The 144179-nt window shown below is 33.3% G+C and overlaps 2 protein-coding genes across 2 annotated transcripts; one reads left to right on the top strand and one right to left on the bottom strand.

The window, feature by feature from the left end:
* Positions 1-4316: 4316 nt before the first annotated feature.
* On the bottom strand, positions 4317-28089 carry LOC145283777 (glutamine amidotransferase-like class 1 domain-containing protein 3, mitochondrial). Its single transcript, XM_080132833.1, has 7 exons — positions 27913-28089; positions 15307-15359; positions 15078-15188; positions 11173-11292; positions 9746-9838; positions 5102-5255; positions 4317-4692 (listed from the first exon to the last, which is right to left on the bottom strand). Exons 1-7 carry the CDS (start codon positions 28021-28023, stop codon positions 4570-4572), a joined length of 765 nt encoding a protein of 254 aa, XP_079988959.1. The 5' UTR covers positions 28024-28089; the 3' UTR covers positions 4317-4569.
* Positions 28090-75187: 47098 nt separating this feature from the next.
* LOC145283776 (oxaloacetate tautomerase fahd2, mitochondrial-like) lies at positions 75188-123994 on the top strand. The gene is made up of 7 exons (XM_080132832.1): positions 75188-75823; positions 99412-99628; positions 104652-104711; positions 117742-117904; positions 120607-120715; positions 122899-122986; positions 123728-123994. Exons 1-7 carry the CDS (start codon positions 75306-75308, stop codon positions 123788-123790), a joined length of 1218 nt encoding a protein of 405 aa, XP_079988958.1. The 5' UTR covers positions 75188-75305; the 3' UTR covers positions 123791-123994.
* Positions 123995-144179: the final 20185 nt, after the last annotated feature.

Raw genomic sequence — 144179 nt, 5'->3', positions numbered from 1 at the left:
GGGGATGCCCTTTTCCATTCCCTGCATCCGTCTTTCCCACAGAAGAGACGTTGCGAGCCTGTCTCTGCTTTATGGTTATTTTCATGGCAAGTGCTGATTTGAGCTCCAATCTATGTCCCCCCCACCACCAAACTTCCATGAAAAACACTTGTTCATCTGAAAACACTATCAATAATTTCCCCCACTCTTAATCTGTGCTTAAACTTAAGTGTAGATTCTATGAACAACGCTTCTTTCGTGAAACTCTCTTCCGTTTCCCAGCTGACTACAATATGGTCGTCTTCAAGTTCAATGTAAACAAGTTCTTGATGCGCCATTCCCTTAAGTAATCTAATTTACCAAATTTACATTACTAACGAATACTACGATATTGTCTCATTGATTACTGTACACTCATTAACCCTTATCCTCAAGTGGCCTCCAGGCCTTGATAAGTGGTGACTCCTTAGTATAAAAAAAAAAAAAAAAAAATTTGATCCACTCTTGATCCTGGCCAGGTTAGGAATGGTGTTTACACTCTTTCGCGCCACAACGTTATTGTTGGAAGTGCATAATTTCGTTTCTTTTTACTCTTGGAAAGGGGGGGGGGAAGCACAAATAGTAAGATGTCTGGTTTTCCCTGCATTATAGCCATATCAGGAGTCACACGATGTTGATTTACTTTATGATTTCTAGATGTTTTATTTAATTATTTAATTATTTAAATCTGAATATTAATGCCAACAAATTTGAATTTACTGTTTATTATATTTTTTTAGAGACTTACACTTTTGGTCAAGATCAAAGTGTAGTATCTGTTCCGGCAGATACTGCAAGCAAAGATCATATGTGGGGGCAACCCCACATATAAGACCTTGGTCAATGTAGGGGCAACCCTTCATACCAATTGTCACTATCCAGCTCCCCTACTCCCCGGGGAGTTGGTCCCCATTTCCCCTTCACTCCTCACTTTAAAAATCAGCCTTGTGCCTAATTTGCTCAGTGGGGGAGCAAATAAATACCATTTGTTCTTCAGATGCTGCACTTCTATTTCTTGTTCTCTTTCGGTGGAGGAGAAATCCTTCACAACTGAGACAATTTTTATTTTTGTACCTTTTCTCCACGTTAAAAAACGACCCTGGTGTCTAACTCTGTCCCGTGGGGAGGCATAGTAAATAGGTACACTATAATTCAGGAAAGCTAAAATGTTCATGATTTGAATACAAAAAACTTCATCAAAAGTGATTAAAAATGTCTAAATGTAATTAATCTATAAATATGAAAGCGAAAATGTATGTATCTATGTATGTATGTGTGTTCGCTATTTCTGTATATCTACAAAAAGCTTCTTTCAGAGAAGTGGTCGCTTGCTTCACAACTTTTTAAAACTTTTTATATCACATATAAATCATAATATCTCACAGTTAACAACGAAGCTCGCCTGTCTATTTAATTTGCTCGATTTCAGGAAGATAAATATTCAATATTTGTCGCTCGCCACATGTGGGTTAGTCTTTTTCCTATAACATCTTGAGGGGGGGGGGGAGCGTTCAGCAGTAAATGAATACTATCCCGCAGTCAAACTTGACCTCATTAAAACGGGCACCTGCCAAATCCAAGTAATTAAATAAATTCAAACGCATTCCCGTTAGCATCTTGTGGTGGGGCAATGTTTAACGTTGCACGTTTTTTTTTTTTTCACACTTTAATTTACAACTTTGCCTCAAGGGTTTGGGTTCGATCCTCATACTTACTTTTTTGTTGTTTTTTTTACCCCCCCCCCCGGAGTTTCCACACAAACCTCCAAACACCCGGGCAATGCCAGGTACCCCTCACCAGTCTATAATAAATCTCACCTGTCTATTTAAATGTATATATGTTTGTATGTCTGTCTAAAACTTTCGACAGATGCAATGGATTTTCACCAGATACGTATCGTTTTGAATCTCGACCCTTCGGATGACAAATATTGAAAAATTAGCTAAAAACATTAATTCCTTCACCTTCAACTGGGCACTTTTCTACAGGGAGGAGTTACTTTTTTTCGCCTACATTTTCAAAAGTCATCCCCTCTTTTCGATTGACTAGCCTTAATTTAAACATACCTCACTTCCGGTTTGGTGATGGGTGCAACAGCAAGAATATCACTTTTTTTCACGTTCTTTTCCTCCTTCCTGGTACGGGTTTGAGACTGCCTGCTTACTATGACTTTTTTTTTCTTTTTTTCTCTTAACACACCTTCCAACACCCGGAGACCCAGGCTAGTTTTTAATACATATAAAAATCAATGTTCATATATATGTTCAATGCATGGATAATCATGAGTGCGCATACATACGTGTATGCTTGACATACAGCAATATTGAAGTATGAGCAGTTGTGTATATGTTATCAGGCTCCTTCAGTCTTCGACAGACTATGGATACCCACGAAGGGGTGCCTGTGCGGGAAATTTTTGTAGCAAGAAGGGCGCAATCTCCAACCATGCCTCTCCTGGGTCAACATTATTAAATACCAGTGGCAAGTAAAGTGTACGTACAGGACAACTGGAAACAAATACACGAAGAGTACATACAGTGCCTAGAATTCCCAAATGGTCACCCATCTGGTATTAACCAGGCTCAACATTGCTTAATTTCAGTGATCTGGTGAGAACTGGTGTGTAAATAGGATTATGCCATATATATATATGTGTGTGTGTGTGTGTGTTCACCCTACGTCAAAAATTAAAGAACAAAAATATTATGCTTAGCCAGTGTTTGCATTAATATTGATATTCATGTAAAATAATGTCTCAAGTGGTGAAGTTGAACAAAAGTGTATCAATCATAGAGAAAAAAAGTCTTATGAAAATAGTGAAGTACTTTGTAAATTCATGTCATTAGTAGGGCTATGACAACAGCATATGCTTTCATTGTTTTGACTCGAGTATATATCCGACACAGACAGTTAATCAACCGTGAACCACATCACTATATAAAAGCATATAAGATATCAATGGAGACACACTCAAGAGTCAAAACAATGAAAAGAATATGCTGTTGTCCTAGCCTTAGTCATTAGTATGGGCACAATATATACACACACAAATACACATTGATCTTTATTATTGAGTAGAGGATGTATATGAAGTCATAAGTTTACTGTTTGAATAATTATCAACATCAAATTGACCTACTTTGGTTGTAATCGTTTCTTTAGTTCAAGTAATGACTGTTAACTCCAAATATGTTTGATATTTTTCTTTTGCTTGATTTTAAGTTTGTATTTCATTTTGCTTCCATTATTATTTCATAATGTATAGCAGAGAGAAGGAAAAGAAAAAAAACAAAAAAAAAAAAACATCAATTATAAGACACCATACATACACTAGATAACAAAGATGGGCCAAATGTCTAGTCTGGATCTTACTTCTCCATATTAATTCTTGAAGTTATGTCATGGCAACTTTGATAACTCAAAAGCTATTTATCTGATAAAGCTGAAAGTTTGCATAGAGGTTACTGTTATCAAACTCATCAAGTCCATACATTGAATTTGGAAAAAAAATCAAATTTCTGTCAAAATTTCAAAGTCGACTGAAGTTTTCAATGTTTATATTATTCAATATATATATTTCTTTGACTAAAATTCGGGTTTAGCAGCAAGTTTATGATGTATAGAATGAAGGTATCACTAAAGGTATGACTTTCACCTTTTCCATGGCTTTTGATCTGGACATCCCTAAATTAAATCAATTTTCAGTTGGACCATGACGAATATTTTAATGTTTGGTGACAATTGGTCAAGTGATATGGATGCTACAAACTAAACCAAAAACTAGTTTCCTCTGTAATGAACAATTGCAGTTTTCTTCTCCATCCCCTTCTGCATTTTTTTGGTCGACTTGAGTAAATAATCCGTCACACCTCAACGTGGTACCTATGCACAGTTCTTCAAACTATTTTTCATCTGATTTTAATTTAATCTTCATTTAATTTACATACAAACGATGAGAATCAAGTTAATTTTGCGAGGACGTTAAGTATAAAATCAGCTGTGCATTGCCATTTTGAATTTTCTATTAAGTAAATAGACTTTACAAAACGTGTGGACATTTCCGAGCTAAGTCGTTTTCACAATCACAATTTTTCCTACAAATTCCTGTTTTAGAGGATGTAGAAGAGAGATAAGGAGAGAAAAAGATGAAGAAAGAAAAAAAAAAAAGATTTTGGAACTAAAAAGTAGAAAAAAAAAAGTCTTCACAATAAAATTGTACCTTTTCCGTTCTGAACAATTCCTGTTTTTCTCCCTTAATTTCTTAATATGGATAAAGAAATGAGCATTTTAAAACTAAAAATATTAATTTCTTTTATTTAATTACATAATTCATTTGATTAGTTTAAATGGGTTCAATTAAAAAAAAAATTGACAACTGGGAGCTAAATTACAATGTTTGCAGTCCTTTTATTTCTTTCTAAATAGAGCGTGTTGGACAGATGCTCAAGTGAAAGGTTGTGGAAGGTTCAGTTTGGTGTTTATACTTTAGACGGTCACTCGACCGTATGTGTGTAGTCATGGAAAGTAAGGATTCCGGATTTTAATCAGTCTTTAAATAAGCTTTAAGACATTGCTGACCATTTCTCCAATTCCATCAAAGATTTCATGAACTCCAGTTTCGCACATAAAAGCAGGGGCAGTCACAATTTTGTTGGCTGCATCAACATGGGCCTCGTAAAAAAAGAAATCAGTCAAGGTAAAATAACAGACATTTTGTTAAAAGCAACAAGTTTATATTCACTCTTTGAATACCTAGCTTTGTCAATTATTATCTTTATCCATATCCAGAAAAGGGTCCCATCGCTCTTGGGATTTGGACACAACTGGCCAACTAGTAGATGGCTTGCAACAAAAAAAAAAACAAAAAAAAAAAAAACAACTGGTTTCATTAAATGGAATCATATCGTCTTTTCTAGGGCGACAATTTTATCATTCCACCCTGTATAAAGGACGATGCTAACATTCCCGACTGGAAAAAATAACAGATATAAATTCAGCTGTAGAAGGCTGTAAGAAAAATAAAGAAATAAAATGTCAAATAGAAAACAAAAAAGGAACAAAATAAAATAAACAAAAAGGATATTGTCACAGATTTCTTCACATGTTTGGCTCCAAGTTTTTCAATGGCTCCAATTGTTCCAGCATAAGGCCATTTGTCTGCTTCTCCATCAGAGCCTACTGTAACTTCACAACCAGGAATCACTTTGGCTGCTAGGACAGGAGCAATGCAGCAAAGACTAAACAAAAAAGAAAATCATTTTAATCCGCATCAAGCAATATAAATAAATAAAAGCAACGTTTCTATTTTTATTATTATGATAAACATTTTGGTATATTTTATAGATCTAGACTGCATTCTGAAATGTAAAATAGAAGAAATTTTGTGTTACTTATAGGTAATGTTACATGAAAGGGCTGTCCCCTTCTCATGTAAGTAAGAAGACAAACTAGATAAGTGAAAATGATATTAGGAAAAGGCTAGAATCGAACCCTGTAGGAAAGTGTTAAAAGATAATGGAAATTGGAATCTTAGGAATTCAGTCCATTGTTAATTCTTTTAGAAATAGATAAATATTATTATGTCAGAAAAAGCGATTGTCCATTCTTTTAGAATAACTGGATATTAAATATGTCAGTTAAAAGTATGCACAATGCGAGTTAAAAAATATTGTTTAAAAATAGGTTAAATATTAAACAATTAGAATTGAGGATTCTTTGTTTGCCAAAAAAAAGACATATGTAAATCCACGTGAAAGTTAGTCATGTTGGGGACTACATTTCTGACGTCATAAACAAAGATTTCTCAATATATTGAATTAAGGTTTCGAAGTTAGGGTAGTCAGTTGATTAGGACCAGATAATCAGAGCAGATCACACACGGTGACAGAGCTAGTTGGAGAGTGGGAGCTCCTTAGAGGCGAGTAGACCATGTAGTCGAAAAGGCTTCAATTCCTGACATCACCAATCGGCCGGTTGAAGAATAAAGAAATCATTTATATTTTGTAACTGCTGTCTTTGTGTCGTCTTTACAACCGAAAAGGTAAATGTGTTTTGTAAATTCATCTAGAAATGAACTCTTGTATAATCCCCCTCAAGTAATGTGCCTCCTCCATGGTAAGTGAAGTACTTTCTCCCTTCTGTATGTGTTAAAAACTGTTGCATCATATCTCCCAGCTCGGTAAAATTAATATGAAGTCCCCAAAAATCATCCCAGTCTGTTATAAATGTCTTCCTCCGTATTTATCATCGTCATCTGTTCTGAGTCCCCCGTTATACATGTCTCCGATATGAACTCGTCATCTCTTTCAATATATACCCGCAACACAACAGTAATATATAATAAAAATGACTATTGTTTTCCATAAATTTTGGTTACTACTACTTTTTTTTTTATCATCGCATGTAAGTATGAGTATTTAAAAAGAAAAAAATGTACTTTTAAGTAATATAGTCACTGGGAAGTGGTATATAAAGAAGCACCCAATTTCTTGACATATGTTATCCCTTGTCTAAAGGAGGTAATATCCAGGAGGATGGTCTCATAACAAAACAGATACTACACTACTTCCTCCCACAATAGAAGAGATAATACTTATGATGATCGTCTCATGACAACAGAACAGATATGACATAATCCCTGCTTTCCAAATGAGCGCTGTAAGAGAATTTCACGAGATCGGAATCATTTTGAAGCTCGACCCTCCAGACGACAAATACAGAAAAAATTGGCCAAAAACATTCATTCCTTCACCCTCAATTGGGCACTTTTGTACAGGGAGAGTCAATTTTTTCGCTGACAGTTTTTGCAAGTCATTCACCCCCCCCCTCCACCCCGCATTCACACCGTTGCTTAAAAGGCATTATTTCAACCGCCCATGATGTCACAACCACAGTAGGCACATCGGTAAGACAGTTTAGGTTTTTTTTCACCTCTTTTTCCTCTGGTGCATTATGGGTTTGAGTCTGCTTACTACTCCTATTTTTTTTTTTTTTTTTTTGCTCAACCAACACCCTTACACACACCTCCACTTTCTGCCTACTAGAGCGCCGGGAACCTAGGCTAGTCTGTAATAAGGGCTAACGTTTGCAGGATGCAAACCCTCACCTCTCTCTGTAGGCTATCAAAGGAGCCTCTGCCAATCGTAATGAGCCCCACAGCTTTTATATTTGCTTAGCGTTATTGTTTTCATGATTTTGTTGGTGTATGTGGCAATACCAGACCCAGGCTTATTTTATCAGTGATCATGTGACCAGGATAGTATTTATCTATCCCACATATATAAGAATAACAGAGCATTATCATACACTTTGTATGCATTAGATGTTTATAATAAAGAATGTTGTTTACTATTTGTTTCCATCGTACACATACACAGATAGAATGTATACTAAAGTTATGCCATCTATTTGCCAAACATGTTTTATATATATGTACTGTATATGTACTATATATATATATATATATATATATATATATAGTAACAATGTTTGGCAAGTAAATCTCTAGCTGAATGGCATGATTCCAGATCAAACTGGTCTAAATATTGAATGTTTTAAGCAAATTTAAAATTTAACTCCTGTTGAACAGAATTAGAACAGCTGATAACTTCAGAGGATTACTTATTATGCCATATAAGAGACACGCTGTGGTGGAGAAGACAATGCAAGCAGTAGTGATGAAACATAAGCGGAACCAGGAGAGAAGACAGTTTGTCCCTAGGAAATGTGTAAGATGCACTACTTCTCGTGTCATTCATAATGTATCTGTATATAAAATTAAAATAAACTTTTTTTTTTTTTTTACATATTCAAAAATAAAAATGTTCCTTAAATAAAAATAAACATGTTGAATGAAGAAAGTTTGAGAGATAGTGTGAACAACTTCACATAAGAAATACATTTAAACTTCAATCTGCTCTTATAGTCTTGGAAGATTAACAGTCAAATGAGAGCTGTAGATTTTCAGACGGGAACAAGTCTTTGATCATTACTATCTACATCACATTCTCAGAGTTTGCTGGCAGCAGTTCACCTCAAACACAGCAGTCCGCATGCGGTATCAAATTTTCTCCCTTTAACAAGTTTTTCATGCAAGTGTCTTCGCTAATGTAATATTATAAACACCCCCTCCACAGCATGTTACGAAGGGACTTGTGTTAAAGGAAAACTGTTGGAAGTAAATCAATGATTGGAAATGGTACGTTGGTTGTTTTTGTTTTATGGCATATCAACCCTTTTCAGGTCATTTAATGCCGAATTCAGTTATTTTGAAGAACAATTTTTTAATAGATTATATTTGTTTTTTTAAGTCGATTTCTATTTAACCCATAGTTGGGACCCTAACAAGTACTACCACTCTGGGTCAGAGTGGATCTGGGAGCAATGGTAATTAAAGAGTGGCTTCACACTCCCCAAAGCCCGCAAACTGGGGCCTCACCATCGGATATAGTTTAAGGTTATATCCAGGATCTGAAAGCAGGTCAAAAATGGGGATGGTCAGCTGGGAATGATTGAGGAGGTAAATCATTTTCTGTTCATCGATCACTCTTAGACAAAAGACCAGACATAGAATTTCCGATTTTGAATCAAATTTAGAAGTCAGAATTAGTTTTAGGACAATTTTGAGTTTGCAATATTTGACGGCAGTTTGCAGATCAAGCAGAGTTTTAGCAGGCGAGGCAATGAACTGATCAACTAACAGACAAAGATGCCACAATAGATATCAATGGACAATATTGAGGTGGGGTGGAGGGGGGGGTCCATCATACTAGTTTGATCATGTCTTTTGTCATCAACAGGGTGGATTCATTAGAGAAATCATTCTTCGAGGCTGGAAGAAGTAGCATGATGGCCAACAACTCAAAATGCAACCCAGAATCGTAAAGTAAGATGCAAAACTAAATATTGGTTCATGTATCTATGGATCTAGTTGAATCTTGAGTGACTATCACTCAACTCCTCATTTCAAACTCCTTGATTCCATTCAAAGGAGCAGGTTTAAACTCTGGGTGAATGTCCACTTATAAATCAAATCAAGTCTATTGATCGTTCTTTTCTTTTTCTTTTTTGAAGATACGGTTAAGAGATAACAAGCCAGTACTGTAAAATGGGTTTGCATACATAAAAACTATGGTTTTGTAAAACTAATATGGATGTCAATGTGAAGGTTTCACATGACAGGGAACAAGATGAATGTATTCTTCATTATATTGACATTGTTATGGATTCCTTTATGGACAATAGAAAATAGATCTGGGATTCACATTTGGTAACCTCATATCTACACGCCCACTCCTTTCGATGTTTCTAACAAAAGGAGATGAATTTTAGTTTTCTGGATCGGTTGTTGTATTGAATGGATGGCATGTAGAGATTTTCAATCACATGTCACTCTATCTCATTAACCCCCTATCCTCAAATGACTTGTAGCCTTGATAAGTGGGGAATCATTATTAAAAATACACATAATTTTAGTATTAGGTTGGCTGTAAACTAAAATTTAATCAATATAAAACGGTTCCATTTTAACCAAATTGTTTGCACTTTTAATCCGATTAAAGTGATTGGTCAAAGACCTCAGCTTCTCAACATCAATCTGGACAACAAGGAAAAAGAATGTGGTCACATAAATTTTAAAAATTATTACTTGGCTATGAAGAGAGAAATAACCCACAGTAAAGAGAGAGAGAGAGATGTAGGGAATTTTCCATTAACTTAAATTTCTTACCCAACTGGTTTCTTGGCATCATGAAATTCTTTTAAAATCCGTTCCACATCTGGGATGACTTTCATATCGGCACTTTCAGTGGCAAAATTAGATCTATCAAAAAAAAAAAAAACAAAAAAAACAGTAAAATTATTAAAAACGAAATATGCATATAATTTAATATAATTTATACAGATAAAAAATGGGAAAAGTATGTCACTCCAAAGAATTTTAAAACAAATTCAAAGTTATTTTTCGGGTTAGCTAATAAAATTAAAAATAACCAATCAATATTCACTTGAAATATACTTGAAAATATCAAGTCCATGCATTTAAGTTCACTTTTAAGTATGTTTGGCAATGTTAAAAAAAATGGCAGTCAATATTTTAAAATAATTTTTGGATGGGTAGGATGAGCATTCACATTTCAGATATATTACAGTTGCACTTTTCCCAATTAGAGTTTAATTACCTTTCTTTATTTTAAAAAAATCCATTCTGTAGTTGCCATTTTGAAATTATTGAGAATAAATTTAAATTAAAAGTTGTTTCCCTCATTTATATTAGAAAAAAAATAAATTGCTTATTTTTATATTAATCAGTGAAGCCATTCCAGTTTGAAGTTCCAGCACTATTTCTAGTACAAACAAAATATTTCTCAGTAAGTAAATATATCCCTTCATGAAGGGATATATTTTGAAATAAATTTATTGATTTCTGAATTTTTGAGATGATTGATTTTTTGTATTATTTAGATTCGTTAGACTACTGTTCTCATCTTTAGTGTTATTATATATATATATATATATAAATATATATATATATATATATATATGAAAATAAGTAGGTAGTAGTAAATAGTATACAAAAATATCGATTTAAATGTAAATAATTCAAGATGAGAAGAATTCAAATAACATGTGGTTTATGCATGTTCATAATGATGAACTTTTTACTACATGCAAAAGTGTAAAACAATAAACTACTTCAAAGAAATAAAAAAAAAAAAAATATTGTTATGGTAAAAATTGAAAATAGCTTCATCAATAAATTTATGCACATAGAAAAGTTTTAATTTTATAGAGCTGAACCTGATTGAATTTGAAAGCAAATATATCTCACCACAATTGATAAAGTGTATCATTAAGTGAAACAAATAGAGATAGGCAATGAACAATGTTCAAGTCAAAAACAGCGTCAGAGTTGTTTAAGGGACATAACTTGAATCTGGTCCAAGAGAGATAACTCGCTAATGATTCAGAGTCAATAAGCATCTTAAGTATTATTACACACCGTGTTCCAGAGAGGATTAGGTTAAGAGTTAATTTTTAGGATTAATCACTAGAGGTAAATAAAACCTCTTTGTTTTTGTTTTTTATGAAGATGAGGATAATGGTTCAAAATAGGTAAATAAGACTTCTGCTGGGAAATAACAAAATGTTACTCACAAGTTTTTTGCAGCTCCAAATCCTCCTGGGAAAATAACAGCATCAAATCCATCTGCTTGAAGGCCAGAAAGATCTTCAACTTTTCCTCGAGCAATGCGAGCTGATTCAACTAATACATTCCTGAGAAAAAAAAGATTCAAATCATTTTTTGAACAAAATTCACACAATAGACAACAGTTATGTTATCCAGATGAACAAGGAACTCTAAATAATTGTAAATAATACAAAAAGTGATGGCTACAAGCACACTTCAGATGATTGGTGATACCATGAAATTGCAGTAAAACTAAATGCATTTATCTAACATACATAGTTATCAGATTTTTTAAAAATATCATTTAAATAGCATTTAAGCTAACATATTGAATTTAAAAAAAGGATAATGAAATGTAATTTCTATATATACTCAGGTATGTGTATAAGTTTATATCTTTGTATGTACATAATTAACCCCAAAACTAATTAACAGATCTTTACGAATTTTGGAACAGATGCTAGGCATATAGACGATTAATGTAAATTGGGGGCAAAAAGAAAGTGGAAAGCCTTTTATGAAAATTCAGATGCCTCCGTCTTTTTTTTGTGAAATTCTAACAAATATTAATATAAAAAATATTAATAAACATTCCCTAAATTTTAGTTACTTTAAAGCATTTTAAAGCAATTTTTTGAGGAATAATATGAACAATCCCCAATTGAATATAAGAATATTTCAAAGTTGCATTAAATTTTATACATAATCATTAGACAATTAGTAAGATTTTCTGAATTTAAAATCTATTAAGTTTAAGCTTTAAATTTTTAGACATTTTATAGAATCAAATCAAATCATGGATTTTGATAAAGATTGGAATAAGGGTTTAGCTCCATTACATCTTGATTTTAATCTTTGTGTAAGATGACGAAAGTGGTGCAAAACTGTTCTGTCCAGGGAATTTTACCCATTCCGGGCAGAGTGTTTTCTAGATATTTAAGAGTTGAAAAGAACATCTTTGAACATATTACAAATACTTCTGTTGACCAAGGTATGTCTCTGATTCTTTGCAGTTCTAGATCCACCCTCCAAGGCTTTGCCTTTTTTGAGAAGGGGTGAATTATTAGATCACTGAGGATATCCTTACCAAGAAATGCCAGCGAGGCTACCCAGGAAATTTTTGCAGGCCAGAATGTTTTTCCTTTTAAGGTGCTGGCTTTTCAAATCCTTTCTGACCCATGTGTCACATCTTCCTTTAGTGGAAGAGAGATAAATAACTTCTGAACAGCACCTGGTTGTGATTGCTGGTTATTTATTTATCTGTGTGTGCAAGTTATTCTGTGTCTATTTGTTGTTTCCGAAATTCTAATTTTCATCAAATAACATTTTTTTTTCCAAAAGGCACATCTTCAGGTTTACTTTTCAAAATTTTAACTTTAGTCATCTTAACAAAATAAATATAAAAATAGATCTAATATGGAAAGCACAATTAAAGAACATCTTTTTAATGTTGAACAGAAAAGAAATTTAATAGAGATTGTGCGACATAATGATCACAGATGTAAAGTATTATTTCATTATAAACATTTAAGGAAAAAAAAATGATAATTAGTTTTAATTTTTTTTTTTTTGTTTAACGACATATCAACCCTTTGTGGGTTATTTAATCCTGAATCCAGTTATTTTGGGAATAGTATTCGATGTTGTATCCAGTTATTTTATGAGATTTTTATTCTTCAAGCTCCTTGTATTTCCAATCGTTAGTTCGTAGCTTTTTATTTGGTTGTTTTATAGTGGATTTTGTCATTTTTGTTCTATGCCTTGCAGAATATGATTGGGTTTTGCAATGGGAGGGGGAAAAGGCTTACAGTACTAAGTCCTGTATTATAAATGTAGTTATATTGAGGTGACTTGAGAGTACGTCTTTTCCTTCATGTATCCATCTACTATTTTCCTGATTTCGAGGAAGGAGATGTTTTTGGTATGTTTTATTGACACTACTTCCTTTTCTTTCTTCCAGATTCTGCATGCTCTAGCATAAGCAGAATGGTTTTCTCCACAATTTGCACATTTGCAATCAAGATTGCAGTCATTGACAGTGTGGTCTGGATCTCTCTGGCCACATCTGCCGCACACTGCCCGTCCTCTACATGCATCCTCATGGTGCCCAAACTTCTGGCATTTAAAGCACTGAAGTGGGTTTGGTATAAAGGGTTCAACTTTTTCAACGTTGAACCCAATTTTGATTTCTTTTGGGATAGTGGGTCTATCGAACTGCATAATGTAAGTGTTCGAATGTATAGTCTGATTCTCTTTTTTTATTGTAATTCTTTTAACGTTTATTACTCCTTGGTTCTTTTGTTATCTCTTCAGTAATGCACATTGATAGGTCTTTCGATTTTACTTCCCCTTTGGATGTATGCAGATTCTTGTGTGGATAAGTTTTGATATTTATGTTGTGGAAAGTTTTCATTCCTAGGAGAAAAGTGGCATGTTTTTCTCTTTCCACTTCCACCAGTAGGGTTTTATTTTTTAAAGTTTTTACATTTTTGGGGGTAATATATGCCGATATAATTTTATGTATAATAAACGGTGATAAGTCAGTTATTTTGGTTTCTTCGGTGGATTCCAATACAATAAATTGTGAGGATGTTTGATGTAGTTCATTATCTGAACTATCAGAGTCGATGTGTTGGCACTTGGAGTTTTTATACTTGGCCATATATATATATATATATATTTTAAATTCATTGTTTATGTTCCCCACCCACCTCGGAGTCTAATATTGGAGCATGTTAAGGGGGAAACCCATTCGCCTTGTCATGCCAGGGTTACATAAACATGTTCCAAATGGGAGCCATGAGCACCCATAATCCTTTAGTTACACAATCCAATCATTTGTGGTAACTTCCGGCATATACAGCCATGTTATGACTTTAATCATTTGGCACATTTGACCCTAGCCACCGCCTTCTAACACATGGAAAAGAGGGGAAAAAATGTATATAGTTTATAGTGGTACAGGGTAGAACTGTATTTGTTACGGTTTAGAGGAAACTGTAAGAAAAGTAGAAGATGTGTTAGGGCTTGACATAACTAGCCGATTGATCAGATCGGGCCCCTCCAACCACCTGTCTAGCTTTGTACGAGGCCAAAGTGGAGTGTTGCAACTGATATCTTTAATTTCCCTAGATATTAGTTGCTCAGTCACCAGGATCATTTTCCGAGTCATTACGGGTCGCCACCCACGGCCAATAGGTGGCCCCTTTGAAAGCCTTTTACTCTCTGCAGGGAGACAGTCGGTATATTCTAATGCCCCACCGACGGGGTTGGGAAGGAAAAAAAAGGGGGGAAAGGGGGCTGTTTTTTGGTTTGAGGAGTAACTTCAGTTTCCATGTCTTCTAATTCCATAAATCTATTTGTAGTAGTAGTAGTGTCTTCTGTTTGTGGTAATTTCTTTATATTATTGTTTTTTGGTAGATGTATTTTTTGTTTGTTTTTCAAGTGTGTTTTTTTGCAGAAATTAGATTTAAGATGACTGAAGTTAGTTAACAGAAATAAAACCAAAATTAAAATATAAAGTTCAAAATAATATGACTTTTGAAAATTACAAATTTGTTGACGACACCCAAACATTTTCAATTATGAGTTTAGCCAATATCTTACTTAAACATGGCAGCACTGATAACATTTCTAAACCAATTGGAAAAAAGCTAACAATTTTCATGGCATTTTTTTCATGCATAAATCAATGAAAATAAAATAAAAAAAGAGGATAAAATCCAAAAGGAAATGAAAAAAAAAAAAGGAAAATGGAAAAACAGGAAAACAGAAAAACAGGAAAGAAAACAGAAAAACAGGAAAGAAAAAAATAAACAGGACAGAAAAAAATAAACAGGAAAGGCAAAACCTGAATGTTATTACAAATTACCTGTTTGGTTCCATTGGTTCCCCTTTCGTGTGGTTAATAGTGTGCATTTGCTCAATGTTGGGAGCAAACATGGATACTTGGGCCTGAGTACGGCTGAGATGAACAAGAACACTAGGAAAAAAAATTGCAAAATAATATTAAAACAACAAAAAAGTTTATTCTATAGAAAGTAATTTTTTTTTTTTTTTTAAGAAAATATCAAAATAAAGCAAAAGTTTGTTAAACTCACGCTGATGCCTCATGGATTTCAGTTCCATCATAGACACCACAGCCTGACAAAACCTATAAAAAAAAAAAAAAAAAGACAGAAAATAAGAAAGAAAATGTAGTATTATTTGGATTATCCAAACTACCGTTCTCATCTTGAATATTATTTTCACGTTTCGGTCAATGTAACATTCAACCTTTATCCACTACATCACACAAGGACCCGTGACATAGTGGAGAAAGTACTTGATCAAATTTAGTTGTAAATTCTTATGGAGATTGAAGCTTAAATCCTCAGTGCACGCAATACTCAAAATACAGTTGAGAATTATTTAAAACTTCTACCCAGCTATGGCTGACAGAACAAGAGCCTGCTACCACCATGGATTAAATGAACGGTTCTGTTTTAAATTCTATGCAGATTCCCCGAGTTCAATAAGATACACCTGAAGAAGGTCAGAGGTAACATTAATGGAAAATAACACTCAAGATGAGAATAGTAGTTCAAATAATCTAAATTATCAAACCTCATCTCAAAAATTCAGAGATATAAAATGCTTTATTTATTTGAGATTCACAAATAATTATTTTAACACAGTTAGAAAGGTAACATGCAAGTCAAATTCCTAGATCGACAGAAATGTAATATAGTTAAAGTTAGACTTAAGTTTATACCTGCCTCTCGTCTTCATGATAATTAGAAGCAAGAATAAATGCAACATTTGTCTACATTGATGTTTTCACCTATTGTATTTCATGAGCAGACAGATTTGAGCAGAAAGTAGTGTGCATGTGTGGTGGTATGTTAATTGTCTGTGTATCAGTGCACAAATTTGGAGATACTTGGTTTTCACCAACCAAATTACAACTTATTACACAAGCGATTGCAAAAATATAGATCTTTCAGCAAATAATTGCTACAAATTCCAGAACTCAATATTCAAGCAAACTTGCCTGACATGCTTACATTCCTGAATAATTAACTAAACTAGATTTTATCATAGTGAAAATATTGGTATTTTACTTGAAACCTGCTACTTTTATTTTTTTCTTCATTTCAAAACAGTTCAATCAGGTACACTTAGGTACGAGCAAAATGAATGCCGATGCTCAAAATGTATAAACATTTTGCCCCCTCCCTTTACTTAAAAATTCATCAAAAATTAGGAAATTAACCAATTTTAATTAAATTTTCAGTATTTATCAAATAATGATCGCGGAATATAATGAACTAATTATTTTTATTTATATCTTAGAGAAAATGTATTATTTTGTTTAAACAAAAAATACTGTTACTAAAGTTATGGTTTTCAGTAGTAAATAAAAAACGCAAGAATTTATTTTTGCTTTTTTTATGTAAATAAAGCATTGTAATTTATAAAAATAAAATAATTTTTACAGGAACATTACGAAAAAAGCCCCTGAAGTTCGTATTAATGAATTCGATATAACTCGAAAAAAAATTAATTTCTCGAACTACCAATATTATCATAGAATTCAGCATTGTTTATTTAATATTTTCACACAAAAAAATTATAATTGCAAAAGTTATTTCTACTTTTTTTTTACGCTTACATTTTTAACATAATCTTTACATGTAAGATTCTAATATTTCGACTGCACGCAAGAACGTATAATTATCAACATAAATAATGTTCATATAATCTTGGAAAATAAAGTAAAAAAAAAAAAAAAAATTGAAAAACAGGAACATAGAAAAATAATTTAATTAAAAAATGGCAAAAATTATATGAACGTTCCATGTTGGTAAGTACGGATGCGCAGAGTTGAAAAGAAAACCCAGTCTGTTTTGCCCACCCTCCTCCTCTTTTCAGCTACATGCCTGTTTGTGTTTATCAACTTTAAATTTAACGTAACCATTATGATAAATTTTGATGTAAGCCTGTATTTTTAGTGTGTAATTTTTTCAATGATTATAAATTGTTTTCTTAACCAATTGTAATGCTGTATTAATATTAATAAATGATGGTGCTAACTTTTTTTTTTTTTTTCAAAGAATAAATTGTCAGTAGTATAATTAATGAATTTAATTAACTTTTATGCATTTTTAAATGAAGGAAGGAGGGTCTTAGACTCAAAAAGTCGCTTGGTATGCCGGAATAAAGACATAAATTATGTCTAATTTGTCCTTCCATACATATTCCATTTTCGCTGCCAATGTTTATTTTGATACAATGAACGAGTCTCGTTGCTACCAGTGATATATTTTTGGATAATTATTACTTTTTTTTTTGCAAAAGTTAAGTACATTTATTGTATTAATTCATTATCTGAAGACTAACTTAATACTTAACTTGGAAATAATTCCAGAAAACTTATATTTTTCTTGCCAGAAAAATGTTAACGCAATTTTTCTCATAATGAATTTTTACGTGAAATCTAGGGTTTTTAAGATTTGAGATAAAATTATTCCATGTATTTTTTTTTTATTTCACTCTCTTTTTTTCTTTGAGAAATTAACTTTAAACTATAATCTTTCAAATACAATAAAAAAAGTACTCGAAAATTTAAAAAATTATTATGATTAACCGGCATTAAAAACCATAACCCCTTACCGAAACAGTCATTAATTGCCCGTACCTAGGTACACTCAAACATGTCCAACAAACAACAAAAGGATTATCTCTCATCTCATCTGGATATTCAACTCCAACAACTCGCTATGAAAGTACATATCTGTTAATATGGACAATAGCAAAAAGTGGACACAATTGGAATAAAAATGGGAAGGTGGAGGTACAGTATAGTTAGAAAAGCTTCCTCCCCACACATGTAAAGAATGGGTTTCTTAAAAAATGCTGTCCACAATATAAAATGTGTTTAAGCATATAGTGGTATTTGATGTTATAAGACCATCATATTTCTAATAATGATCGAATATTTTATAGTTGCAGACACTTTAACCACTTTACTCAGAATTCCAACAAAATTATTGGTACAAACTAATCCAGACAGTCAACTCAACAAAATGGCAATCTCCTACAAATGACTCAATTCACACTCACAACTTGCTATAGAGCCATGCCATACAAACCATCTAATGGCTGTAATGTTATTGAATGCTTCTTATAGAAAGATTTAGAAAGCAAAGTTCTAAAGCTGATACATGTCATTCAAAAATATAATGCATGATTAATTAGCATGTGGCATCAAGCAAAAGTGAAACTAAAAATAAAATGTGCCAAAATCAAACAAAGAAAAAATAACAGGGGATGTTATTTTTGTTCTAATACCACATAAGGCCATGCAAAACTTCAAGAGTACAATGAGGAGTTTGAAGGAGTAAACATAAAACGATAAAAATGGTTTTGTTTTGTTTGTTTTTTTTAATAATATTCAATGAGAACCTATTTCACCTTTTTTTTCAACTTAGTACAATGCATGTAATCTGAAAACATGTTTGAAATATATAAATATGATACAAAATGCATGATTTCACACAAAAATGAAGTTTTACACGATGCCGTCTTGTTTTTTTTTTTTGTATCAACTAAAATGAAAAGTTTTTTTTTCCCTATTACAACATAATACTAAATTGATTTGGACTCCAAAATATTAACATCATAATCTTTAAAAATATATTTGTAGATCACCTACCCACTAACTTTATTGTTACTACAAAAAATTGAATAAACTGAGAGAAAAACGAATACACACATATCTAAGGCAATGGTAGAAACCTTAGAAAACCACTTCCAATCTGTAGTAAAATGGGGCTGTAAATGCTACAACAACTAAGCTTCTTTCCTTTAAGAATTACAAGAAGCCGTCTCAACCACTAATGGTCATGACTGATAACACCACACCTGAGAGCTCATCATTTAAATTCCTCAGCTTAATATTGAAAATATTGCCAAGACTGCTGCAAAGAGGGTGGGCTCCTTCATGTTTACAATTTTCGAGCAAGTTTTAGTTTTGTTGTCTTAACTCGAAAATGACCTAATTTTCTTATAGGATTTTTTTGGGAAAAATTTGTTTGTTTCCCTTATTTTTATTTCAATAAATATGTATATAAAAAAAGGCATTTCTGCAGTATACAGACTTAACTAAAAGTATTCTCTATCTCTACAAATCCACCAGTATTCACCCATGCATGGAATATTGTTGTCACATTTGGGATGGTGCATCTATCACTAGTCTCTCCCTCTTTAGACAAGGTCCATAAAAGTCTCCATTCTTGCACTATCAACGAAGCTCCAACTCCTATCGCATTGCTGTAATGTTGCATCTCTCTGCCTGTTTTACAAATACTTTAATGTAATGTGCCTTGATGCACTCATTGCACTTGTGCCCCCTTGACTAACCCGTCAAGCAGCAAAACCACTCACTTACTGTAGAGATCCTTAGTCTTCTTTTCTAAAAGTTTCATCCTACAAACTACTAGACTTTGGAATTCTCTCCCTGTTTCCTGCTTCTGATTATACTAACCTGCAAAGGTTTGAATGTAATATTAAAAAACATCTTGCTCATCTCCTGATATAGTACCACAATAGACATGATCCCAAATAGTAGCCCCTCACATCCACGTGTCACTATGCCTTGTTTAGGGTAAAAAAATTATTTATATATCGATTTTTTTTATGAGAATTTTTTTATTTTTTGTATTTTTAGATTTTTCTTATCTTTTCTCTATCATAATTGAGCATTTTTTTTTTTTTTTTTACTAAAATCACTTAATATCTTTTGTTTCTTTTTAATCTTAATAAAATTAACAAATCAAAATGACAAGTTCTCTTAAAAAAAATTTTTTTTTTTAAACTAGTGGGGGGGGGGGGCTTTGCCCGGTTGTAAAATATGCTTAAATATGATATTTTAATTTGTTCGTATTATAAAGTTGGGATTTAAAAAGTACAAAAAAAAAAAAAAAAAAAGTATTTAGGTGCCATCTGCTAGAATTGAAACCAAAAACAAAACTGTAGCAATCAAAGCTGGTGATGTTATCCCTATACCAATGTGACCAATGCATATAAATGCATGTCACATTGGTATAGTGATAACCAATGCATTTATATGCATTGGTCACATTGGTATAGTGATAACATCACCAGCTTTGATTGCTACAGTTTTGTTTTTGGTTTCAATTCTAGCAGATGGCACCTAAATACTTTTTTTTTTTTTTTTTGTACTTTTGAAATCACAACTTTTAGTATAATCAAAAGCAGGAAACTGATTAACAATAAAAAATGCAAAATAAACTAAGATGAATGTAGAAAATGTATAACGATTTTTGTAATTTTAACCCTTTTTGACCCCTTAAAAAAAACTATTTAAACTTTTTTGACCCCTTAAAAAAAAACTATTTAAACTTTTTGACCCCTTAAAAAAAAACTATTTAAACCGGTTAAAGACACATAAAAAGAACGGTCCGTAAAAAAATCCAAATCATTTGAGACCTCTAGCGCCACTCTGACTTTTAGTTTTGGAAGAGATAGAGTTTGAAAATATGGAGACAGACATATAGCCTTTTATATATTAGATTATAAATACCGGTTACTTTGTAAGTAGATATTAAAAGTGCGGTAATTCTAAATAACAAGTCATTGTTCTAAGGGAGGGAACTATTTTATCAGCAGTTAATAAAAAAAATTTTTCTTACAATTAATGGAATGTTTTAAGACAATATTGTCACATTTTACATTTTTTTGCTATTACTGTTATAAAACTATTACATTAACTGAAGTAGTTGTAAAATAAAAAAAAAATCATTTTTTCTTATAGTTCTTAGTAAAATAGAGTTACTCCTCTTAGTACAAAGAGTTGTTATTCTGAATTGCCAAAAGAGCAATATAATTTTTGAGACTACAAATTAATTAATCATACAGAAATTTGGGTACTTAGGATTTTCAAGTTAAATTCAATTTTTATGGTATTTTGTTTCTTAAATTATTAGGTAAAATTACAGAATAGTTACAAAATGCCAGTTGGAATTCACATCATCTAAAGCACTTCCACTGCTGCATCTTGGAAGTTGCCTTTGAACAATTTTTTCTTTTACAGTTAACTTCGTTTCAGTTTCCCTTATTTTTATTTCAATAAATATGTTAAAAAAAAAAAAAGACACTTTTGCAGTATACAGACGGTGACCATTTTTGGTTTTGTTGCATTTCACTAAACTGTCATCAGGCAGCACTTCTCAGTCAAACTCATACTTTTTGGAAAATTCTTTGGAAACTATCTTAAAATGGATGCAAATTCTCTAAATATGTGCAATATTGCATTGTTGACATTGAACACCCAGGAAACAATTGACTTTTTGCAGGCTAATAGATTGTTGTTGGCCACGGAGCAGTGTCAATGTGGACAAAGCGACCCTCTTGCAGCTTAGATTAACCAAAATATGAGGAATATACAGGGGACATAGTTGAGGGAACATCGCCTGTAAAAATGTCATTTGATTGGCTATTGAAAATGACATAATTATTGTAAAAAAAAATTTTTTTTCAATTTATTGTTAAAGAATTAATTATTTATTATTGTTTAATTATTAATTACTTAAGAATTATTATCATTGTAAAAGTGGCGCTTCACGATCAAAGAACTTGTGCAGACTTTTCAATCACAATTTTATTTCAATTCAAAAAAAAGTTTCGGAAAAAATCCAATGTTGCTTTAATTCAGAAAAATTTCTTTATTCAAATTTAAAAAATTTGTTAAAAAAAAAATAAATAAATAAATAAATGATATTAAATGAATTCAAATTTTTTTAAAAATAGTTACATCATTTTGAATAGCCAATCAAATGACATTCGTATAGGCAGTATAGCCTCAACTATTTCCATCTATTCCTCATATTTTGGTTGATCTAAACTGCAAGAGGGCCGGCAAAACATGGTATTGCAATCCAGCAATACTAGGAGTGACAGAATGTTGTTTTAATTTGAAAAATGTTCCATTTTAATTATTAAATTGTTGTTGAATCTCTAATATTGCTTTACTTTGAAAAATCTTTCGGTAAAGGTTACCTAACGCTACAACAGAACACTGACCACTCTAATTTGTTTTTATTTTAGGGGTATTCGAGGTCACTGACAACGAATCTGATAATAATCAAATCCATCACAAATTAACCGTTTGCATGGTATTAACCCCTGGAATCTGGGAGTATTTTGCACCATTTTACTGCCTTCGTCAACATTACACGGTAGCGGTTCTTATTGAGATGTATGCTTGCGCATGCATACGCATAGTCAGTGATGTTTCACAATGGTGGACATTCTGTTTATATTTGTTACAAATGTAAACAGAATTTTTGTGAAATATTAACCAGTTCTTCTGCTCAGTTAATGTTGGCGTGTTACTTATGGAAAAACGGTTAATTAAACTGCAGAAGCACCTACTAAAAACTATGCAAGTTCTATAATTTTCCTCTCTCAAAAAAAAAAAAAAAAAGAACGAAAAACATGTTTTTGTAAACCGCTCATGAAACCTTAACATTTTAGATTAATTAAAAAGCATTAGAAACTATGTAACACAAAAAATGAACCATATTTTTTTTTTTTAAACTTTGTTATTTCAAATGTCCGCTAAAGATTCCTCTTTACTAGGCAAGTGTGCGCATAATGTAAGAAAACACTACCATGCACTTGTGCATCGTCTTAATGAACGCGGTGAAATAGCACAAAATAGTCCCAGGATCCAGGGGTTAATGCTATACAAATGGTAAATTTGAGACAAGTTTTATTATCAGATTCGAATACCCTTAAAAAAAAAAAATTAGAGTGGTTGGTGCTCTGTTGTAGCGTAAGGTAACACCAATGTTTCATTTAAATTAATTTTGTTCAAAGATTTTTTACTTTATAAAAATCCAATGTTTATTTAATTTTTTTTTTATTTATTACATTTTAACCCCAAACAAGGCACATTGCCACTTTGTTGTAGGGGGCTACTATCAGATACATGAGCTACTGGGATACTATGTAGGGAGTTGGGCAGCAAGATGCCAGTTCATGTTACACAAACTTTTGCATGTCAGTATAGTTGGGGAAGCAGGGACCCAGAAGGGAATTCCAAAGTCTAGCGGTTCTGAGGAAGAAACTACTGGAGTAGAAAGCTCTCTTACATCTAGGGATCTCTACTGTACAGGGGTGGGATTTAGCTGCTTGTTGGATTTGTGGAGGGTATTTACGTCGCGGGGGTACAAGTGCTTGAGTTTGTCAAAGCATTCACCATTAAAATACTTGTAGAACAGACCATCTGCAACATTTCGTCAGTGAGACAGAGGCTGAAGCTTAGATGACAGTTCAGGACCTATCAGGTTAGAGACTCTCTTTTGGACCTTGTCTAGGAGCGAGAGACTAGTAGCAGATGCACCAGCCCAAATATGACAACAACACTCCATACATGGGCGAATGGTGGCCTTATAGACGTACAGGATACTTTCGGGCATTAGTAGCTTTCTAGCACAGTAGAGAGAGCCTATCTTCCTCGCAATGCTCTCAACGTAATTGTTCCAACTCATGTTCTCTGTGAACGTTAGGCCTAGGAGTTTAAAATCATTACTTTCAGTTAATGAATCTTTCGCCATTGCTACAAAATTGTTTTATTAAAATTATATTTTCTTACGCAGACTTTCCAATGTTTTCACAATTATATACTGATACATTTTTATACAATAAATGTTTTAGTTTTCAAATAATTTTGTATTCGGAAAAAAATTTTGTTTGTTACTTGTTTGCTGTAGTATTTGACCAAGAAGAAATTGGAGTTATCGCCCCTTAACATTTTTGTTATCAGAAGTGCCAAAAAAATAAAACCAAATATAATAATAATAAATTCATTAGTATTTATCAAAGTTACGTATAGAGGAGTGATACAGGCGAACCTGAGCTTTAACTTAGGAATGCTTGAAAGTTTAAAAAGGTCCCTAAAAGTTAAATGGTCCGATCCCAAACAAAATGACAAATAAGACAATGAGAGATTAAAAAGTTTTTTCATACTGCAACCGGGTTAGGCTTAGTAGTAGGGTTAAGGATCCGCATTTTTTTTTTTTTTTTTTTTAAGGGCTTTTAACAATATTTTGACGTAAATGTCAACATGCAATAATGGAGTACTCCAACATGGCGGGTTAAGATCGGGTTTTGAAATTGTTTCAAAATGAGAAGAAAATTTAATTTTAAGTTATAAAAACACTTGCACTTTCTAAACTCTACCACTAACCCTAAGTCTGTGTGGAAACAGTAAAAATTTTAAAAAGATTAAAAAAACTGGAAAAAGTGTGCGTGACAAAATCAATCACTCAATTCAATTTCAGTAACCTTTTCTGATAGTTTTATTGGTGATATTGAATTTTGTTAACCTTATTCAGAATTTATGGACATGAGCATCCATCCGTGAACTGGATTTTTGGGGGATTTTTGGTCCAAACGGTCATAGACAAGTGTTTTAACTTGGATGGTTTCAAACCGATTGGTTTCAAAATGATTGGATACTAAAAATAGTGGAGTTTAAAAAGATCAGCTTTTTTATTTAAATTATTGGATCGTTTTCAGTAATAAAGTAAACGCTCAATCATTTGGTACTTCACGGGGAACGTGAACCCTGCGTAAAGGACTTTTTTTTTTTAATGACTGCTCCCTGAAATGTGCAAAAGGTTTTCTTCCACTTTCGTCGTGTATATCTCAGAATTTTTTTTAATCGAGCGTGTATTTATTTTACTTTTTTGAATTTTTATTATTTTGGAGAGTAAGTTTGATTCATACTTTTATTTTGTGCTTGTTTTTATTTTATTTTTATTATATTTTCTCCAAATAGTTTTATTTTCGTTACATTTATTTTTTCATACATATTCGTTTACGTTTAAACCAGTCGGTTTGCCTCAAACTCCACACTGAACTCGGTACACCACTCACTCCCTGATTTTCCTCTGCGAACAGACGCCACACTAGACGATTTGAAAATCACCCCTTCTCAGGTATATGCTATTATAAAAAACCTAGACACCTCAAAAGCATGTGGACCAGATCTCATCCCGGCTGTGCTATTAAAAAAATGCTCTGCCGAGGTTGCTCCAGTTCTGTCCAAACTTTACAATAAATGCCTTAATGAATCTTGTTTTCCGGACTGCTGGAAAACCGCCTCTGTAGTACCAGTCTTCAAGAATTCTGGTGAAACAACTGACCCACTAAATTATCGCCCCATTAGCCTCCTCCCGCTTTTCGCCAAAATATTTGAGTCCTTAGTTAATCAAGCCCTAGTCCAGCACCTAACAGCTGCTAAACTCCTGACTGACAAACAATATGGATTCAGGCAAGCCCGTTCAACAGCAGATATCTTAACTGTAGTTTCTGAACGTATATACCGTTCATTGGATAAAACAGGGGAGGGTAGAGCAGTAGCCCTCGATATATCTAAGGCTTTTGACAGGGTATGGTACGATGGTCTTCTAAGGAAAATTAGATCATATGGAATCACTGGAAGAATTCATAATGTAATTAAATCCTTCTTAAGTAATAGAAAAATCAAAGTTGTCCTCGACGGTCGTACATCCAAACAATATGACATAAATGCGGGAGTACCTCAGGGGTCTATCCTTGGACCTCTATTATTCCTGATATTCATAAACGACCTCTCTGATAAAATTGTTTCGGAGATGGGTATATTTTTACGATGACACCACTTTCTATAACAGATATGAGGGGAAAACAAATGAACACATATCCAAGGAAATGGCAGAAACACTAGAGGATGACCTCCAATCCGTAGTGGAATGGGGACAAAAATGGTTGGTCACATTCAATGCTGCTAAGACTAAGCTTGTTTCCTTCAATAACTACAAGAAACCTTCTCTACCACCAATAGCAATGGCCAAGAACACATTGCCTGAAAGTACTTCTTTTAAACTCCTCGGCCTAACGTTTACAGGGAATATGAACTGGAATAGATACATTGAGAGCATTGCCAAGGCTGCTGCAAGGAAGGTTGGCTCCCTCTACCATGCTAGAAAACTACTTACGCCTGACAGTATCCTATACCTCTATAAGGCAACCATTCGCCCATGTATGGAGTACTGTTGTCACATCTGGGCTGGTGCATCTGCTGCTTGTCTCTCGCTCCTGGACAAGGTTCAAAAGAGAGTCGCCAACCTGATAGGTCCTGAACTGTCATTTAGGCTTCAGCCTCTGTCCCATTGACGAGATGTTGCACCCCTCTGCCTGTTCTACAAATACTTTAATGGTGAATGCTCTGACGAACTGCAAACACTTGTGCCTCCCCGACGTAACTACCCCCGACAAACCCGACAAGCTACTAAGTCTCATCCCTTTACAGTAGAGATCCCTAGGTGCAAGAAAGCCTTTTACTCCAATAGTTTCTTCCCCAGAACTGCGGGTCTTTGGAACTCCCTTCCGGGATTCTGCTTTCCCAACTGCAATGATATGCAGAAGTTCAAGTGTAATGTTAACAAACATCTTTCTACTCATCTCCCTTCATAATGACCCCACTAATTAAGTCCCTGATAGTAGCCCCCTGCTTCAAAGTGGCACTGTGCCTTGTTTGGGGTGAAAATTGAATAATAAAAAAAAAAATATATATATATATATATAAATAATGCTTTTGGCCTGCGCTTTCAGAAAGAAGTCATTACCCCCCCCCCCAAAAAAAAAAAACAACGGTGCTTCTACACTATTGGGATGAAATTTCGGAAATCGTAAAACTAAATTTCACATGAAAACAATGGTATCTACGTATTCCTCGTATTTTTAAGATGATTATAGCCAAAAATTACAAAATCGATGCGGTAGATAATTATTTATTAAAGAAAATAAAAATAGAATTTGATGAAAACGATCGTAAAACACAGAAAAGTTCTAAAGTGAGGTAATTTTCCGTTTCGATTTAAACAAGATAGCGGAAAATTTTCCACCTGCTAACACGATTAAAGTTGTTTTGTTTAATAATTCAGTAATATTCAGGTAATCTCGACTGCATAATTTGGAAGCTACCATTGTAACTTATTAGAATTGAAAAAAATATATATATATATATATCAGCTTTTTATCTGAAAACTTCATTTATCGACTACAAAGTCTCGTCCTAATTCTGTAGAAGCGCCAAAAAATTCGTTTACGCAGGGTTCACGTTCCCCGTGAAAGTACCCATTATTTGATAGTCAATTTATTTAAAATTATTCAAACAAATTTTAATAAAATTTTCCTTGAATAGATTTTTTTTTCAAGTATGACCGTTTGGTGCAGAAACGGCAGCCTATTGATGGCGCCGATCCACGGTTACAAATTCAGAATAATAAAATAAGCCCGAAAATTCAATATTGGCGTTTTATCAATAATAGAGATTAGATAATTCGGGGCATGCAGACAGGGTCGACCACAGCAAACTGTGGACCGATCAAGAGTGCGCCACTATAAGCCGGCATCGTGGTTAACGTTGTTGCAAGGAGAGGCAGGTGAATGGAGACTTAGAAGAAAAAATAAATGTCAAGTCGGTCGGGGGTCAAACATAAACAATAACCTTTTTAGTTCTAGAAACTTTTACTCAAGATAAAACTTGGAGAGATTTCTTTGACACGAAAATATTACACAGAAGATAATGTAAGAAACATGTTAATGTGATTTTTTTTAAATCTCTTTTCTTGTGTTGGCTGTGGACTTACCACGGCGACTTTGGCATTCATTGGGACAGGAGATGTGTGTAAGGCGTTGCGCAAAACTTGCTGTGAACCGGCGTAAAGGGCTCGACCAGTCGCAGCTGTGAAGGACAACATGGCGATTGCTGCTGATTATTAGGTGCTTGCTTTGCTGGGAAGGGGAATTAATAATGACACTCCACTCTCTAAAAATATTCAAACTCTATAATTATTCCGAATAAAGAAATTCCGGTCTTCAAATCTTCATTTATTTAAAAGTAGAACCATATTTATTTCTATAAGTATCGTTTTTATGGAGATCGAAAAAAAAAAACTGATTATTAGGATTGCATGAAGGGAAACTTTTCAAGAGAAAATTCAAAACTGAAGCCAAAGTTTGCAGGAAAAAAACAAAATGCCAAATTAAAATTTTTCTTTATTAATTTTAAAGAAAAACTGACTAAATTGAAACTGAAGATGTTAACTTTGAAATGTTTGCATCTTTTTTTTTTTTTTCTATTAGTTTCGTATTGTTTCTTAGCGGTGATGAAGCAAAGATGTTCCCTATGAAATTTAAAATCGTGGGATTTTATAAATGCGATTTTGGAAAAAATCAAAAGAAAACAGGCCAATCTCTAACAATTGCGTGCCCAAAATCCAAAATTCAGACGCCACGGCAGAAATGCATACAGGTGATGTAAATACGGAACGGAATTCACTAAGCATGAAACAAAAAACGAAACCATATAGAAATATTTTATTTAAAATATCATTTTAGTTTATTGTTTTAAAAAATAGTTTACTTTAAACACTTCTTGTGAAACAAAAATAAAACTTTGGTAAATTTTTACGACGTGCCCCAGTGCCCGACTGCCCCACTGCCCCAGCTGCCCCACTGCCCCAGCGTATTATAAACACTTCAACCTCCCCATGTTAAGAATGGCTTTCGGAATAAACACCTCCCCCAACCTCCCCATGTTTTAAGAACGGCTTTTGAGATTGTGGAGGTGTCTATTCCGAAAGCCGTTCTTAACATAGGGTGGTTGGGGGTGTTTATATTATGCTGGGGCGCGTTGTAAAAATTTACCAAAACTTTTAATTTTTTACATTTCTATAAATATATTTTTTTTAATATTTAAAATAGTAAATTTTTACTTTCTTTCCACCTTAATACTCACCTTTAAAATGACGATTTTTAATAGTTTTTGGATATACTGAAAACGAATAGCACATTTTAATTTTGCGCAGACAAGTAGTTTTCCGGATATTAAGACCTTTATTATGAAATGTAATCCCTTATCTTATCACTGGTGGCCATGTTTGTACATGAAAGCGTGCTTACATTTTTAACACGCATGTGCATGCGTGTAAAACAAACTGCGAGAAAAAGAAATTTACCCTTGGAGAGTTCCGTTCGTGCAAGGAATTTTTTTTTTATAATGAGGAAAGAATCATTTTTATTTCTTCCTTTTTTTTTTTAGGGGGAGAGGGAAGGTTTCAAATCTCCTTTTCTTGCTCTCGTTTATAATTGAATTTTTTTGGGTGGGTACAAGGTGGAAAGGGGTAGTGGCTGCCGTGGCCGTATGACGTTGTACCAATACACTGCTTCCTGAACAGAGCACCTCTTTCTAGCTACAATCTGTTTAATATTGCGGTGGCATCAATTTACAATACTGTTGCCTGGGGGTACATAGGCACATTGAAATTGTAGGCACACTTTTTAACAAGCAGAAACCTCGCCACTAGTGAATGAATATAAAATTGTTAAGACACTGAAAGATGAAATTTCTATTAACAATGCCTCCCCACGAGACAGAGTTAGACACCAGGGTCATTTTTTAAAGGAACAAAAATAAAAATTGTCTCGGTCGTGGATTGCTCTTTCACTGACAAAGAACAAGAAATTGAAGTGCAGCATCTGAAGAACAGGTACTACACTTTGAGATATTAAATCTTTTACTCAGGCTGAAATTACAATGTAAGTTCAAACTGAACAAAAAACTTAGGCACAAAGCCAACTCAAAAGGGGGGAAATTGGGGGTCGTGGGTCATCCTTGTCACTACAGAACTAAACAAAAGTTTCTTTTAGCTAGTACCTTTATTCCCCGTAATACCGCATTCACACTTTCGTACTGCACCCAATTGTTTAAAACATTTTTTATTAACATGTAAAAACAAAAAAGATAACAATAAAGGTAATACAATAATTCATTTGTGTCGAGGGCAAGAGAAGAAAAAATACAAGCAGTGGTTAGTAGGGTCCTCTCAACCCCGTCTAGTTGATAGACCGCCCGTTCCACTTTGGTTTGTAAAGGAACCTGAGCTCCTGCGGGCCAGTCTCTAAGTGGAGATGCTCTTTAGATGGGACGAAATGGAGAAAAGAAAATTTTTTGGGTGAGGGATGGGGAGTTAATGATTTATTTATTTCTCTCCAAGATGGGTTAAAGTTAGAGCGAGGGGTGAAAAGAAAAAATTGCAATTAGGAGGGGGTGGAGATCTTGGAAGCTTCCTAATTGGGGATGGATGGAGCATTCACTCGCCTAGCTAAGAGGCTAAAGATAAAGTTATACTTAATGGAACTGCACGTTCTACACCTAGGCGGGGAACACGTATTAAAATTTAGCTCCTTTTTGTACACACAGACTTGCTACATGTATCCATCTTCTGTCAAATGCTACGCGATGCACTTTGATCTAGGCCTGAAGGCCAAGAATGAAGTTTGTGAAGAGTGAGAGTTCAAACTGTCCAAGGAACGTTCTTGATTGAAACAGATGTGTAAAAATGATGACAAAAAATCTCATTCTAACATCTAAAAGCAACTTTATTAGTTATCTTCATTAGTAAGAATATAGGAGAGAAATGTGTTAGTCATTAAAAGAGTTTCTGTGTAGAGACGCTAATGATTACACAGGCCTATTGAAAGAGAATATTGTTTGGGTACGTTTGTGTATGTAGTAGTTGTACGTAGCCATGATATATTATTTGTCTCCTAAAAGTTAGTAGTAGAAACGTGCATCCATGTATGGACGGGGGGAGGGAAAAAGATTAGAAAATCCAATGGTAAAAAAAAGAGTACATGTGTGTACCGCATGTGGAGATAGCCATGTTGGTTTGTTTGTTTTCACGTCATAGTTGAAACCCGAGCCTGTAGGCTGGAGAAGTTCTTACGTGTGTCCCAAGAGAGAAGTTAGGGATGACAGGTTCTTTCCAAATGGAGTTGTTGTCTGTCCAAGATCTGGGAAGAAAAAGGGAGACTGTGTTGTCGATTTAACACTTTATAAACTCGGTCACATGACTGAGAGCTGGCTTCTGATTGGACAAGCCAGGAAGAAAGTGGATTCAAAATCTCCAGCCGCAAAAATTCACCCCTGCTTGTGTTTGTTGCAATTTTCGTCTGCTACAAATGTTATTCACATGAGAAGTTGACTGCACATGTTGGTTTTAGTTAGCACCATTATTGCTTATGTAAATGAAGAGGCATAGACATGTAAGCGTATCAGTGTGCTTTTGTTTTGTTAATCAAAGAATGTATAGGGTTATAAAGCACACTCAAAAGATCAAAAGCAATGCCCTGCTTTGAGTAAATCATGTCACAAATGCGGAAGAGAAAGTCATTTCTCAAATACATGCCGCAGCATTGCATCATCTAATGCATAATGGAGAATGACCCTAATGATGAACAAGGTGGCGCCACCTCCTTCATATAAATCATGAGTATGCAGTCCAGATGACTAAAGGAAGAGGGATCCCACATGGTGCATAGATCAACAACCAGTTCACACCAAGCCAATCAGAACCACACCTATTTGTTAATATTAAAGCGGCATTAAATATGGTTGCCTTGGACATTTGATATGTACAGATGAGAAACCATGAACTTAGTTGCCATGGCGGCTACAGCGGCACAAACAAATACAGCTGGAGAGAATATATTAAATGATCTCAGGTGCACTTCTGAGTATTTACTGCGCACTAGGCATCAGTTATGTGCCATAAACGACAACAATCTGGCTATTATAGGAGTTCTTGTTACTTGGTAATGCAACATGTTCAAAGATAATTTGCATCAGCCCAAGAATTAAGGGCCTGTATATATATATATATATATATATATATATATATCACAGCTCTAAAAAACTAAGGATTATTGACAACTTTTCACTGAAACTTAAGAGTCAAGTAGTTACAACAAAAGTGGACCATAAACTGACTGGCAGTACATTAGCTCCTTGTAGATGCCCATACAGATCACCCTGTCCATTACCATGAGACAAGCTGCCATTCCCCGCTACAACCGATTATCATGATGACGTAGAAAATTGGATCACGTGTCAATTTGCCAGCAGACAGCAGCCCACGTAGAATGATCAACGGGCAAAGTCTGAATGCAGCCATAAGACAGGAGACATACTACATACCCTCTCCATTCAACCTTGTCAATACAATACTCTCAGAAAAAAAGATAACCATTCTCAATGTCTGGAATGGATATCACAGTGTTCTCCTTGCTGCAAAAATGTGGGATGTAATCACTTTCATCACAGAATGGGGTAGATACCAGTATTTGCAAGCTCTCCAAAGTTTCCAAGCATCCGATGACAGCTACACAAAGAGATTCACCACCATTACAGAAGGCTTGTAGGAAACAGATTTGTGAAATTCGTTTCAGCAGAAGCTCACAAAAACAGACACAACCCACTAGCAACTTCCAGTTAATAATAACCATATCTATAGTGAGTTATGCCTTATATTGTTACTTAGTTCTTATAATCGCTGTTAACACTTACATGACTCCACTAACTTCCTTATTTTTTAACTTATTCAAAAAAACAACCACAAGCTCACTCCTTTTTACAAACATGCTTTTTTAAGCTCAGACTATTCTGATCGATGCCTTAGACTCTCACCACCATTGTCAACAAATGCCTCGTCTAAGGAAAACCTGGTTATAATTGTATGAACTGAGGAAACTAACAATTAAATCAGGTTTGATATATGAACATTGTCAAATTGTACAATTCATTCATAAGTAAAAATGTATTGTTGTCATATTTTTGTTGTTTTCATTATTTACGCAATAAAATAATAATACTTGAGATTAAATTGCAGTGATCGTTGCTTCTGAATTTCATTTATTCTTTCATCTTGTTCCATTATAGGCTTCCCTTATGTGACCATTTGTGTGGACGATTCCATTTTATGGGATGATGACGTAGCATTATCTTTCTGCCACACAATTACATACATCATGTTTTGTACTGAAAATGGGTTCGTATTCAACCCAGATAAATTTCATTTTGCAAAAGACAATGTGAAGTTTGCTGGTTTTGACATCAGCATAACAGGGTATAAACCATCTTAAAATTTAGTTGAGGGCATCAGAGATTTCCCGTCTCTAACAAATATAATAGGTGTTAGAGCTTTATTTGACCTGATTAACCAGGTTTCATATACATTTGCCCAGGCACATGTCATGTTACCATTCAGGGAACCTCTTAAACATAACAGCAGGTTTTACTAGTATGATAGATTGGAGCAACTCTTTCAGCAATCCAAGGATAAAATCCTAAGCAGCATCTAGGAGGGCGTTTGAACATTCAAGATAAATCGCTCAACATGCCTGCCTACAGACTAGAGTCAAACAGGAATCGAATTTGCACTACTCAAAAAACATTGTGACTACCCATCCAAAATGGACACCTGTTGTATAGTGGGGTTCATATTTAAGAGAGATGGAGAGTTCATATTGAGACAATACATATAATGGATATAACGATATTACAAATGATTAACACATTACCTTTCGAGTGTTGAAAGATGACACATGACAACAGTTTCAAAAAACACAATGATGATACTTTATTCATTGGACCGGTCGAATGTTGATGACGTCAGGAATTCAAATTTGGAATCTACATAGTTTAATGTTCTTTCCTTCGCTTCCAAAGGACTCTGACTCCAACCCAACTCAACTCTTCAACTCCTGACTCTGCAACTCTTCTCATTTGATTAAATCTAGCATATATTGAGAATCAACCTTTTGCTATGACGTCAGAAGTGTGTTTTGAAAACGTGACTAATTTACGTGGCTATGCATGTTTGTCCAAAACACACTTTTGCAAACAAAGAATCCTCTCCTAACCTATTTTTTTAACCTAACCTATTTTTTTAACCTAGCCTATTTTTTAACCTAACCTATTTTTTAACCTACCCTATTTTTTTAGCCTAACCTATTTTTTTTAACCTAACCTATTTTTTAACCTAACCTATTTTTTAACCTAACCTATTTTTTTAGCCTAACCTTGTTTTTTACAATATATTTTTAATTTTCATTGTTCATTCTTTTACTGACATATTTAATATTCAGAATTAACAATAGCCTTATTTTCTAACATTCCAACTCTTACAAGGTTCGAGTCTCGGCTTATCCTAATCTCATTTTCACCTATCTAATGTTCTTCTTATTTACATGGAAAAGGGACAGCCATTTTCCTGTAACACACGTTTGTGGACAAGGACACTGGAAGGTTGTATATGTTGGCTTCTGATTCACTAGACCTGTTAAAAGCCATTACACACTTATCGAAGGAGAAGTTTGGGTCATAAAGTTTGGTTCTGAAATCTGCAAAACGTTTGTTTTAGGCTATTCCCACCTGATATTCACTATCGACCACAAACTCCTCATGCCAATATTCATTGATCATAATGTTAATGAAATTAAAAAACCCAGGATATGAAGTGCTGCTAATTTCTTCAGCCAAAAATTGTGTAGGCTGTTTGTGCCAGGTTTTCTAAAATTCTGGAATCAATCAAATTTTCTCTTTATCATTCCTGATGTCATTTTTAGCTCTGGCATTTTAAGCTTGTTAATGACTTTGAGCTATATCTAAGATCCTTTGGGCCTCTTCATTGCATGGTCCCTCATTCTCAAACAGAGGCTCCAGTACTCTTCTAGTTCTTGTCTTTTTTAGTGTATTGCCTCTCTTATGAGATTCCTGTGGAACAATCTTCCGGTTTTTTATTGAACTGTTTATTTTTAGTCTTTGCTTTGTTATTGTCTTTAGCTTGTCATTTAAATTTGCAATGCTCTTTATCCTTATAGGTTTGTCTTGTATTTTGAGCCTTTAATTTTATGTTTCTCTTCTTTTTTTTTAATTATAATTTTTGCCCATGTTTATATAAAATAGAATGTTGAAGATAAAATATTATTATTATAAGTTACACTATTTAATGTCATTGTCTGCCTCTGTGCTTCTCGCCTACACATAACTTTAATAATGTATTTCAATAAAAAAAAAAGAAAGTTTTTTTGGGAATAATGTTGAAACTAAACTAACTAATTTGGATCACTAGATTTAGGATTTAACCAATATTTAATTCATAATAAAAAATGTAAATAATAATTTATAATAAGAAATAAAAATAATAATGTATGATAAAAAAATATTGTAGTAAAGAAATGGAGAAATGGTGATCAATGATTTATTAAAAAAAATCAAGCTATTATGTTATTGTTTGTGCGTGTGTTTCTCGTTCATGTGTCACTTATTTATTGAAAAGTATATGCATATATTTGATTGTTTATTATTATTATTTACTCACTAGGAGTAGTCACACAGGCCATCATCAAAGAATAGAGTGGGAAGGCCAGTGTTGCTCACTAACTCATATCATCATCGTCATCATCATCGTCATCATCATCATCATTGTCACCTGTTGGCATGCAGGCGGCTACTACTACTGTACCAAAGTTGGCCAAAGGAGAGGGAGAAAGCTGAGTGCTGATTGGGTGTTTGAAAATGGAATGCTGTGATGCCTTTTTCAGCACCCAATTTTGAAACAGATCAAGAACTACCTTTGACCCCAAAAGGTGTAGACATTAAAAATTTCCACTGTCTCAGCCCAAAGCAAAGGTCCCTGTCAATTAATTTGAAACTTTCTTATCGAAGAAAAGCAAATAAGTTCCTTTTCAAGAAGCAGAAAAGTTCATTGTTAAGATGAGGAAGTCAAGTGATTTAAAAAGAGCATAATTTCCTTTTCACAGAAAAGGAAAAGTGATAATGAAAAAAAGATCAGTTTTTCATTTAATGTTTTGGGGAAGAAAATCCAAAAACATTTAGCCTTAAAGAGAATTTAATCCCACGTGACTTATAAAGATATTGGAGGAAGAAGAAGACTGAAAAAGAAGAGACATTTAAAGACAGTTTTATGAAATATCATTTTTATTGACTTTTTATTTTATGTCTTTTGTTTTTCGTCCTTTTCTTCAAGTAAGACCTATATTTTTTTTCTCCTTGTTTTATGGTAGGAAAGCGAAATCAGGGTTGTGTCGCCTCGCCGGTCTGTCGTATGCTATAAGAAAAGCAATTCCATGCACGCACGCACACACACACACACACACACACACATACACAAAAAAAAAAAAAACCCAACTCAGTGCATTTTTTTGTATCGGTCATGGTGATAATTCATTTAAAGAAGTATTTCTTATATAGAGACTTGATTTTTTTAAAATGTATTTTATGTGTTTTTTGTTATTTTTAAAGTGTTACTTTGGTTAATTTTATCAACCATATTTTGGGGAGCAAAAGCATAGCTTTTATTTCTTTGCATTAATAAAATTGGACTTAATTACATTCTGGGTCAAGTTTATTATGTGCTCTTTCTTTGTTTATTGCTTGTTTCTTGTTTCCTTCTTTTTCCCCTTTTATTGTTACCTAAAAACGAACTTTGATAATGATGTGTAATAATAAAGAGTTACTTGCCCATGGTTAATATCAGGGGGAGTCTAAATAAAGTATTTGATGTGAACGAATGCGTTTCTGGTTCTTTCCTTCCCACTCTTAAAATGTAGTAGCAGCGGTCACCACATGGGGGCATAGAAATTACAGGGACCCGACGAAACATGGTGTCAGATTGGGATAAATTTTTTTCTTTGGGTAAGGAAAACTTATAACGAAAAAAAAGAAAAAAAAAAGGATTAACGTCAACTATTTCAAAAAGAAATATGTTTAGACTTCAGCCCCCAGAGCGTTTTGACTTTACGCAACCGAACCAGTGGAGGACATGGCGAGAGCGATTTCAACGTTTTCGTAGTGCAACAAAATTATATGAAGAGTCGCCCGATACACAAATTAGCACGCTTGTATATTGTATGGGACCGGACGCCGAACAGATATATAAGTCGTTCTCTTTCAAGAAAAAGGAAGATGAAAAGAGTTTCGACGTGATACTGAACAAATTTGAAGGCCACTTCATGCCGAAAAAAAATATTATACACGAGCGCGCAAAATTTCACCTCAGAACACAAAAGGAAGGCGAATCTATAGAACAATTTATTCGAGGACTTCACGAACTATCGGAAAACTGTGATTTTCCACACAAAAATGACCAAATAAGAGACAGGCTGGTCATCGGGTTAAGAAGTGGAGAGCTATCCGAAAAACTACAACTTAGAGACGACCTAAGCTTGGAAAAGGCTATAGAAATAGCACGCAGCTACGAACAAGTGAGACAGCAAATGGCTGAAATGAAGGAAAAATTGGTCGACGCAGTAAAACAAAACGAATGGAAACAAAATTATCCACAAAAAGAAACGCAGCAACAGAGATGTGGAAAATGTAACAAAAAACACAAACGGCAAGATTATTGTCCAGCGAACGGAAAACGATGTCAAAACTGTGACAAAATAAATCACTTCGCGATATGTTGCAGATTCAAAGCCCATAATGTCAGACAAGTGGAAAAACATACGTCAGAGGAATACTTTCTTGGGGCTATTTATAAAAGAAAAGAATTCAGAGAAAATGCAATAGACCCATGGCACGTGCGGTTAAAGGTATGTGAAAATAATTTAATTTTTAAAATCGACACCGGAGCGGACATAAATGTTATCAGTTACGAAACGTTTCGTAGCTTGAGAAAAAACCCTGTTTTGAAACCAGCATATGGCATATACAAAAGCCCCGGAGGTATATTGAACTGTATAGGGAAGTTTACGGTTGATACGAGACATAAGGATAGCAGATACTCATTCGAAATACATGTTATTGATAGCAGTACAGACAACTTGCTATCGAGAAAAACAGCATATCGAATGAATTTGGTTAAATTCGTGTCAAATGTAAACAAAGGGGAGGTAACTGGAGTCATGAAAACAGACCCAGTGGAAATAGCGTTAAAAGACGGTGTGAAACCGTATTGTACCCCGACGGCTAGACGGATAGCATTTCCCATTATGCCAAAAGTAAAGAAGGAACTTCGATGTTTAGAGGACGATGGTGTGATCGAGAAAGTCACACAACCAACGGATTGGTGCAGTCCAATTGTTCCGGTGAGAAAACAAAACGGAGAAGTACGGTTGTGTGTCGATCTAAAAAAATTAAATTCAGCAGTAAAACGCGAATATTATATGCTGCTGAATTTGGAGGATATATATCACCCAAATTGAACGGCTCAGTGATATTTTCAAAACTGGACGCAGCCAGTGGGTTTCACCAAATTCCATTGGCAAAAGAGAGTCAGTTGCTTACGACTTTCATAACCTCATTTGGGAGATATTGTTTTAAAAGATAGCCCTTTGGAATATCATCAGCATCGGAAATTTTTCAACGGAAAATATCCAAGCTTCTAGAAAATGTGGAAGGTGTTCACGTCATAATAGATGACATATTAATTCATGGGAAAACGACGGAGGAACATGATAGAAGGCTTACAGTAGCACTAAAAATAATAGAGCAAGCAGGAATAAGAATTAAACAAAGAGAAGTGCGAATTCAGGAAAAGCATTATAAAATACTTCAGACACAGCATATCAGCTAAGGGGATACAACCCACTGAAGAACGGTTAGAAGCGATAAAAAAGTTGTCTGCCCCTACATCAGTCACAGAGCTCAGAAGATTTTTGGGAATGAGTCAGTATCTAGGGAAATTCGTGCCTAACTTAGCAACGGCATTACAACCAATGCTGGAATTATTGAAAAAAGATACGGTTTGGGCTTGGAATGAACCTCAAGAAAAGTCATTCCAAAGCGTTAAAGAACTATTGACACAGGCACCGATATTGACTTATTATGATCCAAAAAAGCCCATTACGATTAGTGCGGATGCGAGCAGCTATGGACTTGGCACTGCCATTTTCCAAGAAGAAAATAAAATGAGAGTCATAGCTTATGCCTCTCGTACGCTGACACAAACAGAACAAAACTATGCTCAAATTGAAAAAGAATGTTTAGCGAGCGTATGGGCCTGTGAGAAATTTGACAGATACATCGCGGGACTAGATCAGTTTTGTCTTCAAACGGATCATAAACCTTTGGTACCGTTGATAAATACTCAGGATCTGAATAACACTCCTTTGAGATGTCAAAGACTGTTGATGAGACTTAGGAGATACAATCCTATAGCAGAGTATGTTCCTGGGAAACGTTTGCTGGTATCAGATGCACTGTCTAGAAGTCCAACCGAAAAAGCAGAAAGCACCACGGAGAAAGATGTAGAAATGTATATAGACACTATCATAAAGACCAGATCAGCTACTGATAGAAAATTAAAAGAAATTAGGAATGCTACACCTAAGGATTCAAAACTACAGGAGATTATCCATTTAACATCAAATGGTTGGCCGAGCAAGGAGGATAGATTAAACAAGGGAGTTAAACCTTACTTTAACTTTAGGAATGATCTATCAGTTCATCAGGAAATTTTATTTTATCAAGATCAAATAGTGGTTCCACAAAATCTCAGAGCAGAAATATTACAAGCAATACATACAGGACATCTGGGGTTAAACAAATGCCGAGAACGAGCCAAAATGTCAGTATGGTGGCCGAGAATATCACAAGAAATAGAAGATCTCATTAGATGATGTGATTTTTGCAATAGTCATCATGCTGCAAATCCCAATGAAACATTGAAACCAACTACGTTGCCAAATAGGCCGTGGCAGAAATTGGGGACAGACATCCTAAAATTGGAGGGAGAATATTACTTAGTCATAACAGACTATTTCTCCCGTTACTTGGAAATCGCGAGATTAAATCCACTAACCAGCAAAACGATAATTGGGAAATTACGAGAAATATTTGCTCGATGGGGAATACCTGAGGAGATCGTAAGTGATAATGGAGGACAGTTCACAAGCACATATTTCAAAGAATTTGCAAAACAATATGGATTCACACACACCACAGTGAGTCCGCATTTCCCTCAGGCGAATGGAGCTGCCGAAAGCGCAGTGAAAATTGCGAAAAGAATATTACGACAGCCAGACATATTTCTCGCATTAATGGCTTACCGTAGTACACCAATAACTGCTACGGGAGTTAGCCCAGCAGAACTCTTGATGGGTAGAAAAATTAAAACAACTTTACCCAGTCATCCAAATAAATTAAAACCCAAATGGCCAAATTTACGAAAAGTAAAAGAGAGAGATGGGGTTTACAAAACAAAAAGTAAAATAAATTACGATAAAAGACATGGAAGTAAAGACTTGAAACCACTAAGAGTGAGAGACGGAATCCGAGAGAAAACGGATGAAGAGAAAATGTGGAGGAATACTGGTATAGTCACAGCAACAAATAAGAAAAATAGGACATATACAGTAAAGTTGAACTCTGGAGAAAGTCTAAAAAGGAACAGAAAACATTTACTACCTATTTTGGAAAACGTAGACAACTCCTCCAGAAGAAGCGAAGTTAAGCAAAAACATGAGACCACTATATCAAGCAGAGGACGATTATCAAAAAAACCGAACTACTTGAAAGACTTTGTTTGCAAAGATAATAAATGTTACCGTTTGTAAATAAAGGTTAAAACTGTTTGTAAATAAAGGTTAAAACTGTTTGTAAATAAAGAAGGAAAAAAAAAGGATCTCAACAAACGGAGATGTGTAATAATAAAGAGTTACTTGCCCTTGGTTAATATCAGGGGGAGTCTAAATAAAGTATTTGATGTGAACGAACGCGTTTCTGGTTCTTTCCTTCCCGCTCTTAAAATGTATTAGCAGCGGTCACCACATGGGGGCATAGAAATTACAGGGACCCGACGAAACAAATGACACTAAAATCTCATCACCACTTTTCCAGATCGCTTGGGGGTAGGAATGTTGACAGGGCTACCCAGGCAATTTTTAATAAGCTAGGATGCTCTTTCTTTAAGAGTGCTGGCCTAATTCTTTCCACCTCCCAACCTTGTGTCGCATCTTCCTGCAGTGAGAGGGAAGTAAATACCACTATTGGTGGCAGATATGGTCGCAGAATCATGACGTGTACATAATTTTGTTAATACATTTTGTGTTTGTTTTGATAATTACAGGCTTGAAATGCCACAATAATAATAAAAAAAATTAAATTAAAAATTAAAAAAAAAAATTGTGTTCATATTAACATTTACAACAAAATAAAACTAATATGCTTATGTTACTTACCATATTTTCTAGAATAAATATTCCAAAATTTATAATGATCATTTAAGATCTTTAAGAGAATTAAAAAAAAATTTGTATTGGGTTTGAGTGGGCACATACCCTAACTAGAAAAGTTTACAATAATAATAATAATAATAATAACTAGCAGGATCTGTGGAAATTCCACAGGGATCTCATTCATATGTAATATATTGATGTTGACATTCTGTAGATGTTTAGTGTAAATGTTATTATTGTAACTCTTTTGTTAAAACTACAAAAGTATTTATCTAAGCTTAGTAGGGATGCCTGGCATAACCTGGCCGTAAAATATGCTTAAATATGATATTTTAATTATTCCAGATTTCATATATATTATTATAGAGTTAATGTTCTATCGATTTCTATATATTATAAAGTTGCAATTTCAAAAATAAAAAAAACAATATCCATATGACTTGGGTGCATCAGCTTGAATCAAACCCGAAATGAAAACTAATGAAATATATATATATATATATATATATATATATATATATATATATATATATATATATATATATATAACTTGAGTTCTTCAACTATAATCCAAACCGAAAGCAAAACTTATGAAGAATTCTTGATAAAAGTATTTATAAAAAAATAGATTGCTGCAGTGTCATCAGCTATAATCGACACCAAAACCAAAATTTATGAAGAATTCTTGGTAAAATTATTTATTACAAGAAATTGAAGTCCATAACAATTAAATGACAGTCACTCGTATGTAAGTTTGACACACAAAATAAATAACACACATGCTATCCTATTATTATAGATCATAATAATAATAAATAATTTGCCCATGTTACTCACTAGCAGTGGCGGCTCGTGCATGGAGCTGTGGGACTGCAGCACCCCCAAGTTATTTCTACACAATATTAATGATAAAATTAAAAATAATACGTTTGTTTATTATTATTATTATTATTATTATTTTATTTTTTCTATGTGTACATTATAAAATCATTAACTTTAATGTCGGTATCTCCAAATTCATATAATAACAAAAATAAAACTTGCTTGGAGCTGTGAAATTCACAGTTACACTTTCTTAATGAAACTCTCTTGTACACATGTGCGGATTAGACGCTTTAGGCAGCCGATGAAAGCCTCTTGAGGAACTGTCGCTTGGCGCAGCTCCGTGTCGTGAAATTCGTTGTTAGCTTAGAGTGTGCGCCTGTATAGATATGATAACATTGTTATTGAAAAAAAAAGGAGGTTTACTTATATTTTTTAAAATTATTATTAAAATCTGCACATAGCATGTTCTTGTACATAAAATATTGTGCTATTTTTTTTTTAAATACGCACACTTTTAGCGTTGTGATTTAAGTCGGTAGCAGACGGAAATATATAATATGCAGAAACTGTTTATTTTTATTTATTAAAAGTATTCGGGAATTTAGCAGTGAAGCTAACACCTGGCCTAGAGTAAAAACCAAATATACAATAAGTAAATCTTACCATAAAAATAAAGTTACTTTTCCATCTACCTGCCTTTTTGTTTGTTTCTTTAAAGTAGTTTTAAATGCTATTTATTTTGCAACAACTAAACTTTACAAAAAAAACTGTTTACATTTTTTCCTAGAAGCAAAAAAGCGAAGAAACAGTTTATGTTGAAAATACATTTTAGTTAGAAATCTTTTTAACGTGTATGTTTTAGATATAAAAAAATTAGCATTTATTTGCCTCCAACAAGAACAATGTTAGAAGTTTTACACTTTGAAAAATGGATTTTTTACACAAGATTTTTTAATTAAAATGTGTTTGTAAGTAAAAAAAAAACACAGTTTTTTATAATTATGCATTTTTAAACTTTACATTGAATTTGTTAGTAGATGGGTCAGATAATACGCATTAAAAAAAGTAATTAGAAATCCTTCTGGACTGAGACAATTTTAATTTTTTGGGGAAGAAAGCTACATTAAAATTCGATGTTTTATAATGCTTATATATGACATCCTATTTTCTTATAATAAATCTCCACTTTATGTCGATCTTTACCGGCATGGGAAGGTCAGTAAATAGCCAAGTTTGTTCTTTTTATATAAAAAGCAAGTTGTTAAAAGATTTGTAAATAAAATTTTGTATCTTTAAATATTTTTGTTTGTTTGCTCACTATATAAAAATGTAAACTTTTTTATTTTGCCTTTTATTTACAAATACGTTTTGTTATAAATTCATCTTTGAAAATAAATTTTGTAAATAAAACTGTTATTAAATAAAACGCTATTTTCAAATAGTAAACTCCTAAATTAACCCTCGTAGGGAGGCAGGTAAATTTCAAAGTTTTTCTTTTTTGTTTTTATAAAAAATAAGTTATTTTTAAAAATGTTTTTCGTTTGTTTGCAAAAAAACAAACAAAAAAAAACGCAAACTTTTATTTAATCTGAAAAGTTTAAAAGGAATAAATATATATATATTATTTTTATTCTGTAAAGTGTACATAATTTAAAAAAATCTTTTTAATAAAAAAGTTTTTGCGTATTATCCATTTCTGATTGATTATTTGTCTTTGTTATATATTTGAATATTTATTTGAATGTTTGTTTATTATTTGATTAAATATTTATTTATATATTCGAATTCCTTTACACGATATTAAAAAAAATACGTAAAATTTTTGAAGCAGCACCCCCACTAATCTCAGGCATGAGCCGCCACTGCTCACTAGTAACTTAGAATTTATATTCCAAAATTCATTATGATCGGTTCATAAAAGAAATTAAATTAAAAAAAATTATACAAATGCATCCTTGAAATGTTAGCATTTTCCAAAAAGTAATATGCCCATATTACTCACCATACTTTTTATAATATATATGCCAAAATTTAGTGCATGCATGCGTATGTCTGTGTGTACTTGACTTTATCAGTATAGAGATATTTAGTGTTTGTATATTTGTACGTTGTACTTAAAAACAAATCAATCGACTATTACAAACAAACGGAAAGGTTTAATTAAATACAATGGATGTTTTAACTTAAGCTTTTCTTTTTATTAAGTTATTTTTGGCATATAAAGAAATTAAATTTTAGGAATATAACGACAAAGTTCATAACGATCAAGTACACATTAAGTACATAAAACAAAAGAAAGTGTGAAAAGTAAGACAGGAGATATTTGATCTTTATTATTTTATAATTGAACTGATAATTTATAAAAATAGACAAAAATAGTATGAGTCATGGTGGTGATTGTAAAAGCTTTCTTTTCGTCATACGACTGCACAACCAGATAAAAGTAAAGAGAAGCAGGAGATAGCAAAATTATTCAGGTTAGGAACAAAGTGTAATATCTGTTCTTGGCCAATGAACAAAAACTTTTAGATTGAGGCAATTATAATATTTGTTTTAATCCAGAGTGCCCCTTTCTGGAGAGCTGAGCTTTCCCCATATTAAAAACCAACCTTATGTCTAAGCCTGCCTTTGCCAAGAGATAAATAATTAAGGATTAATTCTTGGATTACCAGTGTAACATGGCGCGGATGCGCATATGTAAATGCATGCAAAGTGACATCACCGGAAGGAAAAAAAGGACTATTAAAAAGGAGAACGATCACGTGAAAGACGAGATAACATTCAAAATCTCATGAGACGTGGAGAACGTTCTAGATCACATGGGTGACGTCACAGTTGTAACAATTGAGAATAAATGTTGTACAAAACAGAAAGCAAGCCGGAGTTATATCCTATTTTTTGTGTCGGTTATTTTTACAACTGAAACTGTACACAACATGTGTTGGTCCATGGACAACGTTACACCAGTAAGAAATATTCACAACTAGCCTGGGTGCCCGGCGTTACCCGGATGTTTGGAGGTGTGTGTTGAGCAAAAAAATAAATAAATAAAATAAGTGGTAGTAGGCAGGCTCAGGAAAAAAGAATGTAAAAAAAAAAACGCGATGTCTTTGCTGTTGCGCCCTTCACCAAATGAAAAGTGCCAAAGGTTTAAATTAAGGCTAGTCAATCGAAAAGAGGGGATGACTTTCGAAAATTCGGCAAAAAAAAGTGGCCCATCCCTGTAGAAAAGTGCCCATTGGAGGGTGAAGGAATTAATGTTTTTAGCCAATTTTTCGATATTTGTCGTCTGGAGGGTTAAGCTTCAAAAGGATACCGATCTTGTGAAAATTCACCGCCTCTGTCGAAAGCTTTAGACAGACATACAAACATACATACATTTAAATAGACAGGTGAGATTTATATTATAGATGATTTGTTGGTTGTTTTACTATTAAAGCATATGAACCCTTTTAAAGTTATTCAATGCCGAATTCAAAAATTTATGTTTAAATTCTAAATATATTTAACGTCTTTATTCTTTAAATGTATACTTATAGATTACTATAGATTGATTTGTTTTGTAAGCATATATTTGGTAAATCATGGATTCTATTTAACCTATAGAAAATATAGGTTATATGACCCTGACAGGTACCATTGTTTGTTGAGGCACTGTAGTTTCCTTCAAAAAGCAGAAGTTGATACATTGACATTAAAATTAATTGAAAACAGATGCACTATCGAAAACCAATCAAATCATTTTGTTAAATATTGAGTGAGTAGATCCTCTAGTATATAATTGTAGTGATGGGGTCGAGAGACTGAGGGATAAGCAGCTATGACTTGCATGTGTTCACAGCAAGGAAATGTTGGCCACATGCTGGCGTGAACTTAGAACAATTTGATTTTGAGGTGGCGGTCGTGATTATGCAAAGTAAGCACTATTGGCAGTCCAGAATAGCTGAATAAAAGAAGTGAGACTTTTGCTTGAAGATAAGTTAATTTTAGGACGCGATTCTTGCCATGTCAAGGAATCATTCTTGATAATCTATTTGACAGAGGTTGGCCATTGTGACTGATAGTGGCCTTTCTTCTCTTGTGCTGAAGTGTGGTTCTTGTTAGCGTTAGAGCTCCTCCCACTTAGGCCTTGCCTCACTCCTTTATGGTGGAGTAAATTTATTGCTTACCACTTGACCCGGCATTTTTTTGCAGGGATAGAATGCTTCTTCTTTAGGGATGCTGATTCAACTCTCTCCACCTTCCAACCTTGTGTCACACCTTCCTACAGTGGGAAGAAAGTAAATAACAGATGCCACGCCATTCATGTGTGTTATGATAGGTGTCGATTTATTTATTTTTTGAGTGTTGTCAATGAAAAGAGAATATCTACTATTGTTGCTAATATTTGCTGTTGTTGGTGAAGAGAAAAAGAAAATAATCCGGCTCCTTCTGTGAATATTAAGACTTGATATTCTGTGCTTTATTTCAACATTAAATAATTTACATGATTGAAACAGGAATTAATTAACCAAGCAGATCTTTCGATAATTTTGATAAAGAATATAATCCCGCAAGCAACCCTTCACGTGGACACCCGCCAGTTATATGTCCTTGTCCCAGTCCAGTGTACCAAATCATAGGTCTTGGGACCAGACCTAACCTATTCAACTCACCTCTCTCGTTAGGCCATATCAAAGATTGAGTGCAGATGACTACAAAAGTTGTTACGGTCTCACGTTGCTATGTTTAATAAACCTGACGTTCACAATCAGGCAACTCTGGATGGTCCACATTCTTGTGACTGGCGGGGTAGCATAAACAAAAGTTCTTCATTCAACAGGTTGATAGGACGTTTGCTGCCGGGTGAAAAGAATATTGTTGACAAACTGACAAACGTTCCCAAACGGGAGCAGGTAAAAAAAAAATAAATAAAAAATAAGCAACACACTAAACTGACAAAAGTCAGTTGTTTTTTTTTTGGGGGGGGGGAGGCGGAGGCTTATATACTCATAACAAGTCAAAACAATATAAGCAGTTTTTGCTCGGTGAGCGAATAATGAAAGAAAGAAAGAAACAAAAACCGAGAAAGAAAATTGAACATAAAAAAACATAATTAACGAGTTTGGTCGTGTGTGCCCTTTTCTGTAAACATAGCTACACGAGATAGGTTGAGGCGGTTTTCATTTCGCACTTGTATTAACTAGTCTTTCTTTCTTTCCTTTATCTTTCCTTCTGTTGTTCTTTGTTTTTTCTGTGAATGAGTTGAATTAAATACATTTTTTTATCTGGTAATATCCGTCCAGATTACGAGTTTTTGCATGAAAGCTGTTCTTTGCCCTTCTTGGGCATTTGAGTCTGTTGCGGACCAGGATATAAATACCCTAACTCGCTACAAGAAAAAATAATGAAACGAATTGAATGAAGGAAACAAAGAACTCAAATGCTGGAATAAAATAAACATGTCGTTTATTTTCTGTTGAGAAATGAAAGTCTTGGGTGTACACGTGTTCATTCGGCCGTTGACGACTACGTGCGTGGAAGGAAAGGGGAATGCAATAGAGAAATGCGAAATGGCAAGCCGACCTGTAGAAAGAGAGGGTTAAGTTCAATAGACAGTTGCGCACATGTCAGTGTTGATGGACCAAAGCCGAAAGAGAGATAGAGTGAGAGAGTCAATCCAGTTCATGGAGAGAGAAAGCATGTAAAGTGTACATACTGTTTGCTAGCCTTTTGTCCCACATAGTATCAAGTGGCGTGAGGTGCACGCGCCTGGCGAAACGGCAGTGGCTGGTGCGTCGACCAACCACCTCGGAAGGCAGGTTGGAAAAGGAAGATGCTGCTTATTGCTCTTGCTTTTATACTTGTTTCCGGTGGTTTTTGTGCATGTGTGGATTTCCTTTGAAAGGGGAAGTGACGTTGTCCTTGTGTGTATGTGTGCGTGTATGTGAGTACATATGTGTGCGTTAGCGCATGTGTGTATACACATGAATGTGAGTGTATATACGCGAACGTGAATATATGTACGTGTGGGGACGTGTGCGCGTATGTTTGTGTGCGCGTATGTATATGACAAGTAATATAGCTTGAAATGTGAACGCGTGTTTTTGTGTGAGACTAGAAAAGGCTCGCGCAATACTTCCCTTCCTAGGAAAAAAAATATATGCAGTGTATATATATTTATAGATATATATTTTTTTTGTAAGTAATGTTTTCGGCAATTGATTTTTCATCCTGTTTTTTTTTGCTGTTGGTGTGGTTGTTTGAAAAAAACGTCAAAAACGGAGTGTGTTTGTAAAAAAAGTATGTACTTACGTGTGGAAAGGCGTTTACTCTTTTTTTGGGGTGACATTTGTTTGTTTGGTTTTTGTTGTGTTGACATGTGCAACGAGTTGCTTGGACAGTGAAATGAATTGTTCGTGTGGAAGGAAAAAAATTTTTGTTTCGTGTTGACAGTGTCTTCGCATGTGATTCTGCGGTGGTGTGTACATTGTCTGTACGGGCGCTAGTTGCGCATTCGTTCTTGTTGAACGAGGTGTGGTTGCCGGCTGTCAATGAAACTTCCAAGTTGTGAGTTTATCAGCATGCGTGGTGTATCTCAACTCGTATTGTTGATTCAACTTCTTCCTATGTGTTGATAGGGATGTCCTGTAATTGTTTCTTTGTTGTTGTGTCTGCTGTGCGAGAGGGAATGTGTATAGGCCTATGTGATTTTGCTCCTCACGTTTGTTGCAGGGTAATGTCAGGAAACCATGAAAAATGTTTGTTGAGCTCGAATTTTTCTTTAAATTCAGTATGAAGTCAACAGCTTCGTGTTTATTTTTCTGCCGAGTCTGACGAGGGGGTTTCATCATTGTTGTTTGTAGTAGTTCACTTGTTTTTCTTTGTTGAAAAGTTCGTTTTTTTCTTTATCAAATAAAATGCACGTCTCGCTCAAAACAATTAATTTAAAAAAAGGTAGGGTCACCATGCTTGTTCGTTTCAAGTCAGTCAGGCGCTAGTTTGTTGTGGACTTGTGGCATAGGAGGAAATGCGTGTTCCTCTCGTATTCGGGTGTCACCATTTTGTAGCGGTCTAGGGTATAGAAGGAAATGCGTGTGCCTCTCGCGTTCGGGTGTCACCAATTTGTTGAGGTGGTGCAAATTAGGACTAATGAATTGAAGTGAGAAAGAGACGAAGTACGTGTTAAATTGAATTAAACGAACTAGGATTTATTTCGTGAAGAAACAAATGAAAGAAAAGGGTACTACACGTGTTTAGTTTGGCGTGCGTCTCTCGCTGTTAACTGGTGAGAGGGAAAGTGTATTGTTTGGCGTGTGTCTCTCGTTGTTAGCTGGTGAGAAGGAAAGTGTATTGTTGTAGAGAGAGAGTGAGTGCGTGTATGAGTGTTTCGTTCAACCGCATCCATTTCATTTTAAAATAACGGGTCACCATTTCATGTAGCGCGTGGCAAGAAAAGGAAATGGAGTAGAGGAACAAAAAACGAAATGTTGGAATAAAATAAACATGTCGTTTATTTTCTGTTGAGAAATGAAAGTCTTGAATGTACATGTGTTCATTCGGCCGTTGATGACTGCGCGCGTGGAAGGAAAGGGGAATGCAATAGAGAAACGTGAAGTGGCATGCCGGCCTGTAGAAAGAGAGGGTTAAGCTCAGTAGAGAGTCGCTCACATGTCTGTGTTGATGGACCAAAGCCGAAAGGGAGATAGAGCGAGAATGTCAATCCAGTTCATGGAGAGAGAAAGCATGTAAAGTGTACATACTGTTTGTTAGCCTTTTGTCCCACATAATACCAAGTGGTGTGAGGTGCGCGCGTGCACGTGCCTGGCGAAACGGCAGTGGCTGGTGCGCCGACCAACCACCTCGGAAGGCAGGTTGGAAAAGGAAGATGCTGCTTATTGCTCTTGCTTTTATACTTGTTTCCGGTGGTCTTTTGCGCATGTGTGGATTTCCTTTGAAAGGGGAAGTGATGTTGTCCTTGTGTGCGTACGTGTGCGCGTATGTGAGTACATATGTGTGCGTTAGCGCATGTGTGTATACACGTGAATGTGAGTGTATATACGCGAACGTGAATATATGTACGTGTGTGGACATGGGCGCGTATGTTTGTGTGCGCGTATGTATATAACAAGTAATATAGCTTGAAATGTGAACGCATGCTTTTGTGTGAGACTAGAAAAGGCTTGTGCAAGTCGCTAATTTGCAGGATACTTTGCGAATCTTCAAAAGTCTTGAAGATTTTCTTGTCTGTCCATTTTTAATGTTGTATTATGTGGCCTGTATTAGTAAAGGGTTAGTGATAACATGGAGAGAAGAGAGAGAGACACACGTGTGAACGAGACAAAAGCTTTATTAACACTAAAAAGGAGTAGTAGTTTTTGCTACTATGATACACCATGTGATTGTGTGGTGGGAGGTTGCAGGCAATTGTGATGGTGGGAGTAATCCCAGTCAAGGGGAGATAACTCATGTTACTTGATGTATATAACACTTAGAACCGGGCTGCTTCACAACAGAAAACCTTGTGCTACTCTTGATAAACTTTGCAATTCAGCGTGCACGAGAGAGAGAGAGAGAGAGAGAGAGAGAGAGAGAGAGAGAGAGAGAGAGAGATAGAGAGAGAAAGAGAGAGAGAGTGAGAGAGAGAGAAAGAAAGAAAGACATATACTGTAATTTTTTCAATAAAATTCCATTTGTATTATAATATTATCTTTCTATCGAATTCAGGAATCTGCATGAAATTTCCGAAGATATATTTTATTTAATTCACGGGGGTACCATGCTCTAATTCTGTCAGCCATGGCTGGATAGAAATCTTAAGTAATACAGGATTGTATTTTTAGTATCGCCCACATTGAGGATTGAACTTTTAACTCCCAGAAGAGTTTCATTTAAATCTGATTTTCACCTAATAGTTTATCTCTTATGTCACATATCCCAGAATTCAATGCAGTTCCTGAGTTCGACAGAAATATTCTTACGACAGAAAGTTCAACAAGATATACCTGGAGAAAGTCGTTGTGGAAAAAAACAAAACAAAAAAAAAACAAAAAAAAAACACTCAAGACGAAAACAATAGACCGAATAATCCAAATAGTATGAATTACCAATCCTTATCTCAAAAATTCAGAAACATAAAATTCCATTTGTTTGAACTTGTTAACTTACTCTTCATCAAAGGTTTTGTTTTAGTTCATGACAGCTGGAGCCACTGTACTGTATATGGAAGTAACAAGCTATTTTGAGATGAACATTTTTACCATTGCAACAATTAATGATTGATGTCCAAAGAGTTAACCCAACTTGAACATTCCAACAAATATCTATTTCTATAAAACCCCAACATGCAGAGAGAACATCAGACATCATTTCTGTTTGTAACAGCAAGCGATACCATACTGTACATGAATGTACCCACACATTTTGGGGTGGAGATTATCACTGTAACATTCCAGGTCAGAATGGACATAAAAGTAAGTGCAACTATCATGGTGGTGGTGGCGGGGCTTCGCATTCAGTTAAGTTCTAAAATTGAGGCTTCACCAGTAAATACAGTTTTATATCATAATCAGAAAGGTAGAGAGAGCTCGAGTAGTTGATAGGATTGAGAAATAGTGAAGACAAAAAACACAAAAGTTCTGGGAAAGATGGATTTCGAGGTGGTTAGTGAATACCTTGCTCCAATTAGTGTAATTATAACAAAGAAATGACCAAAGCTGCTAATCTCACCACCAACATCTGTATGATACAAAGTCCTGAATATCTTCAACTATTACTAAAACAACAAACAAAAACTAACCAAGCAGGAACTCGCTACAATCGATACAGGTTGATCCATTTCCAGTATCCTGCTGTTTTCTTTTCTTCTCTTTCTCTACCTTTCCTCGTTTCTCCATTTCACTTTCTTTTTCATATTTTATCCTATGCTTTTCATTCTCTTTCTTTACATGACCAACGATAGACTTATTTATATTTAAAAAAAACACACACAAAAAACGCCCATCCTAATGAGTAACTCTCCCTCCCAAACATTTATCATTGCTTCTGCAGTCTACTTTTAACTCTCCCATCGTCTGTCCCACATTTGTTGTCTCACCTATTCTCTATACAAATTAGATTTAATAAAAATTCATGGAAGTAGCCATCTTTATGTTGGACTGTAATCCTTAGCTTAATTTTTACACATTTCACTACGTTTTGGCCATATCTACTCTCCATTCTTCCTCAGGTGCCTTTTGCTGTAATCGATAAGGTTTTTTTTTTGGTGGGGGGGGGGTATTTAGAATTAAATATATTTGGAAAAACTAAATTCCAGAAAAATCTTTATGATGCATGTAACCAAGCAGGAACTCACTACAATCGATACAGGTTTCTGTCAGCGAATGAAGATGTCATATTTAAAAAATCACGTAAATTGATCAAGTAGTTATTTTTATATAGAAAATCATTTTTAATGATTTTTTTAGTGATTTTAATAGAAATTGTAGCCATTGCAAGGCTGATTTTAATCACGATAGCTCAAAGTGAGTTGTCTCCCCCTTTTTAATTAAACATGATTGTTCCAAACATAAACACCTTGCTTTGTCATAAAAGTTGATTTTCTTAATTAAAAGATACTTAATTGATTTACGTGATTTTTGGAATATGTAATCTTTGTTCATTGACTGGTACGTACATCATAAAGTTTTAAAAAGATTTTTCTGTATTTCTGTTTTGAAAATGGGTTTAATTCCAAATAAGCACAGTTTTTTTGTACTAATTAGTCACTATTTACGAAAGCCAAAAGACACTCAAAAATAAAGTTTAATGAGATTGTCAGTTAAAAGATAAACAATAATATTAGAGGACTTTATGCTATAATAATTATTAGTTTACGTTTAAATTTTGATTGTGGTTAAAAGATAAAAGAACAAAGGATGGGCATTGTCGAGAGTGCACCCCCCCCCCTAAATGCCACAATTTTCAATTTTTTAAAACTTTTTTTTCTGTTAATATCAGTAATTACCGACTTAAGTTTCAGATTATTAAAAAAAATTTAAATAAAACATTTTTTTATTACTTTTCACGTGGGGGTTCAGTTTTCAATTATAACGTTGTACTAAATTGAACACGAACTTTGTGACCATGATTAATAGATAGATACATGCGTAGATGAGATGGATACATAGATAGATGAGAGAGAGAGAGAGAGAGAGAGAGAGAGAGAGAGGGGTAGATACATAGATGAGAGTGGGAGGAGGGAGGGGAGGGGGTAAAGAATTCTCCTTTTTTTTAACCCCTCCGTTCTAACCCCTACCTTCCGGTCGCATCAGAGAGAGTTACCATTTTTTTTTCATCATGGTCACAAAGTTCGTGTTCAATTTAGTCCAACGTCATAATTGAAAACTGAACCCCCACGTGAAATTTATTTTTTCAATTTTTTTCTTTTTCATTTTTTTTTTAATATCATCGATTACAGACTTAAGTCTGTAATCGATAATATTAACAGGAAAAAAGTTTTTAAAAAAAGTGAAAATTGTGGAATTTAGAGAGGAGGGCACTCTCGACAATGCCCGCCGAACAAAGTTAATCTCTAAAAGGGTAAAAAAAAAAAGTATATGATCTAAGGCCTTTGATAGGGTATGGCATAAAGGTTTACTTCATAAGATCTCTAGCTATGGTATTGCTGGAAATGTCTTCTCAATTATTAAATCATTTCTTTCTGATAGGTTCATAAGATTAGTAGTTGAGGGGCAAAAATCAGAAGCTCACAGTATTAATGCCGGTGTCCCTCAGGGGTCCATCCTGGGCCCAACTCTTTTCCTGATCTACATTAATGATCTTCCAAATCACATCCTTACATCATTTGTAGACATTTATGCTGACGACACTACCATTTATGGTAGCACATCTAAGACAGTAAACGACCAAGTTCTCTCCAATTCTCTCTCCTCTGATCTTGAGCACGTAGTACAATGGGGTAAGGAGTGGCTGGTTACTTTTAATGCATCTAAAACCAAGCTTCTCTCTTTACATCATCAACATTCTGATCCACATCTGGCATCAATTGAAATGAATGGTTCTCGTCTTCAGGAGGCCTCAAGTTTTGACAAGCTTCTTGGCTTGACCATTACTCCTGATCTTAAATGGAACACGTACATCAAATCTGTTGCCAAGGCCGCTGGAAAAATGGTGGGATCTTTCTATCGATCCGGTAGATATCTCACTGCTGATGCTATTCTCTATCTATATAAGAGCCAGGTACGTCCAAGGATGGAATACTGTTGCCACATCTGGGCAGGAGCTGCTAGAAAAGACTTGTCCTGCCTTGATAGAGTTCAAAATAGACTTCGTAGCCTCGTAGGAGATGTCCTTTTCTCTTCCTTGCAACCTCTATCTTACAGAAGAGATGTTGCGAGTTTGTCTCTGATGTATCGTTATTTTCATGGAAAGTGTTCGACTGAGCTTCAATCTATGGTCCCCCCTCGCCAAACTTTCACAAGAAACACTTGTCTAGCTGTAAACACTATCAATAATTCCCCCCACTCTTTATCTGTGCCTAAACCTAAACGTAGATTCCATGAACAAAGCTTCTTTCTTAGAACTGCACGCCTGTGGAATTGTCTTCCGTTTTCCTGCTTTCCGGCTGACTACAATATGGTTGTCTTCAAGTCTAACGTAAATAAGTTCTTGATGAGCCGTTCCATATAAGCTATCAAATTTACCAAATTTTCATTACTAATGATTACTATATTGTCCAATTTCTACTGTACACTCTTTAACCCTTATCCTTGAGTGGCCTCTTGGCCTTGATAATGTGGTGATGCCTATGTAAAAAAAAAAAAAAAAAAAAAAAACCTGTTAAAAAAATTACAGTGACAAATGTTGAAAAAACAGCAAAAATTCATTTGAATTTCAAATTTAGATAAATCAACTTTAAAAATCTTTGGAAAATAATTATTATGTATCTTAAACTATTTCAAGTTAAAATTTGAAAATACTGACATAAAGAAATGTACATACATTTTTTTTAACTAAAAATTGCATGATTATAAAAAATATCGATTTATGTTAAATAATCATGCAAACTTATAATTTCGTCTAATTTAATTTTATTATAATAAAAAAGGAAATGCTTATTAAATTAGAATATTTTTGAATGTACACAAGTAAGAATGTATTTATTTTCTCTAAAAAGTTTCATATTGAACTTAGTATAAGATTTGTATTCAATAATACTCTAAAATTATTGATGACGTCTGTTTGCTTATTTTTTTCTGAGAAATAAAACTTTTACAAAATGTTGTTTGTTGTGATATTAATAAGTGCGGATGGTTAGGGATGCAAGGAAACTAAAGTGAAACACATATCAAAAACAATAACTACTTGATGGTGAGCCCGGAAACAAGAAGAAGGGATATGAGGAAGGAGTGGGAGGAGAACTGAATGAGCCTGTTGTTACAAGTTTTCAGTTGGTGCTGACACTTTGTGTTGTCTGCCTTGCCCTTTGTTGGCCTTAATGACTGTCAGTTTTTGCGATGGATTACACCACTAGCAAGTTTTACCAGGTATGACCATGGCTCATCAGCAATCTGCACAATCTTTCCGGGTTCCTAGAGTCTGGTTCTTTTGTCCTGAATATGAACCTGTTGATTGGTATGTAACTGTGTGTGTTGATGGCTATTCTTTCGGTCATATTATTTTTTTGTTTCTTCTTTGCTCTACCTTTGTTTGTTCATCCCCTAGTTGTTGTTACGATACCAGTCGGGTCCTCATGAGTTTTCCATTCAATAACTCTGCTGGGGATTTGATTCAAGCTGATAGTGGTGTGGTCCTGTAAGCCATTATTGCTAGGTGGCTGTCTGTACTTGTCTCTCGCGCTTTCAACAACTTTTACAGATACCAAGCATCCTCTCTGCGAATCCATTTGACTGGGGATGCTGTGGTGACAATGCAGTGTGCTTGAAGTTGTAAGATTTGGGCAAAATCTGCAAACTCTGTACTGGAATACTGTGGCCCATTGTTGCTGTATACTACCTCTGGAATGCCTTGTTCTTTGAACAGAAGTTTCATTTGTCGAATTAGTGCAGCTGATGTGATTCAGTGAAAAGGTTGCGGCTGCAATGGTCCCTCACTAGTAAGAATTCTTTATCTTCCATGGTAAAGATGCCTGTACTGACATACTGCTATGGGTAAGAAGGGGTCTCATGTGGACATAGTGTTTCTGATGGGATATTGGGTTGGTACTTCTGGTATGTGGAACAGTCTCTAATTAGTTCCTCTATGTCCTTGTTGATACCAACCCAGAAAACTGCTGTTAGGGCCAGTAAACATGTTTTCTCTATTCCATGGTGGGACGAATGTAGTTGTTGTAGGATGCCCGATCAGAGTGAGAGAGGAATAATGATTTTATTGCCTTTAAGGAGTATCCCATCCTGGAGCCCAATTTCATCCCTATAGTTCCAAAAAGCTTGTACATGAGAGTGGCAGTTGGATCGATTTGCTGGCCATCCAGACATAATGATGTTAGTGAACTCTTTTAGTACTGGGTCTGACTGTTTCTGCCTTGATATCTTGTAGGCGAGTTGGAGATGCATTGAGGTGTGCGTTAAGTAAGTGTATGTTGATGTCTACATCCCTGATTAGTTCCTCTGGATGTCCAGGGTATTGGGATGGATTAATTCCTCTGCATGATCAGGGTATTGGGATGGATTTTCTTGGATTGTATTTGACTGTGAAGTCATGGCCTTGAATTTTGAGTAACATTCTTGCTAATTTTGGTGGTGTATTAGCAAGATTTTTTTTCTTCTCTTTTTTTTCTCAGATTGTCTTGAATTTCTACTATAACCGTAGATGTCTTTATTTTGCAACCACTTCTAACACCATGTTGTGATATTAATAAGTGCGGATGGTTTGGAATTATCCGAGGATGCGAGGAGACTAAAATGAAATATGTTTTATTCTCTGAGTTCACAAACTGGAACAACTTGATAGTGATCCCAAAACTGGAAGAAGGGATATGGAAGAGGAGTGGAAGAAGGACTAGATGGGGCAGTTATTACTGATACTACAACATTGTTCAAAACTTTATATTTTTTTATACGCATGGCATAGTGTGTTAATTTTAGAAATTACATTAGTCCACGGCCCTGGATATGACCTTAAATTATATCTGGTGGTGAGGCCCAGCTTACGGGCTTTGGGGAGTGTGAAGCCACCCTTTACTTGCCATTGCTCCCAGGTCCACTCTAACCCAGAGTAGTAGTACTTGTTAGGGTCTCAACTATCGGTTAAATAGAAACTTGAAAAAAACAAATACATTCTATTAAAATATCGTTCTTCAAAATCACTGGATTTGACATTAAATAACCTGAAAAGGGTTGATATATCGTAAAACAAAAACCAACCAACCACAAAACATTAGTTCATTTATTCTTCAATTTTCTTATTCATGGAAAATATAAGCTAAAACAATTCTTAATTAATAATTAAATAGAAATCAAATTTGAGAGAAAATGATTATTTACTAATAAAAGTTATAAATTATACATTATTTTTTCACTATACTTATTCAAATTGATTAATTTTCAGTATTAGTAGAAATTATCCCATAAAGTTTACACAAAATAACACTAAGATTAAAAAAGAAAATAATGGGTTTATTATATTCTGTTATCGTTACTCAATAAATACTGAGAATTTCATTAAAATTGGTTGATTTTCCGAATTTTGGTAAATTTTTAAGTGAAGGGAAGGGTCAAAATGCTTATATATTTTGGGTATCGGACATTCATTTTTCACGTACTTAGAAAAGCACAACAAACATATTAAATTAACAATAACACAAAATAAAACATTATCTGAAAATTTATTGGATTAAAATATTTTTTAGCTTTCATGAAAATAATTAGAATTTCAAAATAAATTACAACAGACACTTTAAAAAAGCAACCTTTTTGAAAATGTATGTCTTTTTAAAAAAAAATTACCTTTTTAATGAACAGTTTCTTTAAGAAAAGAAAATTTTGAAACGAATTAAAGTTTCATTATATGAAAATGTATGTCTTTAAAAAGATTCGAAATTCTACAAAATTAAGCTTTTGTAATAAATCAAAAATCGAAATTAAACTTTCGTAATGAATTAAAATAATCATTAAAAAGTATAGACTTTTCAAACTTCTTGAATTGTCTCTCCTTGGAATTCTTTAAAAATGAAAATAAAAAATTGTCTTCCAAACCTAAAATATAACAGTGCTTTGCTTTTGCATGTTTAATAGTAATAATAGTAGCATTAGAAACAAAACACTGATTTACATAAAATGAATTTCTTTTCTGTCTCATTTTCTAAAGAAAGAGTAGTTAAGATCTAAACTGAACAGCTTGTTATAAATAACTGTGATGATGTTTACTATATCCAGGTTCAAAATGTCCTTAGACAAACATTCAAACAGTATATAGATGTAAACGTTTTATATATATATATATATATATTTATTTTTTTTACCTGGTTTTGTTGCTCTCTGCTATTTTATTTATTTGCCAATGAATTTGAGTAAAACTAGAGATTACAAAAAAAGAACATAATTATTCAAATTAGGTTCCAGTCTGAGTGCTGAATATTTCTAGTCTTGTTCTAAATGTTATTTCCTATATTGTATACTTTGTATTGCAATGATTTTATTTTGTGAGATATTATTCAGCATTTGTAAACATTTCCTAGTTTATATGTGTAGAAAAACTACTGCTTTAGTAAAGTGTACACTGCCTATTCCTTTTTTTTTTTTGTCAACTAATCAAATGTTTCTATTTTCATATGAATACACAAAATCCCGAAACATCATAACTTTTTAATAGTAAATAAATTACTTTTTCCAAGTGATCACGTAACCATGCTGGAATATGCCGATACAAATTGCCAGAAATTGGGCTGTATTCTGGATAAGTGCTATATATTAGTGTTGGGACGAGTTATTGGAATCTGGAATCGGATAAATCAGAACATTTTGGGGTATCGAAATCGGAAAAATTATAGTCTAATTTCCGATTCCAAACCGATTCTTTAAAATTTTTAAATAAAATAATGAAACAAACACAAATTGTTATTTTTTAATTAGAAGTTTTTCCTTTACAACATAAGACTGAGCAGGGCCACAGAATGAATTATATATATATCATTTACAGATTTAACATTGATTAGTAATTTTATTTTATTTATTGGTAATTATAACTTGCCTATTGTCTTTGTAATCATTTTACATTTATTAGCTAAAATGTCTATGTGCCCTCATCTGTGGGAGTTCATATGATTATTAACAAGTTTTAAATGCTCTGGGCAGGGAGGGGGGTAAATTTCGTTGGCGCCAGCTGTACGTTGATTCTTCCCAACTTTTATGGCATCTTTTTGAACTCAATGAAATCCTCAGAGTCTCCAAATCTATTTTAATTTGTTTTTATTAGTTTTTATTGTAAGTAAAGAGTTCACTTGCCTAGAGTTGAACTTGCCTAGAGTTGAACTTGCCTAGAGTTGAACTTACCTAGAGTTCACTTGTCTATTCAATATCACAGATTTAAAAAAGTTTTTTGCACCTACTTGATAAATGGCCATATGGCTTCTATTAGAGTCTTCGACTTTAATATCAAAGATTTAACATGTTTAGAATTTTTTTTTCTGGTGCTGGTTTTGTATGATCACCTTATCTTTTGAAATATTTCATGTTTCCTTATATTTTGTTTAGTTTTGGCACAAGTGAAAATATAGATGAAAATCTCACAAGTTCATCCAAAGAGCAAACATTGAGAAGTTTGTTAACTTGAAAAAAAACTTTCATTTACATTTAAAATACCCAAAACATATGAGATTCTACTTTTTTAGGCGATTATGTGTGAGCACACTGAAACATTATTTTAGAATTTGGAATTAGGGTTCAGTTGTGCATATAAATATAATGTAAACTGATCCCATTTCGATACATTATAACTTTTTAAACAGTTAAGTAATTTTTACCATTAATTCTAAGGCTGATCAGCAAAATCATAAAATCACATGTAATTGTTATATTTTTCGTATTGCCACCCGTACTTAGGGTTAGTAGTAGGAAAGGAATGGGGTTTTTATGACTTTTAACAATACTATATATTAATACGATAGTGTGTGTTATTTATTTTGTGTGTCACGAGTGACTATTCTTTAATTATGGATTCCCATTTCTTATAATAAATAATTTTACCAAAGATTTTTCATAAGTTTTGGTTTCGGTTTAAATTATAGCTGATGGCACTCAAGTCATTTATTTTCTTACAAATAATTTTACACAGAATTCTTCATAAGTTTAGTTTTGATTTCGATTATAGCTGATGGAACTCCAGTGATCCATTTTATTTTTTTTTTATGAATAATTTTATCAAGAATTCTTCATAAGTTTTAGTTTCGGTTTCGATTATAGCTGAAAGAACTCAAGCTGATGCACCAAAGTCATATGGATATATATTTTTATTTTTGAAATCGCAACTTTATAATATATAAAAATCGATAGAACATTAACTCTATAATAATCTATATATTAATACGCTTGTAACTATCTATCTATCTATGTGTGTCACACTTTCCGGCAAATTTGATTGGTTGAGAAGATTTTATTCTGGAATAGCGGCTTACACATTAAACGAACACTCAAGGCAGAGATCAGGGTTGCCAGGTTGGCTTCATTTTAAAAGTAGTTTGGCCATCAGAATTTCTGTTTGGCTTTTTTTTTCCAAATTTGTCCCTTTTCTGAACGAACGCTCAAGGCAGAGAGAGAGCGAGAGATAGATAGATAGATAGATAGATAGAGAGAGAGAGAGAGAGAGAGAGAGAGAAAGAGAGAGTCTTCGTTAATTAAAAATATTTTAAAATCTGTTTCCACAGTTATTTACTAAATGTTTATATTTGAAAGTCAACAACTTCAATATAGTCAATTTTTCTGTAGTTTTCAATTTGGCTTTCTGTTGGCCTTTTTTACTTAAAAAAATGTGCCTGCGCTTTTGGATTTGGCCTTTTTGGCTTTTTTTTCTGAAAAAATTTGGCTTCGAATAATTATTATCGTCTGCCAACCCTGGCAGAGAGAGAAAAAATGGAACCCTCAAGGCAGAGAGAGAAAAAAGTGAACGCTCAAGGGAGAGAGAGAAAAACAAAAGAAACAAAAAAACCGTGAAATTTACACGGGTCCACCTGATCCGCCGAAAACCGTGCCGGTGGAGATAATTTAACCATACATGTAAATATATACCTTTCTCCTATTAAAACTTTTTTTCATGAAATTTACTGTAGTAGTAGTACAAATATATTGTGAAACCATCATTCTCTCTCTGTCTGTCTCTCTCTTAAATATAAACAACGCCTAGAGGAGAGAGTGGGAGGTTTTTTTCATGAAATTTAATGTTGTAGGAGTAAACATATTTTTAGAAAAATATTTCATGTTTCGTTCCTGGATTAGCGGAATACACATCAAACAAAGGCTAATGTAAAACGCTGAAGGCAGGCAGAGAAAAAAAGAGAACGCTCAAGGGAGAGAGAGAGAAAAAAGAAAAACGTTAAATGTAGTAGGAGTAAAAATATATTGTGAAACCATCATTCGCTCTCTCTCTCTCTCTCTCTCTCTCTCTCTCTCTCGCTCGCTCGCTCTCTGTCTCTGTCTATATCATTAAACAAATGTATAAGCACATACACAAATGAAAATTTAGTAGTAGCATACGGCGGTCTCTCTTTCTCCCCCTCTCTCTCTGTCTGCTGTCTCTCTCTCTCTCTCTCTCTCTCTCTCATTATTATTATTATAATTATTTGAAGCCAAATTTTTCAGAAAAAAAAGCAAAGAAGGCCAAATTTAAAAGCGCAGGCACATTTTTGAAGTAAAAAAGGCTAACAAAAAGCCAAATTGAAAATTAAAGGAAAATTGACTATATCGAAGTTGTTGACTTTCAAATATAAACATTTAGTAAGTAACTGTGTAAACAGATTTTAAAATATTTTTAATTAACGAAGACCGCGTTTCTCTCTCTCTCTCTCTCTCTCTCTATCTCTCTCTCTCTATCTATCTATCTATCTATCTCTCTCTCTACCTTGAGCGTGCGTACAGAAAAGGGCCGAACTTGAAAAAAAAAGCCAAACAGAAACTCTGATGGCCAAACTACTTTTTCATTTTTTTTCTCTTCCCTCCCCCATCTATCTCCCCCCTCTCTCTCCCCCCCTCTCACTCCTCTATCTCCTCCTTCTCTCCCCCTCCCTCTCTATCCTCTTGGCTTTGTTTATATCTAACAGCAATCAGTCGTAGTTGCGAGAATATTTTTAATTAACGAAAACTGCGTTTCTCTCTCTCTTTCCCTCTCTCTCTCTCTATCTCTCTCTCACACTCTGTGTGTTTATCTATCTATCTATCTATCTATCGCTCTCTCTCTCTCTCTCTCTCTCTCAAACAAATGTAAAGAAAAATAAACAATGAAAAAAAAACAAATAAATGTTCAATTTTTGTCCCCGATGTAAGATGTATTTATTGAGAATATTTGGAGCACTAATATCGTGATTTTGGTATATACATATTTACATACATTTTACCTACCGTACTCTTCATTTACTATTTAAAATAAAATAGTACACAGGGTGAATTCGTCGGCCAGGGCAGTAAAGGGTTAATGTAAATGTTTCAAGGTACGGATATGTGATGGGATAATGTGTATGTGAAAAAGAAAGAAAAGAAAACGTGAAATTTTCACGGGTCCAGCTAGTATATACGAAATCTGCAAGAATTAAAATATCAAATTTAAGCATACTTAACGACTTGGCTACGCCAGGTGTCCTTGTTAGCTTAGATGAATACGTTTGCAGTTTTAACAAGAGTTACAATAATATCAGAGCATCTCTATTTATGCCATGAATACCAACATCAATATATTACATATGAATGAGTCCCCTGTGGAATTTCCACAGGTCCTGCTAGTTCTTATTATTTGCATCTAGTTTTTGTTTTTGTTTTTTTTACAGCAAAGCAAAGCAATTTAATAACCCACCAAATTTATATAATTAAAATAAAATTTAAACATTCATAGAAGGAAGGCATATAATAGTTGACGAAGCCCAACGCCCTCTTCATGTAAAAAATGGTTTTCTAAATAGTAACTTTATTATTTAGAAATTCGTTCATAACAATGGGGGGGGGGGGCGTTGTTAATATTTTGTCTTTACATCGTTTTCTGATTTTATCTACCAATCGTCGACTACTCTCAACTGTTTATGGAAAATTTCAAGTAGCATGTTGTATACTAACAACGAACTGATACAATTTGGCTTTGTTTAAAATCCAAATAAACCTTTTGTTGTCTTTCAATTTGCAATACATTACAAGGAAAACATTTGAGAAAAAATATACCCGGAAATTACCCGGGGATTTATGTAATATTTTGAAAATTTACAAAAAAAAAAATAATTAAAATTAAAAAAAAAATATTTAATCAAATATTTATAAATATTAAAAGAATCGGAATTGGAAATTTAGAATGGAATCGGTAATTGGATCGGAATTGAGAAAAGTTTTGGAATCATCCCACCACTACTATATATATATAATTTGTAAACAATTTAAATACCACAAATATATTTATAACACATTTATATAATTTTATTTGATATATGGTAGGTCTTACACGTGTTTCGTTGACTAGTATACCAAACAACTCATCAGAAACCCATATAAATCCATAAAAAAATTGAGAGAGGGAGAGAGAGAGAGAGAGAGAGAGAGAGAGAGGGGGGGGGGTAACAAAACACGCATATTTGAATATAAAATATTTATGCATAAATAAATAACAAACTAATATATTCAATCCCTTGAGGAGGAAACTCTGATGTACAGAAAGAGAGTATTAACCTAGCACAAGATTCTTCTCTCTTAAATTGGAACTTCTTAGAAACTTATCCAGAATATACCTCAACCAATCATATGTTTCTATTTACTTACTAGCATGGATACCTGGCGTTACATGGGTGGATATGAACTTCAGTTTGGACAGAGCTGCTGTACTGACGATGTTGAGCAACCCCATCAGAAAAGAATGGAAGAAGTATATGACAACCTGCACCCCCCCCCCCCGCCAAAAAACGATTCAAAACAACTTTTGTTTCAATAAAAATAGCTGCGAGTGCCTGTGCGCCCACAAGAAAGAATAAAAAAAGAAAAAAAATTAGTCGTGTAGACAGGCTCGAACCTGAAACGAACACAAAAGAGGAAAAGAAGGGCAAAAAGGTAAGTGGCAAACACTTTTGTCAACCATATTACGACGACGTAAGACGTCATAACTGAAAAAATAATGTTTATAAACATAAACGCATAGGTGACTTGCAAAAAATATTGCTATGAAAAGTTACCCACCCCCTTTTTCCTAATTCTCAGATATTATGTGCCTAAGAGATCGCTCTTTCAGATGGTACCAGTTTCAATCTGGTCTGATGCGGCTGACAAGTTTTTAGCAAATATATGAATACACACACAAACATACAAACCGACTTATGTAATAAATAGGGCTATGACAACAGAATATTCTTATCATTATTTTGACTCTTGAGTATATATTCGACACAGTTAGACACAGTTAATCAACCAAGGACCACACATCACTCTATATAAAAGCATATAAGATATCAACGGATACACACTTAAGAGTCAAAACAAGGAAAAGAATATGCTGTTGTCCAAGCTCTAGTAATAAATAAGAAAACAGGGAAAATAACTCTAACCAGTTTCTAAATAAATCGATGTCGGTGATAATTCAAAATGAATTAAATTAAATATATTATCAATATGAATCAACTTTAAATAGCAATCTTAAATAGAACACTTAAAACAATTGTCTCACTAGAAACGTGAATTAACATACAGTTATTTAGTAAAATCGATTTTCCTTAATGTAATATGCAAATGAGATTACTTCTTAATCGTATATTTTGCAAGAATTATACTATATATAGAAATAAATGAAATAGAAAAGTAATGGACCTTTTGTATATATTAATCAAATTGTGAACAAACAAACAAATAGACTGACAGGAATACGAATTTATGAGCAGACAAAGTCAAAAAAACAGCTTAAAATTTTTTAATAGTATTTACATATGTTGATCTTTGGCAACTGCTCTTTGATAGCTTTGTTTCCTTACTAGTGTAATAAATTATTAATTAACTTTGCACTTTTGATGCAATCGATACATCGAAATATGTATAATATAGCTTAAAATATATGATTATCTCCTTTGTTTATAAATGAACTCTGTAAAGTATTGTTGTCAGCAAACTATAACTTTGAACCTGTGCTTTTCAACTGATACAAATGTGATTTGTTTTCTGAGCATGTTCTTAAAGGAATCCAAAGTTTGATTTTTTTTTAAACAAAAAGACAAAATAATTTTGGATTACCTTTAATTACAAACTAATCAAATAAAAATTAAAAAAAAAAATTAAAACTTTAAAAAATGTTTGCTATGTACTAGTGATAGGACGATTCCAATATATTTCCAGATTTCGATACAATTAACGATTATGTACTAAATTCCCGATTCCGATACAATTACCGATTCCGATTCTTTATAAATCTCTAAATATTTAACTATAAAATTGTTATTCTGTCCCAATTACTGTAAAAACGCATCTTAAATGTGCCTATATTTTCTCAAACATAAAAACACATTTGTGATGGGGTGATCTAGAGATTTTAGTCTTACTAGAAGTTTAAAATAAATAAATATTATTTTATTATTACTACAAGCAGCGGACGATGTTTCTTAAACCAAAATTAAAATAAAAAAGAATTTAAGGAATTGGTTTTAGCATCAGGAAATAGGCTCAAATTTTTCACACTAGTGAGACGAAATTTCAGAAATCGTAATACTGAATTTCACATTAAAACAATGGTATCTACGTATTCCTCGTATTTTTAAGATGATTGTAGCCCAAAATTACGAAAATCGATAAGGTAGAAAATTATTTATTAAAGAAAATAAAAAAAATAGAATTTGATGAAAACGATCGAAAGACACAGGAGAGTTCAAAAGGGAGATAATTTTCCGTTTTGGTTTAAACAAGATGGCGGCAATTTTTCACCTGCTACCACGATTAAAGTTTTTTTTTTTTTTAAATATTTCAGTAATATTCAGTTAATTCCGACTGCATAATTTGGAAGTTGTCATTGTAACTTATTAGAATTGACAAAAAAAATCAGTTGAAATTATTGTTTTTTTTATCTGAAAACTTCATTTATCGACTACAAAATCTCGTCCTAATTGTGTGGAAGTGCACAAATTTTTAGAAAGTTTGAGTCAAACAATCACCTTGAGAAAAAGACCACGATTCTTAACAAGCAAATATTTTCCTATATATTTCTTTTGCTGTCAATCAATACACTTTTGTTATCGTTACAGCTGCTGTTCATCCGATTTGATTTGTGAGTGAATCATGCATGCCTTTTTCCAATTATGATTTCTTTATCAGCTGGGAGTCATAATCACATTGACACACTGGTTATTATTAGATAACTGAAGTTAAGTGATGTTGAACCTGGCCAGTTGTAGATGGGTGACCATTCGGGAATACTAAGTGCTGTATGTAAACGGATATGCATAATATCTAAGAAAACTGAACACCCCTGACTTGCACAGTTCCGGGTCACCCTTGAGCAAGGTTTAGCACCTATTAGCCTCCCTTTGCCATAGAGGGGGTAAATGGAATTCCTCAGCCATGGTGAAGGCAATGGATCTCAGAGAAGGATAGCAAAGGTGGATAGAAACAGCCCATTAGTCCTGTAAGACAATCTTTTAGTAATGGAGTTACAAGCAAAACGCCCATTTACAATTTGCCATAAGCCAGCATGGAAGTGGTAAGGATTAGAAAACTGCCATAAGAATGCTCATGTCAGTACAAAATCTGATCTAACTTGAGGTAATGAAACATAAATTAGCTGGGAGTCACAGTACATTAAACAACTGTTCGTAGCACATCTGTGCAATTGCTCCCATGTTAAGGTCCCATCTTAAGGAAACCTTTTTCTTATTATATTAAAAGGGATCATGGCATTCTTAAAAAGAAGAACTTGATTATTTACTGTTTTCTTAAATAATAAAATTCCGACCAGTTTCAATAATCTCCAATCCTCAAGGTGATTTCTCACCATCCACTGAACAAACTCATACACCCTTATCGTCAAGTGACCTCGGGGCCTTGATTATTGGGGACTCATTAGTGCAAAAAAAAAAAATCTCTATTCTTAGTTTGTCATACACAAGGGTCAAATAATTAAATGTTATCTTTCATGGAAAGACGAGTAAGTATCACGCGTAGCATAGGATCTTGGTAAGTTTTGTCAACCATTTGCCTCTGAATTCCATCCCAAGAGGTAAAATCACATTTCTAATTCAATAGAATCCTGCATGTATTTGGTTGTAAGCAAACCAAAAAACAGTTAGCATTCTACACTTAGAGGGTGTTTGGAGAGTCCTACATATCTGTCCCTTGATTTTATTTGGTTCTCTTTCTTTGTGTCTTGAGTTGTTCTTTGTTTTTATCACACTTCTCAGCATCACGTTTTTTTTTTGTTTTTTTTGTTTTTTTACCCAGTGGTCACCACTTATCAAGGCACGGAAGCCACTCAGGGATAAGGGTTATTGCAAGTACATTACGTTAGTGTGGAGATTTGATGAAGTGTTTACTAAAGGGGGCGGTTCATTAAGAATTTGTTAACATTGGACTTGAAGATATCCAAGTTGTAGTCAGGTGGGAAGCAGGCAGACGGAACAGAGTTCCACAGGCGTGCAGTTCTAAGAAAGAAACTTTGTTCATGGAATCCACGTTTTGATTTAGGCACAGATAAAGAGTGGGGGAAATTTTTCACAGTGGATTCAGCTAGACGGGTGTTTTTCATGAAAGATTGGCGAAGGGGGACCAGAGATTGGAGTTCAGATGAGCACCTGCCATGGAAATAACGATAAAACAAGGATAGGCTCGCAACGTCTCTTCTGTGGGAGAGAGGTTGCAGGGTAGAGAAAAGAGCATCCCCCACTAAGCCACGAAGTCTATTTTGTACTCTGTCAAGGCAGGATAGGCTGTTTTTAGCAGCTCCTGCCCAGATATGGCAGCAGTATTCCATCCTTGGACGTACTTGGCTTTTATATAGATAGAGAATTGCATCAGTAGTGAGATATCTTCTGGAGTGGTAGAAGGATCCCACCATCTTTCCAGCGACCTTGGCAACAGACTTGATGTACGTGTTCCATTTCAGATCAGGAGTAAAGGTCAAACCCAGAAGCTTGTCAAAACACGGGGCCTCTCTCAGACGAGAGCCATCCATCCCAATTGATGCCAGATAGGGATCAGAGCGTTGATGATGTAAGGATAGGAGTTTGGTTTTGGATGCATTAAAGGTAACCAGCCACATCTTCCCCCACTGAACTACGCGCTCGAGATCAGAGGAGAGAGAATCAGAGAGAACTTTGTCATTTACAGCCTTTGATGTGTTGCCATAGATGATCGTGTCATCAGCATAGATATCAACGAATGATTTAAGTATGTGTTTAGGGAGGTCATTGATGTAGATCAGGAAGAGAGTTGGGCCCAGGATTGACCCCCGAGGGACTCCAGCATTAATACTGCAGGCCTCCGATTTTTGTCCATCGACCACTACTCTTATGAGCCTATCGGAGAGAAATGATTTAATGATTGAGAAAACATTTCCAGTTATACCGTAGCTGGAAATCTTGAGAAGTAGACCCTTATGCCATACCTTGTCGAAGGCCTTTGATATATCAAGAGCAATTGCCCTAGAAAGGAAAGCTTTGTCAAGAGATTCATTAATCCTGTGAGATATAACCGTCAGCACATCTGCGGTAGATCTTGCAGAGCGGAAACCATATTGTGTATCACTAAGAAGGTTGTTCCTGCTGAGGTGGTTAACTATTTCTCTATTTAATAGACGTATTTGTATACAAAAAAAAAAAAAAAAATCAAATCATTATTGGGGATATTTTATGGAATAAGCCTGTAGAATAAATGTGATATCATGGCAGTTGGATGATGGACGAATTATGACGCCTGCAAATATTACTGTTTTATACAAATGAGTTGTGATTGTGTCGAGTAAAAGAGATAGAAAAGAGGCCCCTCTTCATTTAGATATTTATGTCTAATTTTGTAAAAGTATTTTATGAAATAAAAAAAATTTTGTCCATAGCAAGCTTTATAAATGTAACAAATTTTACGTGTTATTGAACTTTCTTGATTTGAGCAATTTCATTTTGGTTTAATTTCTGGTTTGTATTGTATCCACTTATTGATGTTAAGTCAATTTTGTTGTCGATATTTTTTTAAATTAGAACACTCGTTTGTACGAGCCATTTAAAATTTTTTCATAACCGAAATTATATTTTTTAAATCCTTGTTCAGTTATTGTAATCATACTCCCCAATGAATTATGCTTTTAAGATATTGTCGGAATTTGCATCGTCTGGAGCACTTCCGCTGTTGCATTTTGGGAGTTGCCTTTAATGTTTTCTTCTTTTTTAACTAGACACGTGACGCATCAAATAAAGGCATAATTTTAGTTTCCAGTAACTTTTAATGTGAAAGAACGTGTTACATTAGTGTCTAATTCAAGGGAACTTTTCTCCGCTTTATACCAGGAGAAAGCATCCTCTGAAACTCATGCTTTTTATGGGTGAATCCCCACCGAGAACTTGTAAAAGAAATTATTGATTCAGCTTAATTTCTGTCATGAACTTTATAAGAACCTTTCCATCAATACAATGATACGAATAATCGCTATCATTCTAAATTCTTGATTTGCCTCAGTCAAGAAGGATGGGTCCTTGCAGGGGTCACTAATACTCTTGAGGGCACACAAAGGCTGATCGCAAATTAAATTGATAAATCCATTTAAAGGTAAGTGTTCTAGCTTTGCGAATTCTGTGTCTTCAAGGGTCTTTCATCTCTGTTGATCAATTTCTCAATATTCAAATAAATTGTTTTTTGAAAATACGTTATTTTCAAAACATTCGAACAAGTTATTTTTCAAAAGATTCTTTATCCAATGAATTATTAAAAAAAAAAAAAATTTTTTTAGGACTATCTCTATATTTTCTTTAAACGGCAAATTTATAGTAACATATCCCATTTTTTTCTGTATTTTTGATTTATTTTCTAATTGACAAGGAAACCAAACCAAAGACTGCTTCTGTAAGGTTTCTCGTCTTTTGAATGGACATGTTTGGGGAAAATATCCCCCCAAGTGATTATTTTCCCACCGGTATTTTTTTTTTGTGCTAAATTCTTTTTATTAAAATTCTTTATTTTGACTCAATCTCTGCCTAATATAATATTAATTCCAGTCAGTGGTTAAATGCAAATGTATCTAAAATATCCCTCCCCTCAAGAGGAAAAAACAAAAATAAAATTGGTAACTATAACTGATGGTATTACATCGAATCCACAATATAAATATATTTGTAAATATGGGAGGGGAATTTATCTTCAAATATCTCTAATTTCGAATTACACCTACGGACTTTATTAAGTATATATTAATAAGTCCTTTGAACCCTTTTTTTTTATTTATTTATTTTTTTTAATGGAGAGTAGACAATGCATTGTGGATGCGTTTTTGGCAGCTCTAGTTACTCTCGCTTCTCCTTATTTGTCCCTCAGTCCTCATTTTTCCAATGAGTGATTTTTCTGACAAAGGTAGAAGAAAAAGCTGTTTACTAGGTCGGCAGTACTTTGTGTGGGCAGTTGCCAGAGATGTTAGAAACAATGTTCCTTTGTCTATCCTCGTGGCCATGTCACTAATAAGGGTGCTGGAGGTAAACGTTTCAACTGGGCTGACGTTATCCGCCTTGTAGTCAGGGACCCGAACCTTGGTTTAACCCCTAAGGAGGCTGTCCTATCAGCAGGTGCAAAGTACCGGGGCTGCTGTATTGCCATTTGGTGAATGGATTCTGGACCATGCAGCTTCTTCTGGTGGGGTCTCTCGATGCCATATTAGTGGGTAATTGTTACGGCTTTACCTTATCATGTGCTACAAAAAAAAAAAAAAAAAAAATTTTCATTCCTATTTCTCTTACCTTCCCTCTCTGCCCTGCTCCAAGCAAGTCTGTCGACCTACTCCACAAATCCAAAATCTCAATCATGAGAGTTCTCAGAAAAAATACTCGATCAAACCCAAATCTCCAACTTCCAATGCAGACCCCCACTACCATGTCTCCTTCTCCAACATCAGGGGTCTATGTTCCAACCTTTCAGAGGTTCTAACTCTATTACTGGAGACCAAGCCAGACCTATTATTTCTAAGCGAAACTGACATTAGACCGACTTCTCCCCTAGATGAGTTTATAATTAAACTTAACCTCTAAATCTGACCCCCAAAATCGCCATGGGCATGGAGAAGATCCTAATTTACCTTACATGTACTTCCGGGTTGCACTTGCTCACACTACTGCATTTATATTTGCACTCTATCACCCCCACAACAGTGGAATTACTATCTTCAAAAGCATAACTGAGAAAATTGACCATGTCCTGTCTGAGTACCCCTCAGCTAACATCCACGTCTGTGGGGACTTCAATGTTCACAATGTGGAATGGTTAATCCACTCAAACAAGTTCAATGATGAGAGGAGGTTCTGCCATGATTTCTCCATTGCTTATGACCTCACTCAGATTGTCCAAGAACCCACCCGCATTCCCGACACTGACGGTTAGTATGCAAGTCTCCTAGACCCCTTTCTCACAACTTGCCCTGAGCTGTGCTCATCTCTTGTTCAGTCCCCACTGGAATCTTCCAACCACTCTGTTGTATCGGTCAAGATAAAAACAAAATGTAATAGGTGCTCAGACATACCTCTCCATCGTACAGTGTATCGATATTCTATGGCTGACTGGGATAGCTTCCATACATTTATATCAGACCTACCTCTACATGCCATGTTTAAAAAGGATGTGTCCTCTATAGTATCAGACCTGACGGAATAGTTAACTGTAGGCATAGGCAGTTTCATACCCTCAAAAAAGTTCCAGCAAAAACATAACAGTCAGCCGTGGTTCTCCCCAGAAATCACTTTTTCCATTGCTTCCAACATAATAGATGTACTGAGACTAAAGCCGCCTTCGGAACTGCCAGCAACTACTGTAAAAAAGTAATAAAGAAGGCAAGAGAGTTGTATGCTCAGTCTGTCAAGTCCAAGGTAGCTGAGCAGCGGCTTCATTCCCATCAGTTCTGGCAAATAGCAAATAGAATCCTCAACAGAAGTGTGAGCTCTATCCCAACTATCATCAATGGACCGGAGTTAATATCGTCAGCATCAGACAAAGCCAATCTCTTTGCCAAGAACTTTGCAGCTAATTCTACCCTTTACGACCAAGGCCGTCAACCCCCAGTATTCCCTTGTATATCAGAAAACATGCTAAGTGACATACAAATATATGTACGCGATGTTGCCAAGCTAACCAAAAACCTTGATTCCAGTAAAGCAACTGGTCCTGACCGCATTCCAGTCATAGTGCTCAAAAGGCTTCAACCGGAACTAGCACTCATACTTACCAAGTTATTCAAGCATTGTCTTAAAGAGAATTGCTTCCCAACACCTTGGAAAATCTCATTAGTATGCCCTGTATTTAAGAACTCAGGTGATCGCTCATCTCCCTCTCAGTACAGACCAATAAGTCTCCTATGCATCATGAGTAAGCTGCTGGAATCTGTGCTGAACAAAGAAGTAGTCAACCATCTCAGCAAAAATAACCTTTTTGGTGACATGCAAGATCTACAGCAGACGTGTTTACAGTTATATCTCATAGGATTGGCGAACCCCTCGACGGAGGCTTCCTCTCTAGGGCAATTGCTCTTGACATATCAAAGGCTTTTGATAGAGTATGGCATAAAGGTCTACTTCACAAGATCTCCAGTCATGGTATAGCTGGAAATGTCTTCTCAACTATTAAATCATTTCTCTCTGATAGGTTCTTAAGAGTAGTGGTTGATGGGCAGAAATCAGAGGCTCTCAGTATTAATGCTGGAGTCCCTCAGGGGTCCATCCTGGGTTCAACTCTCTTCCTGATCTACATCAATGATCTTCCAAGCCACATCCTTAGATCATTCGTAGATATTTATGCTGACAATGCTACCATCTATGGAAGCACTTCGAAGACCGTAAACGACCAAGTTCTCTCTGACTCTCTCCTCTGATCTTGAGCATGTGGTACAATGGGGAAAGAAGTGGCTGGTTACTTTTAATGCATCTAAAACCAAGCTTCTATCTTTACATCATCAACGCTCTGCTGCTCAGCTGCCATCAATCGAAATGAATCGCTATCGTCTTGGGGAGGCTTCATGTTTTGACAAGTTTCTGGGCTTGATCTTTACTCCCGATCTGAAATGGAATACGTACATCAAATCAATTGCCAAAGTCGCTGGAAAGATGGTGGGATCCTTCTACCGCTCCAGTAGATATCTCATTCCTGATGCAATTCTCTACCTATATAAAAGCCAGGTTCGGCCAACGATGGAGTACTGTTGCCACATCTGGGCAGGAGCTGCTAGAAGCAGCTTATCCTGTCTTGACAGAGTTCTAAATAGACTTTGTAGCTTAGTGGGGGATGCTCTTTTCTCTTCTCTGCAACCTCTTTCCCAAAGAAGAGACGTAGCGAGCCTATCCCTGCTTTATCGTTATTTTCATGGCAGGTGCTCATCTGAACTTCGATCTCTGGTTCCCCTCGCCAGACTTTCATGAAAAACACTCGTCTTGCCAGAACCATTATCAACAATTACCCACACTCTTTATCCGTGCCTACACCTAAACATAGATTCCATGAACATGGTTTCTTTCTTAGAACTGCTCGCCTGTGGAACTCTATTCCGTTTACCTGCTTTCCAGCTGACTACAATCTGATTGTCTTCAAGTCCAACGTGAACAAATTCTTATTGAACCGTCCCCCTAAGTAATCCAAGTTACAAAATTCCCACTAATGTTTACTATGCTAAAATCACAATGACTAATATATACCTATTAACCCTTATCCTCGAGTGGTCTCTGAGCCTTGATAAGAGGTGACCCCCCCCCCTAATGTAAAAAAAAAAAAAAGCATTCATCACAATCTTCTAACCTAATCCTAACTTGCAGCGACTCGGACTTATGGTTAGTGATAAAAAATTGTTAATTCTCCTAATGTAAAATACCATTAATGGGAGAGCATTTGGCGTTAAATTCACGGCAATCTAAATTTCGAAATATTTTTTTGCTTTGTTTTGCTTTCTTCTTTTTTTATTTTCAATGTGTTCACACGTATTCGCCTAAAAAAATAGAATATATATATATATATATATATATATATATATATATAGTAATTTATAAAATATATATGGCGATTAAGCTTAATCGCCGTTTATATTTTATAAATTACTAACTAGCTCTACTTACGTATTGAGCACTTTTGAAGTAAATACTTAAAGTTTATGCATAAATCTATACTTTCGTATATTAATTTTATGTGAGTAAATGAAGTAGTTATATATATATATATATATATATATATATATATATATATATATATATATACGTTTTATTTTTATTACCGTATCTTTCTGTTAAGTTATATTATTGTTTCAGCTACTCGGCCGTTTTTTTTTTTTTTTTGGCCGTTTGTTGCGTCCCCAGATTTTTACAGAACTGTTTCTCTGTAAAAATCTGGGGACGCTACAAACGGCAAAAAAAAACAAAAAAAAAACGGCCGAATGAAGCAATAATGTAACTTAACAGAAAGACGGTAATAAAAATAAAACGCATATTTGCTCTACAACAGTATTGAGCACTTTCTTCAGTTTTTATTAATTACCATCTTCCTCCAATATATATATATATATATATATATATATATATATATATATATATATATAAATAAAAAAAAAACTCAACGGCTCTTTTAAAAAAAATTAAAAACAGATACTAACCGAAACGAAACCACCACCACCAATAATAATTGCTTAAGTAAGTAAAATTAATTTTACCAAAACAGGTAAGAGTTATTCCCCATTAGCTACTAAGGGAGACAACTCTTAACAGTCACCGCTTTTCGTTAGACGCAGACCGCAGTTTAAACTAGATTAAAGTACCCTGTAATTGCTCTAACGACCGTGAAGGTCAATTTTGAGGATTTGTATAATGTTTGGATGCACTCATATCAGTCGAGCTGTATGTTTGTATAATTTCTGGGTCCGTTCAGCTCCTTTTATTTTGCAGAGTCAAAAGAAAGCGAATCCGGTCTTTTTGTGGACGTCCAATCTACTTTCAAAACGTACTTATATATCTAATTCTTCTTATTCGCATGGTCGATCTAGTAGCGACAACCCTCAGCCAACAATATGTGACACTACCCACGCCCAGTGGGAGGATTCTCCTCACTATTACTACCACCACAAACAGCTGAATAAACTATATAGGTATAAATACCAGCCCGATCATAACATTATCCAGAAACGACTATTTCACACCACTGGGGTTAACGATATGAGGTTTGTACAATTCCTTAAGACTTTGCCGGATGGGACCCAAGCCCAGAGCCTTGGTGTTGAGGTTCCTTCGGGAGAGGAGATTGTGGACTTGGTTGCAGCTGATCCAACAATACCCAACAAAATGCTTACCTTTCTAGAGGACCGGGCACACCTGGTTAAGGCTTCACGGTAAGTATTGCCAACAAGTCATTTTCTGGGCGATAAATGTTTTGACCCTTTAATTGGAGCGGGCGTTTCGTTTCTCTTTCGGCACGCTTGTTTAACATTTGACAAAACATGACATTTTTACACCAGTCCATTAATTCGATGTGATTTCTTGAATAAATATCACGGTGAAGGTACAAAATAGGTTGGTGCGATTAAAAAAAAAAAAAAAAAATGTCGTTTTAAGCAAAAACAATATTACGTCCTTAATTGTTAAATCGAAAATAGTAACGAATTAAAAAATTACGAAAATCCACGGATTAGAACAATTGCTATTGTGTTTTTAGTAAAAAAAAAATAAAATAAATAAAAAGTCTATCGCCAGGGTACAAATGTCGGAAGCCATTACGACGTAATCTAAAACATGCGTTCCAAGTTACAGCCCCTGTGTGTGAACTCTTCTTCGCCGTTCACTTCATCTAAGGAAAATTAAATGTTACCAAAATTTCCGTAAAAATCGATGAATTTTCGTAATTTGATATATTACTATTTTCGACATGATAATTAAATACGTCATATTGTTTTTACTTAAAACAACATTTTTTGAAGAAAAAAAATCAATCTGTCGACTCTATCTTAACAAGCACCAAATAGTTAACACTTCCTCCCCCACGATCTGCCTATCTTAAGAATGAATTTAAAAACTTATTTTGAACATGAGAAGGAGAATGGGGTTTATTTACTTTTCGATACTTCACCGATATGATTCAGCGGATTTGTCTTACAATAGACAGACGTACGAAAAAGTAATAAAAAATTAAATAAAACAACAAGAAGCAAATATATAACAAATAAATGTTATTAACGGCAACATAAGTTACTCTGGCACAGCTGAATAAGTTTTTCGTGTTTTTACTTACTTTAAAAGGTTTATTCCGTTCGAAAACAAATGTTGAGTGTTACGTGAAAATAAGAAAAAATAGCCACGATGTGAGCCACAGCTTTGAGATTTCGATAATCGCTTAAAAATAAACAAATAAAATACTGGTAGAAATCCACCCAATAAATGTTCCTATTTACAATGCCTCCCCACGAGACAGAGTTAGACACCAGGGTCGTTTTTTAATGTGGAGAAAAGGTACAAAAATAAAAATTGTCTCAGGCGTGAAGGATTTCTCCTTCACTGACAGAGAACAAGAAATTGAAGTGCAGCATTCAGCAATACTACACTTTGATCTTGTCCCGAAGGCAAAAAATTGAAAATAAAATTTATAAAATTGCACGCTTTTTTTTACCCCCCCCCCCTGCTCCCTTAAAAAAAAAAATAATAAATAAATAAATAAACTGTTGTCGGTCGGTCACCGCGTCTAAAACCCGACGCGATTACCGACAATTACTTTTCGGTAAAAGTTTACCCTTTGTCCCCCCCCTCCCACACTAGATTCAATTTTTTTTTTGTACGATTACACGTCAAACCCAGAGAATGCTTGGATTAAATCAATAAATAAAATAAATAGCAACTTATACTTTAGAACTAGTTTTCACTTTACGATAAGGTCTTATTTCAGTCTCACAAATAGCGATAAATGTTGAGATCATGGTCCGAAACAGTTTTTTTTTTTTTTTCTGAAATTTGAATGAAAATAGGGTACTCTTGCATAATTTGTCCCGAATTCCCGTGAATTCCCGTCAAGCATGGATCGGGAGAGACCAGCAATCATCGGTGTCAGCCCCAATTTTTTTTTTTTCTGTTATGTTTTTAGTAATTTTTAAGGTGATATTAAGGGGCGGGGTGACTTTTTATTTTCTGATTAGTTATTTATTTATTTATTTATTATTTATTTATTTATTATTATTATTTTAATTGAATTTTTGGGAGTTTGATTAGCCAATGAAAAAACCGCTATCTAAATGGAAGCAGACGACATTCGAATTGGAAGAAAGCGACTAAACCAAAAAAAAAAAAAAAAAGCTGACAAACAAATATATTTTGAAACTCGCGAAACAGAAAAATGACAGGCAAGAAAATAAATCTATACATGTTAGAAAAAGAAATGAAAACATCGATATGCACTATGCAGACAATCTCATTGTCAGGAGAAGAAATTGCTGCCCCCCCCCCAAAAAAAATGAGGTGCAACTGCATCAAACACAAATGTTTACTTTAAAAAAAATCGTGTGTAAAGGATGGTTTCTTCTGGAGATGTACAAACTGGAAAGTGCCACCAAAGAACTTTACTGAACAACAAGTCTTGAAAAAATTTTTAAAAAATAAACAAGAAAAAAAAATACGGTTACAAAAAAGAAAACAAACAAAAAACTTGTTACTTACACCTAATAATTATACGGTTAAAAAATCTTGGAGAAAATAAAAGAAAAAATTAAATACTAAGATATAAACATATTTTCATTTTTCAAGGTAATTTTTTTTTGTTTGCTATTTTTTATTATTTGTATTTTTTCCGTTTTTTTTTTTTTTTTTTTTTTTTTTTTTTTTCATTTCATTAGTCTGCGTCTGTTACGACGCTGCTAGTGCTCGGCTCGACTGACACCGATAATTGCCGGTCTCGCCTGATCCATGCTTGGCAGGAATTCATGTGTCAAATTATGCAAGAGTACCGAAAATAGTGTAGGTGTTTTTGTATTTATCGACCCGCGATTTCCACGAAATTACTTAGGTGTGACCGGCAGATGACGGGAAGAACCGGAAACGGCAGGACGAGCCTTATTACAATAAACAATTTTTTACAACCCACTCTCCTTATGTTAAGAATGGTGACGGCCACCTAAATTCATGAAGTATTACATTGGAAAAAAATGTCTTAATATCCAGAAAACTACTTCTCCACCGTTTCCGGTTCTTCCGGTCCTCTACCGGACACACCTGAGTAAGTTTGTGGAAAGCATGGATTGATAAATGCATATATATATATATATATATATATATATATATATATATATATATATATATATCAGAAAAGCTTATGAGGAGGACTTTACTAATCAAGGAAAAGCAAATTCCGAAACCAAGTATAAATATAGTTATTTATATCTTAATCCCAATCAAATGAAAAAGCTCAATACATTCACTGAGGGTAGTAGAGCTTAGGATAAATAAGAAGAACAAAGTTGTAACGTAGAATTTTACAAAAAGTTTTTATCATTTGGCAGAATACTCCAAAGTTGGGTGCTCCTTAATCCGCAGAGTTTCAAAGAATGCTATTTCTTCTCATCAGAGGAAAAAATTGTTAGCGAAATAGTCAGAAAGTCACGTTAAAAGTTTTAATATTTCTTTGTATTTTCTGGTTGCTGCATAGGTTGAAACAAAGTTTTATGATTTGTAGTCACAAAACTTAAAGAAACATAAGATGTAAATATGAAAAACAGTTCATGTGGACAGTTAATTCAGAGTTCAATGTTATAAGAAAAAATGACTAACCGTATTAGAAGAAGTCCGGTGTAATGGAGGTTAAATATTTGCAGGTAAATTAAGCAGCCGGTGTTCACCTCAATGATTGAAAAATGGGAAGCAAAACGTCAGAAAATTAGGGTTCAAATATATTATATAAAATGGCATAATCACATTGACACACTGGTTCCCGTCAGATCACCAAAGTGAAGCGATGTGGAGGCTGATCAGTACTAAAATGGGAATGCTATATGTGCAGATCTCAACATTGTTTCTAGTCACTCTTGAGCCTCTCCTTGCCACTGAACCCAAGCTGTGCTGATTCAGGAGAGGTGTGGTTGGGATTGTGCAACCCTTGCATAACAATTACATGCACAGCTACCCTTACAGGCATGTCCATTGTCTTTTTAGACTGAACGGAGGCATCAATATGAGACTGACATGAATGTTTTACGAGTTAAAATCCATTTGGTATTACATAGAACGAGGTGCCTTCAATAAGTTTCCAGACATTTTTGTATCAACACTTTTCTAGATAGTAGACACGTGAAACTTTAGTCTCCTTCAAAGTAATTTGTTGCGATTGCAATGCACTTGTTGTACCATTCCAACAACTTCTAGAAGGCTCTATGGAAGTCCTCTTGTGTAAGCGTGTCAATGACCCTTGTCACAGCTTCTTTTATCTCCTCCATTATCTCATAACAACAGCCTCCAAGGTCACAGGCTGCAAGGTCTAGACTATAGGAGGGGGTGAGGAACTGTCTTGATGCCCATCTTGTCTGTGACAAGGATGGAGTTGTGGACTGGGGCATTCACGCAAATCTCCTACAGCTCCAGTTCCTCACTAATAATTATATGTACAGTTCCCACACTGACATCAAACTGCACACTTATTTTCTCTATAAACGCACAAGGGTCTTATCCATGAAATTCTTCAACCAGCTCTGATGTTTTGACTTCTTTACTTCTCCCACACTTCTCATCATCTCTCACAGACTCCCTGCCTTCCTTGAATCTCTTAAAACTCAAAAACTGATGTCAGATCCATGCAAGATGGTCCAAAAGCAGTCTGAAGCATTCCATACGTTTTTATCTATGTGTACGTCGCTGATATGACACTAGCATTAATGAGGATCGGTTATTCCTCGTTACCAGCCATTACGCTCACTCCCCTTACTATATATATATATATATATATATATATATATATATATATAATGTACTAATGCAAAGAATTTTCTCATTTATGGAGTTTCTTGAGTTTTCACATATGCTTAAACAGAACAAAATTTTAAAATGATTTTGTTTTTCTTTTACAACTCATAATACTATTGAATTGCGAATATACAATTTCATTTTTGTTTTTTAGGGGAAAATATAAAAAGTATATTTTTTAGTGTCAGGAACCAAATCTGACTAGACATTGTCTCCTATGAACTTTGAGTCATGCGTTCTTCTGGTTTGCCACAATTTGTGTTTTTAGGACGGGGAGGGGGAGGAAGACTACAAATGGACGATGGTTGTTGATAGTTTATTTTATTTATTAATAATATTTCAGTTTTTTTTTTTTTTTTTTTTTTTTTTTAAGGGGGATGGTATTATCACCTGAACTTAGGGTTAGTGATAAGGTTCCAGTATTTTTTATTTTTGTTGTTGAAGGAAAATTGCAAATGGAGGACGAATTAAAATTAGGCATATTTACAAAATATTAGAAGAAAAAGTAAAGTAGTAGGAAGCGGTGTTACCCAAACATGTTCCAATTTATTGGCCGCATATTTCTGCCAAGTTTAGATTTTGTTGTCAAAATTTGGGAATCTTTGTTAAATTCTTGAATATCCATTTTGCATAAGTACAAAAAATAACATTAACAACATGAAGCCCCGTAAATAGGTTGAAGAGTCCCTAAATGTTGAATGATTATAAACAAAATGGCTGACCCACAACAGGCGCATACAAAAAATATAAGTCAAACAGTGAGATTTGTTTTTGTATTGCTGCTTGGACTTAGGATGGGCATGTGTTTTTTTTTTAATGATTTTTAACACTGTCTTGATATGAATAAGTACTGATTTTGAAATCGATCTAAACTAGAATAAAATTTAATTTTAATTTAACAGCTATAAAAAACACATCTTTCCTTAACCCGACTACTAACTAGTGATGGGACGATACCAATATTTTTACAGATTCTGATACAATTACTGATTCCAATTCTTGTCTAAATTTTTAACTATAAAGTTGTTATTTTTTCTCCAACTACCGTAAGAACACATGTTAAATGTACATATATTTTCTCAAACGTAAAACTACATGTGTGTGTGTGGGTGGGGGGGGGGGTATAGTTTTACTGGTAGTTGAAAAATCAATAAATATTTATTATTTTATTACCAGCAGTGAAAAGTTTTATTTTAAACAAAATCAAATAAAAAAAAAAAGGTTATTAAAGAAATCGTTTTTGGCATCAGAACATAGGCACAATTTTTTCCGATTTTGATACGCCTCCCCCAAAAGTTCCGATCTTTTCGATTAATCGTCCCCACACTATTACTAACCCTGAGTCTGGGTAACAACATGAAAAAATATCATGAAAGATGTACACGACATGAGTTAATTTATAATCTATTGAACTTTTATAGCTCAATTTCATCACCATAAGTTATAGCAAGTTAGACTGTACATGTGAAAACTGGAAATGAAAACTAGATTGGAAAAATATAGTTGCTATCTTTATAAAGATGTCGAGAAATGAAGCTAAGGTAGCAGAAAAAGGCTAAATAAAGAAACAAAAAAAATTACTATTTTTTTCCTGTTTGTTTGAAAAGTTGGTACTTCTACAAAATTTGTATCAAACTAAATCGACTTTGGCCAAACTAAACCTTAGATTGGGTTCTTCTCCTTCATCTAGAAAATTATAAACCTGAATTATCGTCCTTGGAATTGTTTGTAAAGATGGCAGCTATATTATTCTGGCCATGTGTTTCATGCAGATGATGAAACTTGATATAACTTAATGTTTTTATGTTACTTGTTTACGTTTTTCTGTGAAAATGCCCAAATCCATTTCACTCTAATTATTTAGGGTGACTGAAACTGAATTTAATGTAAAATGATTTCATAGCATAAGACAGAAAAAGTTTCCATCTTTTTTGTAGATCAACATTTTTTTTATTTAAATCTTTTCTTTTTTAGAACAACATACTAGCATATATTAGATTTGTTTATTTTTTTTATTACCACTTTCTGAAAACATAACTAACTGATTTCTATATAATTTTGTTTGTCTATACTTCACGATAACTCTTGGGTGTGTCCCAGGAGCTCTTTTTAGGCTAATAAAAACACTCCATTTTTGGGACTATTTTACCATATTTGTGCAAAATTTTCTGTGTATGTCTATCAGTTTTGCAAGGTGCTAAACTCAAATTTAAATATGTTAAGGCCTTGGGGACTTTTGGGGCTAAATGGGGAGTGGGGGCAAATGATGGACTTAGTCATTTTTAGTCAGAACTCAAATTTACATATGTTAAGACCTAAACCTGCACCGTTTGTTCATTTTCACCAGGATTTGACATCCCCTGAGGACTTTTGAGGCTAAATGGGGTGGGGAGGGCAAATGCTGAACTTAGTCATTTTTTTTTTTATGCCTCATTCACTGTGCACTCACCGGGGACCATACTTGTTTTATTTATTTTTTAAGAAGTTTTTTCAACATTATTTCTTTATTGAAAAGCAAAATTTTATAAACTATATGATTATTATTATTATTATTAGCATTTGTAATAAGGATTGAACTTTCAACCGACAGAAGACTATTACTCAGAACTGATTGTTAATCTGTGCTTTTATTTACACGTGACATAACTGCTGGTGTGGAGTCATCTCTATGTTACCATTACTCACAGGTCCACTCTTATCTACCAGTCATGGTCCCATTTATGGGTTAAATAGAATTTATCTTGAGTTTCAGATATTCTTGGGCAAGGTATTCACCTCTACTTTGCACTCAAATTTATCTTTCACAACACTTTCTACTTTTTTCCTGCTTTCCCTATTTTTCAACCCTATCAGCAACTCAAGCACACTAGTTATCATTACTCCCAGGTCCACTCCGACCCTGAGTAGGAGTATGCACAAGGCTTCAATATATGAGTTATATAGAAAGTATAAAACTACAAAAATTAATTTCCAAACCAATCATCATAGAAAACAGATGTAAGGTTTCGGTATAATTCACCCAACAATGGTTGATATGTCGTAAACAACCAACCAACTTTTTCATTTAATGTTTCATGCACAAACTAATTTATTTTGGTGCATTTACATTAAATAGGTTTCTTTGTATGGAGGTCAGTTATCTCAGTTATCTTGCCACTTTGATTCTTATTAATTAACCTCATTTAATATGACCTCAAATCTTTTCATTGGTTACACATTTCATGCAGGTGTGTGTGGGGGGGTAATGATAGGGTAATAGCGATGGTCATCAACATTGGAATGGAAGGGGGGCACCCAATCAAATTCAAATTTCTTTTTCTCATAATATTTATCAGTCTTTGAGGCATCCAACCAAGGAGTTGGCCTTGTGCATCACCAGAACTCTATCTACCACTTTTGGTTCCGGGAGAAGTACCTAACCATACCCAGATGACAAATTGTAGAAATTAAATAACCACTAGAATGCTGAGTTGTTTATCTGTTTGGCAAAGGAACTTCATTGTATAGTATTGTACTATCTACAGATATCAATCCCATAAATATGCCCAGTGATAGCGCTAGAAGTTAACCACTCTTTCCTCAAATGTATAACACAAGAAGCATCCACTGGGAGACTACTAATGTTATTTTCTTTTTTAATCAACAAAAATCTGAATGATTCAATTTAGATAAAATTTATTTGTAATCAATAAACTAGCAGATCTTGCATTTGGGAGGGATAACATCATATAGTTATGTAAGGGAGATAACACCTATTTTAACCTTCAAGTTAAAATATAAGTTATCTCCCTTTACTTCTGCTTACATAACTATAGTAAAACAACTGTTTAAATAGTTGTATTCAAAGAATTTCTTAAATGTTATTTTTAGCAAATAATTGTAAGAAATGAATAGGTTATCTGTTATAGTGATAAAAGAGGGAATAACTCTAAAGAAAGTAAGAGTTATCACCCTTTATAGATCCTTGAAAAAGACTAGAGTGTTCTAGAGGGAACTCAAGATAAGATGGCGGCTTCGCTGGACACTGAATATTGTTTTGTAAATAATTTAAGGTTTCTGCCACGAATAAATTGTGTTCAAAATACAATAAGCTTGTCTACTTGTTCTATGCTATCCAATGATCCTGACATCACAATTTCTCCGAACACAACAAAATTTGGTGATGAGGATGAGATTTCTATCATTTAATGGAAAAAATATAATTGTTTAGCTAATATATAAGATCAATAAAACATTAATTTTTTTTTTTTTTAATAAGGATGTAAGCAGATTTTATTTTTTAAGGCATAATTGAAAAAGGTTTCTATTTTACCAATGTGCCAAGGTAGAATAAGAATTTAAAAAAAAAGATAAAGCATAGTATTTTTTTTATTGCAAAGAACATAATATAACAATAATAAATGAAGATTGGCTAGGCAGAATCAAATGACCATCTGTGAGATGTGTTGTTATTTGGGTCTAATTTGGAAAATCTGACTTTTATATATTAGATGCATTTTATAAGGAAGACAAGTTTTAAGATTTAAGATCATAGTGGTTTTCAAAAGAATAGAATTTTGATAAAATTAAAGTTTGAGTCAGATTAACAGTATTTGATGTTTTCATCGATGATGCATGTGTTGCATTTTATCATCACTTTACTGATGTGCACCTTCAAGCTCACAAGCACAAGCTTCTTTCTTAGAACTGCACGCCTGTGGAACTCCCTTCCATTTGCCTGTTTCCCAGCTGACTACAACTTGGTTGTCTTCATGATAAACTGTCCCCTTAAGTAATCCAATTTACCAAGTTTCCATTACTAACAATTATTATGATATTATCCCATTGATTACTATACACTCAATAACCTTTATCCTCAAGTTGCCTCCAGGCCTTGACAAGTGGTGACTCCTATGTAAAAAAAACACATATACAGTTAATTTGTCTTTTACTTTGGCAAAGTAAGTCCCTGCTACAGTATATTACTTAGATCTACAATTCAACAAGAGATTTAAAAATAATTATTTTTCTGCTAAAACATAATTGAGTTTGATGAAATAAAAATAAAGTGCCTGTTCTATGAATGCTTTAAATTATGACTTTCATATCACTTATTGTCTCATCACTCTATCTCCAATCTAATACATTCAGCATGCAAACGATCAACCAAACAAGATTATCAGAGCTTTAATATTATATAGATATACTAGCTAACCCATATTCCAGTGCTGCCCCGGAAAGTAGATTGATTCATGAAATTTCAGACTTCAACCATTAACTATTGAATTATTTGCTGCTTATAGTTGTCTGACACCAACAGAAACTCCTCCATGTTAATATAAAGCAATTGGGGGGGGGGTATCTGGACTAATGGAGGAGGTTTAATCACCAACCAGGGCCTAAGATTAGTGTTTAAGTAATAAAGGGCATTTTTGATTAAAAATAAATAAATGTTATCATAAAAATTTAATTTTTCTAAAAAAGATTATTTATTTATTTAATTTCTAACTATTTGGATTATTGGGACTACTATTTTTATACTAGTTATTTTCACGTTTACGACAATTCAATCTCCAATCTTTTTCAGGTGTATCTTTTTCAATTCTGGAATCTTCTAGATCAACATGAAGAAGGTTGATGGTGACATCATCTGAAATATTGTAAAAAGAAAAATTATCAATAATCATTAAAATGATTTTGAAGCCTACGTCTTTTACTTTTTTACTTGTTTGTTTAAGAAGGCGTTTCAACCTTAAAAGGAAAATAAACAAAGAAAGGAAATATGACAATCGAAAAACTGTAAATAATAATAGAAAAAATAAAAAGAAAGGATAACACTTCAAAAGCAAATATTTGTTTAAATGGGCAAAAATATGTACAAAAAAAAACTATTTTGAACCGAGTTTGTAAACTGGATCAATTCTATAAAAATACAATTTGTTTTTGCTTGCTGTTAGATAATGCTCAAGAAAATGTAGGGATCATTTAAATTAAAAAAAAAAAAAGAAAGAAAATGTTTACCCAAAGAGACCTCCATAGAATATTTCTATGAGTGAAGTATAATTAAAAAAAATAAAGAAAAGTGTTGTCCTCAATAGCAATGAAATCAAGTTCTAAATAGAAAAAGAGGAAATCTGTGTAAATATTTTAATGTATTTGGAGAGACTTCTTATATTCCATAAAACTGAAAGGTGGAAGAAGGAATTCTGAATTTTAGAAAAGCATAGCAGCCAGAATTTGAAGGGAGCGATCATTATCAAAGTTGAAAATGTATAATACATAGAAGACAATAGGAATGGTGTAAAAATGAAATACAAATGATATTAGGTTCACAGAATTAACATAAGAACAGTCCTTGTTAAATGGGTGGCTGTGGGAGTATATGTTTATGTAAGAGTGAAAAACCCTCCAAACTTCTGTTAGCATAAGCTGCTAAACTGAAAAATGTAAAGCATTTTTAAAGAGGACAAAACGATTGCATACTTTCTGAAAACATGCAGTAGAAATTGGTCTAATGACTTGCAGAATAGATTAGCATATGCATGTTTGGCTTGAAAGCTATAATGATCAATGAACTGGGGGAAATTCACTTTAATCTATTATAAAGAAAATAAGCAATGGTTCTATTAAAAAAAATTTTTTTTTTTTAAAGTTATGTTTGTACAAAAACATTTTAATGTTTCATTCTGTATAATATGCAGAAAAATATTTTATTATATAAATACGTGGTTTATTTCAAAGATTTATTTTCAGCATTTATAATTTAAATACCATTTTGTGTATATAGAACCTACGGCTCGTACATATATGGCATAATATAGAAGTCCAATTTTCAAAAAGTCTACACATTAAATTAGGCTGTATTTCAGGAAAATGTGTTGAATGTTATTTTCCAAGTGGTCTATTGTGTCTAGTTTATCAGCATAGGCATAGGACTTTACATATCTCCAAAGAAAATAATCTAACGGGGGTTAAATTGCATGAATCAGGTGGCAAGTTGATAGGTCCATTTTGTGAAATTATTTCTTCATCAAATGTAAATAAAATAAATTTGCACAATTTGCAAATACTGTCAGTCAGTTCATGATAAATTGCCAAACCAAACTGAACTCAAAATAACTAAAGAAAATAAAGTAGTCAATTTAAAGTTTGCCACCTGTAAAAAACACCCTGAAGTCGTATTTATAAAATAATAATAGGTATTTAACTGAAGTCGTATTTAATAAAACAACAATAATTTATGTATCTATATATTAATAGGGTAGCGTGTGTGTTTTGTGTGTCACGCTTATATCCGAGTGACTGTCATTTAATTGTTATGGACTTCCATATCTTGTAATAAATAATTTTACCAAGAATTCATAAGTTTTGGTTTCGATTATAGCTGATGGCACGCAAGTCATTTTTTTAATAAATAATTTTACAAAAAGTTCTTAAGTTTCGGTTTCGATTTTAACTGATAGCACTTCAGTAATCTCTTTTTTTTTTTATAAGTAATTTTACCAAGAATTCTTCATAAGTTTTGGTTTCGATTATAGCTGAAGAAACTCAAATTTATATATATATATATTATTTTCTTCATAAGTTTTGGTTTTGGGTTCGATTCAAGCTGATGCACCCAAGTCAAATGGATATGTTTTATTTATTTTTGAAATCACAACTTTATGATATATAAGAATCGATAGAAAATTGACTTTATAATAATATATATGAAATCTGCATAAATTAAAATATCATGTTTCAGCATATTTTACAACCAGGCTATGCTGGCTGTTGACCGTCCCTACTAGCTTAGATAAATTCTTTTTCAGTTCTAACAAAACAACTACAATAATATCTCTGCAAACAATTTGTATTTTCTCAGATTCAGTAAGTTTTTTAAAAAAATAGTAAAAATTATTATCCATTCTAAAGATTCATTTTGAGTTTCAGATAGAAATTATTAAACACCATACAGGAGAGCTCATTGTTCAAACTCCCCAGCTTAAAATTCACAGGCAACATGGATTAGAACAAAAACATTGAGGACATTGCCAAGGCTGCTGCAAAGAAGATAGGCTCCCTCTACCATGCTAGAAAACTACTTGCATCAGAAAGTATCCTATATCTTTACCAAACCACAATTTGCCCATGTATGAAGTATTGTTATCACATCTGGGTTGGTGCATCTACCATTAGTTTCTCCCTTTTAGAAAGGGTCTAAAACAGAGTTTTAAATCTAATAGGGCCTGCATTGTCAGCCAAGCCCAACATATGTCGCATTGCTGCAATGTTGACTCCTTGTGCTAGCTTTACAATTACTTTAATGACATGTGCTCTCATGAATTCATAGCATTTTTTACCCCTCGATGTACATATTCTCAACTATCTCGGCAAGCAGAAAAATCTCACCCCTTCACTGTTGAAGTCTCTAGATACCAGAAAGAATGCTATTTTTCCCTTAAACTCAGATTTTTTTTAATTCTTTTGTGTTTCCTACTTCCCCGAATGTACTAACCTGCAGAAGTTTATATGTAATATGAACAGACATCTTGCTGCTTAATCCCTCTCAGTTCCCTGCCAGACATGGTTCAAAATAGTAGCCCCTTACATCCAAATAGCAATATGGCTTGTTTGTGGTGAAAAAGAATAAAACACATCTCTGACGAATAAGAAAGACACAGAAGATTGTATAAAATCTATTATTCATTCACAAAAGTGTAAAACAAAATAAACATGATAATGAGGATGGAACGATATGTGAAGGAATAATAATCTCCCTTGGAACAAATAAATCTTTAGAATCAAAAATGAAAGTAAAACTGTACTTATTCTTTGCTTAGGTGAGTGTACGTGACCTAGAAAAGAATAAGTCTACAGTCATGTAAAAATATTCGCTTGAGAGATTCATTTCTTGAAAAGTTCTCATGTGGTTTTGACACTAAGGATTTCTTGGAAAGCAATATCTCCATTGTCAGAAGTTACTGACCTGACATAGTAAAGGTGAAACTGAAGAATAATGTCTTCTTTTTACAGAGACGACTGAAATTTAAAACATTGTGTAAAACAGAATGATTCATGTAGATGGAAAAAAAAAAAAAACAAGTGAAGCATGCATGGTCTTCTGTGAGTGCACAGTGAACGAGGCATGAAAAAATGACTAAGTTCAGCATTTGCCCACCTCCCTCATTTAGTCCCAAAAGTCCCCAGGGGTTGTCAAATCCTGGTGAAAATGAACAAACAGTGCAGTTTTAAGCCTTAACATATGTACATTTGAGTTTTGCACCATGCAAAAAAAGAAATGACTAAGTCCACCACCACCACCATTTAGCCCCAAAAGTCACCAAGGCCTTAACATATTTAAATTTGAGTTCAGCACCATGCAAAACTGCTAAATAGACATACACAGAAAAGTTTGGACAAATATGGTAAAATTGTCCCCAAAATGGAGTTTTTATTAGCCCTAAAAGAGCCCCTGGGGCACACCCAAGAGTTATTGTGAAGTATAGACAAACAAAATTATATAGAAATCAGTTAGTTACAACTTTTCAGAAAGTTTTATAAAAATCCAAGGCATCAGTTTTTTTTAATAAGCACAAAAATGTCAATTTTAGCCATTTTAACTTGAAAGTCACCCCTAGGGGGGCAACCAGAATTTTACTGGAAAATCCATTCTGTTACTTTTTTACTCATATCATGTTTAATGTTTGAGCAAAATTTCAAAAAATCTGAGGCGTAGTTATTGAGAAAAAAGCGGACAGACTAACGAACAAGGGTGAATTTACAGGTCCACCCTCCTTTTGTCAGGGGATCAAAAAATTTTTGTTTCAGTTGGAGATTTTGACTTGATTCAAACAGAAATGAAACTGCATATAACATAGTTCTTTAGACAATCTTTCCTATTCATTTCAACATAGGTTGAATAGGGCGATTAACTTTTAACTTGAGGATGACTTCAAAATTAAAAGGTGTATGCTTTGAAAGGAATCTCTTGTTCTGGCAATAAAGAACAATTTAAAATTTTTTCAATGAGGATTAATTATTCTTATTATTTGAGTCTTTGAACTACTGTTCTCACTGTGAATGTCATTTTCACAATGTTTCGGTTGATTTAACCTCCAACGTTCTTCAGGTGTATCTTGTTGAACTCAGAAATTTTCACAGAATTTTGTCAGTATGCTCTCATTCCATCTGCCATGATTGGGTAGAATTTCTAAGTAATTTGCTATTATATTTTGAGTATTGTCTGTACTGAGGATTGAAGAGTATAGCTTTATCCACTATGCCACAGGAAGAAGATTGGAGGTTACATCGACTGAAATGTGGTAAAAATAACACGTAAGATGAGTACAGTAGTCTGAAGAATAAAAATAATATAAAAATAAATATACTATTTGAATCCTTCAAACCATTATTCTCATCTTGAGTGTCATTTTCACGCTTCGGTTGATGTATCCTCTGATCTTCTTCAGGTGTATCTTGTCAAACTTGGAAATTTTTCTGTCAAATTCGGAAATCTGGACGGAATTTTGAATATCACCGTTTATATATTTCATGGGGGTAGCTTGCTCTCGTTGTGTCATCAATGACTGGATAGAGGCCTCAAGTAATTCACAATTGTATATTTTGGTCGCTCACACTGAGAATTGAACCTTCAACCTTCAGGAGAATATCACTTTTATAATTGATATTTTTTTCGAAGTACTTTAACCACTGCACCACGGGTCATTGCAAAGAACTAATCCTCATCTCAAAAATTCAGAAACATAATCTATAAATATAAAAGCGAAAATGTATGTATGTGTGTATGTGTGTTCGCTTTTTCTGTATGTCTACAAAAGGCTTTTTTCAGAGACGCGGTCGGTCGCCTAACAACTTTTTAAAACTTTTTATATCACATGTAAATCGTAATATCTCAGAGTTAACAACAGAGCTTGTCTGTCTATTTAATTTGCTCGACTTCGGGAAGATAAATATTCAACATTTGTCGCTCGCCGCATGTAGATTAGTCTTTTTCCTATAATAAAAGCGACACTAATTCTGGCGGTATTTTCCGTCTATCACCGGAAATGTTTGAAAGCAATCAGTTTTGATCAATGTGGAAATATTTTCCATATATCAAACAATTGCTATTTAATTTGGACAAGGGGAGCTGGTCCCCCCTCCCACCAACATCTGTAAAATAAAAATAAAAACAGCGTTCCTGCAGTAAATGAAATACTATCCTGCAGTCAAACTTGACCTCATTAAGTCATTAAAACGTGTACCTGCCAAATCCAAGTAATTAAATAAATTCAAACGTGTTTCCATTACCATCTCGCGGTGGTCCAATGGTTAACGCACTCTTTTTTTTTCACACTTTAATTTCCAACTTTGCCTCAAGGGTTCGGGTTCAATCCTCATACTTACCTACCAAAACATTTTTTTTATTTTACCCCCTCCCCCCCGGAGTTTTGATTTACCCCAAACCACACGCACCTCCAAACACCCGGACAACGCCGGGTACCCCTCGCTAGTCTATAGATATAAAAGCGAAAATGTATGTATGTATGTACGTACGTACGCTTTTCCTCGATGTCCACAAAAGGCTTCTTTCAGAGAAGCGCTCGCTCGCTTCACAACTTCATAAAACTTTTTATATCATCTATAAATTGTAATATCTCGCAGTTAACCACGGAGCTCGCCTGTCTATTTAATTTTATTGACTTTCAAACGTTAATTATTCCACATTTCCCGCATCGGCACGCGTTACATTCGGTTTTCGGCATAAAAAAAAGCGAAACTCGACTCTAATCACAGGCCCAGAGCCAGTAAGTAACGTTTGGTCAATGTCGACTTTGTCATATCAGACGGTAGCTTTCATTTTGAGACGAGGGAGTGGGTTTTTAAAAACAAACAAACCGATTTATTGACCTCATTAAAAACTGTCCCGCACAAAATGCTAACTGCTGAATAGCTATTGCCGTCACATCAATCAAAAACATGCACCTGTTTTTTTTCACACTTTACTATTTTCCAACTGCGCGTCCTCAAGGCTTTTTTTTTCACGGGCACCTGTTTTTTTTCACACACACCTACAAACACTCGGGCAACGCCGGGTACCCCTCGCTAGTCTATATATATATAAAAGGCAAAATGTATGTGTGTGTGTGTTTGTATGTCCGCTAAAAACTTTTGACAGATAGAACAAAAATTAACAAACTTGGTATCATATTGAAGCTCCACCCTCCGAACGACAAATATCGAAAAATTGGCCGAAAAGGACCACTAGAAGTGGGTCAGCTGACCCATTTTCTGCAGGGGGGGGGCAAAAAAGTGACATTTAAACTTTACGTATTTTTTAATCGATTTATAAGTGCCCCCCCCCAAAAAAACGGGACCCAACTCTACCACATAAAGTGTACACGGGGCCCGTTTTTTTTAGTCACCCTGTATTCAAAAACTGCTGAGTCATGTGATCTTGACATCAGCAAGCTGTAATGGCAGTCTGTATAAAAACATTTCATATATTGGTCGTTATCGGTAAAAAAATGCAACAATCATACAAATTAAACTGAACTTTTACGTTATGAAAACGTAAGCACCGCCAAAACTGAGGGGGCAGGTCAGTACTTTTTGACGAACCGTCTTTTTAAAAATCTACCAAAAATCAGGTAATTATCCGATCAATACGAAATTTTCAGCGATTGTTAGGAGAAGAATGAACTTTATAACAGTGTACTTATTTTTCATAAACGATATTTATATATATATATTTTTTTGCTTACAAAACCCCCCTTTGTTTTGAAGTGGGAACAAATATGCTTAAAATAATCATCTGAAACTGAACAAAACATATTGTGTTGTTGTAACGGACAGAATTATAGATTCAAAAAAAAAAAAAAAAAAAAATTGTTTGCATACCTTATTTTGACGTCTGAATATCAGAACTTCGATTGTGTTTAATTATCCCGCTTTTGAGTTTTGAAGTGTGAAATTCGGTGAATATGTTAAGTAAAATAATTAATTTAAGTTAAGCAAAACAAAAAAAAATTTTTTTAATATTTATACGAAAAAAGCCATTTTAAAATCTTTGATAAATAAATTAACAATTTTTTTTAGCGAGCCGAATAATGCATGACCATTATTAAACAGGGCATGCTTTGAATAATCGATACAAAAAAAAAAAATTCGATAAATATTGTGCCCTTTGTGTTAAAAATAGCATCATTTTTTTCGATCCCGTTTGAAAACGTTTGCCGCCTTTCGACTACAGTGGACCAAACGCGCTGAAATAATTTTTTTTTATTCTGCTTTAAATTGCCCCCCCCCCCATTTTGGGGAGCCTGGACCCCACACACATACACATTAAAAACCAAACTCATACAAATGGTCACCCATCTGGTACTGGCCAGCCTCAGCTTAATAATACATTGAAATTTTCGTCACTGAAAAATAAGTTTTTTTGGCCTGTTTGGTCTTCCATAGTTTTCTTATTATCAAACGAAAACGTAAACAGAGTCGATCTGAACTCTACGTCGATGCGAAATATCTGGTTACCTATATGAATAAGTGGAATTATTTGAAATTCAGGTACTTATATTATAATATTTTTGCATATTCTCTTAGAAAATCATCCTAAATCTTAGTTAGACAATAAATAAATTAATTAATTATTTCAAAAACCCTTTTTTTTTAAATATTTAAATACGTTTTTTGTGCAAGACAAAAAATGTCAATTGTTAACTTTTTGGGAAAATTTAACATTTAAAATTGAATTAAAAATAGTAGAAAAAGTTTTACATTATTCTGTTTTCTATATGATAAAATTCAGCGTTTTATCTTTCTGGAAAAAAAAAAGTTACTCAGAAATAATGGATTTTAATAAATGTAATTTAGTTTTAAAAAACAACAACAACTTGATTTTGCGGCCATTTTTGGCGGTGCCTATGAAAACGTTACCAAAGTTATTAGCAGGTTAAAAATAGTAAAATCCGAGACTTAAACCAAAAACAATAAGCAAAAATAAGTAAATAAAAAAAAAAAAATTACGCTTAAAAGTATTTAGCATGAGACGACCGATGTCTTTTTTCACAATAAAACAAAAACAAACGCCATTTTCTTTTTTTATATTAGTTACACTATGACCTGATTTTATTTAGCGGGAGGAAGGTGGGAGGCATAATATGATTAATCAGTGTTTGTTTACTTACACATTTTATTATAATACAAAATGAGAGTTAATGGATTTGGTGACATCCTAGGCATAAATCTTCTTTATTTTCGAGTAACGTTTTTTTTTTTCTCTACAGCTTGAGATCCCAGGTATGACGTCCTCCTTATTGTCTTAGTGAGGGAGGAGGCGAAAGATGAAACCGCTTTAATTCTTAGAACAGATACTACACTTTGAGATATTAAATCTTTTATTCATGTTAAAAAGTACATTCAAAATCAACGCTGAACAAAAAACTTAGGCACATGGCCAATTCAAAAGGGGGGATTTTGGGGGTCGTTGGTCATCCTTGTCACTCCAGAACTAAACAAAGTCAAAAGTTTCTCCCAGCTAGTATCTTCTTTCACCATAATACAGCATTCACCCTTTCATATTGGGGGACGTCCTACTTAACTCCCAATTTTTAAAACATTTTTTTTTTATTGACGTGTAAAAACAAAAAAGATAACAATAAAATGGTACAATAATTCATTTGTGTCAAGGGCGGGGGAAGAAGAAACAAAAGGTGATTAGTAGGACCCTGGCAACCCCGTCTAGTTGATAGGCTGCCCGTTCCACTAGGTTTGTAAAAGGAACCTCGCTTCTGCGGGTCAGTTTCTAGGTGGGGATGCCCTCTAGATGGGGGTGAATGGAGAAAAGAAATTTTTGTGGGTAAGGGATGGAGGTTAGTTTGTATTTCTTTTTCTCCAAGATGGGTAAAATTTAGAGGAAGGGGTGAAAACAAAAATTGCAGGTAAGAGGGGATGGGGATCTTGGAGGCTTCCTAATCGGGGAGGGATGGAACACACACTCAGCTAGCTGAGAGGCTACTTGTTTAATTTTACTTTACAGAACTGCGCGTTCCACACCTAGGCGGGGAACACGTATTCAAATTTGGCTCCTCTTCGTACACACAGACTTGCCACATGTATCCATCTTCTGTCAAATGCCGCGCGATGCAGCCTTCTTCTATCACATCTGATCTTCACCCGTAGCTGGTGTTTAAAGAAAGCGATCAGATCTTGATCAGAAAAAGACAACACCCCCCGGCAACCTTGCAGACGTGACGTCCAAATCACCATTCTCGCCACGGCCAGGATCGTAACGTAGACCATTTGTCTTTCCCGGTCCCACGGTGGCCTCACGTTGTCTACAACATTGGATACAGTAATTGGGCGAGGATGCTCAGGATCGATGTGAGCCGTCACTCCGCTGACATGCGACCAGTACTGGCGGAGTTCAAGGCAATCGAAGAAAGCATGATCCGTAGTTTCTACGGCCGTTGTTCCACAATGGCGACTCCAAAAACCCGGAACTGCATTGTATGTTGTTGAGTGGAAGTGCATTTCGGGCCAATCGCCAGGTCAGAGAGAACTCCGAATTGTTCAGATGACTCGAACCTGGCGCCCAGCTCCACGCAGAGCGGATCTCACTCTGCTGCCACCCTAAACGCGCGCATAGCGAGTCGTCAGCGGCCCCCTTCACTAGATCCCTGTGGAGTTCCCTACGGGTAGCAGTCACAAGGTCACTGGACCTTGGTAGTTGTTTTAGCGCGGCTCGGCACTCTTTCATGTAGGCAGATTCTCCCCGCGGCCTGCGACGGCTCTCGATGGAAGGGTCGAGAACGAGGTCAGGGAAGGCGGCAGTAACCATGGGGTGCCACGGTTGGTCATCCTGCATATAGTGGCTCAGGAAGGCCAGCCTCTCAGCATCTCGATGACACTTCAAGTCCGGCATTCCCAAGCCTCCCTCACACGGACGTTGAATACAGACCTGTCTGCTCACCCAGTGTCTTCCTCTGTCCCAAAGGAGCGAGGACAAGAGTTCGACAAGTGCTTTTAGGTGTTATGCAGGCAGGGGAAGTACGGCCAGTCGGTAAAGGATGAGAGGAAAGACGTAAGTGGCGCACGCCTCAGCTCTACCCTTTAAGGAAAGTTTCCTAGGAAGCCACGAATTGACTGCAGCCTCCACCTTTGATCGTCATTCTAAGATGGGTGACTACTTGGGGTTACCAAATGATTTATGTGGATCACTAAAGTTAAGCAACATGGAGTCTGGCTATTATCAGATGTGTGACTACTTGGGAATACAAAATGCTTTATGTAGCTCACCAATGTTAAGCAACAATGAGGTTGGTCATTCTAAGATGGGTGATTACTTGGGATTACCAAATGATTTATGCAGATCACTAAAGTTAAGCAACATGGAGTCTGGTCATTATCTTGGGAATACAAAATGCTTTATGTAGATCGAGGTAGCAAAGTTATTAATTTAGTAAGAGGAAGGGGATTATGTGGGTTAAATCATGAAAAATGATGGTCGAAATTATTAACATATCCAAGAATTATGAAAAGTGATGAAATAAGTTTTTTGATTTGTGTGTTATAATGAAACAAACAGCCCAGATAAAGTCTCAAATTTATTATTTTAGAAAGAGGGGGTGTATTATGTGGGTTAAATCATAAAACATGATTGTGGAAATTAGTAACATATCCAAGAATTACGAAAAATTTTGAAATTTGTGTTATTTGATTGGTGTGTTCGTAATGAAATAGACAGCTCAGATTATGTATCAAAGTTATTATTTTAGTAAGAGCGGAGCTATACTTTTGGTTAAATCAAGAAAAATTATTGTTGAAATTAGTAAGATATCCAAGAATTATAAAAATGATGTAATATGAGTTATTTGATTGGTGTGTGGGTAATGAAATAACCAGCCAAACAATTTCTCAAAGTTATTACTTTAGTAAGAGGAGGGGGATTATGTGGGTTATTTTATGAAAAATTACTTTCGACATTAGTATCATATCCAAGAATTATGAAAAATGATGAAATGTGAGTTATTTGATTGGTGTGTTTGTAATGAAAGAACTAGCCAGACAATTCTCAAGGTTGATATTTTAGTAAGAGTGGCGCGATTATGTTGGTTAAATCATTAAAAATGATTGTCGAAATTAGTAACATATCCAAGAATTATGAAAAATGATGAAATGTGATTTATTTTATTGGTGTGTTTGTAATAAAACAAACAGCCCAGACAATGTATCAAAGTTATTACTTTAGTACGAGGGGGGATAATGTAAATTCAATCGTGAAAATAATTGTCAAAATTAGTAACATATCCAAGAATTATGAAAAATGATTACATGTGAAATGTATCAAAGTTATTATTTTAGTAAGAGTGGGAAGATATGTTGGTTTAATTATGAAAAATGATTGTGGAAATTTGTAACATATCCAAGAATTATGGGATTCAACGACATACGTCCACATATATACTTACAGATTACCCGGAATCCTCCGGAATTGAATGAGATGTGGTGTGGTGATCAGTGTAAAAAAAAAAAAAAAGTCTGTATATAAAGACATTTTCTTTTGCGAGAGGGGCAGAACGTAATCGTGATTTTGTGATGATGACAACGAAGAAGAAAAGTTGAGAAATCAAGAGAAGACTGCTTTATGCAAATAGTTATTTTTTGTACGCATTAGTATGAACAACATATTTTTTTTTGTTTTTTATTCACTGAGTTAAAACATTAATTTCAATACTTCAAATTCAAATGTGGAGAAAGTATATTTGGATGAACTACTGAGGTAGTTCAGAAGTTTTGTTATCTTGGTGATAACATTGGAACACGGGGAGGAACAGGTGCTATAGTGATTGTAAAAGTTAAGACTGGATGGAGTAAATTCAGGAGATCTCTACAATTATTAACCAGTGATTAAATCAGATATAGTGACATGCTAAATTTGTTCTTTTCAGTTGCTGTTAAAAATACATTTGCTTCCCATAATTCTCACTTTGCTTGTATTCTTATAAGAAAAAACAAGTACGACATTAAAACGAACAGATGTCAGCATATTCTGTGGGAAAATTGGATTTAGTCAATAAGATATCACTCAGGGATAAGGGTTATTGCAAGTACATTACGTTAGTGTGGAGATTTGATGAAGTGTTTACTTAAGGGGGCGGTTCATTAGGAATTTGTTAACATTGGACTTGAAGACATCCAAGTTGTAGTCCGGTGGGAAGCAGGCAGACGGAACAGAGTTCCACAGGTGTGCAGTTCTAAGAAAGAAGCTTTGTTCATGGAATCCGCGTTTTGATTTAGGCACAGATATAGAGTGGGGGAAATTTTTCACAGTGGATTCAGCTAGACGGGTGTTTTTCGTGAAAGATTGGTGAGGGGGACAGAGATTGGAGTTCAGACGAGCACCTGCCATGGAAATAACGATAAAACAAAGATAGGCTCGCAACGTCTCTTCTGTGGGAGAGAGGTTGCAGAGTAGAGAAAATTGTGACAGTACCACGATTTACATATCTTTCTTCCCTTCTCTTTCCCTTGTACTAGACGGATTCCGGGTTTGAATGATGGTTGTTGTGCACATCATTTTGAAACCTCAGTGTTGTTCAGTTCCACGACAGAATTCTCATCCATCTTCATTGCTATGCACTTCTTCCACACAAACTGATTATCATTTCAGTTTACCAGTCATTTTACTGTACTTTTTCTGTATCCAATGCTTCAAGTACCACAAAAAATTGAGCTGCACCCGAGACACTTTCCACAAACTGAACAGGGGACATTTCCTCTTTCTGGAGGCTTTCTAACATTAAAACTACTGATTATTTTTTCTTAGTAACACTCACTCTCAAACCTTCACTTTCAGTGGTATTCCACCAAATCTTTAATTTAGCAAGTAGACTTTCCATTGTTTTACAGGTTAGTATTAAATCATCAGTATACAGCATCTCTTTTGGAAAATATCACATGATCTTGTTTGACTATTGTATGCCCCCCTCACTCTCTTACCATTTTACATTTTGTTTCCTCACAGAGCTCTTGGGAGTGGCAAGCATCGAATAAAGAAGGAAGATGTCAAGTTGCTGGAACCAATTACCCATCCTGGCAAAGTAATTTGTATTGGAATGAATTATCGCGACCATTGTGAAGAACAGAATGTTAAGGTTCCTATGGAACCAGTTATCTTCAGCAAGTTTTCTGATTGCATTATCGGACCTTCTGATAACATCCCGTACCCAAAAGAAACTGAGGTATGCATACACATACATAAAATGATCGTTTAAATCTAGAGCTAACACTCATATGATGAGAATGAGATATTTTAATTTGAATGTCAAATGTTGTAGAGCTACCATTCTAGTCTTAATATGAGGCAGTAATGTGCAGAGGTTGTGGTGGGGTAATAGGTGGCTCTGAACATCCAAATTTGAGAGGAGCAGCATCCAATCATATTCAAATTGTCTCCTTTTCCTATAATGTTTCTCAGTACTAGGACATACTTGAGTCTTTGAGATATACAATCAAGGAGTTGGCCTATGGCATCACTAAACCTCTGCATGCCACTGACTTAAGATAATTCATTTCAATCTAAAAATTAAGGTGGATTTTATATGAATCATTCTCGATGATACGTACTCTGTGCATAAACTTGTTAAGTCTGGCCATGCATGAAACACTAGAGATGCAAGCAAGTGCTGATCTGGGCAGAGGTCTATGATATGAAATGATCTTTAAACATCATATAGTTTAAAAATATAAATGCATTAATTTGCATATGAATGAATTAGCCGTGTTAAGAAGGATGAATTGGGGAAAAGAGCAAGTTGAGTGTTTGTTAGTAAAGGGAACATGCCAAATTTAAAAAGTTGTGCAAAGGCTAGCATCTTTTTTAATTTAGATTATGTTATGCAAAAACATAAGCTATTGAAATAGTAACTTTTTTTTTTCTTTCTTTTTTTGACAGGACACCATAGTTATTAATATAAAGTAAGGATTATTTGACATTGCCTGGATGTCTAGAATGTGACAGTTTTAGTGAAAAAGGAAAAAGATATCAGTGAATGACAGACAATTCATACTAATAATAATTAATATTTAACAAACTGGGTTTAAAAATACCAAGTGAAAGAGTCTCTGTCATGAAGATGGAAAATCGTATATTTTTAAGTAAAAATCTGCAAGGAAAGATTTTGTTTTTTTTGTTTTGTTTTTTTAGAAGGATACCGTAGTTTGCTTGAAGCACTGTGCATAGTGTGGAAGGATTTGTACTTGAAGGCTATATCAATGTGGTTCCTAGGAAACGCTGGATACAAGTTAGCATATAAAAGAATAATGACAAGATTAGAAGGAATTCTATTATGTTAAATAAAAATTTGAAAGGAAAGATTTAGTTTTTTAGTCTTTCTTCTACTGCATGAGTAGCCATTGAATATATGTGAAGTTTGCCCACAAGCAGTTTAATAGTAATATTCGTTGTACAACCAACATTGCAATTAAACTAGACTAGAGTTTGTGTGGAAGTTTTAGACTGGATTCCTCTCCATTGGGTCCTCACTTATATAACTGCCAACCAACTCTCATATTAACCTTTGAATTCAGTGTGGGTGTACTAGTCTGGACTTCTGATTGATTGATGTCTGATTTCAGTAACAAAAAAAAAAAAAAAAAAAAAAAAGAAAATCAAAATTAAATCTTCTATAAAATTATTTTATTGCTGCTGTTAGTGCTGGAACAGAATTCCACGCAGTATATTTGGAAACGTTTATTTGGTATATTTTTTAAATTGATTTATCCTTTTTTATTCACCTCATTTGTTTATTTTTTTTACTAAGTAGTAAATTTTTATAAAATTTATTATGGATTCATGACAAGAATGATAGTTGTTTATAGACTAATAAAATCACTAATACAAATAAGCACTAGAGAAATCAATGATTGAATATTGAACCCCCAAAATGAACAAGATCCATAGCCTATTCATCAGCTAGTTCAAATGCTAAATTGCTCCTCCTTTCTGTTTTACTCACCATATATAATGTTAATGTATTTCACTCACTAGTTAAATAGCTACAAAGTGAGGCTCATTGTTTGTTTGTAAATAAACAAGCAGCTCAGAACACTGTAAAAGCGATGGGCAAGTGTTTATTTAAATGGACATATTTTTAGGTCATTTGCAATCACCGATCCCATGGGGCGATGGGTAGAACTGCCGACTATCAACGCGATGGTTGTAGGTTCAGTCTCCAGCTAAGGAAAGGTGCTAATCTAGCTGCACTGATGAATTGTGATACAATGAAATAGCATTGTATATAGATGACTATATATATATATTTGTCTGTGAGAGTTTGTTCCCTATGGACTCCGAAATGGCTTGCCCAATTTTTTTAAAATTTCACATAAATGTACTTTGTGTCTGAGAGTGTTTTTAGATAAGTTTTGTATTGAAATATATCTGATAAGTATTAATAATTGAAAAAATTCTGATTAAAGAACAGTCAGATTTTGACCTAAATTAACACTCTTATACAGTCTAACATCACAAGTGCATTTGAGAAATTTTATCACACCACAAATAGAAGGGGTCATAGTATAAAACCAACAGTAGGTTCTTTGATAAGACAGGGGCGTGTTTGAAATGAATGTTTCTGTTTAGAGCACAGTTGAATCATGACACTTGACTTTTGCATTTGAAACTTTAATTTAAGCGATTGTATAAAAATAATTTTATAAAATGCACCATTAGGTTCTCTACAGAGGAATATAGGCTACAATCTGTTGTAGACTAAGTCACTGGGAGGTAGCATGTAAAGCTTTCTCCTGATGAACTGCAGTGGGTCTCTGACTAAAACGAGTAATCGGTTAATTTGATTGAAAAATGGGTAATTTTTCTGATTTTAATGACAAAAATATTAGAAGCATGGAAAATTTGTTGATCCTCATTCAATCCCGGGCAATGTCGTGTCTCTCTGCTAGTATTGTGTGTGTGTCTGTGTGTGTGTGTGTGTGTGTGTATAGACATCAAATTACAATCTTGTTTGGACCACACAAAGACCACTCAAGAATTATTGGCTGTTTAATTACTAGACGTAACAACTGACTGACTAGGGAGTGTGTCAATAAAAGTGGTCATAACATCTGTAGAATCTTCACTAGCTTGCTCACTAAGTATAAACCTTTGTTTTTAAGAAGCCATTATTTTTCAAAGAGGCTAACCAATCTCTTGGGTGGTCTTCTCTCTTAGCTGAATATTCCTGCCATTTATAGCATGCATTTATGTTTACAGCAATATTAAAACACTTGCATTCAATTTCTTGCCCATCAACTGCATTTGTGAGTGTTTCTTCACCCCAATTTCTTACCAACCTTGAAATCACTAATGTGGTGATGAATTCCATGTCCACGAAGGATCTTACCTTTTTACCAGAACTTCTACAACTTGTAAAGATTAACGTTGTGTCATTGTTCATCCTATTGGTGCAGTAACTCCTAGCTTGTTTTTCTGGTGACAAAATCAGGTGATGTGAACCTTCTCATTCATATGTTGTAAATTTAATGCAGACTTTAGTTGCTCCATGCAGAGTTGGCAGCAATATGTTTGTCCACATTAGATTTGGATTTCTACATGTTGGTATGGTTAAGATACAAGGCAAGTAGTTAGAGGAAAATAGCTATTAGAGTATAAAATCTTCCAACACCTATGGACCTTTACCGAGAAAGTGTGATTTTTGCTACTAGTTGAGTAGATCGAGAGTATTTTTGTTAAGTGAGGGTAAAAATGCGGTTGGTTTAATGTAGCTCATTCTGTGATAATACTCGTAAAACAAGCACAGTGTTACAGCACTTGGCTTGGCAATGTACAACCTTTTTTCCTTTTTTCTTGCTGTGTTTTCTTTCACAACCTTGCTTCAGAGTTTTTCTTTTTTAGACTGCCAGCTTTCCTTTTTAACTTTGCAACCACTTCCCACAATGCATTTCAATTCCCACTTTCACTGCCTCTCTCTTTCCGCACTTTTGCTTCTTCCATTCCAGTATGGACCTGTGGTAAGTTAAACTTCCTTTTTCATTACAAGAGACCTGCTCACAAAACTCATACATATGTAAGAAAACTTCATTATTTATGTAGCAAACATCTTAACAATATAAGTAAAACTTGTGGCATGCTCATTAAAAACAATTTCACATCTTTTTTTAATACTCTATTCTTGCTTATTAAAGCACCATTTTCTCTCTATAAACAAATGGAGTGATGTTTCTGAATTTTTGAGATGAGGATTGATAATTTATAATATTTAGATTATTCGGACTACTGTTCTCATCTTGGATGTTATTCTCACAAAAGTTTCAGATGATATAACCTCTGATCTTCTGCAAGGGCATCTTGTTGAACTTCGGAATCTGTACTGAATTTTCAATGAGAATAATATTTAAACATGCATGAGGGATTGGGATAGACTTACCAGAGATTGAATTCAACATTTGAGCAGACAAAATCTTATTAAAGAAAGAAAAAATAACTAAGAAGAATTTGGGACAGTGAGTGTTGACCCTTCAATCCTGTACCAATTTCAATCTGATAAGATAACCATTTTTTTGACTTCAGCAAAATTCAGACTGATAATCAAAATTATAAATTAAATTAATCCACGGGGTTAGTTTGCTCTAATTCTATCAGCCATGACTAGATACAAGTGAAAAGTAATTTGTCTTTGTATTCTTTGTATCGCCCATACTGAAGATTGAAACTTCAACCTCAGAAGACCGTCACTTCAAACTTAGCACTTTGTTTGTTGCGCTGTGGATGAGAATAAAAATAGTGTAATGATTAAATTACACTATTTTTAAATATTAAAAAAATACTTTTTGAATTTTAAATTAAGCTTTTCTATTTGAAGTTAAACATTTTTTAAATTTTAAGATAAAATAGTGTAATGCAGTTTAACTATAATGTGATGCTATTAAATGTTGTCCACAATGACCATGGCACAACAGCAGTTATATCATCTAAAACATTGTGAAAATAACATCCGAGATGAGAACAGTAGTTTGAATAATATAAATAATACAAATTAGGTCTTTATTTAAGATTGTTACACAATGCACAGATTAGTTATAAAATCTAATTAAAATCACTTAAAATATTTCAGTAATATCCATTGAAATTTGTGTTCAAATAAAGACATGAAAATACAATGGAGAAGTAAGGCAACATTCATAAAAATGTGTCATTCAATTATTATCTGTTTTGCATTCAAATTTTTTCTTGCATTTTTCCAGGAACTTGATTGGGAAGTTGAACTGGCATTTATTATTGGAAAAGTTGGAAATGAAGTTGATGTAAGTATTTAAAAAACAAAGCAAAAAAAAAAACCTCATATTATTCAATTAATTTAGAATTCTTTTTGAGATGAGTATAATTTATTTTATTTGATCATTTGTGGACTATTATCCTCATTTTTTAGTTTTTGTTTCACAATGTTTCGGACAATTATTCCTCTGGCCTTTGTCAGGTGGTTAACTGCAACAGGATAGGAATGTCAAATCTTCAAACTGCATCCGTAGCAATTACTACTGCTGGGCCTGTGGTTCAGTGGATAGAGACGCAGAATATCTACAATTCCAGCTGAGCATTGTCTAAAGGTAGCAGTTTCAATCCTACCCAAAAAGCCGGTTAGTTGACCAAACTGGGGTGAGACGACAATAACTATGGAAGGCAGTAATTGCTATGGATGCAGTTTGGAGATTCAACATTCCTACCCAATCATGGTTAATCACCTGTCGAAGGCCAGAGGAATAATTGGCCAAAACGTTGTGAAACAACAACTAGAAGATGAGGATAAAAGTTTGCAAAAAATTAAATAAAAAAAAAAAAAAAAACTTTTCCAATATATTTAATTCTTTTACTCTTGCTGTTAAAATTTATTGTTAATGTGTATCCAATCACACACACGTAGGTTTTGTTACATCATTTTATCCAAGGGTCTCTCCTCTAAATATTGCTAGCATGTACCGTAGTTTGAATAAGTTGTAGACAATTGTTACATCATATAAAAAAGATCCATGCCGATAATGAAATTGTAATAAATGTCAGAAAATAGATAAAAACCTGAACGCTGATAAAACGTTTAACGAACACAAAATATTTTTATACACATTTACAATTGATTAAAAGTTATTTGATATAATTTTTCATTTGAAAAGTTGTTTTCATCTTGTAAAAAGTTCAAAGTGAAAAAAGTTACAAGTATTAGAAATGAACGTATGTATACGTTTGTTTCCCATTAGTGTACATGTGTGTGTGAATCACTTTAGTAGACATGGTGTGTGTGTGTTGCTTCTATCAATGTGCATATGCATGCCATAGTATGTTAGTGAGTTGAGAATATTTGCTCACCCTAGCTTCAAAAAGCAGGAAAAGTATGATATTGTGTTCACAGATTATCTCATTTTTGGCTCAACTGGTTGAATGCTGAAATTCAGATCTTTAAATGCCAGTCATCGGCTTCGAAAGAATGATTTAACTTTGGATGCAAAAAGTGATTTTTGAGCATGCAAGTTGATTTTTTTTTTTTAATTATTTTGTTGATGTAAGTGAAAGCAGGGTCACATGACTGCTATGTTTTTTCCTTTTTTTTGTAAATATTTCTCTGGGAGCTGGTGTTTGTACAAAAGTGTAATTTTTATTTTCAAATATAATTTTGAGATGTGACTTGTTTGTGCACATACTGTTGGTCATTGCTTGTTCAACCAAGGAAAGGGGATTAGCTCTGTATTGCAAGAAATCAGACTTTGGGTTTGAGGGTGTTAGATGTGCGTGTCAATCCTATGAGCTGACTAATTGTCATGTGTTCATCAAGCTTTGGTATATTACACCATGTCAACAGAGCTGATATGCTGGGTCTAATCCGACCTGACATTGGATATCTTATCTTATCTTACCAGGCCACGAGTTGTGGCTTAGCGTGTTTAAAAAATAAAATAAAATAAGGAACATGCATGTTTCTTATACGTACTTTTGCATATACAATATTTGACAATCTCTACTAATTGCAGTATCAAAACAAAGATGGTGGAAATAGACATAGTTGATGTAAATACAGAATGGAAGCTGCCAAGCACAAAACAAAACATGAAACAATACAGAAACACCACATTTCATAAAAATTACCTCAGTTTCAACACTTTTTGTGTTAATATATTTAACATATCATTTCAAAAAGACCCCATTTATAGAAATGTAAAGAATAAAAATTTTCTTTCTTTTTTTTATTGTTTTTTGTTTCAATAAATTGTTTTTCTTTTGGTACTACCAGTGTTATCGTGAAACAATAAGGAGTTCTCCTGTAGGAGACGTCTCCCTGAACTACTTTCACTTTTTCTCACTCACATGTCCCTATTTCGAATTCGTAGCAGTGGGCCAACATCAATGGACTTTTTTTTTTTCTACCAAATCAGTCATTAACAATGTTTTTTTAATGTTTAACCTATTCCAAACCAATATGAATTATTGCAGAGTAAAAATAATTAAATTAAAACAAAAATCATTTTTCTTATTTCGAATAATTTAATCAAGTAAACATTCCATTTTTTACTCGATTACTAGATGTAAAAAGTTAATCTAGCAAATTACAGTACCTAACAATTTAATAAACAAAAAATTGTAAAAACTGAATTTAACTTGAAAATACTATGAAAAAACCCTTTTCAATTTCAACTGATATAAATTATTGCAAAGTAAAAATAATTAAAACAAAACTCATTTTTTTTATTTCAAATTATTAAATCAAATAAAAAATTTCATATTTAACCTGATTACTAAATTTAAAAAGCTATTTTTTATCATAATATTTTCAAGTTAAATTCAGTTATTTACGATATTTTGTTTCTTAAATTGTTAGAATAACATTTTCATTTAAATTATTTGTATTGTATAATAATTTATATCAGTTTAAAATATGTTAAACATTTAAAAAAAGATTGTGAATGACTGTTTTGGTAGAAAAAAACAAAGCAAAAGTCCACTGATATTGGCCTGTTGTTACGAATTCGGAATAGGGGTGTGTGAGTGAGAATAAGCAAAAGTAGTTCAGTGTGACGTCACCTACAGGAGAACCCAATAAAGAAATAATAGACTTTAATTTTTACATTCTTTTAAATAAAGTTTTTTTAGTTTCAACAAAAATATGATAAACTTTTCTTTGTCACATTTTTTAAGTGTTTTTGGTTTTTACACTTCAGTTATCAGGAAACAAAAATTATTCAATAAATATTTAATAAAGTAATATATTGTTATAATTCTAAAAACAGATTCAAACCATTGTAAAAGAACATTTATGCAAGACGTAATAAGATATTACATATTTCTGTAAAGTATTAAATGTAGGTAAATTACTTATTTAATATATTGAAATAGGAAATGGGACACTTTTGGCACTTCTACACTATTAGGACAAATTTCGGAAATCGTAAAACTGAATTTCACATGGAACAATTGTATCTACATATTCCTCGCATTTTTAATATGATCATATCCAAAAATTACGAAAATCGATAAGGTAGAAAATTATTTATTAAAGACAATAAAAAATAGAATTTGAAGAAAACGATCGTAAGACACAGGAGAATTCAACAGGGAGGTAATTTTCCATTTCGATTTAAACAAGATGGCCACAATGTTTCACCTGCTAACACGATTAAAGTTTTTTTGTTTTTGTTTTTTAAATAATTCAGTAATATTCAGGTAATTTCGACTACATAATTTTGAAGCTACAATTGTAACTTATTAGAATTGACAAAAAAATCAGTTGAAACCATTGTTTTTTATCTGAAAACTGCATTTATCAACTACAAAATTCGACCTAATAGTGTAGAAGTGCCACATTTTTATATCAATTTAAACAGAAAGTCTTTTGTGTGAAAGGAAAAGTAGTCGCGTCTTTGTTTTCTTACAATTCATTGAATGTTTTCTTTAATAAAATGACAATTCTTTAGCAATTTGCACCGCATTGTCCGCTTTATTATTATTTTTAAAAACTGAAGTTTACATTTGGCTGTGAATATAAAAATAAATAGTTAAGAAAATTATTTTTTGCTAACAGTGTTATAAACTGAAGTAGAGCTGGTTTCAAAATTAATGTCGTGGAAAGTGAATATTCGAACCTGGCAAAAATGTTAAAATAACAAATCAAGCCATTTTTTGTTATTTACATAAAGGTTTAGTATTTTATCGTTGAAGCATGGCCAGAAAGGAATTTTAAAGAAAGGGAAGAAAACATGTAAGGGTTGCCGGCTGCTTGGACAAATACTCTTGAACCCTTCTCGAATATAAGGAACTAAATTTGCTGAATGTAAACAGAAGCTAACAATTTTAAATAAGCAGAAAAATTTTCACAAATAAACAAATAATATAAGTTAAGAGTTTTAAATCCAAATAATTTTATTCATTTACGGCAAAGTTTTGTTTTTAAAATGGATGAAATAATTTGAATTTAAAACTCTTAACTTATATTTTTATTTGTTTCTTTGTGAAAAAGTTCTGCTTATTTAAAATTGTTAACTTGTGTTTGTATTGTTTTGATTGTTTCGACAATCATTCTCATCTTGGGTGTCATTGGCACAACATTTCGACCGATGAACCCTCCAACCGCTGTCAGGTGTAAACTCAATGCTTGTTCAACTATAATAAGCCAATAAGTCTCCTGTGCGTCATGAGTAAGTTGCTGGAATCTGTGTTAAATACAGAAGTAATCAACCATCTCAGCAAAAATAACCTTCTTAGTGACACACAATATGGTTTCCGTTCTGCTAGATCTACAGCAGATGTGCTTACAGTTATATCTCATAGGATTAGCGAATCTCTCGACAGAGGCAACCTTTCTAGGGCAATTGCTCTTGACATATCAATGGCCTTTGATAGGGTATGGCATAAAGGTTTACTTCACAAGATCTCCAGCTATGGTATAGCTGGAAATGTCTTCTCAATTATTAAATCATTTCTCTCTGATAGGTTCATAAGAGTAGTAGTTGATGGGCAAAAATCAGAAGCTCACAGTATAAATGCTGGAGTCCCTCAGGGGTCCATCCTGGGCCCAACTCTTTTCCTGATCTACATTAATGATCTTCCAAATCACATCCTTACATCATTCGTAGACATTTTTGCTGACGACACTACCATCTATGGTAGCTAATCTAAGACAGTAAACGACCAAGTTCTCTCCGATTCTCTCTCCTCTGATCTTGATCACGTAGTACAATGGGGAAAGGAGTGGCTGGTTACTTTTAATGCATCTAAAACCAAGCTTCTATCTTTACATCATCAAGGTTCTGATCCCCATCTGGCATCAATTAAAATGAATGGCTCTCGACTTGGGGAGGCCTCAAGTTTTTACAGGCTTCTGGGCTTGACCTTTACTCCTGATCTTAAATGGAATACGTACATCAAATCTGTTGCCAAGGCCGCTGGAAAAATAGTCGGATCTTTCTATCGATCCAGTAGATATCTCACTGCTGATACAATTCTCTATCTATATAAGAGCCAGATACGTCCAAGGATGGAATACTGTTGCCACATATGGGCAGAAGCGACTAGAAAAGACTTGTCCTGCCTTGTTAGGGTTCAAAATAGACTTCGTGGCCTGGTGGGAGATGTCCTTTTCTCTTCGCTGCAACCTCTATCTCACAGAAGAGATGTTGCGAGTTTGTCTCTGCTTTATCGTTATTTTTATGGAAAGTGTTCGACTGAGCTTCAATCTATGGTCCCCCCCTTGCCAAACTTTCACAAGAAACACTCGACTAGCTCAAAACACTATCAATAATTTTCCCCACTCTTTATCTGTGCCTAAACCTAAACATAGATTCCATGATCAAAGCTTCTTTCTTAGAACTGCACGCCTGTGGAATTGTCTTTCGTTTTCCTGCTTTCCAGCTGTCTATAATATGGTTGTCTTCAAGTCCAACGTGAACAAGTTTCTGATGAGTCGTTCCACTTAAGTTAACAAATTTACCGAACTTCCATTACTATTGATTACTATATTGTCCTTTTGACTACTGTACACTCTTTAACCCTTATCCTTGAGTGGCCTATCGGCCTTGATAAGTGGTGACGCCTATGTAAAAAAAAAAAAAAAAACTAAGGAAAGGGGATTAGCTCTGTATTGCAAGAAATTAGACTTTGGGTTTGAGGGTGTGTCTGTAAATTTAAAAAAAAAAGTCAATTTTCAGTGGTCACTAGGTTACTTTTTAAAGACTTTTCAATGATTCTCCTGACTCTTTTGACTCCCAATTTTTCGTCTGCTAAAATTTTAATCACGTGATTACAGTGTAGCGTCAATAAAATAAAACATTCATTCAAGTGCTGCTTGTTGTGGGTTTAGCTAAATACAATTATATCAAAAATCACTTTATTGGTACTTATGCACTTATGTTACTGGGCTGGCGGATGTATTGTAACTATTCTGTACTTTCACCTAACAATTTAATAAACAAAAAGATATCGTAAGACTTTAATATAACTTGAAAATACTATTATGAAAAAAAAAAATAGCATGGTAACATGCACCATTTTATCTATATATATAAAAGCGAAAATGTATGTATGTATGTTCGCTTTTTGTGTATGTCTGCAAAAGGCTTTTTGTTGTCGGCCTTCTTGCTTAGCTTGTTTCTTAAAACATTTTATATCACGTCTAAATGATATTTACGACTTAAGAACGGGGGTCGCATGTGTATTTAATTTGTCCGACTTTCACGCGCTATTTTTTCCAGATATTTTGATTGCCACGTGTTTCTTTCACTTTTCAGTATAAAACAAGTGAAAACTGGCTTGCAGCCGCGTCATGTTTCAAGGTCAAACATCACGTGACTTAAGTTTCTCGCACCTGTCAATTTCATTTTATAAACGTTAAATTAAGATGCTTTTCATTCCTCTTCTCTCGTGGCTGAGATGGTTAGGTCCCAGGGTTTTTTTTTCCATTTCGTTTCCATCTCCACGTCAAAGGTTCGGGGTTCAAGCCTACTTTCCTACTAAAACTTTTTTTTCTTTTACACCTCCAAACACCCGGCCAACGTTGTTTTTTTTTTTAAAACAGGGTTGTTTTGACCCCCCCCCTCCCAAAACACACACCTACAAACACCTGGGCCATGCCGAGTACCCCCCGCTAGTCTTACATATTTTTTTTCCAAAGGACTGTTTGAATACATTGATTTAAATTTAAAGTGTTGTGTAATTATTTTTTTAAAAAATTCAATTGCGTTTGTACTTTATTTTTTCAATTTTGAATAATTTCACAATTATGAATGAATTCGTGTGTACTTTAACAATGTAGTATTTCGCCACAAAAATATATTGTAAAACTTGAATTTAACTTTAAAAAAAAGTAAATGGAAAGAAAAGTTAAATTGAAGTTTTACAATATATTTTTGTGATGAAATACTTTTGTTTAAAGTACACACGAATTCATTCATAATTGTGAAATTATTAAAAAGTGGAGAAATAAGGCACCTGTGCAATTGATTTTTTTTAAATAATTACACAACACTTTAAATTTAAATCAATCTATTCAAATAGTCTTTCAAGTTTTACAATATCTTTTTGTTTATTAAATTGTTAGGTGAAAGTACAGATTAATTACGATACACCCGCTAGCCCAGTAACATAAGTGCATAAGTATTAATAAAGTGATTTTTAATATCATATTCTGTTGGGAATAATTTAACCCTGAAATAAAGCTCAATTCTCACACGTGAGAATGCAACAACAATTTGGTAATTAAGTTCTTATCAGAAATGCGACAACAGGTTGTAAGAAGGGAACACAACCAAGCAATCGATATTCAAGCAATTTTACTGGGTGAGCAATATAATGAAAGCAATATAATCAAAACAATATAATGAAAACAATATAATGAAAGAAATATAATGAAAACAATATAATGAAAACAATATAATGAAAGAAATATAATGAAAACAATATAATGAAAACAATATAATGAAAGAAATATAATGAAAACAATATAATGAAAGCAATATAATGAAAACAATATAATGAAAGCAATATAATCAAAACAATATAATCAAAACAATATAATGAAAGCAATATAATGAAAACAATATAATGAAAACAATATAATGAAAACAATATAATGAAAGCAATATAATGAAAACAATATAATGAAAGCAATATAATGAAAGCAATATAATGAAAACAATATAATGAAAACAATATAATGAAAACAATATAATGAAAACAATATAATGAAAACAATATAATGAAAGCAATATAATGAAAACAATATAATGAAAGCAATATAATGAAAGCAATATAATGAAAACAATATAATGAAAACAATATAATGAAAACAATATAATGAAAGCAATATAATGAAAACAATATAATGAAAACAATATAATGAAAACAATATAATGAAAGCAATATAATGAAAACAATATAATGAAAACAATATAATGAAAACAATATAATGAAAACAATATAATGAAAACAATATAATGAAAACAATATAATGAAAACAATATAATGAAAACAATATAATGAAAACAATATAATGAAAACAATATAATGAAAACAATATAATGAAAACAATATAATGAAAACAATATAATGAAAACAATATAATGAAAACAATATAATGAAAACAATATAATGAAAACAATATAATGAAAACAATATAATGAAAGCAATATAATGAAAGCAATATAATGAAAACAATATAATGAAAACAATATAATGAAAACAATATAATGAAAACAATATAATGAAAACAATATAATGAAAACAATATAATGAAAACAATATAATGAAAACAATATAATGAAAGCAATATAATGAAAGCAATATAATGAAAACAATATAATGAAAACAATATAATGAAAGCAATATAATGAAAGCAATATAATAAAAACAATATAATGAAAACAATATAATGAAAGCAATATAATGAAAGCAATATAATGAAAACAATATAATGAAAGCAATATAATCAAAACAATATAATGAAAACAATATAATCAAAACAATATAATCAAAACAATATAATCAAAACAATATAATGAAAGCAATATAATGAAAGCAATATAATCAAAACAATATAATGAAAACAATATAATGAAAACAATATAATGAAAGCAATATAATAAAAACAATATAATGAAAACAATATAATGAAAGCAATATAATGAAAACAATATAATGAAAGCAATATAATGAAAGCAATATAATGAAAACAATATAATAAAAACAATATAATGAAAGCAATATAATGAAAGCAATATAATGAAAGCAATATAATAAAAACAATATAATGAAAACAATATAATGAAAACAATATAATGAAAGCAATATAATGAAAGCAATATAATGAAAACAATATAATGAAAGCAATATAATCAAAACAATATAATGAAAACAATATAATGAAAACAATATAATCAAAACAATATAATGAAAGCAATATAATGAAAGCAATATAATGAAAACAATATAATGAAAACAATATAATGAAAACAATATAATGAAAGCAATATAATGAAAACAATATAATGAAAACAATATAATGAAAGCAATATAATGAAAGCAATATAATAAAAACAATATAATGAAAACAATATAATGAAAGCAATATAATGAAAGCAATATAATGAAAACAATATAATGAAAGCAATATAATCAAAACAATATAATGAAAACAATATAATGAAAACAATATAATCAAAACAATATAATCAAAACAATATAATCAAAACAATATAATGAAAGCAATATAATGAAAGCAATATAATCAAAACAATATAATGAAAACAATATAATGAAAACAATATAATGAAAGCAATATAATCAAAACAATATAATGAAAACAATATAATCAAAACAATATAATCAAAACAATATAATCAAAACAATATAATGAAAACAATATAATGAAAACAATATAATCAAAACAATATAATCAAAACAATATAATGAAAACAATATAATCAAAACAATATAATGAAAGCAATATAATCAAAACAATATAATGAAAACAATATAATGAAAACAATATAATGAAAACAATATAATGAAAGCAATATAATGAAAACAATATAATGAAAGCAATATAATGAAAGCAATATAATCAAAACAATATAATGAAAACAATATAATGAAAACAATATAATGAAAACAATATAATGAAAACAATATAATGAAAGCAATATAATCAAAACAATATAATGAAAACAATATAATGAAAACAATATAATGAAAACAATATAATCAAAACAATATAATGAAAGCAATATAATGAAAACAATATAATGAAAACAATATAATGAACGCAATATAATCAAAACAATATAATGAAAACAATATAATGAAAGCAATATAATGAAAACAATATAATAAAAACAATATAATGAAAACAATATAATGAAAACAATATAATGAAAACAATATAATAAAAACAATATAATGAAAGCAATATAATGAAAACAATATAATGAAAACAATATAATAAAAACAATATAATGAAAACAATATAATCAAAACAATATAATGAAAGCAATATAATCAAAACAATATAATGAAAACAATATAATGAAAACAATATAATGAAAACAATATAATAAAAACAATATAATGAAAGCAATATAATCAAAACAATATAATGAAAGCAATATAATCAAAACAATATAATGAAAACAATATAATGAAAGCAATATAATGAAAACAATATAATAAAAACAATATAATGAAAACAATATAATCAAAACAATATAATGAAAACAATATAATGAAAGCAATATAATGAAAGCAATATAATAAAAACAATATAATGAAAACAATATAATGAAAGCAATATAATGAAAACAATATAATAAAAACAATATAATGAAAGCAATATAATGAAAACAATATAATAAAAACAATATAATGAAAACAATATAATGAAAACAATATAATGAAAGCAATATAATGAAAACAATATAATGAAAGCAATATAATGAAAACAATATAATGAAAGCAATATAATGAAAACAATATAATAAAAACAATATAATGAAAACAATATAATGAAAGCAATATAATGAAAGCAATATAATGAAAACAATATAATGAAAGCAATATAATGGAAGCAATATAATGGAAGCAATATAATGGAAGCAATATAATGAAAACAGACAATATACAGAATGAAGAAGATGAAGGTTTGCGAAAACGTGCTTCGCTAGAACTTATCTTGAGTTCGATTAGCAATGTGTTCATCACGCAATTCCGGCTCTTTTCATATGGACGGTTAACTGTTCTACTTCGTCGTATAATTGGTTTACTTCGCACGACCGTCGTGGGATGGAAAGAATAAAATGTTCAATTGGGAACGTGAAGTAGAAGGGGGGTGGGCGTCAGTGACTACCTTCGGGGGGGATATGCACGAAGAACCACTGTCCAGTTAGGGTTGAAACAAAAAGGCAAAAAGAGGCTGGCGCCTAATCTCCCACGGTTTTTATAGGTTGGTTCACGTGACCCCTAAGGGGGTGGGGAAGGAGATCAATGCCAGACAGTCCACAGAGCCTTTTAAGCAGAAACAGCAACATACATAAATTCCAATAATTCAGCTAAATCCATAACAAGTGGCATTTGAATGGTGTATTTTTTTAATGCTACATCGTAATCATGTGATAAAAATTTTAGCAGATGAAACATTGGGAGTCAAAAGAGTCAGGAGTTCAGATTCAATTTTTTACTGAATCCTTCTATTAATTGTCACTATTAGTGAAAAATATTTACAAAACCGTGGAGAGACATTTTATGTGTTTTCGTTTTTTCAAGAAAACAGTATAAGAAAAAGTTTTGTTTTTTTTGTTTTGTTTTTTAATTATCTCCCTTGGATTGAGCGTATATTGTGGTAGTGTTAAAAAAAGAAAAAAAAAACTTTTTTTAATTATCTTTTTGTTTTGTTTTGTTTTTCTTATTTTCTTCATATAAATTTGTAATTAATGGATTCCAAATGTAGTTAATTCAATACTTGGACAGCTTAGAAGGTTGTTGCCATCCATCATATGTGCTGCTGCTGCTGCTTCCTTGAATTTTCTAACCCTCCATCTTTCTTCTATATCTAGTATTTTAACATCATCTTTCATTTTTCCACATGAAATCTCATAAATACAGTTTTTTGTCATGAGTTTTTATGTCAGAGATTTTACTCATACAAGGTGTTTTCGGAGTATTGTGTTGCTCCTGAATACTGTCCTAATATCATACTGACTGCATATTTAAAAAATTTTTTCAAATAGGCCTTTCAAGTATGGTGTGCAGACTATTGGTTTTTGGCTGGTTTCCTTTGGTGTTTGATCTAGATCTTCTGCAGCTGTTAATTTATGTTTACATCCAGTGACAATGGTGATTACCAAATTTAGTTCCTTATACTCGATATAGGGTTCGAGAGTATTTATACAACCAAACGACAAACCTGCGAAAAATGTCTAATATCAAAAGTAAATGGGAAGAAGAGAAAGGTTGAAGAACTAAGGTTATCACTAGCTATATGACAACAGCATATTCTTGTCATTGTTTTGACTCTCGAGTATATATCCCACACATTTAGACACAGTTAATCAAGCAAGAACCACGTCACTCTATATAAAAGCATATAAAATATCAACGGATACACACTCGAGAGTCAAAATAATGAAAAGAATATGCTGTTGTCCTAGCCTTGTTATCATGTGACCGTGATTAATTCCCTTATAATAACATGACGAGTTTGTTACAAAGAAAATCAAATAATTTATTAAATAAAAATTTGGTGAAATGTTATAATTAAAGTGATAAACAAAACCATGCATGTATCCGATTAAAATTCTATAGCAAAATTTTAAGTCAATCAGTAAATTGTGAACAATTACATATATATTTAGGTCTCAAGGGACAGAACTTGGGATCATTACATCTGTTTTGGTAAGTAAGAGAAAATGTTTCCACACTAGCAATTTTCTTAACTGAAATAATTATTTTCAGAAAGCAACTTAAACAAAATAAAAGCATTAGTGAAAGAAAAATAAGAAAATAAGCTAGTCCAAATCAAATGTTGATATGTCGAATGGATTGTTATTTAGGTGTGATTTTTTTTTTTTTTAATATCTGACAAGATGTCAAATATTGAATAAAGCAAAACATTTCAAAACTATTAACCTAAACCAACTTTTAAAAAATAAGCCAATGTTTTCCAAACAACTTAAAACATGTCGTTAAAAGCAAAAAACAGTAAACTACACAATTTTGAAACATTCCTTTTGTCTGCATGAAATTACTTACTTTCATTTGTAATCTTTATTGTATCAGTTGTATTCTTTGTTCTTTTCATAATTTTCTCAGCCTAAAGATGCAATGTCACATGTATTTGGTTATACGGTAGCCCATGATGTCAGTGCTAGGGATTGGCAGATGAAAAAGAATGGAAGACAGTGGCTTTTAGGTAAAACTATGAATGGATTCTGTCCACTTGGGCCTTCCATAGTTATGAAAGAAGATATTCTTGGTAAGTATTTGAGTGTTGGTTAGACGTTTATTACATTATTACTGAATGTTTTGTTTTTTTCAAAACCATGCATATTGCAACTGAAACATAAGAATCAATTGTTATAGGAACCAGATTTATAGGGGGCAACCTGGGTGAGGGGAGTTGATGTTTGTTAACCATGCATTAAATTTCCTACATGTAAGTATGGTCAGGGAAATAGGGTCCAGTAAGGGAATCCTGAAAACAAGAAGTTTGAAGAAAGAAGCTATTAGAGGTGCAAATATTAAATTTAGGGGGAAAATAAACAGAAAATTTTCTTTAGTTTGTTATGCAAGTTTAAATCTTTAAAATTCCATGAAGGTTTTTATAAATGGAATTTTTTGGTTAAAGACAAAAAACTTTAAATTGGTTATAAAATTAGGAGGAAAGGAGACAATGTATCTTATGCATCCACCAAATTTAGTATTTATCGAAAGGTGTCTGAAAAAAACTTTTTTCCTTTTAGTTTTACTGATTTTCGGATACACAGATATTACAATCCAAATCATATTCAGATTTATTGGTATGAGTGATCAAGTTAATAACCTAATTAGAGTGAAATATGTATTTGGTTGGTTGGTTGTTTTTGTTTTACTGCATATCAATCCTTTTCAGGTTATTTAATACCGAATCCAAAAATTTTGAAGAAAGATTTTTTAATAGAATATATTTTGAAGAAAGATTTTTTAATAGAATATATTTGTTGTTTTTAAGTCGGTTTCTATTTAACCCATAGTTGGGACCCTAACAGGTACTACCACTCCGGGTCAAAGTGGACCTGGGAGCAATGGAAATTAAAGGGTGGCTCCACACTCCCCAAAGCCCGCAAGCTGGGGCCTCACCACTGGATATAGTTTAAGGTCATATCCAGGACTGAAATATGTATTGATATGGAATGTCAATGAAATAAAAAAAAAAATAAAAGAAATATAAATATAATATCTTATTTTAAAATAGCCTGGGTGCCCGGCATTTCCCTGGTGTTTTGAGGTGTGTGTTGTGCAAAAAAAAAAAAAAAGTGGTAGTAGGCAGGCAGGTTCGAACTCGTGCTGCAAAGGCGGAAAAGAGAGTGGAGGTGTGTGTAAGGGTGTTGGTTGAGAAAAAAAAAAAGGGAAAATTGCAAGTAGTAAGCAGGCTCGAACACGAAACATGCCAGAGGAAAAAGAGGTGAAAAATAAACAAACGCTATTAGTAATGAGCCTACTGCGGTTGTGATGTCACGGACGGTCGAAACACTGCCTTTTATGCAACGTCGTTTATGCAAGCTTTGAATGACTTGCAAAAAATGTCAGTGGAAAAAACGACCCTCCCTGTAGAAAAATATTCAGTTGAGGGTGAAGGAATTAATGTTTTTGGCCAATTTTTTGATATTTGTCGCCTGAAGGGTCAAGCTCCAAAAGGATACTGATCCCATGAAAATCCGTCGCCTCTACAGAAAGTTTTAGGCAGACATACAAACAATACATACATAGATTTAAACAGACAGGTGAGATTTATATTATAGACTAGCGTTGGTATCCGGTGTTGCCCAGGTGTTCGGAGGTGTAAAAGAAAAAAAAAGTTCTTGTAGATAGGTAGGCACGAACCTAAAGCCTTGAGGTTAGTAGCCTGATAACTTACCGCCACACTACGCAAACAGAGAACTGAGAATGGGTGAAATTAAACAATTAAAAAGTCAAACGCTTAAAAAGTTATGTGACACGTGCATAAATTTAATGGGGTAAAACATCGCGCCATAGGTGAAATGAAATCCCGCACTTAACTTTTGCTGCTAGGCAGTTTTTTTGGTTTTCCCAAGTTGTTAGAGTAAACCAACTCCCTATTAAAAAGGGAGTGTCCAAATGAAAATCAATTGTCTATGACAGTTTTCACCGCATTAATGAAAGCTGATTTGCTTTCTGGACATTCCTGGCGGGAAAGCCAAGGAAGATACATCGTTTCAATTAGTTTCACTTTATTTATACTAAAAAGCCAAACAAACACAGGACAGAATGGAATAGCGCAAATTTTATAAAAGTCGATCAAAATAAATCTAGACACGATGTCTCTTCGCAAATCGTAGATATTATTATCTAGGGTGTATATAAACAGTTCTAAGAAATAGTAACCCCCTGGAGAACCCCGGTGAAAAAAGCCTTTGCTGAACATACAAAAATGCATGCGCTATATATATAGATTGCTGCTATTTTGGAAATACAAAAATAATTCTGTGTTGTAGGGTCAAGAATGAGGTAAATAACATTCTGTTTCTAAATTCCATTCAAATTTTCAAATGCTTACAAAATAATTCTTTTTTTCAGCTATTTTCACAATATTTACTTGACTGACTTGCGTATAGATAAACCAAAATTTATTATGATTGATTTAATTTAGTAATTTGTTTTTTAATTAAAATTTCATTTCATTTCTTACTATTCCATTTTTAAGTTCACTAAATAATAGATCATTAGTAATAAATGATAAAAATAATGTGTACATCATATAAAGTCAAGAAACACACACACATGAGAAGAGTTCACACAATTTATTAATATAGAGATAATTAGTCACATGGCACATATCAATTGTTTGTTTGGTTAAAACTTGTAATTTTTTAATATCACTTTTAATAGTAAAAAATAAATTATTTTTGCATTTTGTTTTTATTTTTTCAAATATTTTCTTCTTTGTTTTTTTTTCAGATCCTCAAAATCTTGGCATCCGATGCTATGTAAATGATGTCCTCAAACAAGACAGTAATACTTCGAACCTTGTATTTGGAATAGAGGATTTAATTGTTTTTCTTTCACGGTAGGAAAACACTTGTTATTCCTTATTGTCATGATTTTGTTAAAGATGATCTCAAACAATGGCACATCAGAATCAGCTGATAGAATTTCATGGAGAAAATCATTTTGTATTACCATGGCCGACATCCACATCTAATGGAGAAAAGATGTTCAACCAAGAAAAAAAAAAAAAGGAAGATTTATAATTTGGATTATTCAGATTACTATTCTTGTCTTCATTGTTATATTCATAATATTTCGACTGACATAACCTCCGACCTTCTTCAGGTGCATATTTTGAACTTGGGAACTGTTACAGAATTTCAAACTGCATCCTTTATTTAATTTAACATAGAAGAATTCGGCTGCAGACCAAACTTGAAGTATAATAGAGCTGTGATTCTCACCATCCTCATGTATGCTTATGAAACTTAGACTGTATATGCCAGACATGGCAAGAAACTAAACCATTTCTATATGGCCTGCTTCCATAGACTGTTGAAAATCAAGTGGCAAGACAAAATAATAGACAGATTTTAGCCTGGTCAAACCTCCCGTCAGCACACATCATGTTACAGCAGTGCCAGATTCATTGGTCAAGTCATATATGTTGCATAAATGCCCAAAACGGTTCCTTTTATGGCAAGCTGTCTAAAGGAAAAAGAACTGCAGGAGTACAGTGGAAATAGTTCAAGGAGTCTGAAAGTCTCACGTAAACAGTTTGATTTGTATTCTAACTCGTGGGAAAAACTAACCCAAGACAAATGTGCCTGGTATGCTGTAAGCCACAATAGGGCTACAATTGATGAATCCACATGCAATGAAGAATGCGAGAGGAAATATACCATTAAAAAAGACAGAGCAGTCAGCACAGTCTACTACAGAATCATCCTACACATGTCTAACATGCAGTTCAGAGCTTGAATTGGTCTAACAAGCCATTTCCAAACTCACAAAATAATTGCATGATCACAGTCATACTCACAAGCAATGGACAAACATATTTTTATTATGTTATTTTTTTACTCGGTCATAGTTGATGGAATGAGAATAATCTACACTCCTGAATTAAATAAAAAGTTCATTTTGAAGTTCACAAGAGGTTTCCAAGTTTGCCATTGTCAGTGTTTACATTAGTTGAAATGGTGACAATGGTGAGAATAATAGTCTGAATAATTCAAATAATACAATATATAGACATTTTAATTAAAAAAATATTTTTAAAAGTAAAATAGTAAATATTATTAAATAGCAAATTTATGCCTGGTAAAGTGAAAAAAAAAAAAGAAAGCAAATATGTTGAACTGCCAGAATATGAACGGGCGTTTTGGCAAGGATTTTTATTAAATCATTAGCATTGTTCAATGTTTTGAAATTATTAAAATTACTTGATTTTTTTTTTTTTTTTAGTCAAATGATTTCTAGGCTATTTATATCAAAAGCTTTACATCAATCTTCTGTCAACAAAATAAATTTGTTTTTATGTTGAACTTCTTGAACAGACATATTACACCTCTGAAGTTCTGTTACTGTTAAACCATACCTTAAGTTCTGTTGACACACAGATGTTTATGATTCTTACAATTCCTCTAATGATTGAGGACACTCCATCATTGATCATCTCTGACCTCAAATATCGACATAAAAATCAAAGAAAAGACAAAGTCCATCTTCAATTTACAGAAAGACTATTTTTATTGTGATGGCAATGTCGCCTTGCTCTGGCTGGAAAAGTTATATGGGACTGCAGATTTTGTTTATTGAGAACCATTCAAGCCATTTCTTATTGTGTGTAGCTTCCTCAAGCTTCCACTCCTGATCTCTCTTCTTAATCTCTCTCAAACTCCATATGACGTCATACCTGCTGGATCAACTGTTCCCTCATTGCTTTAATGTTAATCTCGGGTTCAACGTCTTGATCTTTACTGACCTTACAATTGTGACATTGGCTGATCTATCTGTTCAATATGTAACACATGCTGGTATTTTTTTTAAACAGAACATTTCGATGTAGATTTAATTTTTTTTTTTTTTTTTCTTCCAATTTTTACATTTCTTAGAATAGTTGTGTGAAAATTCTGAGGAATTTATTTTTAATTAAAATAATATTGTTTGATTTTGTGATCAGTGTAAGGTAATACAATTTGATAGTGATGTTTTTTTTTCATTTTTAATTTGTTATTCATCATTCTTTTCAACTTCTAGATTTTTTACTTTGGTCCCCGGAGATGTGATTCTTACAGGAACTCCTCCTGGTGTTGGCGTTTTTAGGAAACCTCCAGAATTTTTGAAGGTAAAATTACAAAAATATATCCAAACAATTTGAATGTAAAAGAGTGATCTAGCATTGTGTGAAATATATAGATTGCTTATTATGAAGGTATAATACATTAATATACTGCAAATTTTTAAGAAAAATCTAAAAATAAGATGATTTAAAAAAAAAATTTGTTTTTAGTGCACCTCCTTGATCACTATTAGATTATGTAATGCCAGAACTTTATATTGATATTTATGTGTCATATACTTGATTTCTCATTAATAAAGCAACAGAACACAATTTGATAAAAATAAATATATTTCTATATTGGTATGCACCAAATAAATATGTAGGTTATATAAGATACAGGACTTTATTGACTAAAATATGAACTGGATAGCAAATCTTTAACCCTGGATAAAACGAAAATTATTAGTCTTACGATGACCATCTTTTCTTTGGTGAAGAGATTGCTCTTGGTTTGGATCAAAGTGGATTTTCCCCTCATTGAAACACTGACCTTGTGTCTAATTCTGTCCTTGTGAGAAGGAGGCAAGTAAATAAGCAAATGAGTTTTGATAAGCAATTGTCAGTACAAAATAATCAATTTTCAGATCCTAGGAATAAAAAAAAGACTCATGTAATAACAAAAGGGATGAAATTCAGTTAAAATTTGAACCATTTTGGGCCCTAAACAAAGGTTATTTCTTTTCATTACATTTTTATTTCATCTTTTTTTTTAATTCTACTGCCTTGTCTTTTCGTCTTTTGTAGAAAGGTGATGTTGTGAAATGTGAAATTGATGAAATTGGATCAATCACCAACAAAGTAGTTTGAATTGCAGAAGATTTTATTCAACATATCAAAAAGCAAAGAGAAATCATAATGTGATGAAACTAAAAAAAACTAAAAAAAACTGTTCAAAACAAAATTCTTATATTACTAAACATGACAATAATAATATACAGTGTTCAGTTACACAACAGCAACTCTGCATAATTATTTGTATAATGTACAGAAATAAAAGTTTTATTTCATTAATGACTTGTTGATTTCATTTTTGACTTAGTGTTTACAATTCTGTGCTCTCTTGTGTTCACTGTTTTGTAACACATTTAATGAGTTTGCAATGTCTGTAATCAAAGTTTGAAAATCTCTTTTTAGTCTCCATGATTTTATACTGAAAATTGCTGCTGACAATTTTTGATTGTAAAAGTGGGTAAATTATTGCATGATTTAATAGAATTTGTCAAAGTATAAATAATCAATTTATATAAATTTATTGATTTTATATTGCATACAATAGAAAAATGTGAGCATGAAAAGTAAAGGACTAGTTGTTAAAACTGGAAAAGAAAAGGACAAGATATTCTAGTAAAAAATATAATAAATTTACAACTTAAAATATTGCAGCATTAAGAATTGATTATATAATGTTATAAATTGAATTAAAAAAAAAAAATTTTAAACAGAGGCGACGGATTTTTACGATATTGGTATTGTTTTGAAGCTCGACCCTTCAGATGACAAATATCGAAAAATTGGCTAAAAACATTAATTTCTTCACCTTCAACTGGATACTTTTCTACAAGGAGGGGGTCACTATTTTCACCAATATTTTCAAAAATCAGCCCCTCTTTTCAATTGACTAGCCTTAATTTAAACCTTTGCCACTTCCGGTTTGGTGATGGGCACAACAGCAAAGAAGTCACATTTTTTTTCCCCCATTCTTTTCCTCCTTCGCAAGTACGGGTTTGAGACTGCCTGCCTACTACAACTTTCTTTCTTTTTTTTTTTTTGCTCAACACACCTGGAAACACCCAGGCAACGCCAAGCACCCAGGCTATTCCTCAAATAAAAGAATTTACTTTTAATCAATCTTTATTTCAGAAAAGTACATTTTAGATTTTACGCTTTATTGAATAGAAATAGTCTGAAGTATTGGGCTACTTTTAAGTGAGCCATTGTAGTTTTTTTTTTTTATAAGGGAGTCACGACTTATCAAAGCCTGAAGGCTACTCAGGGAGAAGCGTTAATGTGTATAAGGTGGTCAGTGAGACAACTACCTTTTCAAAAAAAAAAAATTTTCTTTTAATCAATCTTCACTTATGAAAAGTAGCATTTAAGATTTTATATCTTATTGAATAGAGATATTGTTCTTAGTCCGTGACTTTTACTCTAATTTGTTAGCCATGCCTTCAGGCAACACCGGGTATCCCTGGTAGTGTATACTAAAAGATATAGGTAATTTTATAGACTCGCTCCAGTTTTTCAATCGAGGTTCCTTTTTTGTTTGTATGCTTTTTGGGTGCAATGGAAACAATTTTGACGTTGAAAATAATTGCAAATAATTTGGTGGTTACATTATATGATATTAGGGGAGAAATTCTCTTGAAACCCTTTAATAACTAACCCTAACTGTTTTGGATACCTTTTTTTGTTTTTCACTCCAAACAAGGCACATTACCATTTGAAAAGTAAAGGTCTAATTTTTCACACAAATTCCCAAAATATAAAAGAAATAAAATCACTCCGTAATCCAACTAATGTAACAGAGCTATAAAAGGTACTAGAAATCATTACCTACATGGCACCTTTCATTCTTAGGTTTTTGAACCTCATGGCAAACCGCAGGGAACTCCTGAAGGAGGAGGCTGACTATGAGTGGAGCAATAGTCACCAAAAGTCACCACAAGAGATAAAGGATTTGATATGCAAGGAAATGCTACTCTGTTATTATGATTCTTCTAAAAAGTCAATAATACAAGTTGTGCATCGTCTAGAGGCTTGAAAGCAGCCCTAATACAAGATGACAAACCTGTAGCCTTTGCTTCAAAATAGCTAACTCATACATAACAATTCTATGCAAACATTGAACAGGAGCTCTTAGATGTAGTATTTGGATGCGAGCTTTTTCGCACATACATTTAGCGCTGTTCATTTGAAGTTGAAAGTGACCACAAACCTCTGCCTCAAGAATCTAACTGCAGCACTATCACAAATAATATTAAGACTCCAGGAATACGATATAATCAAATATCGACCATGTAAAGAGATGGTACAAGTAGATGGACTATCAAGACTCCTCAACAAAAAGAACAAAAATATGATTAATTTAGACATTAAAGTAGACTTCATGCAGTTCTCCATTGAGAAATTAATGCAGATCTGTCAAGCAATGAATACTGGCAAAACACTGTGTGACTTGAGGGAACAGATTTTCAAGGGTGATCAGAATCTTGTAGAGAACTACGTAAAGGCATTCAACTGTACTGGTCTTATTGAGATGAGCTTTCTATAGAGAATATCATTTTACTCAAAGATGACAGGATATTGATCCCTGAATCAATGCAACCTGAAATATTGGAAAACATACATTATGGTCACTAAGGAAGCAATAAATGCATGCTCAGGCTGAAAACCTCTGTTTTCATGAATAACATAAGTTGCGACATTGATAAAGTAATCTCTATCTATCTACAATTATATAAATGCAACTTTGTGTGTGTGTGTGTGTGTGTGTGTGTGTGTGTGTGTGTGTGTGTGTTCCTTATAGACTCCGAAATGGCTGAACAGATTTTCTTTAAAATTTACAGAACTTTAGTGTATAAATCTGGGAGTGATCTTAGTTAAGTTTTGTCTCAGAATACCCCCGATAATTGAAACTTATTTTAATTTATCTATCATCGGTAAAGCCATTTTTTCCATGTTGTGGCTTAGCAACAATGATAGAACAACAGGCTGTGAAAATTCTTCTTTTTTTTTTTTTTTTTTTTTTTTTTTTTGCATGATGTGGTCTGTAAGCTCAAACTCTGCATGTAAATTTCTTAATTTTTTTTCATTAACCACAAAGAATTTTATAAGACTTGAAAATTTAAGATTTTTTTTTTTGCATGACGTGGTCTGTAGATTCAAACTCTGCATGTAAATTTCTCAATATTTTTTTTCATTAACTGAAAAGAATTTTATTTATAAAATTGGAAAAATTTGTGTGTGTGTATATTTTTAAAATATCTATTATTTTTGCAATATAAAATTAGAATATTACGGTACTTTAATTAAACTTTATAACTGACAAGCAACTGATCCTGAAGAAATTGCAAAACAGTCTACACACATATTTAGTGGAAACGTGATTTGGAGGTTTCTTATATGTCGGTTTAATAAAACATAGGCCCCAACAACCAAGCATGGCAACATAAGATGATGAATTTTTCGACACAGTTGACTAATTGTAGAACTATACAGCGACAACAACATAAATTCTTACCACAAATAGATAGTCGATGTTGATCTTGTCGTTTCTTTCGCATACGGTTCAAGAAATTATATCCCCCAAAACCTCGCCAAAGTAGTTGGTTTTCAGCTGGAAAAATAGCTGCTAAGGGGACAAATCAGAGAAATTGGATTGTTGCTGGCACGTTGCATTCATTGTTTGGGGGTTACGTTGATCAGTAAGGTGTCAATATAATGAAATTTACTAAAATAATTTTAGGATTACAAAAAAAAAATATTGGAATTATCAAAGATACAGATCAAAATAAGCACAAAAAGGCATCGAAGCCACCCACGAGCAAGGCCGAGTAATACTGCTGGTACACAATAAGTCAAGAACACCAAAAATCTTGGTACTTGTGCACTTATTGATCCGTGCTGAAATAATAGCGTTATTATTTAAAAAGCCATTTTTACATGTAGAGGGGAGGGTGTTTTGTACCTATTCTATACTAAAGTATAGAATAGGTACAAAACACCCTCCCCTCCCCATGTAAAAAGTAAAGGCATTACAATTCAATAAAAAGGCATTACAATTCAATAAAAAAACCTATCATAAAACTTTAATTAAACTTGGAAATACGTTTAAAAAATAGCGCGGATCAGTAAGTGCACAAGCACCAAAATCTCAAACTGTTGAATCCGTCACGCCGCATCAGTATGACCATGGCAAGTTTTGGCCATTGATATCTTTAATTTTAACAGGTGCAACTACCTCCCCATTGTGAATTAATATTGAAAATTCCCTTTCATTTGCAAACTTAGGGAATTTTCTAGTGAGGAAGTTATCAGTGTGACCAAGCAAATCTTTACTGATCGAGGAGTTTCGGAAAGGCTTATCAGCGACAATTTCAGTTCTCAGCATTTCAGAGAATTTGCTAAAGAATAGGATTTTGAGCACATCACCTCTTCTCCCAGATTTCTCCAATCGAATAGTGTGGCAGAATGGTGCATACGGACCATCAAGGTAGCTAGGGAGAAGGGTATAATAGGCAACCAAGACATAGACATAAGTCTACTATATTTCCGATCCACCCCAATGGATCATGTCATGCAATCTCCATGAGAACTACTATTCAGTTGTTAGCAATCTTCCAATAAAATTCCTCAACAACAATACCGAAAAGAGGATTGTCTGCTCCATAGAGAGTTGTTGCAGAGAAGGCAGCATGATCCATATGTAAAGGACCTCAAGGACTTAAATATAGGAAAAGTAGTATGAGTGCAAAACCAGGATTCAAGAAAATGAACTCCAGCAGTTGTCAGACAAGCCTACACTGAACCACAATCCTACATTGTTGAAACTATAACATGACAGCTTCTTTGCAGAAATCACAGACATCTCAAGAAAGATGCCATCGATGCCGATAAGACAGGGACATTTCTCCATAAAACATCTCCACATCGCACTGCACTTTCACATACCAATAATCCAAACATGCATCCTGCTGAAATGCCCAACACGCACCAACACCCCATCGACAGTAGCAGCATCAACACCCCATCCAAAGTAACCCACAAAGCTTCAAATGAAAATCAGTCAAGTGATAACACACCAACCGGAACAACAACTAGATCGTGTTGTCATAAGTCTTCACCCCAAATATATAGAAAATATAGGAAACTTATATTTGATAACTTTCATTAGTGAACTCTACACGGACAATTCTTTTAGCGAAAGAAGGATGCATGGCATGAGTTACCGTTCCTTGGACGAGAGTTACGTGCCCTGAAATAAAATGGATTCTCGTTCCTTTTCGGATAAACTAAACATGCCTTTGTTGTCTTTCGTTACTTTACTAACCCAAACTTTAACAGGGAGAGGGAGATAAACAAACAAATAGTTTTAGTAATAAATTAAAATAACGAAGAGTGTATTTATGAAGTGTTAATTTATTTTATTTTCCACCAAATTTTTCGTGATTGTCACTACTTGTCCCAAATCAAACTTTTCAAGAATATGACCTAATATTTGATAACTTCACATCGGCATTTTCTGGTAAATAAAAAATAAAATGGTTGGTTGTTTTATGGCATATCAACCCTCTTCAGGTCATTTAATGGCAAATCCAGTGATTCGGAAGGAAAATTTTTAATAGAATATATTTGGGTTTTTTTCAAGTCAGTTTCTATTTAACCCATAGTTGGGACCCTAACAGATACTACCAATCCGGGTCAGTGTGGATCTGAGAGTAATGGTAATTAAAGGGTGACTCCACACTCCCCAAAGCCCCCAAGCTGGGGCCTCACGATCGGATATAATTTAAGGTCGTATCCAGGACCAAGAAAAATGAACAGACTACCAGACGATAAATTCAAAATGTGCCTTGTAATGAAACTGGACAAAAAAGACTGAAAACAAAACCATAAACGAGAAGAAAAATACAATGCTTCATTTTAGTGTTTAAATATCTTAAAATCTTTTAAAAGTTGTTTGTTGTACAAGAATCGTGTTTAAAATTTATTTAAAAAAAAACATTTAAAATATTTTCTTGTAAAAAAAAGAAAATCAATAAACAATGCCTGGCTAGGAGCAAAGTGTAGTCCTTTTTTGTTCTCGATCACAAAGAAGAAATCCTTCTTTGGAAAGGCAACTTTATTTGGCACAACAAAGTTGCCTCAGCAATCCTTCTTTGCTGAGGCAACTTTATTTGGCACATTTTTAGATTAAAACCTTCACCACAAAAATAAGATTCTACTTTTTATACGCGATTTACATGTGAACAGTACCCTTAAAAAAGTAGACTCTCATTGAGAGTAAAGATATAGCTTCTTTTTTTTTTTTTTACAAAGGCATCACCACATTATCAAGGCCCAGAGGCCACTCAAGGATAAGGTTAAAGAGTGTACAGTAGAAATTGGACAATATAGTAATCATTAGTAATAAAAATTTGGTAAATTTGATAACTTATATGGAACGGCTCATCAAGAACTTATTTACTTTAGACTTGAAGACAACCATATTGTAGTCAGCCGGAAAGCAGGAAAATGGAAGACAATTCCACAGGCGTGCAGTTCTAAGAAAGAAGCTTTGTTCATGGAATCTACGTTTAGGTTTAGGCACAGATAAAGAGTGGGGGGAATTATTGATAGTGTTTACAGCTAGACGAGTGTTTCTTGTGAAAGTTTGGCGAGGGGGACCATAGATTGAAGCTCAGTCGAACACTTTCCATGAAAATAACGATACATCAGAGACAAACTCGCATATATAGCTGAGGGTGTTAATCTATATTATCACTTTGTATTTTTGTCTCAATTCAAAGTGCCCCTTTTTGGGGAGCTGGATTTTCCCCACTTTATAAATAGAAACATCAGCATGACCATAGATGATTAAATATTAAAGTTATAGTTTTAATACTTGAAAATAGGATAAATTAGAATTTCATTTAATGACAAGAAACACAATTTAAGGGAATACTTTACCAACTTAAATAATTTAATTTTCTTTAAAATAATTTACAAACCACAAATAACTTTTAACATTTCACTATTTCGTTTTTGATAGGGTATTATTCCTAGTCCTGAAATAAACTCATGGGACCCCCCTCCTCCCCCCATTACAAATAAAATCCGGAGGCATTTTTTTTTTTACAATGCTAAAAGAACAAAATAAAAAAACGAGTTAAAATAGATATATAATTAAATAAATATTACCAACAGCAAGATAAGTTACTCTTCTACCTACCTGGGTAAGTTTCTGTGTTTTAACATATTTTAAAGCATTTATTTACCTTGAAACAAAATTACTGTCAAGTATGTTGAGTTAGAACAAATAGAAAAATTCTGTTTTGTTAAAGCAATTTGGACCTTAGATAATTGTTCAAAAATCGAAAATTAAACAAAATACATATGCAATAAATGTCACCAATCGTTCAAATAGATCATGTTCTGCGAGTGTTTTGTTTAATTTTTGACTTTTAAGTGATTATCCAAGCCATTTATTATTATATGGCTGTAAAATTATTTCATGAAATAAATCCTTTCTATAGTAGAGTTTATAAAAGCAACGTTTTTATGTGCTTTTTTTTGCTTGTTTTATTTCTTCATTTGAGCAATTTTGTTTCGGTTAATTTACTTTTTGTATTGTTTTCACTTATTGATGTTAAGTCAATTTTGTATGCGATATTTTTAACTCTTTTTGTTACATGATAAAGGGCTGTCCCCTTTTCATGTAAGTAAAAAAATAGGGAATTAGTTAAATGTAAATATGAAATAGGATAGTCAAGGATTCGAACTTGCGAAGCTAGATTTGGAATTGAAAATTCCAATCATAAGTTAAAATAAATACAGAATGTTATTGAAATAAGGAATGTGGAATTACAATTGTTTAGCTACCATATCTGTTTATTGGGAAAGGAATGTAATGATGAAATTTGTTCTGTTATAAAAATGGAAATTAAAATAAGGAATTTAATCATTAATTGAAATTGTAAACATGTTATTTGAAAAATAGGTTACTGAACTCAGGGTCATGTCAAGTTTGGCAACGTGATGCATGTCATCCAACGTGCTTTATGAGCACATGTTTAAACATGCGATGACGTAACGAGTTCTCAATTTAGGTAGAGTTTTAGATGCAGTCTGGAAGAAGAGTCGGAGAGAAGCAGAGAGGTTCAGACCGATTCTCCATTAGAATCAAGGCACCCTCTAGAAGTAAGAGGGTTTTAGAAATAACCTGTAACAACTTTGAATCCCTGAGATAAAATCATGTCTGACGGGTCGAAGATGAAATAAAGGACGTCAACATGTGTTTTTGTATCTGCGTCTTCGTGTTGTGATTCAACAGAAAAGGTATTGTCCATTTATATTATAAGAACTTTGTGAAAATCACCATCTCAAAAATAGGTAAGAAATATATGTATCAATATTTATAGAAACACTCCTGTTCATACAGAACTGTCTCTCTCTTTATATACACCTGTTTATGTCTCCAATATGCTATCTCTTAAAACATGAACATCTTAAGACATATGAACACTCAACACATGAACACTCCTAAGACTCTAATCTCTCACTAAGACTCTCCTAAGACGAACAACAACAACAACAATACAAGAATACACGTCATCTTATTAATACCACCAGTATAAAACATATCCATATTTAGTACCTTTTAATAATAACACCCACCATGTAACATTTTAGAGCACTCGGTATTTTCCTCCCTCTCACTGTAAGGAGATATAACACAAGGTCAGAAGGTGGGATGAATTAACTAGTGCCCCTAAAGGAGGAGCACCCCGGCCTTACAAATATAAGTCTGAGTAGCCCCATCGGTATTCCTTGGTGAAAGCGCCTCAAATAATAAACAATAAACTTGCTCCACCTGAAAGCTGAGTAGTAAGGCCTGAAAGGATGAACCTCCTAGGGTTACCTAGAACATTTGCCTCAGTCCGGCAGCTAAAAGGTACCACTTTGTGGCTGCTCCCGATTCTCATTTGTACCAGCCATTTTAATTGTTTTTATGACTGAAATTATTTTAAGTCTTTTAAATATATTTTTCTTTTGTTTTAAAGCTTTTCACACATAATTGCATAAAAAGCTAGAATCTATTATTTGTGTGTGTGACTCAATAGAGAGTTGTGCAATTGTACAGTGTTTGTGAAAAGTTTTCAAAATAACATAACACTGTAGTATTACAAAACTAGCAGGACCCGTTAACTAGCGTTGCCTGGTGGAAACATGCCCCCTTCTTGTAAAAAATTAAACTACAGTTGTTGTTGTTGTTGTTGTTGTTAGTGGCCAATCCCCAACGTCCTAATATTAAGAATGCGTTTTGGAAGACACCCCATTTTATGAGGGGTGGGACTGTCCAAGTATTTGCCCCAAATTCAACCTTGATATATGTTGTCAGCATACCCACTCGCAAAGACTAAAAAAAAAAAAAAATTGGGGGTGGATAGTAGTGTTGTGCGCTTGCATAAAACAGTGAATTACAGTGCATAATGCATATCATTATATCTCGAAAACTACTTGTTTCTGCTAAAGTTAAAATAGATTGTCTTATTCAGTATAGTCTATAATCTATAGAAGTCGTCAGTTTAAAGGAAATATTCTAGTTGGTGTTAAGGTAAAAAAAAAAAAGTACCTAACATGTCTAACAGGGGAAATTTGCACTTTAGCGGCGTAAATTATTTGACAGACAAAGAAAGTAAAAAAAAAAAAAAAAACTAGTTTAAATGTAATCAGATACAAACTGAATGAAAATTAGTGAAAATGATAATTTATTTGGATGTAAGTCAGGCTTAGAGTGTACAAATATGTTTTATATAAAAATAAAGTTTTTATGATTTCGAAATTGTAAAATAATTTTTTTTTATCGCCAAATCATCCCAATCTAGGTTCAGTGCTACTTTGATGTAGGGGGCTGCTACAACTCTCTTTTATTAAGAGATTCGGTAGACGTTTATGAAAGCACCCACCCCTCCTTTAAATTCCACAATTTACATTTTTTTTTTTTTTTTTGTTCTTTTGACACGTCGATCTCATGGATTATTAACTTAACTTTCTGAAAAAAAAAAAAGTAAAATTGAAAAAAAGTGTTTGTTATGACTTTTATCTTAGTGGATCAATAATAGCGTTCTACTAAATTGAACACGTACTTTGTGACCATCACTAGGTGTATCAGAATTTTGGGGGAATTTTTGACACCTCTAACACAAAACTGCAAATAAAATATAAAAAAAACTCGTAATTTCTCTTTTTAAAGTGGGTTGTTTATTTCCTTTATGGAACATACTTCCAAAATAAACTATTAAAGTTGTTTAAAAAAATAATAGAAATATTATTTTTTATTTGATAAAAAACAGTGTTTACAAAGTGTCGGCGCACCTTCATGCAGCCATTTTTTTTACATAATGAAACCAATTGAATATTTATTTTATTTATTTTATGTAATGAAATCAATTGAATATTTTATTTATTAATAAGTTAAATATTTTTCAATTTTTAAACTTAAGAAATCTATCAAAATGTTTCTATTGGTTCAATTTTTACGATATTTTCAGAGTCAATGTGAAATTTTATGCTCTTTTCAATAAACCAAATATAATATTTTAGACAAACGTTTTTTTTTTAAATTCACCCCCCTCATTTTGAAATGTCTATTAAAATTTTAATAATTAATTTATGTACCAAAGTTTTATATATCACAAATTGAAGATTAGAGATCAATAAATAAAATACTCTAATTTAAAACAAAAAAAAAGAAGTGTTTTTTGGAAATTTACCTGTAAAGTCCAAAGTGTAAAACTTTTTTTTTAAAACCACGTTACATTGATTTTTTTTTTTTTAAATGAAAGTTCATGCTATGCTTATATCGTCAAGTAAATACTGGACACTGACGGTAATTTTTTCTATTTCATTCAATGTTTTCTTTTTTTAAGATTTTTTTAAAAAATCCAGTCAAAATAAGATATAATAATCAAAAACTCGTGTATTTCATAAAGAGAATTAAAAAGAAAAAAATCGGTCAACTAGATTTTTTGTTTAATGGGAAAAATTTAATTATGGAGGACCAAAAATACTAATTTTGGTTAACAGCACGCTATAAAAATGAGACATTAATTATGTGCCTTTGACGAATTTATATTTGATAAATTCCAAATTATCAGGAGCAGCTCTTTAAGCTTGGCGCAAAACACGTTACGAAAATGCGATTTTCTACGACCCTCACTTTAAAAAATCCTTTTATTTAAAAAATACATGGAATTTAAAATATAAATATGGATAAATTCTTAACAATGAAGAATGAAACTACCCATTTAATAGTATTTTTTTTATAGGTAAGTGATTTTTGGCATTTGTATATACATATATTTATCGAAGCGAGTCAAAATATGTTGATTTTCTTTAAATAAAACCGATTAAAAAAAAAAAAACAAATATTGCATAATTTGCTATTAAACCTGTTATTTTTTTAAAATTTGGTCTTTGCTCTTTTAATTAAAAATAAAAATAGGGTTTGAATTACATTTTTCAAGTAGTTATAAGCTTCGAAAGATAGTAAGTTATTAGTTCTTATCTTATCTCATATCTTTTTAATGGCCGCTTCTGATACACCTAGACCATCACTGAGAAAAATATTGTGGCAAAGTTTTTCTCAGTGATATGGTCACAAAGTACGTGTTCAATTTAGTAGAATGTTATAAGTGGAAACTGATCCCCTAGAATAAAAGTCATAGAAAATGTTATAGGCAAGTTTGTAATCGATGAGATTAAATAAAGTATAAATTGTGTAATTTAGAGGGGTTGTCAATTTCGGAAACGTCCGCCAGAGATTCGTTCATATTTGCATCTCATAAGTTTTGACTGCCGATCAAACGATATTATTTATTAATTCAAATCATGGTTCTCCTTACCCTTTTGCTTTTCAATTTTTCCTCTGCCAAAATTTTAATCACGTGATTACAGTGTAGCGATAGGTGTATCAGAATTTTTGTAGGAATTTTTGACACACTTTTTTTTTTCTTTTTTTTTTACAAGGTGGTCACCACTTATCAAAGCCCGGAAGCCACTCAGGGATAAGAGTTACTGTAAGTACAGTACGTTAGTGTGGAGATTTAATAAAGTTTCTACTTAAGGGGGTGGTTCATCAGGAATTTGTTTACGTTGGACTTGAAGACATCCAGGTTGTAGTCAGGTGGGAAGCAGGCAGACGGAACAGAGTTCCACAAGCGTGCAGTTCTAAGAAAGAAGCTTTGTTCATGGAATCTATGTTTTGATTTAGGCATAGATAAAGAGTGGGGAAAGTTTTTGACAGTGGATTCAGCTAGACGGTTGTTTTTCGTAAAAGATTGGCAAGGGGGGACCAGAGATTGGAGTTCAGGCGAGCACCTGTCATGGAAATAACGATAAAACAAAGATAGGCTTGCAGCGTCTCTTCTGTGGGAGAGAGGTTGCAGGGAAGAGAAAAGGGCATCCTCCACTAAGCCACGAAGTCTATTTTGTACTCTGTCAAGGCAGGATAGGCTGCTTTTAGCAGCTCCTTCCCAAATATGGCAGCAGTATTCCATCCTTGGACGTACTTGGCTTTTATATAGATAGAGAATTGCATCAGTAGTGAGATATCTTCTGGAGCGGTAGAAGGATCCCACCATCTTTCCAGTGACCTTGGCAACAGACTTGATGTACGTGTTCCATTTCAGATCAGGAGTGAAGGTCAAACTCAGAAGCTTGTCAAAACATGGGGCTTCTCCTAGATGAGAGCCATCCATTTCAATTGATGCCAGATGGGGATCAGAGCGTTGATGATGTAAAGATAGGAGTTTGATTTTAGATGCATTAAAAGTAATCAGCCACGTCTTCCCCCACTGAACCACTCATTCGAGATCAGAGGAGAGAGAATTAGAGAGAACTTTGTCATTTACAGCCTTTGATGTGTTGCCGTAGATGGTCGTGTCATCAGCATAGATGTCAACGAATGATTTAAGTATGTGTTTTGGGAGATCATTGATGTAGATCAAGAAGAGAGTTGGGCCCAGGATGAACCCTTGAGGGACTCCAGCATTAATACTGGAGGCCTCTGATTTTTGTCCATCAACCACTACTCTTATGAGCCTATCAGAGAAATGATTTAATGATAGAGAGAATATTTCCAGTTATACCGTAGTCGGAAATCTTGTGAAGTAGTCCTTTATGCCATACCTTGTCGAAGGCCTTTGATATGTCAAGAGCAATTGCCCTAGAAAGGAAGCCTTTGTCAAGAGATTCCTTAGTTCTATGAGATATAACCATTAGCACATCTGCGGTAGATCTTGCAGAATGGAAACCATATTGCGTGTCACTAACACGAAACTGTGAATAAAATATAATAAAATCGTAATTTCTCTTTTATAAGTGGGTTGTTTATTTTGTTTATGGATTATACTTCCAAAATAAACTATTAAAGTTGTATAAAAAGTAATAGAAATATTATTTTTTTATTTAAAAAAAGAAACCAGTAATGAAATTAATTGAATTTTACGAGTTCAGTATTTTTCAATTTTTAAACTTGAAAAATCTATCAAAATTTTTCTATTGATTCTATTTTTACAATATTTTCAGGGTCAATGTGAAATTTTATGCTCTTTCCAATAAACCGAATATAATATTTTAGACAAATGTTTTTTTTAATTCACGCCCCCCCCCATTTTGAAATGTCTATTAAAAAGTAAATAATTAATTTACTCACCAAAGTGTTATATATCACAAATTGAAGATAAAAGATCAAGAAATAATATATTCAAATTTAAAACAAAAAAAGTAGTGTTTTTTAGAAATTTACCTGTAAAGTCCGAAGTTTAAAACTTTTTTTTTTTAATCACGTTGGTTTTTTTTTTTTTTTTTTTTTAAATGAAACCTTGGTCCTTGCTCCTTTAATTGAAAAAAATTACGGTTTAAATTACATTTTTCGAGTAGTTATAAGCTTGGAAAGACGGGGGGGGTCGAATTATTCAATATTTTTCACAAAGTTTCTGACACGCCTAGAGCGACAATGGAAGAAACCATCCATTCAAGTGCCGCTTGTTATTGATATAGCTGAATACACTATTAAAAATCACTTTCTGTGTATTTATACACTTATTTAACCGGGCTGACGGATGTTTTGTAACTATTCAGTACTTTAACCTAACAATTTAATAAGCAAAAAAGATATCGTAAAACTTAAATGTATAATAATAGTATTAAAAAAACATAATATCGTAGTTTTACAAAATAACGTAACACTGTAGTCTTACTCAATTCAAAAAACAAACGAACTGAAATGAGACTTTTGCAGTGAAGAAAGTTCAGAATCACCGATTTTTATTAAATGAAGTCAAATAAAATAAATAATAAAACATCCCTCAAGTGTAAGTTATCCCAATTTAGTTATTAAGGAAGACACCTCTTGACAGTCACAGCTTTTCATCAGATGCAAGAGTGTGCCTTAATTAAATTTCCAGGTAATTGTGCTGACAACCGTGAAGATCTATTTCGATGGTTTGTATAATGTTTGGGGCACAATCATATCAGTTGAGTCGTGTGCTTGTATAATTTTTGCGTTTGTTCAGCTCTTTTTCTTTCACAGAGACAGAAGGAGAATTGGGACAATCAAAATGTACTTATATTCCCCTTACAATCACTACCACCACAAACAGCTGAATAAACTATGTAGGTATAAATACCAGCCCGATCATAACATTATTCAGAAACGACTATTGCACATCACTAGGGTTCACGATATGAGGTTTGTACAATTCCTTAAGACTTTGCCCGATGGGACCCAAGCCCAGAGCCTTGGTGTTGAGGTTCCTTCGGGAGAGGAGATTGTGGACTTGGTTGCAGCTGATCCAACAATACCCAACAATATGCGTGCATTTTTAGAGGACCAAGCACACCTGGTTAAGGCTTCACGGTAAGTATTGCCAGCAAATCATTTCTGGGAGATGTTGTGGCCCTTTAACTTGATGAGAGAGCGTTTTCTTTTCAGCACGCTTGTTCAATATTTGACAAAATATGAGATTTCTATACCCAGCTGTTAAGGTGATAATATATTTTTAAGATACTGACATGATGAACGGTTGGGAGTTAAAATAAATTTACTATTACATAGTAATAGGAGGAAAAAAAACTCACACCTTAACACATTTTTCTGTCTTGAGCGATGCAATAAAACATGACTACTTCTGGTTCAAATATGACACCATCTTGTACAAATTCTGTTATTGGAATCCTTTCAAATGAGTAATTTGCATATTTCTTTACTTGTGGATTGTTATCCTCATCTTTATAGCTATTGTTTCACTTTGGGTAGGATTCAAACCTCTATCTTCGGGCTATGCTCACCTGGAACCGTAAAGACTCCACGTCTCTATCTACTGTGCTACAAAACGCAATCAAGGATTTTTTTTTTTTTTTGGTCATATCAATCTAAGTTTTTTTTCGACGCATGCACTTGCTTGAATTAAAACAATTTGGTGCTTCTACACTTTTGCCACTGCGCTAATTTTAAATAGTTTTTTTCAGGTTAAATTTGCGCTTCACAATAATGTTTTTATTAAATTGTTAGGTGGAAGCACAGAATAGTTACAAAACACCCTCCCCTCCAATGTTAAGAATGGCTGTCAAAATAATAACGTTATTATTTCAACACGGTGCGCAAGAAACAACATTTTAAGCCAATCAGATGCATTTCTCTGAATTATCAAATTTTGATCCAACCCAAATGCATATAAAGCCAGATTTTTTCATCACAAAAAAGTTGAGTCAAAATCCATAACAAAGCTAACATCTACACTACCCCAGCTTCCCTTGCATCTCTATCAAGCTTACAGTAGCTACATAATACAATTCTCAACTCCTGTAGCTTCCTCCAGTCTTGACAGACTATGGATACCCACTGTAAGCATGACTGCATATGGAATTTTTGTGGCAAAAGTTGCACAATCTTTAACCACACCCTCCTGAGTCGACATTGTTAAATACTAATGGCAAGTGGCGGTTCAAGACAACTGGAACAATGCTGAGATAAGCGGAGAGCACATACAACACCTAGAATTTCCAAATGATCACCCATTTGGTACTAACTAGACTCAACATTGCTTAACTTCGATAATCTACGAGAACCGGTGTGTCAACATGATTATGCCGTATAACTCTTATGCACACAATTATAAGCATACACACTTACGCACACAGTTATAAGGATACACACTCTGACACTAATGCACACACATACGCAGAACTCATTGATGCCTTCACATTGTCGTCTGCTCATCAAAACCAAATGTATAAATTTATTTAAATATTCCTAACATTTCTCACCATTCATATTTTTTGGATTTATTGGACTACTGTTCTCATCTTGAGTGTAATTTTCACAACGCTTTGGTTGATGTAACCTCCGATCTTCTTCAGGTGTATCTTGTCGAACTTAGGAATGTTTCTATTAAACTCGGGGAGGGGGAAGGAATACAATTGCGAATTACTTAGTAACTCTATCCAGTCATGGATGACAGAACAAGAGCATGCTACTTCCGTGAAGTAAATAAAAGGGTTCTGCTCGAAATTCTGTCCAAATTCTCGAGTTTGACAGAAACATTCTCGAGTTCGATAAGATGAACCTGAAGAAGGTCGGAGGTTAGATTGACTGAAACGTTGTGAAAATCACGCTCAAGATAAGAACAGTAGTCCAATGAATCCAAATAATATGAATTACCAATCCTCATCTCAAAAATTCAGAAACGTCATTTCTCACCATATTTATTACAAAGAAAACAAATGGATATATATTATTTTAATTGGAATTCATTATTGAGATGAGTATTATATCAATTTTTATTTATTGCAGACTATTATTCTCATCTTTATTAGTGACCACCTGGCGAAGGCCAGAGGAATAGTTGGCCGAAACGTCGTGAAGCAACAACTAATAAAGATGAGAATAATAGTCCGTAATAAATAAAAATTAATACAAAACAACTGGATATTGACTTTTAATTTGTGTAATTAAGTGAGGAAGTTTTAATTACAATTTTTCAGGTGCCTGAATAATTCATAGCTTTTAAATTACCGACTCTTCGATATCTTAGTTAATGAATCCTCCTTTTTCTATAAGAACTTTGAAAAATATTAAACATTCTATGTGTTTCCACTTTTAAAAATATATAAAATGTCTCTTTTGTGAATTTATGCTTTTGGACTCATTATTGTGTTTGTGTTTATCATATTTGCATTTCTGTTGCTCTCTCACATTTAAGTCTTTTTAAGTCAAAAAAACAATTTCTTTTAAAAATGTTTCCTTAAAATCATCTCTCCACAACATTTTTCCTCTAAACTAAAACCCTAAAAATAGGACCTTCAAACCTATACACAATTTCTTACTGCATTCTCTTTAGGACATCGATCTCATCATTTGCCCAAATTATTTAGAGGGAAATGGGTTTTGGCATTATATGGTTTCACCAGTAAACATAAAATGCTTACATTTTATGTTTACTGAAACCATCTTTTTAAAGAAAAAAAAACAAAAAAAAACGGCTAGTGTATAATAGACCTCAAAAGATTTTTTTTAACATTTATGGAGATTCCTGGGTCTTTATGCATGTAACTATTTAAACGTTTGAATGAAAAATTTTTTGTTTGCAAACGATTTATGTATTTTTTGATTGCCCTGAATGTTTTAAATTATTTCTGTGTTTTTTTTGTTTTGTTTTTTTTTTAAGATGGGGGGAGTGGAACTGCAAATGGAATTTATTTTATTTATTGCTAATATTCTGGTCTTTTTTTTTTTAGAGACCGGTCTGTGGCCACCTAAATTTTGAGTAGTGGTAGGGTTGCAGTGTTGTTTTTGGTGGGGAAGGAAATCTGCAAATGACGGATGGAAGACTATAAATTGGATCTGGCCATATTTACAATATATTAAATTATAGTTTATCATATAAATTTAACGTAAAATTATCATTTATCGTAACACAGGACAAGTAACAAGATTTTTATAGATTAACATTTTTTTTTTTATTTAAGTTTTTTTTTTTTCATATACCCACTTCATTTTTTTCTGTACTGCCACCCGGATTTAGCAGGGCTCTACATTGCGAGTGAAACAGTCGCATTTGCGAGTGATTTTTCAAAGTGGCGACTAGAAATAATGAAACGCTTATCTTTTGGCGGTTGTATTTCTTTCACTGACAATCTTCCAAAGCTCACTACTGAGTGAAAAATATCTTTCAATTAAAAAAATAAAAAATAAAACAAACAAAGTTAAATTATTTAAACAACAAGTTTAATATAACAATATACTCCTTTTTTAACGAAGGCTGTTTTAAAAAACATCTGAAGAAATTAGAATGTTTATACCTTCAAGTATCGACATAAAGTTTCTTGCATATTTAGAATTACACTTATTAAAAAAATACAGGAAAAACTTTATTATGTACATAATCATCACAGAACGAAGACGTCATATTCCAAAAATCATAGGGGTTGTCAATGGTCAACTAAATATAAATTTTTCCGTAGAGCCCTGCTTAGGGTTAGTATTTTTAAAGGTCCTGCCTTTTTTTTCTGCTGAAAGAATACATTTTTATTTTGATATTTGTAATGAATGGCTACCCAAAGAATCTCAGTAGTAATCAATTCCGAGTAATGAGTAGGGCTATGACAACAGAATATTCTTTTCATCCTTCTGACTCTCGAGTATATATCCGACACAGTTAGCCACAGTTAGACACAAATCGAGATATCTATATAAAAGCATATAAGATATCAATGGATACACACTTGAGAGTCAAAACAATGAAAAGTATATGCTGTTGTCCTAACCCTAGTAATGAGGGAAAATCCTAAGTCTTGATTTCTGTTGTTATTATTATTATTATTATCATTATTATTATTATTTTTTTAAAGAAATTCTTTCAGCTTTATTTTTTTTTATTGAAAAGTTAATTTTTTTTAAAGCTTACCTCTTCACATGCTTAGTGTTGTGCCACTAGGAAAGGGTAATAAAGAAAGACTTAACAGGTTTAAAAAAGTAGAAAAGAATATATTTTACAAAAAAGTGAATACAAAGAAAACATTGTCAGCATTTTCTCACTGTTAGTTAGACAGTTTGTAGTCTTACATTAAGTCATGATAAATCCCCACGAGAGACTCTGGGTTTTTATGATTATTAGAAAAGTCCATTACGAGTGAATAACACTTAGAGTGTCTGTCTTTTTCTATTTGTTCTGTTTTAAAAGCATAAACTGCTTCAGCAATTTCTGAGACTGATTCAGCATTTTCCGTCATTACTCGGAACTGACAATGTAAGTACTGAAATACTCTGAATGCTCATTCCTTACAAATCCCTTTTTTTCTTGTTAAGCATCAGAAATAACAAACAAACAAATAAATAAATAAATAAAATAAATAAATAAATAAATAAATTAAAAAAATAAATAAATAAATAAAATAAATAAATAAATAAATAAAAAAATAAATAAATAAAAAATAAATAAATAAAAAAATAAATAAAAAATAAATAAATAAAAAATAAATAAATAAATAAAAAAAAATAAATAAATAAAATAAAAAAAAAAAATAAATAAATAAAAAATAAATAAATAAAAAAAATAAAAAAAAAAATAAATAAAAAATAAATAAATAAATTAAAAAAATAAATAAATAAAATAAAAAAATAAAAAAATAAATAAAAAATAAATAAATAAATAAATAACAAAAAAAAAAAAATAAATAAATAAAATACATAAATGAATCTGTCTTTATTGTATATGGTAAATAAATTGTAATTACTTTCGTAATAGAGTTTATTAATTTTTTATCACTTTTGATAATTGATATTTTATGAGACGATCATAAGTTTAAAATTCAGGCAAGTGTTCATCTGTTTGGGATCAGAAAAGCACCTACTTCACCTTTAACTGTTTAACAGCTGACAAATTTTATTATAAAGAAGATGATTTCTTTCTTCAAACCTATTTAATTTTAGTTTAGAATTTTTGAGATGAGGATTTATAACATGCGTTATTTGGATTACTATTCTCATTTTATTTCAGTAACCTTTGACCTTCAGATGAATCTTTTTCAACTGGGAATCTGTTGAATTTGGAAATCTATACAGAATTTCAGGCTAAACCCTCTAAATAAGCTGAACATAATATGGTTATCATCTCACAATCTATAGTAAGTCAGTGCACTTCTTGTGTACCCAATGTTTGCATGTACCACGAAAAATTGAGTTGCACAAGTTGAGCAGGGGGAACTTATTTTTCTAAGAGTTTTCAAATACAAAAGCCAGTGATCACCCTTTGATTTTGGTACATTCACTCTCTTCAGGTCAAGATCACAGTGTAGTATCTGTTCTGTACTACACTTCGCCTCTTCTGTCCTCGGTCCATGACTGAGAGAATTTTTATTTTTGCTCCTGTCCAGAGTGCCCCTTTTTGGGGAGCTGGATTTTCCCCACATTAAAAACTGACCTTGTATCTAA

This window comes from Euprymna scolopes, chromosome 8 (genome assembly GCF_053919585.1).
Source record: "Euprymna scolopes isolate OS-2025 chromosome 8, ASM5391958v1, whole genome shotgun sequence".
NCBI lineage: Eukaryota > Metazoa > Mollusca > Cephalopoda > Sepiida > Sepiolidae > Euprymna > Euprymna scolopes.
The sequence above is the reverse complement of the archived record's forward strand: the minus strand, read 5'-3'. Positions and strand labels throughout refer to the sequence as shown.

Excerpts from the sequence above, each read along its gene's own strand:
- LOC145283777 (XM_080132833.1), bottom strand. The coding sequence starts at position 28,023 with ATGTTGTCCTTCACAGCTGCGACTGGTCGAGCCCTTTACGCCGGTTCA. Across the intron at positions 15,189-15,306 it reads GAAATCCATGAGGCATCAGC|TGTTCTTGTTCATCTCAGCC; the intron begins GTGAGTTTAACA and ends TTTTTTTCCTAG. Across the intron at positions 4,693-5,101 it reads ATGTGAAGAAATCTGTGACA|GAGGCCCATGTTGATGCAGC; the intron begins ATATCCTTTTTG and ends TTCTTTTTTTAC.
- LOC145283776 (XM_080132832.1), top strand. The coding sequence starts at position 75,306 with ATGTTTGGATGCACTCATATCAGTCGAGCTGTATGTTTGTATAATTTC. Across the intron at positions 75,824-99,411 it reads CACCTGGTTAAGGCTTCACG|AGCTCTTGGGAGTGGCAAGC; the intron begins GTAAGTATTGCC and ends GTTTCCTCACAG. Across the intron at positions 104,712-117,741 it reads AAGTTGGAAATGAAGTTGAT|CCTAAAGATGCAATGTCACA; the intron begins GTAAGTATTTAA and ends TAATTTTCTCAG.